Raw genomic sequence first — 144,179 nt, 5'->3', positions numbered from 1 at the left:
TGACTTCTGGACATTTATTTTCAGATTCCAGTCGTCGCAATATCGCTGAATCTTATCGAAATCACACTGCAAGAGAATTCTAATAACCTCAACCATTCGGGCCGTTCTGTACGCAATTAAATCGTCGGCGTACGCAATTGCCTTTGTAAGACTACCTTTCAGATCGCTGGTGTAAATGCTGAAGAGAATCGGCGAATTCACCGCTCCCTGTTGAAGACCATTTTTAATTGAGAATGTTGTGGTAGAAGTTACATTGCCACTTTTGACAACAAACTTTCTACCGTTAAGCATATCATAAAGTATATACAACAATGGCTTGCTTATGCCAAGCCTGCTCAGTTTAAGGTAAAGACCCTCTAACCATACGGTGTCAAAGGCCTTTTCCAAATCAACCAGAACAGCACCTGTGCATTGTTGTTTTGATTTATTCCATTGGATATCAGAAACCAGTTTAGACGCAGCATGAATTGTGTCATGACCAGCCTCGAACCCGAACTGTGTATCCGGAATTATTTTGTTGTCCGCAGCCCACATAGTCAGAGCCCTATTGATGATTTTTTCGAAAACTTTGCTGATGCTCGGAAGAAGACTTATCGACCGAAGATTTGACGGGTTGGAGTTGTCCTTTCCCTTTTCGGGAGAGGATGAACCACAGCGGTCTTCCAATGCACTGGATAATATGCATTATTCAGTGCATTGTTGAAGAGTGTGGTGTAAATGTCAATTGCTTCCATCGGTAAATGTCTTAGTACAACGTTGGATATACCATCGACACCTGCTAACTTTTTATTTTATATTGAATTGAAGATGAGCTGAAACTCAACCTTAGTCACTAACAAGATACTTGGTCCCGTTTGCTCAGTGATTATCGCATTTGCCAAGGGATCGTCATTGAACCGCATGAAACCGCGGCTCTCAGATCGCCATAGTGTCATATCATTTCGAAGGTGAATGTGATTAAGTAGGGCTCTGTTTTCCAGGTCGTGGTTGGGGCGAATGCTAACATTCACCTTGTACACTTGCTGAAAAGGTGCCTCCACTTTTTCCTTCGGATCTTCAATAATATAAAAGTCATCGTCGAAGATGGCTTCTTCGGGATCTATTTGCACTATCCTGAGTACGTCCCTGTTCTTTTCAGTTGTTTGGAGTTTCAGTCTTGGAAGGTCACTATTTTTCTTTTTTCTGAATATCTAGTTGATTTTAGGGAACATACTTACTAGTGTCACCGGAATTAACTAACCGGATCTTACGGTCCCAGTACTTGTTAATTAATAACCTGTAGCTCTCCTTAATCAACAGATTGACATTTTTTATTGACGACTTCAGTGTCCTAACCTCCAAGTCGTGTGGGTCTGTAAGTCGTCTGTACAAGTTTTTGAGTCTTGTCAGTAAGCCACTCTTGTGCCTACGTAGTGCTTCAATAGTCGCATTCCTGTAAGCATCAATTTGGTCCCGTTCTTTGTTCTTTGGTATTGTCCGTTTTATTGTTTCTTCCATCTATTGTAAATGTTGGTCAATTTCTGTATTTTTCAGGTTTCTGTTGTTTGGTGGGGTTATGTCACTCGAACGAAGTTCTCTTGCTAGGGCGTTAGTAAACGAGGCCAACACATCTTACTGTAATTATAAGAGTGCGTTGCAACGTATTCTTCCAATTCCACGCGTTCGTTCGGAATTTGCATTACAGCAGCCAGTCCGCAGTGATCACTGTCGTACTCGACTGTCTGTAAGCAGTTTCGAGGGTGATTACCCACTTTGTCTGTTACTGTCAGTCTGGTGTCGAACAGCAAAAGATTCAGAAAGGAGCCGCTTCTTGGATACGATGGCTTTTCAGTAGCCAGCAGGTCGACGCCATATTCAACGCTGTAAAGATTCATCAAATTAAAAAGATGGTTACCTCCGGGATTATTATTTTGATTTTCCCAATCTTCATGTTTTGCGTTCAAATCTCCGGCCAAGATGAAATAGTTTTCTTCCAAGCTAAGTTCAGTTCCATGAAAAGAATCTCGAGTTCTGAAGCAAAGTAAGTAACTTGTGCAGCTCCAGCCGCATAAGCCGCAATCATATACATCCGCTTCCCTTGAGTGAGAGAGATGCATACAACGCAAACTTCTAGCGTCTTGAGCTTTCGCAATTCATTGTTGTATATGACTTTATAATTAATGCCTTTTCGTATAAAGAGAGCGGCACCGCCCCCTTAAGTGGAGTCGGGCCGGTCTCTTCTTACGATATTGTAGTTTGTATGAGTCAATTTGTGTTTGTAGTTTAGCTTACTTTCGCTAGCTATAAACACATCGGGACTGTATTCTTTGGAACATATTGGCTCTTCGTTCAATCCTTATCAGTGAATTTACATTCACAGCTAGGACTTTAAGGCGCGTTTCCTGCAGCACGCCCATTATGGTCTAAATTGCGCCAGGCCAGGCAACAAAGAGTAGAGATGATCTACCCATTTCCCTTGCTCCTTTATCTGACTTTACAGCAATGTTAGTTGACCTCGGATGCTCAACAACTAGGCTGCAACTCTGGTGCCTTAGGCACGGGGACCTTTGGGACAACCGGTGGTGGCCTGTCTCGTGTTCCCATTCGCTGTCACCGTACACACGCAAACATCATTTTAAAAATCTTTTATTTCGACTCTAGAGACCTTGAAACGTAGAGAAATGTGAAAATTTCCAAATTTTACAAATCGGACCCAGTACAATAACTTTCTATGGGCAGTTAAAAATATTACTAAAACTTGGTAAAAGTTTACTTTCGACTCAGATATCTTTTCAGAAACGAAAAATATTGGTTTCAAGCTAATTTTATCTCAAAGAAAATATTGTTTTCAATATTCATTGGTATTTTTACTGTTAGTCAGTTTTTTCATAAGAAAGTAAAATCTACAAAAAAATACTACGAAAAGCTACTTAAATTGGTCACAATTGGATTTTGACTAAAACGTAAAATAGATTTTAAAATCAAACTATTTCATCATATGCAAAATATTATTCGTAATTTTAATTTTTCTAGAAAAATTAAACTGACAACTTTTTTTAACAAAACATTTAACCTGCACACCTTTTAAGTAAGACAAATCGGCAGACGGGATGCGAAGTTATCAGCCTCTTTTAATTTTATTTGTTTTTCATTTTAAAAAAAAAAACACGGAGAACATTTTTTGTCGAAGAAAATATTAATTTAAGAAAATGGTAATTGCAAATTTTTGCTCCACAAAAGTTTAATTCAAACGTAATATTTGCAACTATGTAATTTTAAATACATCTTACCATATGGAACCTTGTACAAATTTACAGCTTTAAATTCAAAAAGTAGAACATTTTTGAAATAGCCCGGATATCTGTAAAAATCTTCGATTCAATTCTTGGGTTTGGAAAAAAAAATATTCAAAAATAATTGTCATTAAAACTGTTTACTCTTATTGTTCTTAATTTTTTAACTCTTAACAATTTTTCAACAACAAAATTGAATTTCTGATTTCCAAACAAAACATGAAATAAAAAGATAAATACGAATTTTCTTAATTTCAAGTTTCTGCTCAATTGAATCTTCAAATCCGCCACAGGAAGATATTAATTCACTTGTCGTTTGCGCAGGGTTTCCTTAAGTACAAAATCCACTTAAATGAAATGAGAAACTTGACATTTTTTCGTCCTTCTTAAAAGTGTTTTATATCTCATGAGCTCGGTTTTCAGTTCGTTTTCAACCCCTTTTTAAACTCAACCACCATTAAACCTGTTTCAAGAAATCCTTAAATTTTATTAGATTTCGATTGTCTCCTGCTGATACCGCCAATCCTCTACCACTCTTATTTAAAAAGATTCTAAATCAACTTCCTTTGCTAAAGAGATCAAGAACTTTATCATAAGGCTTCATACAACTTATTTCTTTTAATCAATCCCTGATGATGATTTCTTCCCGCACTGCTTTGTTTAAAATTATGTTCTTCATGATCAAGCCAGACATAATTTCCTGTCTTCACCTTTTGCTTTTCCCATAAGCTGTCAATTCTCTCCAAAATATAATTTAGGCACCAACTAACTCAGGTTTTTTTCCCCCATTTCCATAACTACCTAAATGATAAATGTCTCTGAAAATGGATGCTTTATATTTTTATTATTCCAAACACCATTAGCAATAATCGTGCAAGAAAATGTAAACATACAAAGTTGTTGTCTCTGGTGAATCGTTGAGTGCGGTGATGAAGTTCCAGAAAGCCCGATATTAGGTACAAAAGATCCTCGTCAGAAATGTTTGCCCTTTATTCCAAGAAAAAGTCGAAACGTTCGTTGTTTGTGTGTACCGTACACAGCGCGCCAGCCCAGCAGCTTTTTCGGATTTTTATAACCATCAGTGAACGGATATTAATTATTATTGTTCGCGCAGGCACCAAATCCATTTGTCATTTCTGAGCCAATACTCTGGCTGTCCCATAAAATTCGTAACAAAATCATATTATTCCGATGTGATGGTGACTACGGTTTCCGATATATTCCCATTCCGAGTTCCCACAAGATAGCAAAACGAAATCCTTTCGTCTTAAACAAAAATAAAGAAATTCGGGACTAATTTTCGCCATAAAACGCAAGAGAGCTCCAAATTCAAAGTCTGATTTTGGTTTTACGACTCTTCACCATACCTACCCGCAGCCAAAGCTGAAACTGAAGCTGAAGCTGAAGCCGCACCCGCATCGCGCAACAAGCACAGCTCCGTGCGAGTTCCATTAAATTTATAGTTAAAGCATGCAATAGAAGCAACTCAGAAGCAACAGAGGAAGCATCCTGTGGCTCCCAGACCATCATCAGACACTATAGAGGGTGGACACGATTTTTGCCTCCCTTTTAATAGATGTCCGTTATGGAATTTTTACTTATACTCGCATAAATGCTTTTAGGCCGAGGATACCTTAGTGGGTGTTGCCAAGATGATATTGCCATTCTGTGACGAAGGACGAACTCGAACTCTGTATCTGCGAAGCCCTTAATGAGCCTACATGCAATGACGATGATGATGATGATGGGAAATCGTTAGGACTCAGGAGCTTCCCAAACCGAGGAATTCCAAATAAATACAAAAATATTTTGTTCATCATCACCCAGACTAGGGTGGGTCTCAATTCATTTGGCCAATTCAACTTCTTAGAGATGCTCGAAGGATAAAACGATTGACTCTGGCTCCTCGAGGCCTATAATTAAGACGGTCGTCGGTCGTCGGTGGTTGAAGTTAAAGTTGAAGTTGAAATGGTCATCTTGATCGTGCCAAGGTGAAGTATTGTAAAACCAGAGCAAGACACACAAAGGACAGAGAGTTAAAGAGCTACATAAGAGAATAGGAGGCCCCGAGCGGTCCCTATTTTTGTGTCGAATCAAGGTACCTACCAAGAAAGACCCAAATGCGATATTATCCTGTCTTGTCCCATGGACTACGGCGAGCGAGTTTTATATACCAACTGCGTGGTGCGTGAAATGACTTGCGCAGCGCTACACACAGTGACGATGGCAATGATGATGATGATGATTATGACGACCACGATGACGACGGGAAATTAAAAACCGTCTCAACAACAACGACCAGCGACGACGACTAAAGGTGGACGATGACGACGATGATGATGATGATGATGACAACGACGGGACACGGAATGTAAAAGGATGTGAAATGGTGGTTCCATTCGAACTGTATGACACATGGGAGGGACCAATTTTAATGGAATTTCTGATTTTGTTGTTATGATTTTTTCTTTGTATTCTGCTCATGCTGCTCATTTATTATTTTTCGAAAAAGACAAGAAATTAAAAACTCAAAAAACACCACGAGAAACATTCGACGAAAAGAACATCAATATTTCGGGATGCATTAAGTATGGCAGTGGGCAGTATTGGACAGGACAGGAAAGGCGGGTGGACATCTTCCAGACGCGACGCTGCTCTGACATCATAAGAATAAACAAAAAGTAGACCGCAAAGGAAGATAAATAATAGAATGAACTATACAAAGCCCTCAGGTAATGTGTGTGATGGCAAGTTATTAAGGACCTTTTTTTCTAAATTTCGAAAAAATTCTGCTATACATAGCCCAACAAGGCGACGACGACAACGACGCTGTGTTCCTCAAACAAAATGGTCCAAAAATTTTGATTTAGTGCCCATGGATTTCTATACCTATACGTACGTCTTTAAAGGTACATACCTGTAATGGGACAGTCCCATAATATCATCAACCGGAAGAGGATTTAATTGGTTTTCAGGAAATAAATGTATATTATTATTGGTGACGCTGTGTGCTGACCAATTTCTGATGGATACCTTAATACAAAGTAAAATACGTATAAAAGAATTCTGCAATTTGGTAAGAACTTTTTCTTAAATTATTTGACACTATTTAAGGTGCGACAAATTTTGCATAAGTGAGTTTCGTCTTGATCTTGTGGAAATTGAAAAAGTCAGTCTCGTTGCGGTATCTTCCCATATAACTAATTCCTCGGGCTATAACGCGATCAAAACATTCCCATTCGTACCCGTCTTTCGATGATTCTAGAAGTCTTATTATTAATAAAATCATTTTGACAGATAAAATGCTAACACTGTGAGGAATGAGACCATTTCGTTTTATTTAAAATTCTGAAAACGAAAAACATATTCTTAACACTTTATTGGAGTTCCGAGTTTTTTGCCGATATGACATTTTTTCCTTTAGTGTTTGCGTTTGGGCGATCAAATTTAAAACTAAAAATATTGTAGTGCCGAAAATAAACACAAATTTTGCTCGAATGCCAAAGTGCTAAAACACATGACATCTTTTGGTCGATTAGTAATTTGGGTTTTATAATATTTTCAACTTCCCATAGGAAGTTTTTGTAATAGGTCCGATTTGTCAAATTGATAATTTTGACATTTCTCTACGTTTCAAGGTCCTTAAAGTAGAAATAAAAGATTTTTAGAAAGATGTCGTACGTCCGTAATTGTATTTGTTTATATAAGAAATCAAAACTTTTAAGAAATGCTACTAAAATTGTTAAAAATTGTTTTTCGACTAAAAATCGCGTTTACAAAAATGGATTTTGAAATCAAACTATTTCATCAAATGCAAAATATTGTTGGTAATTCTAAATTTGTTTTGAATAATTCAATTGACAACTTTTTTAACAAAACACGAAAACCTACAAACTTTTAAACAAGACAAATCGACAGATTTTTTTTAAATTGGTATCTGACGGTTCTTGAGATATGGACGACAAAAAAAGGTTTCCTGTACGTACACACGCACACGAAAAAAATCGCTATAAGAACATTTAATCCAGATTCTTAGCAAATTGAAACGTGTAAATCAAAAATACTCCATTTACCAAGATCGGAATCTTTCGTACGTTTTACTTTCCAAAACCCGTTTGTTTGCATTGTTGTATTTGTAATTTTGACAATTAATCCATGAATAGATGTGAAACAAAACAAAAAATACAAAGCCGTGGGCTAGCGGCGCTATGCAAAGCAAAAACAAAATGGGGAGGTCAATAAGCTTTTTTTCAGATTTTTCTTTTTACTTTTTTCGATGAAAAAGTCAGTTTTTAGCTTTAGTTTTGCAGTTTTGTTGGTAGCAAACCAATGTACATTTTGGTCTTGAAAAAAGTATGTTCAGCATCAGTTTAATATATTTTATTGACTCATTTACAGCAATCACTTCGAAATTCTTTAAATTTCATAATTAACTTCAGATTATTGTATCAAAGATGCGTTCGAAGAACCATCAAGTTAAGGGTGCGAGCGCATTTATTGAACCCAACATTTGTTTGCAAGTAATTAAAATCTGTATCAATTTAATAAATCGAAGTATATTTATAGCTAGTTTTTGATGATTTAAGCTTGCAACTATTTTTCAATTCCATTTTGATTATTAAATATTAAACCAATATTTAAAAAAATAACCAGAACGATTATAGCGAACTTGTTAAATAAATGCAGATCAAATAAAATGCAAATTTTGACGTTTATCACAAATTGAAAACGTCAAAAAATCAGTCTGAATTCATGCACAACTCATTCAATAGATCATGTAATCGACATGAATGTTTATTGTTGACGTACAGAACTCCCTCAAATAAGTATTCCAAATTCTAACTACAAACAAAATTCTAACTCTAACATAGTCCCTCAAAAAGAAATTTTCAAGAATATTTCTACAACAAACAAAACTAGAATTTGGTCTTTCAATTACCGAACTGCTTAAATGATGAAAATACTAATCTAATTGAGGAATCTGAACTTGCTTAAGTTAGCAATGGAACTTCACAAGTTTGCTTTTCGTAGCATTGTCTGTACAAACAAATACGGAGGCACCCGCCTATTGTTTCCACCTGAACTTCTAACTTTGCCAAAAAAAAATACTATAAGCTGTTCTAAGCAAACTACAGCTGAAAAAATGTTTTGTTTTGTTGTTTTACAAAGTATTGAGTTACACTTTTGTCCATTTCCAATTATACTTAACTAGTTGCAGGTCATATTGCGTTCGCAAATAATTTAAATAAACAAGAGCACTAATAAATCATTGAATATGTATTCTTATGTAATCTTATTTTATTTAATATACATTTACAACAATTATTTGGATTGAAATTAAAAAGCTATACCAATCTTCCAATTTAAGACCATGTCAGCACTTCAGATTCTGTTGGTTCGGATTGTTTCGTTTTTGAACGAAGGCCAAAATTAAGCATTTAGATGTGCCTGAGGACTAAAATGAAGCATTCTGATGGGCCGGAACACTAAATGTGACAATGTGTGTGGTTTTTGCATCATTTCACGCACACTTTCTCACATTTAGAGTGCAGTTAGATTGTAGGCAAACCGAAATGTCAGTCTGAGATTCCGATCTTGGTAATGGAGTATTTTTGGTGTAAAAATATTAAATGGGTAAGGGTATCAATAGAACAGCATAAAACTATATCTTTTACAATGAAAGAAGCTTAGTTCAGAAACAAATTTTAAGAGAATGAGAGTCTATAGCACGATTTTTGGAAAAATCGACTTTTGAACATTTTTTTGCTTAAGAAATGAAAACACGACAACAACGATTTTGCACAAAGTTTTAATTTCGAAGTTTAAAACTCAACCGACCAAATGGTTTAGGTGCCAGGACAGATAGACAGACAGACGAAATCGTGAGTTAAAAAATTGTTACCATTGCAAGTAAAAAATCTAAAATTAATTAAATACTTAGTTTTACAAATTTCACAAATCTGTTTTTAAAAATCAAAATATTTCTCAAATGTTATTAAGGTTAGAAAACTTTAATGTCAATTTTTAATTGTGTCGTTGCTTTTACAAAGCAGAGTTTTGTTGAAAATAAACGTCTTCGTCATAATTAATATTATCTAATTCCGTTTACAAAAATCATAGGTCATAACTCAGTTGTTCAATCGATTCGTCCTCAAAGCTGCATTTACCTAATTTTTGAATAGATCCTATCACATCAGCGCCCAAAAATCGCAATAAGTCACAAGATGAGTTTACGATACAAAAGAAGCTTTCAACTTGAAAATGTACCTCATCCCCTTGTTCCATTTTAAGTGTGGAAAAGCTTCAAAAGTGACAGCTCCCTGAACTATTTATTAAAAATAGATCACTTAAAAGTACACAAATCTAATTTTAAATAACCAAGTGAAAACATTACATATTAAACATTTAAATCTGAAATAGGACTTTTAACATTTTAACCTTTTTCAAAAACTCAACATTTAGTGTCAAAACATGGGGAAGGGCTCTTGTACGATAAAATGTTTAATAAAAATGATTCGTATAGTATTTAACATTTCAAAAAAAAATTTTGTTATCCAAAATCATAGTTCTTAACTAAAATCAAACTGTTTTAGAAACATATACAAAAATATTGAAAACGTAAGAAATTAACCGCTTTTCCATAAATCTAAATACTCCTAAAAACCTCTTCTACCCGTTTTTAACATAACCTGCATTAAAAATAGTTAATTTTCAAAACGAAAATGTACATATTTTAAAATTAACTTAATTCTTTTTTATCTACCCAGAGCTTTTTATTGTTTTTTTTTAACTTCTCAATTTAAGTTATTGTAATCAGTTCAAATTGTCGAACTAAAAATTTTGACACTTTCAAACATTTAAAGTTCCAGATAAAATCATAAAAGGAAGCAGAAAGGACTTTTAAAAATTAATTATAGCAATTTAAAAAAAAGTCAATATTTTGGTTGACCCTAAATATCGAAATATTAAAAGTATTAATAATTAAATTAAGAGTTATATGTCTTGAGAACAAAAAAAGATAGCGACTTCCAAATTGTTTTATGCCATAGAAATATTGTTGTTAATAAGACAGTGTTTTCCTTTAAAAATATAGTAAGTAAGTAAGTAATTCATTTATTTATATTAATTTACAAAATTGTATACAATCTTTTTAATTTAGATTTTATGGCTATGCCGTCAGCCAGGTTCATAAAAAAAAATCAAGAATATTTAAATGTATGTATGTATGTATGTTTTAAAAATAATAAAATTCTGTTATTAATAACAATCGATACTTGTAAATATCTTTCAGAAATGTAATTAATGTTTTCCAATCGTGCTCGTTAAGGATGTTTAGCACTCCCGATCTGACAGTTGTCAAATTTGAAGATAAGAATACACAGGCCATAATGCCCAAATTCATAACAGAAGCTAAAATCAAAAAGGCAAACCTTCTGATCGGAGGCGACGCAAATGCTCGGCATACCCTTTGGGGAAGTTCTGTGACCAACGAACGAGGTGAGTCACTTTTTGATTTTATTGTTGAAAATAATATGACCATTTGTAACAGAGGCAATACTTCCACTTTCGTCTTTCCGAGCTCGGAAAATTATGATGGTTGGGAGGATGTGCTTGATGTTACTTTAGGAAACAACCATAATTTATTAGTGGAAAATTGGAGAGTTTTCCCTTTGAATTCGTTTTCGAATCACAAGTGGATTCTTTTTCAAGTTAATTTCGAGTCAAAAAACCCTCCGCCTTACAGAAATCCCAAAAGAACTGACTGGACGAAATTCAGTCAAATTGCAAATTCCAAACTAATCAACTTACTGAATATCACTGAATCGATAGGAGACCTTGAATCAAAGGTGAAAACCTTTGAAACTTCTATAAGTAAAGCTTTTAGAGTCTCTTGCCCAGTTAAATATAAACGTAAAACACTTCCTTCTTGGAATGGGGAACTGTCAAGTCTTAGTAAAATGACGAGGACAATTTTCAATATCTGCCACAAACATAAGTTTTACCAATGTATAAAAACTCTCTTGAAATTTACAAGCAAGACCTGTCATCAGTCAAAAGACAAGGCTGGAGAGAATACCAATGCCAATCAATCGAAGACATAAAGGACTCCGCAAGGCTCAGCAAAGTTTTATCGAAGGAACATTGTAATCCTTATTTCTAAAAAAGCCTGATGGAACCTGGACAGCCTCCCCAGCCAAATCTCTTGAGCTACTGATGAAGACGCACTTTCCGATTTGCGAGAGCGATAACCCCGAACTTCTTGAAACCACAGAGCTAAACGTAGCTCATGTGGAGCAAGTCAATTCCGTTATAACCAGAGAAAATATTTTGTGGGCCATCAATACTTTTTCTCCATGTAAATCCCCAGGCATGGATGGCATACTGCCAGTTATGCTTCAAAAGTTGCATGATGTGGCAGCTCCATGGCTGGAAAAAATGTTCAAAGGATGCCTTTTTCTTAAACATGTACCCATGTCGTGGACACAGGTCAAATTAGTTTTTATCCCGAAAGTTAGGGCGAGGTCACGAATCCGCGAAGGATTTCAGACCAATAAGCTTAACCTCTTTTGTGCTTAAAACCTTGGAGCGCATTCTTGTTTACCATATTAGAGAAATCCTAGTTGGACAACTTCTCGAAAGCTCTCAGCATGCTTATCTAAAGGGAAAATCTACGGAGACTGCCCTCCATGAGGTAGTGCGTAATGTAGAACAAACAATCCATTATTTACTCTTGCCACCTTCCTAGACATAAAAGGTGCTGTTAACAACGTCCTTACCGAATAAATAGAAGAATCGCTCGTTAAGTTCGGCATAGAAGACTTAATTCGAGAATGGATTATTTCCATACTCAGTGGTAGGAAGATTCGAGCCACTCTAGGTAGTACAATCACAACAAAACACGTGAGTAGGGAAACACCTCAGGGTGGTGTTCTTTCGCTTCTTCTATGACTTCTTGGTCATGGATACAATTCTCGTTAAATTAGAGAGATGTGTAGTGAAGGCGGTAGCCTATGCGGATGATTTGGTGCTATTGGTTTCAGGAAAGTACACCTCTGTGATTAGTGCAATCACGGAGTCAGCTTTGAAAAAAAATAGCAGCTGGGCCACGAGTTTTGGACTTGGAGTTTACCAAAGTAAAACTGAACTGTTTACCACCAAAACTAAAGTAAGCTAAAGAAGGTTCAGAGAACAGCTTGCGTGGGCACCACAAGGTCCATGCGAACTTGCCCACGCCTTAAACGTTATTTAGGATCTTCTACTGATCGATCTTTTTATTAAATACATAGTTTAGTGAGGGTTTTAAGGTTATATTCCCATCCAGAGAAGATTGGGAGGATGACATCGTGTCGATAGGTTTCGACACAACCATTTTTACTGACGGCTCAAAGATGGAGTGCGGAGTTGGTTCTGGGATCTTTTCTGAGTCCCTAAATGTAGCCAAATCCTTTAGACTTCCTGACTTTGGTAGCGTTTTTCAGGCTGAACTGCTGGCAATAAGGGAGGCATGTAAGATACTTAAACAAGCCCAAACCAAAACCGAAATGCGGCTATCTTCACAGACAGTCAGGCAGCTGTCAAAGCCATTAACTCGGCCACATCCTCATCTTAATTGGTCCAGCAATGTCGCAATGAGCTTGCGAACCTGAATATTAACCTCGGTGTCACCCTGATCTGGGTTTCGGACCATAGTGGTATCGTGGGAAATGAACGGATCAGCCCTTCATAGCTCACTTGCGGAAATGGTTAAAATTCCTCTTGGTGCTATGAAGGGTAAAATCTTTTCTATCTACCAAACTGAATCAAACCGAAGGTGGAGCAATTTACCCAACTGCATTATATCTTGAAAGATATGGCCTGGCCCACCTATAATAAACCCGTATAAACGATCTTCTATGCAGGCCAAGGCAAGACATAGCCAGGATTGTTGCGGTTTGTACCGGACATTGGCCTTCCTATAGGATCTCAGGCTAGGTTGCCTGGAGATCGCCATTTCTACCTACCTAGTGAGCCTTTTTGTTAAAAAAAAAGACGGATTTTTTGAACGATGAAGGTATGTCGGCATTCATAAAGATTTTATTGAAAATAATTTTTAAATGGTCGAGAAGCATAGGGGTTGCATTTTTAAAAAATTCGTAAGGAATTCCATATTTACAAGGTGTCTTGTTGTTTTTTGCTTTGTTTATCACATCTTCAATTTCTTCGCTTTTAATGTATTCATCTAAAGTTGTAAAGCTGGAATCGTTGGAGAAAAGAAGCTTACAGTGAGTGGCAAGGGTGTAGAAATACCAGCACCTCTTTTGTAGTTGGTTCCGTTAATTTCTTTTACAATTTTCCAGAAGTACCCTAGATTTTTTTTTTAGGCCTAGTTCAGTTGCTTTTTAATTATCATAAGCATATTTTTTTTCCTACATAACATTTTAAAACTTGCGTTCGCTTCCAGGTACCTACAAACGATTTTTTTCCGAGCTTTTTAGTCAAACCATTTTTGCTTAAATTTTAAGTTGGGTGAGAGTGATTTGTTTCACGTTGTGAGAACTTCCGGCAGTTCGGATGAAGCATTGCTGTTTAAAAGAAACGGGTCCAAGGAATGTTGGTATAGGGTAGAAGATTAAGTTTTCCAAAATATATTTATTTAACTCCTCGACTACATATTCCCATAAAACAGCTTAAACTTAAATGTTTGATTGCATTTTAATTTTTTTTTAAATTGCACCAATGGTATGTTATCAGTGTGGGTAACATCCCAGCCTTTTGTTTAAATGAGCAAATCATTATAATTAAAATATTTATTTGCTATGAATATTTTACAATATACATATTTATGTTACCCTTCGGTTAAATAAATTTCCACCCTAAGAAATTTCGATTAAAATAACTCAAAATAAAACAAATAAATGATCCATTTGTGCGTTTCAATTTAAAACTTCGTATAAAAGATGAAAGTAATCTCCGTGACATTCCTGTGTGATCCTCAATTTAATTGATAAACAAATATAGAAGCACTTAGGTACCTATACCTACTCCATCCGGTGCCTTATATCGATGGTTTGAATAGAGCAAAAAGACTGACTCTGATGAGACTCATTTCAAGATATGACAAATCCATCTAAAAGAACACATGGCTCTATATCAATACAATACGAGTACGGCTACAGTATAGCTTCAAGAATCATCTACACGCTCGTGTCAAAGATAACGTCGCTTATGACGGAACTCTTCAAGCACACATTTCCAAAAACCCAAAAAGCACTCGAGATTCAGCCTCTTTTAATCCATTCCAAAATGTGTCCAAGTCCATATAATGCTGCAAAGTATAATATAAGAACATCACTAAGGTATATGGAGTATAAGAATATGCCTGATGAAGACGACCGACGACGACGACGATCCCCCCACCAGACAAAGACATCTCTTCTCTGATGGGTACAGCACCCCAGAAGCAGAAGCATAGCAGAGAACGCACAGCGCCGCACATATTGGCGTCATTTGAACACTTGAAAACGCCACTCTTCAGCTAGTTCCGCTTTATTTTTTATAAAAAACTAAAACTTGGTTGTGGTGTTGGCTCATCTCCGGGGCTGTTTGTCTGTGATATTATCTATGAAACACACCAGCACTTAACCCACAAAGTCACGAATCTATTTTTAAATGTTATTTTTCAATTCAAATGCGATTTTTTCAATATACCCTCTCAATTTCAAAAATGAGTTTTCTAGAGAAAATTCATTCATTCAAACAAAGTATCCGATTATGATGACTATGGTCAAGTCGAAGAATCCATCATCAACATAAGCTAAGAGCTAAAGCATATCAAGGCGTAGCCCTAGCCCTCGCCCTCACTTATAGACAGGTATATGTTGGTACTTGTAACATTTTTGAACAAATTTATTGCTTCATTGTTTTTGTGATATTGGAAACATTTTTATCGTGTCTTCCTGATTAAGTATCGCTGGAGGAATTGACTCGATAGTCGACGGCGGCGATGCCATGGATTATTGGCCAACAATCGAAATGCCAATGGATCACAGAAATCAGCTGCTGTGCCGGTGTGTCCAAAAAAGGAAAAGACTTGTGTCAGTTTTCGACATGGCTGTATTTCATAGGAAATTTAAAAAAGTGGAAAAAGAGTAAGAAACTCAAAGGAAATGCTGATGAGCATGTACTCATAAATAAGGAGGTTTAATGAAGCAAAGCTAAGTTTCTATTATTTCTATCGATTGAATGGATTGCACGAAGCTGGTCTATAAATATTCGTACGAAAGGCTCCTTAATCCAAATCCATCCCTGTAAGTCCTCCCTCTTCGCAAAATGTCCGTAATGTGCGGCCAAAAGTCTCCCCAATCTATTGTACCACATGTATGGCCTTTTAGCAATGTACTTATATACGTTTGTATAAGTTCGATTTGTGGTTAATTTTGTTTTTGTTTTTATTTCTGTAGTGATGGAGGAGGATAATAACAATTGTCCTCAGGCGACTTATTGTTAAGATTTATATAAAAAAAAATAAAACATTTATCGCGAGCACTTAATCTCACCCGCTCTTTGGCGTGATGGTCGCGGAATGTGTGTATTGTACGCGTTGTATGCTTTTTACAAAAATAAAAGACTGAGGGAGTTTCATTGCGGGCAGTGATAGCCAAACCAGGACTATATCGTTGGCAATATTGTGGTTTGCATATCGAAAATAAAGACGCATGACCATACCCAGGGACTCATTGAGATAATTTGTAAGGGTTTGAATTCGATACTGTACGAAGTACGAACCGAAAATGTACGATGATGATGGTGATTGCTTTTGGTGATTTACCTGACTTTTTAAGGAATTTGTGAGGGGTATGGTCTTAATAGTGGTTGAGTCACATTTTTCATGTAGGTGAGTTGGTTTAAAGGGTCGGCACTCAACCATCAATGCCCACTTACCTCATACAACTTACCTTACGCTACTTATTATTGGAAGTGGGAAAAAGTCTTATATTAAAGATGAACTATTATTAATTCAGTAACGAAAAGATTAACATTTACAAAGTATTTAATTTTTATCATTTCACCAAAATCTTTGGTCCTTCGAGCCGGATATAAACCAGCAACATATGGCTACCTAAATTTACTACTTCCACTCTTTACCTTCAAATCAATGAGACAAAGAGTTAAAGAGACATTTCCTCCACTGAAGCCCTTACAATGAGAACAAAAATTCTTTATGGTTTTAGCTTATTTTTGTTTAATAACCCATAAGTCACGTCCAATCAATCAAAACCCATGTAAATCCATCATTATAATCTGGTTTCCATCACGGTTCATATAATTCATACTACATACGGTGCAGTGCATCAGCATCCTACTTCCCTATATGATGCGATGCGTCTTGAGGAGCCTCGTCTACTGTCTACCGTCTGCTCAATGTCCATTGCCCATATGTCCATTGCTAATTTCCGGCTTTGACGCACTGAACCATAATTGAAATTCCTCCTCAGTTTTTAGTTGGCATCATCGTCAGCATAGGATCATATAAGTGGCTTCAACTCACCCGGTCGATCTCATTCGCCAAATCGACTCCATCGCGACGCGAAGTTTTATTTTTTTTTTCCTTTAACTTCTATATGTAGGAACATACCTACTTCTTTCTGATATGTAGGCATATGCTCCCGGACTCGACTGGACTGGACTGGACCGTGTGGAAATCAATTAAATCTAATTCTCACGACCGAGTGACACGCCAAACTGCACATCGCACGTTGTTGTAATATACAAAATATACACGGCGCTGCGGCTGAAGGCAGCGCGGTGTAAATGATGCATCAGCGTTATTGGTATCAATATCAGCGTATTGCACAAACGTACTATTATGGTGATGCTGCTGCTGCTGATGCGGCTGCCCCATCTCGCACATCATGATCGACCTCTAGCGCACTTGAATCAGGAATCACACACAGGCTTTGAGTCCGAACGCTGAGCAGCGCTGCTGGCCCAAAAGAATGTTATAAATGCAAAGCGGGCTATATACCTGCGTGTATGTATATATTTTTCGTGTGAGTGTGATTGCGCAAAGCAATAAAATTCAAGGCACCATCCATCCACGAGGAAAGGAAAAAGTAAAAAGTGCAACACTCAATATATTCACCGATCGATGGCAGCGATCTTTCACAACGAACCAATCATTATGTGTCATCCTCTTGCCCGGACACTACTTGGACTTGCCTACGACGCGACGGTCGCGTCGAGTTCGTGGTGCGTCCGTAGCGTCATCGTAGGTCGGTCGTTCACAAACATATATTCTTACAAAAGAGAAAGAGACAGCAAGAGTTCTAGATAATGATGAACGCAAAAAACCCGTTCACCCCAAGCCAACTACGTTATTACGGGCAAACAGCGAAGAGACCAAGTGTAACGCACCATCAGAGCAGACCCAGCAAGTCGTCAAAGTTGTAGGGTACACTTGGGTAAAAGTGCCAACATTTTTACATATGTATTAATGTTTGTCATAAGTTTTTTTTAAGTTTACATTAATTGGGGTTGTGTTCTGTTTGACGGAAGTGAAATCAATAAAATTTGGGTTGAACCCTTAAATAGGGGAGTACTTGGATAGAGTGAGTATTTTTTGTATCTTTAAAGTTGTTAAAATACAATGTTTAAGCTTTTCTGTGCTTTACCAGTTCATTTTTTAAAATTACTTTTAGTCAAATGTCTTGTTTCCATGTTTTGTTGATTACCTATGAATTCTTTGATTTGTCACAGCTTATACAGCTTCCTGGATAATGTTGTGTCTTAATGTCAAACCATAGGATAGGCTTCTAATTGTAAAAGGACCTTAATTGCATAATTTTAGTGTCGAATTTGTTTCTGACTTGTAATGCACATTCGAAAAGATGCTAAATTTAGACCTATTTCAGTGTCTTACCTTTAGTTACCTTAATTTTCTTCTCAGCTCAGTAGGAGACTCATATGGGTTCAGGACTCAGGTACATACATATGAATGCCTCATTATTCATCGCTCAATGCTGTGGGATACTCATTCTGCACTCTATGGAATTCAATCTTAAAGACAAACAGGAAAGAGTGCACAGGTGCTTTAGTTTTATATTCTCAGCTTGGGACTGAAATGATCAAGCTGCAGAAATATATAACAGCATAACTTCAGAGTGAGTCGCATAAGTTTCATAAATTAAAACATTGTAAATGGAAGATTGTGTCTTGTTGGTTTAATCCGGCTAACGTTTTGCGTTTTCGTTTCATTTTTCTACGATGAAAAACAACAAAATATTAGAAAACTAAATTATAGCTTTTTTTTTAATTTTGATTCTGTAATGATGTTGTCAAAAATATACGGACGCTGAAAATTTTCACATACGGGTATTATTTTAGAGGCAATACTTTTTACAGAGCTTGTCTTTTTGACAGCTGTCACTTGATGTGAAAAAATAGCATTAGGAAATTTTCAAATACTAAACATTTTTTCGCCAAAATATCGTATGTAAATCTTAGTACATAAGATTGACATTTCGTACATTATTGACACATACGAGTAAGTCAGTAAAAAAATCATCCGCAAGGTCTTACGTTCGACCGCATCAACTTATAAAGGGTGATTTTGTAGCTATTTTCTCTTTGGCAACACTATTTTTAACAGCTGTTTCTTCAGTTTGGTCTATAATTTAACCATGAATCGTCTTAAAAACGATAAATGCTGGCAAATCATTGAACTTTATTATCAAAATGTGTGTTCTGTTAAGATAGTTCATCAATTGTTCAATTGTGCTCATTCTTGGCTTATGGGTACGTAAATATGCGAAATTGTCGATTTTGGAGGGAATATCAGCCAAAAGCATTGCAAGAGCTGCCAATGTATCTAGAAAAAGTCACAGTTCGGTGCGGTTTATGGGCTGGTGGTACCTTTGCACCGTACTTCTTTAAAGATGACGTGAATCGTATCATAACTATGCATGGTGACCGCTACCCCATGAGATGATATCCAAATTTTTTTAACACCTTAAGACAATTTTTTGAGGCTGTGTTCAAGTCCATGTCCATGTGTGATCAGAACATTATTGAATGCTAGAAATTTTACAAAGTTTCAAAACTTTTAATTTAAGTTATTACTTACTTACTTAAAGTTTGAACTAGGGCTTCACCATAAAACTTCTCCATCTATCTCGGTCCCTAGATAGATGGAGTGAGGTCACTTTCCACTTGTGCGTGCCACCTGATCCGCGGTCTTTCTCTACTGCGCAGTCCTGGCCTTTCTGAGCCGGAGCATTGGTTTCCATGCGCTCTACGTGACCCAGCCATCTTAGACTTTCACCCTTTTGGCTAAGTCTACGTTGCTAAGTAGTCGTTCCATCTTCTCCTCGACTCCCTTCGATGCATACTGGACCGTAGATCACACGAAGAACTTTTCTCTCGAACCGACCCAATGTGCTTTAATCCGCTTTTGTCATAGTCCATGCTTCTGCACCGTATAACAGGACGGTGATGATGAGGGTCTTATATAGAGACACTTTGGTCCTTCGAAATAGAGCTTCACTACTCAATTGCTTTCTTTGTCCAAAGAAACAGCGGTTAGCCAGAGTTATTCTGCGTTTGATCTCAGCGCTGGTGTTGTTTTCTGCGTTTATAGCGGAGCCTTGGTAGACGAAGTCTTTGACTACAAAGTTACGTCTGTCGATGGTGACGTTTTGAATAAGACATCGGTGTTGAATGTCCTTTCTTGACGACAGCATGTACTTTGTTTTGCCCTCATTTACCGTTAGACCCATTTTTGCCGCCTCTGCCTCAATACTCACAAAAGCCCCATTGACATCACGCTCAGTTCTTCCGATTATGACAATGTCATCAGCATATGCTAGTAATTGGACTTACTTTTGAAAGATAGTGCCTCTTGTGTTGACGTGTGAGCTCCGCACTATTCTTTCAAGCACGATGTTAAAAAAATCACATGACAGCGCATTACCTTGTCTTAACCCGTTTTTGAAATCGAAAGGTTCTATCAAGTTGTTTTCAACCTTTATGGAGGAGTGTGAATTCTCCATGGTCATCCTGCACAAACGGACGAGTTTGGCAGGTATGCCAAAGCTGGACATGGCTCTATACAGCTCGTCGCTGTAGATGCTGTCATATGCGGTTGGTGCATGCTCCTAACCAACTTATCTCCAGCTGCTTTAAAGAGATCGGCATTCAAGCCATCCGCTTCAGCGACTTTATTAGACTTCAGCTTAGATATGGCAATCTTTACTCCGTCTGAGTCGGGAGGACGGAAATGTTGGCTTTCATCGTCTATTTTGAATGGATCATCCTGCCTGACAGCGGAATTCAGTTCGTCGTCGCCGTTATACAGTCTGCAGAAGAGATCCTTCCACATCCTCAGCATTGACTGCGGTTCCACTATGATGTTTCCACTTTCGTCTTTGCAGCGTTCGGTTCTAGGTTTATGTACCTGTGAATTTCGTTTCACCTGTTCATAAAACTTTCGAACTTCATTCCTGCTTTTAAACCTCTCAACATCTTCGTTGCACGCTTCTCATGCCCTCTCCTTTTCCTTCTGAGAAGTCGGCGTTCGTCTCACCTCTTCTGCTCATAGAGCTCATGAGCAGCTCTCGTCCTTCTATGCAACGCCTCTTTGCGTGCTTGTTGTTTTTCTGCATTTGCCTGCCGACATTAATCATCAAACCAGGGGTTCCTTGTTGGCGGCTGCTTAAAACCGAGCATATCAGAACCGGCTTCTATGATTGCATCTTGGCAATGGTGCCAATGGTTGTCCATACATTGTGTTGGTGTAGTGGTTACTTGTAAATCGATCGCAAAATGATTTGGCGATCTTTAGCGATTGTAGCCATTCCACGTTGTACCTTCTACCAGCTACTCCCTGTTTTGCCTTAAGTCTGAAAATCCGAAGTGCTACCTTGGCTACAACGAGGTAGTGGTCCGAGTCGATGTTAGCTCCTCGGAAAGTTCGTACATCCATGATGCTGGAAGCTTGTCCGGCGTCGGTCGCAATATGGTCAATCTGGTTGACGGTAGATTGATCTGGAGAAGTCCAAGTTCCTTTGTAGATGTTGAGATGTGGAAAATGCGTACTGGCTACAATGACGTTTCGCCCCGCAGCAAAATCTATGAGCCTGAATGCGTTGTCGGAAGTGTTGTCGTGCAGGCTGTTCTTCCCGATTATTCCACCAAAGATGTCTTCCCTTCCTAGCTTTGCATTAAAATCGCCCAGAACAATTTTAATATCGGAGCTAGGACACTGCTCATATATGTTTTGTCTAGGAGCTCGAAGAACATATCTTTGGTGTTGACGTCTTTCTTTTCTGTGGGGTCGTGCGCTCATATCAGGCTAATGTTGCCGAATTCAGCCTTGTGCGTATGGTCATGAGGAGCGCATTAATGCACATATAGCTTAAGACTTCTTGCTTAAGTCTGGCTCCAATGACAAAGGCGCATCCAAATAAGCGCTGTTGGTTTTCGTGGTAGCAGTCACCATAGTAAATATCGCAGTTTTTCATCCTCTTTTTGGCCGGCCCATCCCATCGTATTTTCTGGATGCCAGTGATGTCTTTTATAGCAGTCTAGGGCCTCCGCTAATTCTTCGGCCACACGTGGTCTGTTAAGGGACCTAACATTCCACGTAAATATCCGTAGTTCGTTGTCCTTAATTCGTTTGCGTAGGTTGTCAACAATAAATCCGAAGCTTGTTGGTGCTTCGCAACTATGAAGTTTTTACGTGGCCAGGAAGTCACCCCGACGCACGGCATAACCCCCAACCTGGAAGGCCCCATGCTAAGTATAACTCAAAGGATGGGGAGCAGGATAAAACCACTCCTTATAGGCCTGGGCTCCGAATAAGTCGAAGAAGTCCTATAAGGTGTTCAACCTTACTGGAACTGTAGACGCCAACGTTGATTCCATCTCGCGAATTCCTCCGCTGCCATCATAGAGAACTATTCAAAGGAATTTTAAGCTTTTCCAATAAATCTTTTCTTTTCAATCTTTTTCTCTAGATAATAATGACTTCTTCAAATATAATGCAAAGAGAAACCTCCAATACCTGATTTGTATCAGCTTTGGACAAGGTCCCTTATTAGGAGTACTACGCAGTTGAATCGAGAGATCAATATTATGCTGAATTATTCAAACATGAAGACGTCAATATCGTATAAAGTGGTAGAAATAAAAGTTTTATAAAAATGTGATTCTTTTTCTAATCATTTTCTTTACAATAAAATTTGTTGGCATAATTAAGTAAAACGATAACTCTTATATTTTTCCACAAATCAACGAACTTTTTCAATAAAATTTTACCACTTGCCTATAATATGGATTCACGCATAAACTTAATGGTAACACTTTACCACCTTCAGTAGGAAGAAAGTGATCCACATTCTACCACGCCTACTTTTCTTTATAGATACCTCAAATTCTTACTTTTTTTAAAAGCTTAAATTGTTGCGTAAACTTTAAAAATTCTGACAAAATTTATTTAATAGCCTCAATACAAAAGTAAAATTGGACATTCAAGAGATACAAAAATATTTACCTTTAAAATACGTAATGAAACTATATTTAATCTTCTTGAGAATATCTTAAGAAAAGAGAAAAAGTAATTCACGCTGCAATTTCCGTGTTTATACAGAGTTTATGTGACAACATCGCCACAGGACATGCAATCATAATACACTATATCCATCCAATCCACACTGATGGTGGTGCATTAAAAATAAAAAAAAAAAAGTTGCATGCCACCAAACAAGACTTTAATAATAATTACAATTGCACCTTCACCAACTACGTCGTCGTGTCGTCAATGTTGGTCGTTTTGCCACCGCAAAGTTGCTGTTGGCCATGTGTGTCGCATATAGTCGCCTCTCTTACAGTCACCGTCCATAATATACAACATGGGACTCAAGCTCACATGAGGAATGCGAAGATTAAAAACAGTTCACATCACACACTTATACTTATGAAAACTCTTTGGTCCAGAATTATAGCGGCTTTAACCTAACCTACATGGAAAAAGAAAGAAAAGTTAGAATCTCACCGCTTATAAGGCCTGGAAAAATTAAGGAGAACTTATGTTCGATTCGTTAATTAACAAGAGATAACGACCAGAATTACAGGTGTATAACATAACGTGCGACGCAGCAACCAGCTCTCATTCCATTATCCGCATGTGATCCTGCAGCTAAATATACATTGTATAGGTAAGGTACGGTATACCTACATATATAGATGGACGTGAGGTGACGCGAGGCAGTATATGGAATCCCAGCATCTCATCCACCACATGCCATATAATTCCATAAGTTCACTTAAAGTCGCTCCAAACGGTTAGATAAACAGATAGAGATACCGCACCAGATGATGCACAGAGTTTGTATAGTAGAGCCGCATCAGTCCAGGGATGGACTAATTGAATTATGTATTTAAGGCGAAAAAGACTGTATCACACAGGGCTCTTGATAAAAATATAAAAACAAAAACTTGATAGAGATGTCAGGACTTATCAGTCTTCTTGATAATATGATGATGAAGAATTTTTCGAGTTCTGGAGGTCTTGGATTACAATTTAACCCATAGTCATTTTTGACTCTGAATTAGGGCGCAACTGCTTAATGTAATCCCCTACAAGGTGAGTTAAAAGTGACTTAATGATTTGAAAAAATCAAAACAGTCTGCGTTTATTTGTTTTCTATTTTAAGGTAATTATAAAAGAACTTGGGAGATTCACTAAAGTTAACAGACCTTTAGAGCACGACTTAATTAACAAGGAGATGTAGTTGATCTTCCTCGGGATGGAAGTTGTGAAAAGCATTTATACAAGTGTTCCGGAGCTCAGAAACATTGACACGTTTTTTTAAGAACCATATTGCAACTGTTTCCATATGAAATCCAATTTGGACAAGCGGAATTTTTGGGGACCGAATAATTTTAAAAGATTTATGATTAATGTTTTAAGTTAATTTTAAGGACAAAGAGTACATCATAAACTATCCCATAGCTGAAGATGAACTTTCGTACTGAAAAACAGAAATTAGTCCTAAGTATCCTTAGCGAAGTGTTATGGAACACGCTCTATAAAAGAGCCCGTCTCTGTGACAAACAAGAAGCTGGTAGGTTCTCCTTTAGGAACTATATGGCAAGTTTTGCATTCGTAAAAAATGTCGAACTTGAGATTTTAATCAAACATGATATTACGATGGTAGAGAAGTCGGAGAAAGTAGGTCCCGCGATTCCGTCCGATCTGTTTTGTCTGTCTGTCTACGCTAATACAGCATAAACTTGGAAGTTAAGAATTTAAGCATTCGCGTTAGGCGTTTTTTTTTAATTCTGTAAAGATCAAAACTAACAGTGGCCCCCATATAATTATCTTCTTCTTTATCCTGGTTCGTCTAATATTAAACTAAAATAAAGCTTTAAACGAATTAGTTGAATACACAAACAAATGTTTTCGTTAAGTATGGTTAGGTTAGGTTATAGTGGCTGCCCAAGTTGGAAACGGACACACTTAGGCCAGTTTAATAACCCATTGTGATACCACATGAATCTTGAGTCTTCCTCCTAAGCTCAATGGAACCAGCTTGAGTCCCTTACGAAACGTGAGAGGCTGATAATACCTCCTAGTTAATTTTTGAGTTTTCGAGCCAGAGCAGGGCATGTGCAGAGAAGATGAAGAACCGTTTCTTCCTCTTCCTCGTCCATACAGCTTCTGCAAACGTCATTTGAGAATACGCCTAGTCTCATGGCGTGCTTTCCTATTAGACAGTGTCCGGTTATGACACCTATTATCGAGCTTATGCGATCTGCTTAGAGAGAGCAAGCACCTTCAACGTTTTAAATCCAGTGTTGGCCAGATGTTTTTTGTGACTTGACACGTGGTGATGTTGTTCCACCTGGTCCACCGTCTTGCATTGGCAACAGTTTACAAGTAGCCAGTAGGTGCCAAACGTGGTAGGATGGGCTGTACTGTACCGTTCCTGGCGAGTTCATCTGCCTTACAGTTACCTGGAATGTATGGCCCGGCACCCGGAAAAGTTGAATATTAAACTGTTGCGCCATTTCCATTAGAGATGATCGACAGTTATGGACTGTTATAGAGTTTGTAGAGACAGAGTCCAGAGATTTGATAGCGGCCTGGTCATCTGAGAAAATACGGATATCAGATGTTGATATCACGTTTTCTTTAAGCCAAATCAAGACTTCTTTTATCGCCAAAAGTTGGAACACGCTACAATGATTGAGAAGGCGGAATGAGAAACTTAATTTCAGTCGTTCAGACTACACACCTCCACCAACCCCTTCTTTTGTTTTTGACTGTGTAAAAATGGATTGACTCATCCTCCAAGAATGTCCTATCCTCCCAAAAAGATCTGGGAGGTATGGAAATCTGGAAGTTTCTGTCGAATTGCAGTTGGGGGATGGTGTAGTCTGTGTGCTTTGGAATTCATTATAAATACCTAAGAATTACGAAGTGGTCAATGTTGTTGTTAGGCCACTGCGACGAAGCTTTAAGGCGAGCTGGACGTTGTACTTTAATTAGCTAATCCCTGTTTAAACCTTTCTCTAAAGCAGTCCACCATACTGCCATACCGTACGTTAAAATCGGTCTGACTACCGATGTGTATAGCCAATGCGTGATTCTGGGTTGTAAACCCCATTTATTACCAATAGCTTTTTTGCAAGAAAAGAGAGCTACAGTAGATTTTTTGACTCTTTCCTTTACGTTGCGTTTCCAATTTAGTTTTTTGTCTAAGACAAGACCTAGGTATTAAGCCTCGCCTGAGAATTTTAATTGGATTCCTTTAATATAGGGAGATTTGACAAATGGAATTTTGTATCTCCTCGAAAATAAGACCGGACCGGTTTTGTTTGGGTTAACACCCAGTCCACATCAATCAGCCCAAAGTATTAGTCAGTCCAAAGCATTTTGTAAGAGTTCTTTTAGGATATTAAGATGCTTTCCTGAAACTGCTATAGCAACGTCGTCCGCATCACTCTGAAACCCTCCGCATCCAGACTAGTTAGGATTTCATTCACCACTAGGAACCAGAGGAGAGGGGATAGAACACCACCTGCGGTGTCCCTCGGAAGGAATATTCGATGGTGCGTACTAAAGTGTGCAACGTTGTTTCCACCGATTTACTTTTACAGAAGGCATGTTGAGACGAACACAGAAGTCAATCTTTCCAGGGTCTTTAGAAGTAATGATGATAGACTTATAGGTCGTAGATCTTTAGGATTGACTTGGGAGCATTTACCTGCTTTAGGTATAAACACAACTCTAACTTCTCTTCATGCCGAGGGAACATGGACCAGGTAAAGACAGCTGGTAAAAATTGTTGGTGCAGTTATGTCAGAAGACTTTCGTAACTCGGCTGGTATTATCCATCTGGTCCTGCAGATTCAAATGGTTTGAAGCTGTTCAGAGCAAATTGTAGCTTATCCCTTGTTATCAGACCTTGTGGATATGTTGTATTTGAACTTGAACGTATATACTTGTTGCAAGTTTCGGTAAAAAAAACTACCAGGAATGTAGTAAGTTCAGCGATTCATTACTTGAATTTGTCCTGGAGCCGTCTGCATTTTTCAAGCAGCTTGACATAGCTGGACTAGTTGAAAGAATTTTCCATAACCTAGAGGTTTCAGAAGTTTCTTCTATCGTGCCACAGAAGGATTGCCAAGAAGATCGCTTGGATTTCCTTAGTGCCTTCTTGTGGAATCTTAGGGATTCTTTGTAAGAGTCAATGTGAGAGGTTAGTCTTGCGGCTTTGGCTCGGTTAAAAAGTTTCCTGCATTATTTCCTGAGCGAATCAAACTCTGAGGCCCACCATTAAGGTTTTTAATTTCTAGCGATCTGTTGTTAGGTGTAAGGTCATTGCCTTTGTTGTCAAGTTCATTAGCGTTCATTAGAGATACGACTAGATAGTCCAGGTTCTAGTAAACTCTGTAATGAGTTCCTGTATGAAGACCAGTCAGTTTTCCGATGGTTTCGAAAAGTCAATGGACTCGGCTTATCATCCACATTTATATTGAACTGGATATATCTATGATCAGAGAACGAGTGTTCTTTGGAAAACTTTCCAGTCCAAGATCATATTGTGTATACTATCTGAGACAAGAGTTATGTCTAAGACTTATTGTCGAGTTTTAGTTATGAAGGTTGGTTCATTTCCAACATTACTTACTAAGAGGTTAGTACCAAGAATATAATCAAAAAGAGACTCACCTCTGTCGTTGATATTCGTGCTGCTCCATACAGTATAACGAGAGTTAGCATCGCTACAATAATAAGGCGGATCCTTTGCCTTTTCGCTTCAGCGACGACTTTCTCCAGGGTTTTTCCCGGAAGAGGGCCAAGGTGGTCATGGCCAAGATACGCCGACACCAGTCAGAAACTTAATTTGCTTGTCTGCTGTCTGCGACTTTTGTAGAGGGTGGAGTAGCGTTAAGTATGCTTAAAAGTATTTTTCATTTTCTGGATGAGTTGTCCTAGAATGAGTTGTGTTTTGGGATGAATCGAGCGTTTTTTTTGACAAATCAATCTTTTGACATTTAAATCTTTGAGGACAAACTTATTTTGCAGGGATATTTTTAAATCTAATATATAAATACTTTTTAAACAGTCTCTTTGCATACAGAAGCAAGTTCGTGAAACCCAGTCGTGCATTTTATTATAGTTAGAATACCAGTAAACGTTTTTAAATACCTTTAATATTTCAGTGGGAAATGGGTTGAGGTAGGTGTAGATTGGCTTTAAGTTCTTGAGTATAGTGAGAAATTCCACATACGTACAGTACGGCTAAAAAACGAATTTTCGTATTATACAATAATGCCAGAAGTGGAGCATAGTCCGTCAAAATATCGGTAACAAAAGACCAAGTAAAAATTTTACGACGGTGCTGTGACGTAATTGAGTTAATGATGTTATTGTCACCAACCAAACCTTTTCTTTGAATACTGCCCAAGAGGCTTAAGCAAATTACTGGATCACCAGCCCAGAGATGGGATTTGTACTCAAGTTTTTGACATATATGGGGTTTGTAGATTATAGCCAGATCGGAAGGGAAGACAAATTGCTTGCATCGACTGAGAAAATTCAAACATCTTGCGGCATTTCTGGCGACTTCTCATAATATATTGTCGTTCTAGTTTCACTTCCACATCCGAAGATGAGGAATTCGAACCTGAAAATAATGAAGAAAAATTAAGATAACTATCGTTAGCAAAATAATTAATTTTATAAGAATGAACTCAAAAATACAAATAATAAAGAGCGAAGGAGATAACACGAAGCCTTGGGGTACACCAGCAATTATTGTGTGGTTTTAAGAATTGAACCCATCTAAATATCAAATATTACTTTTTTTAAATGGTCCGATAGATAAAAATATTACTGACCAAATACGGCCCTGAATTAAAACATTTCTCCAGATGGCTGGAAAATGGTCACCCAGCAGCATAGGTGCATATACTACAGCGGGCATACACATAAATGACTAGAAAACCTGTCCAGTGCCTCAAAAATTGCATGTCCTCATATCAGGAACACATATTAGCCATCAAAAATTATACCTACACACATATATACAAATATACGTTTTATAATATTCTAGCCCTCCACCCCCAACCCGAGCTTGATTACCATGCTGGCGTGCACCAGGAACGATATTTCCCAAGACAACAGCATCACTTGAATTTGGAGTTGGAGTCACTTACTTTTTATACCGAAGGACCATGTTTCATGAGAGATTGAGATAACAAACTCCACATCCATATGCGGAGCACCAGCACTGATCATACATGAACAGCGACCACATGATGATGGAACTCCATATAGCAATATGTACCTATGATGCCGGAGCCGGCGAAAGTCTATAACTCCGAATCCGCACGGATTCTGCGATGGCGATGTTTATACAGTGCAATACAGCATCTTGGCCTGGACTTGGACATTTGCCATCATATATAGATGGAGATGCAGATGGAGGAGGATCAGCTTGCTATGGATCTCTAAGCATGTCTCCCGGGTGTTGTGTGTGGACTGCAAACTGCGGACTTCGGAATCGGATACACACAAGTTCTCGCACAAACAACTTGGTCATATCACACGTACCTTAAACCAGGACAAACATACTGCTGTGATGCGAGTGCGCGCAGTTGATTCCAAATCCAAAGTAGGTATTTATATCATAAGGAGGTTCAGGTATACCAACAATCCTTGCCATACATTCTATCTATCTATACCTCTATAAAGACCGTACAAGATATAAGTTGGGCGCTTTGTTGGATCTATCTTTCAGGTTATATCGATCATTGCATCCAATTGCGGAGTTGAAGACAAACAAAAAAAAAACAACAAACCTGCGCAAAAGGTGTGTTAAGTTGTTTGTTGTTGTTAGATTGTTTCGAGCCTCTAGCAATAATCGGCGGCGGTGACGGTGGCGGCCAAACGGCCGGCTTGTATTGCGTTGGCCGGTTATATATAACTACCTTTAGTTTGGTCAGTTCGAGCAGACATATGGGCATCGGTTTTGAATTTTATTTGCTTGAGTTTCGTATCGGATCGCTGCCAACAAAGTAGGCGTTAAAATCTCACAGAATTTTAAAAGAGAAGTTTTAAAAAAAAAAAAATAAAGTGAGTACTAAGTACACATATATGCTAAGAAAAGTCTTTTTTTTTTATATTGTTGCATTTTATTATTTTGTTTTTCTGGAAAAACTTTTGCAAACAGTTTTAGAATTTTTAAAAATATACCAAATTTTTAAGTACTAAAACTTACGAAACCAAAAATTGAAATGCTTATTGTCACGCATACATTTTGATGTTAAGAGACAATAAACGCTCGTAATTTATAAAGGGTGTCCCAAAATTAACGCACGATTTGAATTAAATAGAAAACGCCGTTTTTAGTCTTTTGATAGTTATATTTTTATTGGCTCGTAAAGTACATAGGATAGGGTTATGTATGGAATAACACATGGGACAAATGGCCTCCACGGCTTTGCATGCACATGCGCACTCTTTTGTTGAAATTTTCCATGACCATTCTGCATAAATGTGGCTGAATTTCGTTGAATCTCCTCCTTTAATGCACGGGTGGTTGTGGGCTTGTTGACGTAGACTTGTGATTTCAAATAACCCCGTAAACAGAAGTCTAATGGTGTTAAATCACACGATCTAGGAGGCCAATTTTGATCACGAAACGAGAGAGTACACGACCTGGAAATGCCTCATGCAGTAATTGAATTGTTTCACGGGCTATATGACATGTGGCACCGTCTTGTTGAAACCACATATTGGACACATCAATATCATCCAATTTTGGCAGAAAGAACTGTGTAATCAGGGTTGCCAACACTTCACTGCACAAATGGCGGAAAATTCAAATCTTGCGTTAATTTTGGGACACCCTATATTAATTAATTATTGTGGCCAAAAATTCAGCTTTATTATAAATATTATAAATATTAGTTTTTAAATTAGCCATTTAAATTCGGCTTTAAACTGTAGGGCCGCACCATCCCTGACAAAAGTACTCGTACACATGAATGGTTGAAAGTTGTAAGTCACTAGGTCCTAGTTCTCAACGGACTGTTACGCTCCCAAATTTATTAACTTCCCATAGGAAGTTATTGTAAGGGTCCGATTTTTCAAATTGAAAAGTTTGACATTTCTCGACGTTTCAAGGTCCCTAGAGTCAAAATACAAGATTTTTAGAAAGATGTCTGTGCGTGCGTGTGTACGTACGTTCGTACATCCGTACGTCAGTACTTCTGTACATTCGCGACGTTTTTTTCGTCGTCCATAGCTCAAGAACCAGAAGAGATATCGATTTCAAATAAATTTTGTTATACAGATAATAAGGCAAAAAAACTGAAAACAAAAATTTGTCACCTCCTAAATTTAACGACTTACATATGATTTCATCTCCAAAACAATTTTGACCAACGGAGAATAATGTTTTAAAAAACTGATAAAATTTTGAGAAAAATCGAATTGACAGTTTTTTTATAAAAAATTAAAAACCTAAAAAATATTTAACAAAAGTTGGTAAAAATTGATTTTCGACTAAAATATCTTTTCAAAAATTATAATATTGGCTTCAAACTAATTTTATCTTATAAGAAATATTGTTTTCAACATATGATAAAATTTTGAAAAAAAATGAATTGACAGTTTTTGTACAAAAAATTAAAAACCTAAAAAAATTTAACAAAAGTTGGTAAAAAATTACTTTCGACTCAAATAGCTTTTTAAAAATTAAAAATATTGGCTTCAAACTAATTTCATGTTCTAAGAAATATTGTTTTCAACATTAGGATAACAAAATTTTCAACATATGATAAAATTTTGAAAAAAAAATGAATTGACAGTTTTTGTACAAAAAATTAAAAACCTAAAAAAATTTAACAAAAGTTGGTAAAAAATTACTTTCGACTCAAATAGCTTTTTAAAAATTAAAAATATTGGCTTCAAACTAATTTCATGTTCTAAGAAATATTGTTTTCAACATTAGGACAAATTTTGAGAATAATCAAATTGACAGTTTAAAAAAAATTAAGATAAGAAAAATGTATAAAACTTGGTAAAAATTGATTTTCCTCTCAAATATCTTTTCAAAAATTGTAGATATTGGCTTTGAACTACTTTTATGTTTCAAAAAATATTGTTGTTAGTATTCAATCAAATTTAAAAAAAAAATCGAATTGACAGTTTTTTTACAAAAAATAAAACTCTAAAAAAAACAATAATAAAACTTGGTAAAAATTTACTTTCGACTCAAATAGCTTTTCAAAAATTCAAAATATTGGCTTCAAACTTATTTTATTTTACAGAAAATATTGTTTTCAATATTCAGTGATTTTTATATACATATGTACATAATCCAACAGTCCGTTTTTTCATAAAAAATAAAATGTATAAAAAATAGTACGCAAATTTGGTAAAATCGATACTAGTACATATAGACAAACTTTTAAGCAAGACAAATCGACAGACGGGATGGGTAGCTATCAGTGTGGGTCGCATCCCAGCGTCTTTTTTATTTTTAAAGTAAGATCTCCAAATACCTTATTTTGTCCGTATTTCGAGTACTCGGAAGTCGCTGATTTTTCTTCTAATGATATTTATTATCCTTTTAATTCGGTTAATATCCAGGTCCCGAGTTCCTTGGGGTTTTTCTTTCTGGAGATTTGATCTTCAGCAATCTTGTCTAAGCTCATACTGATATTTATTTGAATCCAAAGAACTTTGAAAGATTATTGTTGGAGGTATTTTTGTCTTCATTGCCGGGTTTATCCATTTGTGCTTGGACTCACAACTCGCTGCAATGTTTTTAACAGATCTTGCATTTTTGTCCACTTATGAGTTTTGTTTAATGGACTCAAATTATTTATCTACAACACTTTATATATTAATCTCGATAAGACGATTATGGTGAGCGTAAAAATTTGACCAAAAAGTATTTCCACATTGATAAAAAAAATGTATAGCATATTATCGGTCCAATATCGTGGACCCTATATGACCTACGATTTTGGAATCAATGAATTATCCGTTAATTCGTTAAAGTAAGGAGTGGTTAAACCATAGAACCGTGAGAGAATTCTAATCTCGTTTTCAGACCTTTGTAAATTTCTCTGAAGTTATGATTTTTTGAAGACTCTTTCAATGAGAACTATGTGGTAAATTAATTTGAAAACTTATACTTACACGAGGTCCATAAAATTTCTAGAAGCACAAAAGATTCAAGATTCAAATATTTTATTTATAACAAATTAGTTCTTACAACATAAGTTTCAACGACATTAATAAAATAAAATAAAATAAAATAAAATAAAATAAAATTAAGACAATGGCGTTGCCGTCTGTCTGGTTAGTTGATTGAAATGCAAAACATGTTTATCGAATATAAAAAGGAAGCCTATTTTCATACGAACTTGATTATCTTTGTTTTTTTTAATAAAAGTGTAAGCTATTTTGTTTCTTATCTAAATTCTGTTGTAATATTGTTTCGGTATATACATAAATGCAGATACAATAAATTTATAAAGAGCTTGCCAATTGCAACCATTTAGGAGTCTCTATGTATGTTCCATTGTCAACGAGCATTCCCCCAGGTAAATATGTCTTAGATCTTTATAAATGGGACATATAGCTAAAACATGGAAAGTATCTTCTTTCGCTTTCATATTACAAATTGTGCACTGATTGGTTATAACGTTTCTATGTGGAGATCCATTCAAATTCAGCATTTGACATCTTGCTCTACTTATTAGTGATATTTCTTTCCCACTGCAACGGTCATTAAAGTAATTCTTTTCGTTGAGATCATAGTTAAGTCCTGAATAAATAATTCTATTAATTGATGATTTTGCTTTTTCAATGTTTTGCGTACGATCTTGTGAGTCGGATATTTCCAGAAGATTATAGCATTGTTGCTTCAGAAGTGCTTAATTTGTGTATTGTATATTTAGGTCTGTTTCACATTTTTCTGCCAATGAAATCCAATAATTAATCCATTCTAATTTACGGTCAAAAGTATACTTAGCAAGAATATTTGGAAGTCTATTTGATGGATAACAGAGAACTTGTAACATTAGAGTAAAATGAAATATATTTGGAAGGCCTGTTTCAAGCATGAGTACATAATTAGGGGTATTCGAGGGAAGGTGGAATAACTTTTTCAGAAAGAAACGTAGGAGCTTTTCGGTTTGTTCGTATTGCTTAAATCCCCAGGTCTTACAGCTGTAACACATAACTGAGCGCATAACACTTTGAAAAATTTTATACTTAGCTGAGAGTGGTATTTCATTTTACTAATGATATCCTTCCATGAGGCGTTGAAAAGGTTTTTTGAGGCTTTTAATTTGTTTTCAAAATGTTTTCTGTATTTCATGTTTGGTTCTAGAATTATACTAAGGTAGCTGTATTTCGTGACAACTTCAATCCAGAAACCATTTTTCATTTTTTTCTAATTTAGTTTGTCTATTCTTAATTATCATTATTTTCGATTTCTGGAGATTGATCTCGAAATTCCACGTTTTACAATAGGTACATAGTTTATTGATCATAAGCTGTAAACTGTGAGCTGATTCTGCGAATAGATCAATATCATCTGCGTATAGTAAGACCTTAAGAGTTTGCTGGGCTATGTGAATACCTGCAGGCAGATGTTCTGTAATGTCATCTATAAACAGGGCAAAAAGAACGGCGCTCAAGAGGTAACCTTGCTTAACACCAGAACTAGTTTCAAACCATTCGGAAAGATGCTTACCTTCCCAAACCCTTTGACGCGTGTTTTTATACATATTTCTTAAAACTCGGATCATTTTCGTTGACATTCCTTTCTGCGATACTTTGAAAAATAACGCGTTTCGGCCAATTGAATCAAAGGCGGCTCTAAAGTCAACAAAAAATGTGTATAGTTTTCCATTATTTCTAAGAAAGTATTGTGAAACGGTTGTAATGATGAAAATATTATCGACAGAGTAACCTTTTCGAAATCCTGCTTGATCTTCACTCAGAACTTTATTTCTCTGTTCCCATGAGTTGATCCTATTCAAGAGAATAGAGGCAAATAATTTTGCAATTGAATTCATAAAAGATATGCCTCGATAATTACTTAGTGTACTGATGTCACCTTTTTTATGGATTGGATAAACTATTGAATCTTTGAATTCTTGAGGTATTTCACCAGTTTGAAATATGAGGTTGAAAATTGACAACATTTGATTTAAAAATTCAATTGGTGCGTTCTTATAAAATTCGTTTCCAATTCTGTCTGGAACTGGTGCCTTTTTTATTTTTGGCCAATTGAAGACATGCTCTTAATTCATACATAGATATATCACTATCCAATAATTCATCAACTTTATACGGTTCTGCAAAATGAACGCTTTCGCATACATTACTTGGGTTAAGGAGTAGCTTAAAATGGTGAGCCAATTTTGCAGCCAATATATGCACACCGGACACAAAATTAATTACTCGTAGAGTTTTAATGTTGTCCCAAAACTTTTTTGAATTGCTTGTGTTGGAAAGTTCGAGTGCGACATTTTTAAAATAACTTTCGCGTTTTTTGGCATAAAAGTTTGTAGGCCTTGTTGGTGTTTATATATTGTACTGTTAGTGTTTTACTTGGGCTTGTTGTGTTTCTAATTTTTCTAAGTAAGTCAAAAGATTGTTTTCTAGAAACATTCTTGATCAAACAATTTTTCCTAATAACTTCGGCTATTTGATGTAGGATTCTTAGATACTACTTTTTTAATACATTTCTGAAGTATTTTTATTTTGTCTCCAGTGTTTGTATCTACTGAAGAGCTGAAACTTTGCATTTCGTCAAGTAATTTTAGAGCATATGCATCTTTTTGGTTTTCTTTCCATAGCAGTTTCGGGGGCAATATGATTTCATTGTATATTCTTGGGGTATCGAGGTCAAATAATACTTGTAATGGCATGTGGTCTGAGGACATCTTTGTTCCTACTCCAAAGTGAGCGATAGCTATATACCAGTCTCCAGAAATTGCACAGAGCTCGATTACAGATTTGACTGCTCCTCCTAAAAAAGTAAATTCACCATTCAAATCATGGGTAGTGCTTTCGTTAAGGATAAATAGGTTGAAATCCTCACACATTTCTAAGAGCATGCGACCATTTTTGTTTATGACTCTATCTTTTGAGTTCGTTTTTCTAGAATTTCTGAAGCAGAAAGACTAATATCTGGTGGACATAATTGTTCTTCTCCTATTCTGGCATTAACATCGCCTATAAGCATTATATTTTGCGAATTAATTGTATTTAATAATTCATAAACACCATTAAAATCAATATCCCAAGAATTACAATTAATTTATGTAGGCAAGATATAAGACTTTGAATTTATATTATTTATTGCAAGACTAATTTTGTTATTCATTTGGTGAAACTATAATTTTTGAAATTTTTGAAACCAAACAGCGACCCTCCTATTGCTCTCCCGAATTTGTATTCAAGACTAGCTGATACCCATTGCAATTTATATTCCGAAAAATACTTCTCATAGACATTAAAATTTTCATTTGTAATACAAGTTTCGAATAGAAAAAAGATATCTAGAAGCCCAATTACATTAGATAGATTGATTTCAACTGGAGTCCTTTGAAAACTATATTCTTAAACTAAATCCCCAAAGGAAAACGCGTTGTGTGGTCACTATATCCTTAAACATTCATCAATTATAGGCTTTCTTCTTTTCTAAATCCACTTCCATTTCATCGAACCGCTAGAATGTTTATACACAACGCAATCTGTTACGAAAAGAAAAATAATAGGTAACCATAATCGTCATAATTATTATTGCCATTATTTCATTTTTCGGCATCCTTTGTGAAAGAATAAAAGCGAAACAGAAAAAAGATGTCCCTCCTTTTTGAAAAGGGGATGAAGACAATTCTATATTTTATTATCGGAACAAACCAGAACCTTTATCAGTTGGGTGCTTCTAGTGCGACATAACCAATATTACCTTTGATAGTCCTTTGTTATGTTGTCATCAAGTTATTCCCCTTGACCTCATCTCCAAAACACCATCACCAATTATAATTATTATTATCAATAAATATCCTTTGGGATTCGTTTTTATAAGAGTCACAGTCTCGATATGAATCTTCTCACTTCACTACAACAAAAAAAAAGATCCTTTTCTTATCTTAGTGGTGTGTTGAAAACAACACAACTCGAAAAGGTCCATTAGATTATTATCAATTCGTGGCTAATAATTTAACAGGTAACCCAATAATGGTTACCCAAAAGATGTCAAAATGTCCTTTGACATAAGTTTTTGCTGGTAGATAAAACCGAAAAAAAGAAATTGGTCCATTTCTACCTTTTTTCTGTAAAATATTTGTGTAACTATAATAAATTTGTATTATTCCCTTTGGTTTTAATATTTCGAAGAGATGCCGATTGAGGATATGCATCTATAATCCTTTAGCGCATGGCGCTTAATCTTCAAAAGGACATCAAAGAGTATCGAAAGAGAATAAATTTTACCTTTGTTCAACTGATGGGATTGAAATGTCATCGACAATAGAGATTTGCATCTTGATGGACGGACACAAGTGAAATATATGTATGTATATTCAAGAGAAAAATAAAGGACAATGGATGTAATTGGCTAGAATCAAGTGCAAACATTCAGAGTGTCCTTTTTTTTGTCTTTGTTTTTTTTTTTGTTTAGGTAAAGGATCATCTTGTTGTGAGCCACTTGAACGAAACAAGATTAAGCTTTGTTCGAAAATGTTCTTTTTGTTTGTCATTTGTATTTTATTTTTCCATCTAAAAGGATTTATTAAGACAAACGTGTTTTCAAATTTATGCCATTGTATCCAGAAGGAGCATATCTCTAAAGTTTAAAGTATTGTTCCTTTTGTATAACTGATGCATTTGGTTGCCAGAAGAATTGATACAAAGAGATTACTTATGGGATTTTTATTATTCAAAATATGAATGCAGGCTTAGAGCAATATTTTTTGAATATTAAAATTAGTTCACAATGTGACAGTATATTCTTTTTTATTCTTTTATGGGAGGTTTCTAAAAAGGATTTAAATACCTTCCTAAATATGTAGCGACTGGCGCCATCACTTCTTTGGATTTGTCTGGGTTTTACTGTTTTTTTTTTTCAACAAGAAGATTGTTTTTTGTTGGACCTCTAAACATGCATTTTCTGACAAGATTAAAAATTTATAACAAACTCATTTTTAAAGTTGGGTGCTTAGAAGTTAAATGGTTTTGATTAAGTTTTTAATTTTAGGTTCAATTATTTACAAATATCCATTTTTTCTTAAAAGTTTTGAACGATGTTTTTAAAACTTTGTTAAAAACTTTTAAGCAAGTGCCGTTTTGCAGAGAAAATAGAAAATCGAATATTTTGAATAAGCGTCACTTGGAGAAACCACAGAGGAAACTTTGAAGATTTGTTCAACTCATAAAAAATGCCTTTAATATTTCACATAACACTTTTTTGTGTTAAAGTTTAAAGCAGAGAGCTTTAAAAATGTGACTCCAAAGGGAAGCTCTAGTTCAAATTTGCTGAATATTTGGCACGAAAAATCAAAACAAACTTTTGAGAAAAATAACAAGTGCTAAAGACCGAAGTGTCATTTTAGAAATGTCATTCAAAACAACCTCAAAGTAGGCCCATCGTAAAGCAGACGAAGCCTAAGGTGAAGTGTGATTGTGTTTCAGCCATAAGGCCTCCAGCTATCATCGAAAGCTCTTATGAATACTGCATATATTTCTTGTATTTTTTTCCTGATCCTTTATAACATTCTGACTTTGGCAATGACAACCTAATAAATTCGTCCTCAAATTAATGCAAATATTTTTTTTTTGACAGGAGGAAATCTTGAAAAGACGCTTGGCAATACACCTAGTAGTGTGGGACTCTTAACCACTAAAACCACCTCTTCATCAGGACCAATCTTGAAGGATCGACTTTCGATTTTTCTTCCTTAATTTTGTACAATCACTTTGGGTTAAGTTTAAACTTTTAATACTTTCCCATGTTTTTTTTTAGACCATAAGCTCATGAGGTTTGGTTCTTCTTAATCTCCGAACATGGTTTCTTATATTCAAGACGGACTCCATTTCAGAATTAGAATGACTTTACAGTCTCTGGTTGTGCGATACAGCGTAATTTTTAACAACTTCTGTAACCATTTCTATTTGTAAGTCACGATGTAGATCGGTATTTCTTATGTACCAATTCCACGAAGGACTCTGTTTTGGAATTTTTGGATGATTTCGATATTTGTTTTCTTTGTACAGCCCCATAATTGAATTCCATGGGTCCAAACAGGCTTTAGTACTTTATTATACAGCATTATTTTGTTTTGGATTGATAAATCAGAGTTGTTACCAAGCAATCAGTACATTTTTCTATATTTCAAGTTTAATTCTTCTCTTTTCTTTTTGATGTGCTCTTTCCACTTTAGCTTTGCATCCAAAGTCCTTCCAAGGTATTTGGCCATATTGCCGTAAGGTACAGCTTGATTATTAATGAATTTTGGAATATTGTTTATCTTTTTATTTGTAAAGTTTATAGTGAAGATTTTGTTTCATTGAGTTTGATACGCCATTTTTCGGTCCAAACTCTCACTGTGTCAACAGCATTTTGTAGTTTTACTGCTGCCTTAGACACATTTGTCGTGTACCAAAATTGCGGTATCATCTGCAAAGGTAGCCATTATGGTGTGATTACCAACTGGAATATCCCTTGTGTATAGTAAATACAGGGTAGGACCTAGGACACTTCCTTATGGTATACCGGTTTCTATTTTCTTCAATTCCGAGTATTCTTGATCGTACCTTACTCTAAACAATCGGTCTGAGATGCACGATTTTAATATTTCAAAGTACTGCCTGGGAAGATCCTTTTGCAGTTTGTATTCAAGACCCTCATGCCAAACCTTGTCAAAAGCTTAAGCAACATCTAAGAAAATAGCTGAACATACTTGTTTTTCTTCTAATGCTTTTTCTATTACATCCGATATTCTATGAACTTGGTCTATCGTGGAATTTTTATTCCTAAAGCCAAACTTATTTCTTCTATGATTTTGCTAAGTCTCTTCGGAAGCAGTTTTTCAAAAACTTTTGCCATAATTCGTAGAAGCGATATTGGTCTGTAAGCCGTCACTTCTGTAGGTGGTATACCTTGCTTTGGTATGACAATTACTTCAGCAATTTGCCAATGGTGCGGGAAATACCGGTGCTTAAGGCATGCCTTTATTATATGTTGGAGTTTTAGGAAGGCTTTCAATGGCATTTCTTTCATAACTTGAGCAGTAATTAGATCGTAAACTGATGATTTTGTATTTGGTAGTTGATGTAAAAACAAACTTTTTATTTCTTTAAGTCTTACAATTGGTATTTCACTTTCATCTATCTTATCAACAAACTGTAAGCTTTTTTCAGCCGCGTTTGATGAGTATGGCTTAAAAACATTCGCAAGATGTTCAGCGAAAAGGTTAACTTTTTCTTTCGGATTAACGATCCATTCCCATCTTGAGATTTCAAGGGCGAGTTTTGTAACTGCGGTCTCTTCAGGCGCTTGGCTGCTTTCCATAGCGAAAAATCGGTTGAAGCATCAGTCGTTAAATTCCTTAGGAATGTACTGAGTGAAACATTTTTGAATTTGTACATTTGTTTTTTTTTAAGATTGTTGCTTATACGGTTAAACGTTGTTTTATCATCTGGAAATGTAGTATTTTGCCATTTTCTTCGAGCTCTTCTTTTCTCTATTATCAACTCTCTTATCTCTGAATTATATTTTATTTCATTTTGTCTTCCATTAGAAAATGTTGGAGTACTTTCTTCAGCGGCCTGTTGCACATCAGCAATAAATTGTTTCACTTCATGGCCAATTCGCTCGATTGTATCCATGGGAGATCTTAAATTTATAAAACTTAAAAGCCTTTCTCTAAAATCACTCCAGTTTGTTTTCTTATTAACAAGCTTTGGATTTCTTTTTTCTAGTACTTCCGATTTACTTAGAGATAGAATCACTGGGGTATGATCTGATAACAGGTCATAATTACCTTCGACACTAATGTGATTTCGTTTGATTGCTTTAGCTACGAAAAAAGTCCACAAGGTATGGTATTTTGTTAGTATCGGAAGGCCAATAAGTTGGCGACCTGGAGGAATAGAATTCGCAATTTCATTTACGGCCTGCTTGGAAAAGTCTTTTGCCTTTTGTTGATATAAGTCTTGGGTGTGTTTCGCATTGAAGTCTCCACCAACAAAAAAGTTATGCCCAAGAAAATTAAATAGATCTGTATAGTCATCTTCTTTCAGTTAGCGCCTTGGTAGGCAGTATATAGCTGCTATCTTAAACTCTTTCTTTTTCATATCAATACTAATAGTTGTTACTTGCATATTTTCACTAGTAAACTTGGTTACTTCATAATGTTTTAAGCTTTCTTTTATAAGAATCGCCGATCCACCTCTTGCCTTGTCAGCTGGATGTGGAGCGTGGTAACATGAATAGTTTTCTATTACATTATCTAGACTTTGCCCATTGGAGAAATAAGTTTCGGATACCAGGCAAATATCGATATGTTCTAGATCTAAAAAGATTTTTAATTCGGATGAATGTTGTATAAGACCGTTTGCATTCCATGTAGCGATTTTAAGTGTTCTGTCCATCATTGTTTTTTAAGAGCAACTTTTTCGCTTAGCTGTTTGATATTCAAATCCTGTTTATCAATTCTTTGAAGAATAAGTTGTAGCATTTCTTTTATGGAAGTCTCTTCATTCTTTTGCACATTTTAAACAATCTGAGAATAGGTTCTATTTTCATCGCTTTTAATTTGAACAGCCTTTTCAGGCGGTTCCTTCTTAGTATTGTTTTCAGCAGTTAAATCGGTATTTACTGTGTTTCTGGGTTTGTCTCTAGCAGATGTGTTTTTGCTTCTGAACTCTTGAAATTTTTTGGCAACTGGGCAGCCTCTATAGCTTGCCGGGTGATTACCCTGGCAGTTCACACATTTTGCTTTCTGATCTTTGCTCATAGGACAATTTTGAGTTGTATTTTTTCCTTTGCACTTTACACAAGCAAACTCTCGGTTGCAGTATTTTTGGGCATGAACAAAAGCTTGGCAACGTTTGCACTGCGGAACAACTTTAGATTTTCGGAGTGGTTCAATTTTAACAGCTTTGCCCAAGATTGATATTACTTTATAAATCTCCTCTAGACTTTGTTTGCTGTCAAAAGTAAGCATGAATACTTGTCATCTCCAGAGAAGTTTTTAATTGTCTCATTCTTAAATAGATTGACTGCATCAAGGGCTTGGAAGCCTTTTTGTACAAGATCTTCTACTACTTCCTCGGGAAAGCATAAGGAATGAAGACCTCTGGCTATTACTTTTATTGGCCTTGTGGCGTTGTTATCATATGAGTGCCATTGTATTTGGTGTTTGCTCAGTTCTTCAGTGTCAGATCTATACTCGTCAGCTTCTTCGACTGTGACTTTCCAGTTGTCTTTGTTGTACAATGTGTATTTGCAAGCTTTTTTCGTCTATTTTTTTCTTCTATTTTCTTAAGATCTCCAAAAATTGCAAATCCTGAGATCATAATCGATGGTGGTGTAATTTGTTTGCTGCCTTTAGCGGGAGATATTGATTTAGCAGCAGCTACCACATTATTGGCTTCTTTAGTTCCTGTAATCAACTCTTTGTTTTTTCGGTTTTAGAGCTTTTCTGATTTCTTGAACGAGTCTCGGAACTACGTTTACGTGTCTTTGTGGTATGCTTATTTTTTTCAGTTTCAAACAAGAGCTCTTCTTCATCAGTTTGATATTCAGGTTCAATATATTTTGGACTTAACTGAATCTTTCTTGTCAAGCAAGGAAACTTTCTCTTCGAGTTTTTTCACTTACAGCTGAAGACTTTGAACTAGAACTTCAAATTGTTTTCTTGCCGCTATTTCAATTTGCCAATCTTCAAAGTAGTTCTTTGATTTTGATTGGTCTTTCTCATTGACTTCGTTGGAACTCTGTTGAACTGTGATGTCGATCTCTTCATTGATCTTCGTTCCTTTTTCGCTGATGTTTTTAGCATCTTGTTTGAGGTTACCGATGGTGTAACCCCTTAAGTAAATTTGTTTGGGGGAGTTCTTTGCATCTTTAAACTCCGTCTCTCAATATTTTTAAGCAATAATTGGTTCTCCCCAGAATCCATAGGACCAACCTCAAAAGAGAGTGGATTTATCAGTTTCACTGGAGTGCCACCTGGGGTATTTAATCTAGTTGTTTTGTTCATTGCCTTAATTTTGTTTAACTTAGTGTTCGTACCATAAATAGGTCAGCTACTTCTATCCATAGTTTATAATCAGCCGCCCTACAGGGTACAGACGCTGACCAGTGTGCCGCACAATATGTGTCAGACGCTTTTTAATTTGATCGTGAGCCGGTGGATTCAGAGCGATATTTCTGTTCGTTTTGCTCCTAGTTCCTGAAAAGATAACTCAGGTTACTCAGCTCATGGATCCAATGGATCCAACGCTGGTCGTTAGTTGGGTATCCAGCGGGCACCGCAAGGAGGTGACGATGCGATTTCGAAACGCAAATATGCTGTCGTTCATATTTACAAAATTTCCGTAAAATTTGATATTTAGTAAGTAAAAAAAAAATAGGCTTTAAATCTAAATTCTAACCTACAGCAATGAAGCTTTACATATTTTTGTTTTCAATCAAGCTAAAGTCAAATTATTTATTTCTTTATTTATAGAAGTTTAATTTTATCCAGATCGGTGCCTTTAATTAATTGATCTTATCACTAACTCATCACTGAATCAATCAATCCTCATTCATAAGAACGTAAAAGTACAATAATTAGTATTGACTTATCATCCCCCTAATGTCTTCCATCACTGTATTTGTCATGTTATCATTTCTTAAATAAATTTGGTCACTTTTTTTTTATTAGAATTAAAAATAGATTTTCTTATCAAATTTTAAATTGGTCATTTTAATTCACTTCAATTAATAGAAAATATCTTTATAAACTAATTATATAAAACTATCGACAGTGATCGGTTTTCAAACGCCTTCACATCGATTCACATTCGACTTAAATTCATCTATCGGTTTTATTTCTGTGGCAACATCCAGTGCCCATTTCTTATACCCATGTTTGTAATCCAAGTCCACTTAGCAACCGAAATTAGCTTATCTCTGGATGTGCGTAATTAAATTCTCTTAAAGTGCAATTAAAATTGAATTTCTGGATATCTCGTCGTGCGTTCGCAGCGTAGCGTGCGTTCGCCCGCCGTTGTCGGTTGGTCGATCGGTTTCGTCGGTGAAGATGCGATGCTGCGCGTGTCTTGTGTCTGCTTAACGTCTCCCCGTCTCGTACAGTGGGGTATACTTTGTAAAAGAAAATTGGTTTGAAATAATTTATAAGAACGAAATTATAGCAATGCTATGGTTATAACTCATCAAATGTAAATACAGGGACAAAGATTACTTCCTACTTTATTTCATTAAAATGATATCTTTCAAATTTTCACCTTTTGAAATAATTTTTAACTACATTTTCTCATTTCGGGCGGTATCTCGACTATAACTTGAGTAATGTTGGTTTTGTATGCGTCTAGGTTAGGTAAGGTGAGGTTAGGTTATAGTGGCTGTCCAAGATGGAAACGGATTCACTTATGCCAGTTTAATGGCCCATTGTGATACCACATGAATCTTGAGGCTTCCTCCTAAGCTCAATGGAACCAGTTAGAGTCCCTTACGAAACGTGAGAGGCTGATTATACCGATATGATTTAGATCGTTAAAGAAGAATTCTAGGTAATTCTTGCGTTTTCGAGCTAGAGCAGGGCATGTGCAGAGAAGATGAACCGTTTCTTCCTCTTCCTCGTCCATACAGCTTCTGCAAAAGTCATTTGAGAATACGCCTAGTCTCGTGGCGTGCTTTCCTATTAGACAATGTCCGGTTATGACACCTATTATCGAGCTTATATGCGATCTGCTTAGAGAGAGCAAGCACCTTTAAAGTTTTAAATCCAGTGTTGGCCAGATGTTTTTTGTGGCTTGGCTTGGTGATGTTGTTCCACCTGGTCCACCATCTTGCATTGGCAACAGTTTACAAGTAGCCAGTAGGTGCCAAACGTGGTAGGATGGACTGTACTGTACCGTTCCTGGCGAGTTCATCTGCCTTACAGTTACCTGGAATGTCTCTATGGCCCGGCACCCAGCGAAGGTGAATATTAAACTGTTGCGCCATCTCCATTAGAGATGATCGGCAGTTATGGACTGTTATAAAGTTTGTAGAGACAGAGTTCAGAGATTTGATAGCGGCAGGCTATCAGAGAAAATACGGATATCAGATGTTGATATCACGTTTTCTTTGAGCCAAGACAAGACTTCCTTAATCGCCAAAAGTTTCGCCTGGAACACGCTACAATTATTGGGAAGGCGGAATGAGAGACTTAATTTCAGTCGTTCAGAGTACACACCACCACCAACCCCTTCTTTGGCTTTTGAGCCATCTATGTAAATGTGGATTGACTATGCGTCTAGAGTTCGAGTTAAATAAGGATTTTTATAGTTAAAATCTAAAGGTATCAAATACCATAGTCCCGGTAGGTAATAATACTTCAAATTTATTGTCACCGTCTAGACCTTTCAACTATAGAGGACTAAAAAAGACACTTTGTTTGAATAAATCGAAAAATCGTTGGGCCTAGTAGCAAGATTTAGCTATTTACAGACCTACCAACACCAAGTAAGAAATTTAGCTCATCATTAAGGAAAAAAATGATTTGAAAAAATGGTTTTTAATAACTACAAATATAAAAAAGAGTCTTTACGGGTGGCCAGATACGTTGTGAATGGTCAGTAGCCTTTAATTATTATGTTGGACAAAGATACAAACCTACATACGCCATATTGAGGTCTACTATACTTTCAATTACTGCGAAATCTGGGAAATAATTCGGATCATCATTTTCGACCATACTACATCATTAAACTCCCACTCTTTTCAAATTTCATGACGATTACCCCAAAAAAGTGGTTAAATAAGAATCACAATTATATAATAAATTTTCAATAAGGCCGGGTAGATGGGCAAAATGTCAATCCTGGCGTTTGCTGTATGGAACGTAACACCGTCCTGCTGAAACCACATGTCGTCTAGGTACATGTGGTTCAATAGCCATAAGAAATTAGTTATCATCGTTGTGTAGCGCTCGATTGACGGTGCCCGCCTCACTAACGTCGTTTTCAAAAGAGTACGGACCAATTACACCACCGGACCAAAACCCACACCAAACGGTAAATTTTAGAGGATGCATTATATCCTGTAAACCTCGCGTGAGTTGGTATGTTGTCTCATATAGGGCAGTTTTTCTTGTCAATACAGCCATTCATCTATAAAATGCTTCTAGTCACTAAACATGATTTTTCGGCAAAAATTGTGGTCCTCTTCCAAACGATTCGAAGCCCGGTCAGCGAACAAACCACGTTGTCTATGGTCATGAACTTTGTCTTCTGGGTCAGTAGGATCTTGTACGGGTGCAGGCTCAAGTCAGGACACAAAACACGCCAAGTTCAAGTCTGCGAAAGACCGAGTTCTTGTGCACGGCGAAGAATAGACTGCCTCGGGTTCTGCTGTATATTTTCACGGAAAGCGGCGATGTTCTCGGACGATCTTGCGTTCCTTGAACTAACGGTTGCTGGCTGATTGTTAACTGAAGGGGTCGTCTCAATGTTGGCCACCAAACGTTGAAGAGTCGACTGTGAAGGGCTACTACGTCTACCGTAAAATATGGGCAATGCGAGCAGTGTTTGCTTTAACGAACACTCATTTTGATACAAATAGTTTTATCAGTGGAACGTGCAGTTTAATCGTGTAACTTGTCATGATAATTTGATATAAACAACTGAATAATAAATAAAAGATTTGACAGATGTCACCAAAACAAAATGGCTGCCAAAGGGGAATTACAATCTACCCGCGTCAATTAAAAACCCTTTAGTATGTTTTAATACAAACTAACTATAAACACTGCTTTGTTCGTTTGCTAAGCGATCCATTATTGTGAATGTTAAACATTCAAATAATTTGATGACACTTTAAATGATGGCTGAGTTTGACAGCGCTATCAACTTGAAGCCACGAATGAAGCATGTGTCTAATCTAATTACCTTCAAAAATTACATAGTTGACGAGACTATTTGTTCGTTAAATATCAGACCTACTCTGCCCCACTGTGTATCATCTTTGTTATCTTCCCTTTTTTAAGCTCGGACAAAGTAGATGATTTTTGTTTCAATTTGTTTTGTTTGTTTTCATTAACCAAATTGATTTTTTGTTTCTTTTATTGGAATTGGACAGAAAATTAATGACACACACACAAACTCAAACAGCACCTCTCGAAACATGTCGTCCAGCATCCAGACCCTATTCTATCAGCCGAACTATTGCTATTGCGAGTATCCATCATCACACATGTATTTCATTAGAAATCGTTCGTTTTATCGCGTCTGATGCTTCTCCAGGAATTATAATGTTTTAAAGACTTCTAACGGTAGCCCGGATGATATAGTATTTTTTGTTTCAATTATTTATACCCTCAGAAAAACAGCGAGATATTCAATGGAAGAGTTTAATGATCACCCTTTATCCCTGTATTACCGATTGCTGATGCATCACACATTGTTTTGTTTGTTTTTGGAAACCATTCATAAACACAGATAACGGTTAATTATAATTAAATTTAAGAGGAAATGCGTGTTGCCATTGTCGAAGGATATTTCGTCATTGAAGATAGGTTTAGAACTCCAAAATATGCAAGAAGTTTGAATTTTCTTATAAAATAAAGATGCACCCTTCCTGACAAATTGCTACTAGCCGTAAAAAAGAAAAATTTAAATTCACTTCGGAAAAACTAGATTTTGATGAACTAACCGCCCCTGAGCACGCACTGCCGCAATCTTGCGATCTTCTTCTTCGCAACACACCTAAAGAGACGTTTATGCCTATATTAAACTCGCATCTATAAGGAAGAGGTCTTGGAGCTCTTGGACATGGTAATTTGATTTTATATGACGTGAATGAAGCCAACGGCTACAACGACGCTACTCGACGTCTCGTTTGATGATGCGCACTGTGGCATAGGTAACATGCGTTTTACCAGTAAAATTGATGTTTTACTGTGGAGTAATGCAAATCAGCCTCGCAATAATGATGTCTTGATAAGAATCGTTGACACTCAAGCGTCAAGACATTATACGTGCATATATAACGATGTTTGCAGAGTATAATATTCAAGATGGCAGTTGATGGAATGAACTTCATTTGAATTGGAAATTTTGTCTGTTGCTTTTTGTTCAAACATTGATTGGGAGGAAATTTGCATTTTCTTTGAAGATTGCGTGTCATTTGTGAGATTAAATACGATGGTACTACCTGTAAGTTTGTTGAGCACATTGAGCTCAAAAAATTCTATGAAGCTTTATAACTGTCGTTGCGAATTTTCTTAATAATTTAAAAAAAAAAAACACACAACAATTTATTTTTTAAATAGGAGAGTTGACTAAAATGTTTCTGTTTTATATAAAATTTTCAAGTTTTGGGTGCGTCATAATGGAAAACCCTTTCTCTGATGTTGATAATATTACAGAATAAAAAACTTGGGGGCATACAAAGTTCAGGGGTCTACATAACGTTAGATAAGACGAAAAAAAATACATGTGGAGATAATACATAAGGTTTTCCGTTATATTTTATTAACTTCCCATAGGAACTTATTGTAATGGGTCCGATTTGTCAAATTGACAATTTTGACATTTCTCGACGTTTCAAGGTCCCTAGAGTCGAAATAAAAGATTTTTAGAAAGATGTCTGTGCGTGCGTGTGTACGTACGTTCGTACGTCCGTACGTTCTCGACGTTTTTTCGTCCTCCATAACTCAAGAACCAGAAGAGATATCGATTTCAAATAAATTTTGTTATACAGATAATAAGGCAGAAATATGCAGAAAGGGCCCTCAAGAAAATTGCGTGGGTATAGTTTTTGGTTAACCCTAAATATCTTACGAACCAAAAACGCTAGACACTCTAATTAAATTCTATATAATATATTATAACGTGATATCAACGAATTATATTTTTTGAAAAAAATCCACTTAACGTATTTTTTATAAATCAAAAAAACTGAAAAAAAAATTTGTCACCTCCAAAATTTTACGACTAAAATATGATTTTATCTCCAAAACAATTTTGTGCAACGAAGAATAATCTTTTTGACATCTGATAAAATTTTGAGAAAAATCGAATTGACAGTTTTTTTATAAAAAATAAAAATCTAAAAAAAACATTGCTCAAAGTTGGTAAAAATGGAATATCGATTCAAATATCTTTTCAAAAACTTAAAATTTAGGCTTCAAGCTTATTTTATCTCATAAGAAATATTGTTTTCAACATTCGCAAAAATGTTGAGAAAAATCGAATTGACAGTATTTTTTACAAAAAATAAAAACCTAAAAAAATTAATAAAAGTTGGTAAAAATTGATTTTCGACTCAAATATCTTTTCAAAAATTTTAAATATTGGCTTTAAACTACTTTAATCTTTAAAAAAATATTGTTGATTTTTTAAAAAAATCGAATTGACAGTTTTTGTACAAAAAATTAAAAATCTAAAAAAAAATTAACAAAAGTTATTAAAAATTGATTTTCGTCTCAAGTATCTTTTCAGAAATTTGAAATATTGGCTTCAAATTAATTTTATCTTATAAGAAATATAGTTTTCAACATTCGGTAAAATTTTGAAAAAAAATTACAGTTTTTTTACAAAAAATAAAACTCTAAAAAACAATAATACTAAAACTTGGTAAAAATATACTTTCGACGCAATAGCTTTTCAAGAATTAAAAATATTGGCTTCAAACTTATTTTATTTCACAGAAAATATTGTTTTCGATATTCGGTAATTTTTAATATAAAAATCCAACAGTCCGTTTTTTCATTAAAAATAAAATCTACAAAGAATATAACGCAAATTTGGTAAAAATTGATACGAGTACATATAGACAAACTTTTAAGCAAAACAAATCGACAGACGGCTAACTTACAAAATTCATCGAAATTCAATTTCCTTGTCAAAGGTGCTTCAATGCATAGTGTAGCACGTCCGGAAACACGATCTTGTGATGAAAATTATTTGTTCTGGCAAGAACGCTAAAGGAACGTTCGACACTAGCTACGGTTACAACTACTAAGGAAAACGCACGGAGAGCAACACAAATGTTGGAGAAACTTGTCTTCAAGTTCTGGGAATAAATAGCATTGAGCAAACTCAATGGCGGAAGTTCTGCTTCAAAGTTGACTTCAAAAAAGTGTTTCAGATAAATTATTTCTTCTTTCAACTCATGAGACTCATACGAGTTATACTTTTGGATGAACCTTGTAGCGGAGTTTTCTCAATTTCGTCCTTTATTGAAAACCGCTTTAAAAATGAAAATTTAGCATTTAAATTTTGTATTGTATCGAACCAACGAGAAATTGCAGATATAATTAAATCAACTATGACGTAAAATGTGTTTCTCTTGAATTTTATTTTTTTTTTTCGATTTTCTCAAAAATGTCTCTTTAATTGTCAAGTGGTTTGATATCCTTGAAATCTTCAGTAAACAAGTTTTGCAAAATATTAATAAATTAATATTACGGAAACCACAATTGAAAAACGTTTGCGTGGGATTTTCCGATCCCCCGAAACCAATTTAAAAATAGAAGAAAAGAAACTTTGTAAAAACAGAAACCGAAATAAATATTTGTGTTTTGAATTAAGTTGCTGGGCATCTTATTTTTACTTTAAAAAATTTTCAAAAGAAAGTAAATTTGAAATTTTCGTTAAACTAAATAAGAAAAGCGAAACAATTTATTATAACTTTCTTTCAATAGTTCAGAGTTGCCCAATTTTTCATTTAATATTAACAAAAATGTACGCTAATAATAATCAGGGGCCTAGATCGGAAAGCTTGTGCCTGATAGATTGGAAGATAACATGCAACCAGGGGCTTGATTGCGACAGCATGAATGATTTTAAATTTTCGGCCCCCTAAAAATAAGTGGTAATGGGTATATGTATGTTGACAATGAATATAGAATATATTGAAAAAAAAACCCTCTCCTCATTGCTTTCAACTTTACGGGCCCCTAGAAAATCCCGGTCCCGGGGGCGTTTCCCCTCCCCCACCCCTATTAAAAGGGCTGTATATCGCTCCACACGAATGTTTATAAAAATTGGTAAAACAATTACTTCCAACTCGAATATCTCAAGAAAAAGGAGGTTTAAATGCGACCCACACTTCCCATTTGTGGCCGTCTGTCGATTTATTGAAAATCCTACAAAATATTACTAACATCATTTTGTGTATGATTAAGAAAGTTTAAAGCCAAATTCTTCAAGTTCTCTTCTCAAGATACTTCGGTTAGTTGCTGCTGTAGTTTTTCGTTCTTTCTAAAAAAATGTTTCCATTTGTTTTTTTTTTTTTTAAATTAACTTAAATTAAACAATATTCTGTCACTGATAAAAATAAGTTTTATATCATTATCTTTTTTTGTTCCCAACACACTTAAACGTCAAGTTTTTTTTAAGCATTCCATTTGACATTTCTTAACTGAATTTGAACCATGGAAAGACACACAATCGAGCAACGCATTAAAGTTATGCAGGCGTATTTGAAAAATAAGCGTTCAAAATCAAATGAAAATGATTATCGTGAACTAAGTAAGGCTAAAGAGCTATCCACCTTAACTCGTCATCGTCTCCATAGACTTCCATTTACATGATTATAATGTGCAACTGACACAATACTAAAGCCTCTTGATCGTTTCAAGCGTCTCCAATGGTCAAAATGGTGCAAAAATTGCAACAGTGGGATCGTCACTTTTTGAAGAGAATCATATTCAGTGCGACAAGGCACATTTTCACTTCAGTGGATTCGGCAATACAAAATTAGTCGAAAAATAATAAAAGAGTGATTGTTGAAAAACCAATGCACCCACAAAGACTGACTTTTTGGTGCGGCTTATAAGCTGGCCGCATCATCGGTCTGTATTTGTTCCAAAATGAGGCCGGTCAGGGAGTTACTGTGAATGATAAGCGCTTTTGTGAGATGATAACTAGTTTCAACAGGACGGTGCCACTTGCCACACCACTAACGAAACAATGGCGACCAATTCAATATCCGCCAAGATCATGTGAATTGACAACGTTAGACTTCTTTCTTTGGAATTGTTTGAATTAAAAGGTGTACATCGATAAGCCTGTTGAAACGATTTTGTTTAAAAATACAATAAGTTTTAAAGCAATAACTTTATAATTTTAACCAAGATATTCGAGTCGAAAATCAATTTCAACTATAACTTTTTTTAGTATTTTGTAGGTTTTTATTTTTTGTAAAAAGACTATTAAGTCGATGTTTCATAAAATTTTACCAGTGCTCAAAAACCTTATATATTTAAGCATAATATATATTTTTGTTCGCAAAAAATATTTGCTATGACAAATATATTTTTTGTTTTAAGAACGATTGTTGTTTTTTTTTTCAAATTTATTGGTTTAAGGAATATTTGAGTCAATTAAATTTTTTTTAAAGTATTCTCTGCATCTTTTGGTGTTATTATCTGTATCATTATATGAAATCGATATCTCTGACAGTTCTTGAGATATGGCAGATGAAAAAAGGTATTCCGAACGTACATAAACACGCACACACATATTCCTCAAAAACTTTTTATTTTCATTCTAGGGACCAATCGGAACGATTACAATAGATTTCTATGGAATGTTTACAATAATGGTATTGGCTTTAAGTTTAATTTATTCTATATTAAATACAAGTTTAACAAAATTCAATTTTCTTAAAAAAATGCAGTTCACATGTGTTCTATAAAAATGAAAACCCACAAAAACTAATACTTAAACTTGCCTTTCAACCAAAATATCTCGCTAACAAAAAGTGGTTTTGAAATGCTGCTGTTGATGTTTTGGAAATTTATATTGACAATTTTTAATTAAAAAAATTAAAACCTAAAAGGAAAAAAACACTGGTAAAAATTAATTCTCGTCTAAAAAATACTCACTTCAAAGTTGGTTGTTATAAATATTATTGTTAATGTTTTGCTACATTAAGGACATTGTTTCAATCAAAGCTCTATTAAAAACACTTTTTTATTGACTTGCTTCAATGCTTCAGACAAAGCTCAAAAGTCATATACTTTGTTGTTTTCAGGGAAAGTGATCAGATTAAATAAATTAGGTGGTGAAACAATCAGTTGAGAACTAGGGCCTCGTGACTTACAACTTTCAACAATTTCTGTGTGCGGTACCTGTGGCAATCCAACTCACTTTTTTTTTTTAAATTCATTTTTATTACTTTAACCTTAAACCTACCTTAAGGCTAGACAAAAATTCATAAAACTAGCCTTATTAACCATAACCTATAACTAACTTAATGGTCCAATACGGACACTCTTAGTTAACTATAACACTAACTACTTCAACTAAATTTTATTAATTTTTGTTTTCATTAGAAAATTTAAAAAACTATTATCAATATCATTTTTATTTTTGCTTAAAAACTACTTAAAATAAGGTCCTTGAATTAAACTTAAAACTAACTTAAATTACCTATTCTACCTATAAACTATCTAAAACCACAGCAGCAAATCTAACTATCTAACATTTCTTTTTTCATTTTTCATTTCTTATTTTCCGTTTTTTTCTCATCCCATGTTTTTTTCTTGTGCCACCATGCCTAAAACTAAACTGTAAAACTATGAAACAAGTATGTAACCCGCCAAGGATTAAAACCCCACCCCAACTACCCACTATCAAGTGCCAATTGTAGCCACCAAAACTGGTTCTCCTGCTTCACCCTATCAGTTCGGTCCTCGGACTACTGAACCGAAGGAGATCTGCTACGTCTTGTACCATGACGTTCCGATTCTACAGGCATCTCCTATCTACGATTCATCGTCTGACGTGGTAGATTGGCGGAACTGCCAATCTCTCCTGTATCAAACCGCATCTGTCTAAGAAGAGGAATGCTTCTGGTGGAATGAAGCCGCTCAAAATATTCATCGTTCGGATAGAACGCCCCGAAAATTAAATTGTTGGTCGAAGAAATATCACGAAATTGTTAATTCTGTTGATTCGAGCCCGAGTAATGCACGTAAGAAGATTCGGCTATTCGATATAAGCCGGTACAGCGTCGTAAACACTGCCGCTCGAACACCCGAAACTTCTCCATCTTGGAAGGGCAACTCTGAACCACACAGGACTATCATTAACGATCATCGGCCGTATGAGGGCCATGTAGCATATTACCTTCAAGCCAGCTGCTAAAAAACAGACGTTTCGTCAGAGTGAAGGCTCCTTCGGCCCTGGTCAGAGCAGCATTTACATGTCTATCGAAATATAAATACTGATCTAACGAGATACCGTGGTACTTCACTACACTTTTGCTCGCTAATTGCTGCCCGTGATGATCAATGATGACAATCTTGCGCCAATTCTCGCACGTATCCCTCGTGGAACTAGCCAACGGAGTCCGGACGGGATTGTCTCCGAAAATTGCCGAAATTACCTATCAGATCGGTGTAAATGCTGAAGAGAATCGGCGACCATTTTTGATTAGGAATGTTGTCATAGAACTTACATTGCCACTTTTGACAACAAACTTTCTACCGTTAAGCATATCATAAAGTATATACAACAACGGTTTGGTAATGCCAAGCCTGGTCAGTTTTAGGTAAAGACCCTCTAACCATACGGTGTCAAAGGCCTTTTCCAAATGAACCATGCATTGTTGTTTTGATTTATTCCATTGAATATCAGAAACGAGCTTAGACGCAGCATGAAATGTGTCATGATCCGCCTTGAACCCGAACTGTTTATCCGGAATTATTTTGTTGTCCGCAGCCCACTTAGTCAGAGCCCTATTGATGATTTTTTCGAAAACTTTGCTGATGCTCGGAAGAAGGCTTATCGACCGAAGATTTGAAGGGTTGGCCAGTCCTAACCATTATCCCACGGGTAGGTACTTCAAGTGACCACATTCGATGTCCCAATTCTTACCCTGTAAGAACTTTCAGTATTCCGGAAAGCAATGACCCGTTATTGAATGTAATATGGGAAGATTCACTAAATTTAAGTTTTACAAAAATGTTAATGCAGAAGGGCATTGCAAACGTTCAAAAAATAGGCATCCATGCATACAAGAAATACGCTGTTAGTTTGCGCAAATTAAACTAAGTACTTATTGGTCAAATATCCTTTCTCTTCTCCGTTCGAAACATATTTCTATCGACCTTTACTTTCAGTGTAACTTATAATTCAGCCCCAAATATAAATAAAATCCATAAGTTAGTAAGTTGCAACTGTAAATTTCAACTTCGTTGAACTTCCGGTATCAGCAAAGTTTACAGTTTTTAAATAAGTAATTTACAAATTAAACTATTTCCCTCTAGCTAGGTAGCAAAACTTGTGTCATTCCAAAATTTTCTTTAAATTTCTTTAAATGAAACCATAAAACAAAACACAGGTATATGGTAATTACATCCTTCCATTCTGCAATAAAGTTTCGTATGTAGGTTTAGGTACCTCCCTTATACCGTTGAAAAACAATTTAAATCATTTAAAGAAGTTATTCTTAAGCTAATACAAACCATTTCAAAATAAAGGGTTAAGAAAATTGAAGAACGGTGAAAGGGTTAAAACAAAACACTTTATGCACATCATTTATACCTTTAAACAATGTTAACCCTTTATTTTTTGGGACATTCTGATTCTTCAAAAATAATAAACTCGCGACAAGACACGCTTGAAATTCGAAACGCGCAACGATCTTTTGTCTTAAATTTATTGTCCCAGGACTCATTAGGATAATAATTACTCAAAGAAAAACAACTATTAAAAGACAAACAAAAACAACAAAGAATCCTTTCGCTGAATGTGCTGCGAGTGTTGACATGGCACTGGGATCGCGAGGACCGTCTTCGTCGTCGCATAATTGTTTTTATGTAGGCTCAGGTACATTATGTGTATACAATATCTACGAGTAGGTATACGTACCTAACCTATAGATATTATCACAATTATCATTGGGGTGTTAATGTATAAATCCTTTAACCCTTTCGTTTTAAGCTTCGAATTTTCAGCATCAATTCAGGTTTTATTTTTTTATTACCACATTTATGATAGAGCGCGTCATCTTTTATTTCGTTTAACCCTTTCGCGTCTTGTCTTCATCTACATGTAAAGAAAGAAGACCATACAAAAAGGATCAAAAAAATATCTCATCACCTTAAATTCCATCCATAAAATGAAGCTGTAAACCAATCAGGATCCTTTCTTTGTCGGAGATCGAGTCGAATAAAGTCGGAGTCTTGCGTGTCCTGAAAGATCTTACAAACTCGTATGCATTACTTATATCTGACTAAACTCGATTGTTACGGTTTTATTGAGGATTTGAAGATGGTGCGCGAAAGGATATAATAAAAACCTATACACTCATTTTATATGAAGATAAAGGATATCCTTGCAAGCGACGCGAACGAGGGGACAACGTCATATTCGTCATTCAAAAGATTTTTGTCGTCAAGCTTATGTGCATATGTATATCTAGAGGTCTACGTTTTCTTTTTAAACAATACGAAAGGGTTAAGAAATTTTAGATGAATTTTTGGAATTTTAAGGATTTTTATGGTAAGGTTCATTTGGTTATTTTTATTTTTTTATTATGAGTCGGCGGCGGTATTAATATTCCTTTTGTGTTTGTTTTGTATGCAAATAATTTGAGAATTTTTGGAAGAAAAAATAATCATAGCTGGTGATGTATTTCTTGAATGAAATCAAGTCTTAAAAATTAGGTACGGTGATTTTCAATATAATCATGAATGAATTTTAATAAATGCTGTCCAGTTTTCACCATTGAGAAATTATGTGATATCATCATTGTTGAGGACGTTTTTTCCCAGAAAGCAAGTCGGATTGTCTCCCTAGGAATTGCGTTACATTTCCGGTTTCTTGGAGATTACATAATGTGCACCGAGTGTTGTCGTTGGAGCCGCGTGGTTGGTAATTTAAACGCAAGAATTTTCCTCTGGTTTTGAAAATTAAGTCTACTGTCGTTATTTAATTGTCCATATATGATCCGGGACTCACTTTGTTGAGCGGACTCTCCAAATTTTGCAAAAAAGGATGCTTCAATTTTTCTAAGCAATAGTGGGCATATAAAGTTTTCCAATCCTTCATATCTAATTCTATTAACTGGATGTCATCTTCAAGACCAAGTCAAGTCCACTCTTCGATCGATGTTCGCGTGATGTAAACGAGTTGATGATGTTAATGTCACCAATCATTTTAAAAGCTCTTTTTTGAATACTGTCCAAGAGGCTTAAATAAGTAACTGGAGCACCAGGCCAGAGATGAGAGTTATATTCAAGTTTCGGACGTATATAGGTTTTTGTAGCCAGATCAGACGGAGAGAAAAATTTCTTGCAACGTCTCAAAAAACCTAACATCTTGCGACATTTTTGGCAACATCGCGTATGTGATCGCTCCACAAAAGGCGGTTGCTGATGCACATTCCGAGGATATCAAGATTTTTCATTTTGTTGATGCAAGTCCCACTCATAGATAGTGGCAAAGAGGGTTTATCTCGCTTTAACGATGCAAGACAGCATTGCGTTTTCCACTTGTTTTTTTTTTTATTCCCCATTGTACAATGCTGTGTAGATCGGAATTTAATGAGCTAATCATATTTTGCCGTTGCAGTTCCACATCTCAAGAGCAGGGTTGTGAGTCTGGAAACAAATATGGAAAGCTAAGAGTGCTATCGTCAGCGAAACAATGTATTGGATTAGAAGTAGCAGACAGGAGATCATTTATAAAAATGAGGAAGAGGGTCGGAGACATAACGGAGCCATGGGGCACGCCAGCATTTATTTTATGAGTTTCAAACTTGAATCCATCCAAAACAACTTGTAGAGAACTTCTAATCCAACGAAGAAGAGATTCGTCGATACCGAATGTCGTGTGGAACCATTCTAATGTTTCTGTTCCATTCCATACCGTTGCTTGGTTGTTCGCGTAGGGTCTTTTCAGCGTATTCAAAATTTTTGTGGATATACCTTAGCAGCTTAGCAAAACACGTCAAAGAACAATGACTTCAGATTTAATTGAATCGAAATCTTACATCAAGTGTCAAAGAAGAAAGTGTATTACTTTTTTCCTTTCGTTAGGAATACCGTTGAGTATACTTTTCTGAAACCAGAATAGTATTTGCTTAGCAGATTGTTATCTTGAATCCATAGCATAAGTCTGTCTAGAATTACACCTGTAAAGATTTTCGTAACAGAGTTTATAAAAGATATGCAACGATAGTTTGTTTGTTTGTTTGTTAGAGTCGCCTTTTTTGAAACTTGGAAAAATGATATTCTTTCGGAAGCTTTCCGGAAAATCATCGCTCATGAATATGTAGTTGTATGCATCTGTTAATTTTATTGAGAAGTTTTCTGAAGCATATTTATACAATTCAAAGGGAACGCGATCGTCTCCTGGAGCTTTGTTGTTTTTGCATCTGAGAAGGACAGTCGCTTCTCTTTCTATTTCTTGAATTGTGAATGCTTGATCCAGAATTTCGTTTTCGATCCAAGGATAAGCTAATTATGTTTGGAAAGGTCTTTCTGGCCTTCATGCCTCATGGTGATCGTTGAAAATGGTCTGCTAAAAGTCCCGCACAAACTTCGGTTTTCCTAATGAAAGGTATCCCATTTAATTCTCGCGCTAATTTCCAAAAAGAGCTGCTATCGCTTACTGCGTTCAGCCTTACCATGAAGGTAGGGGAATTTAGTTTTTTTTTCCTTGCAGAGATTTTTGTAAGTCACATTTGCGTTTTGGTACATCATTTAATAAGAGAAGTAAACAAATGTATGATTTTCTGCATTTCACGAAGTTCCAAGTGTAAGCAGATAGAAATGTGATATTATATAGGGGTCTATCATTTAGAGCTTTTTAAGGACAAGTGTCAAACTAAACTGTCGATTTAAATAATATAATGTTAGATGAATGTTTGATATTTATAATAATAGATCCTTTACATGACAACAACGAGTTAAAATTATTAAAATTTGCTACAAAAGTGAAAATTTAAAAGTTCACACTTAGGTCCCACATGAATTAATGTTGAAAACTGATAACAAGAACTGCAAAAATGTTAAGCTAGTGTTAAGTTAAGTTAAGTTATGATAGCTTGTATTAAGCTAAATAAATAAATAAATTTTCACGACACGATGATTATGTAGGTAAGATATTAAAGAAATTTTGAAGAGAGTGGACCCGTTTTTGATGTCGAAAGGCGTGTGCATCATATTATGCTCGCTCAGTCGGAAATATTGCTGCTGCAAGTGAAGGTCTTACTAATAATCCAAATTTATCGATTTCCGACGTAAGTAGTAATAATTGAACTTGTCGAACAGCTTGCTTTGGTGCTTTTTGTATTTGAATTTGCATGTCCGGACTGGACAAGTTAAAATTTACCAATATTGTATGCCTGCTGGCCATTTACAAAATCTTAGAAACGCTTTTTGGCTATTGGAAACACAGAAAGTAAGCATCGCTTTTTTCACTTCGTGAGTAGGCACAAAAATAATACTGCTGTATATGGGCTCAGTAGACATACAGGAGATGGAAGAGGTTTCGTTGAATTCGAAAAAAGATATTGTTTGGTGTGCTCTCTGATTGAAAAAGGTGACACTAGTGCGTATATTTCTTTTGAAGATGACAACTTTTAAATATAATTTAGAACAATGTGGTCTAATGATAGCCGCACTTTTCTTGGCTGGCGATTAAAGATCATCACTTGGACGATACGTAGTTCCAAAAAGAGTGGAAGCAAAACTTCTTAATTCTTCTAATCATAAGCCTTACTTCGTGAGGTTCCTGGTTGCGTTGCTTCACGTTTTGACGACGATTTACATCAAAATCAGATCCACACTTTTATTCAGGGTGAAGTTCACAAACTTAACATAAAAATGAGTTTTTTGGACATTGCTTTAGAGTTTTTAAATGTTCGGTAAAGGGGACTGACATAATAAAAAAAAATCATATTTGAAGAACTAAAGTGACAATTTCAGTTAATTTTTTAGAACACTGTTGTCCAGCGAGGCAAGGTCTAGCTATTTAACTTGTACTACTCCCTACTTGTGAAAGCATTCCCTGATATTAGAAGTTTTCCACATTTTCCTTATTTAAGAATGGTCTTAAGTGCATTTCATGTAGAAATGTTAAAAATTGTGTTTAAAAGAAGCCTTTTTTCCAAAACTACTGCTCTTGTTAACATTTTATAAATTCGAATAGCGCTACAAAAATATAAATGCAAAAAGCCAGGAAATGGAAAAGTTTGTTCTTTTTTTAGCACAATTAATTAATTATTTTTTTGCGTTTTTTTTATGCTGATGCTAGAAGGAAAATTCTAAAATATTAATGTTTTGCGTTAAGCCTTTGCAAATATTTTGACCAAAAAGGAGTCGACAAAACTTTAAAATTGCTAAAACTTTTGTTTCTTGAATTTAATAAAATTGCATTCACAAACTACACGAGGCAAAACTCTTCTCGCTTCAATTCTTGAGAAATTTCAAGCCTTTATATAAAAAATAATATATATAGAAAGTATATTAAGAGTGTCACTTTTGCTTTTTTCTGGCATATTTAAGTATATTCTTAAATTTCATATTTTAATCCTAATTCCAGAGCATCTAAAGCAAATTTACTTCAAAACTTAAAAACACTCTAGGAAAGCCGTACAATCTTTATGTGCGTCAAAAATATGAGATGGAATTGAAGACGAGTTTCAGGAATTTAAAGGAATCTCAAGTTTGTGTTATGAAAATAAAATAAGCCGTTTTCTCAGAGTATAATATCAAATTGACGATGCCTTATTAAAGGTATCTTCTTAAGAATTTCAATATTTGCTTTTTCTCTTAAGCATTAACAAAGTTTTTCCAAAGTTTAAATTTTGTGGAAACCTTTTAAAATTGTTACAAATATTTTAGTTGTTTTTGACAGACAAGCCACTTTTTTTGTTGAATATCATCAAATTAAAAAAAATTCTGTAGATGAAATCTTTACTTAAACAACCAAAATGTATGAAAGCTGATGAATTTTTGCGGGCGTTGTGTTTTTAGTCTAGTCTTCAATTGAATAAAGTGGAAAGCATTAAAAATAAAATGTTTGATAATTTGAAATATACGTGGGGTCATATCCACCATCTCAATACGATTATTTTTGAATTCAAGAGAATTCCTGAGAAAATTGCATAAATTGTTCATTTTTACACTTAATGGCCACTGGACAGGTCTTTACTTTACAACGAAATAAAATATTCTAAGAAATATTGAGTTGTTTGTGTTTTATTTAGATTTACTTTCGAAATCGAAAAATAATTCACCTAGTAGAATTCACAAAAACATTTGGCAGTTGTTGGTTATTAACGTACATTCAGCTGATTCAACATATGCCATAGTGTTAAATATGTTTTATTTGAAAAGATGTACAAATATTTTAGCCGATTATTACAAGCATATATATGAAAGCACATACTTTAAAAATTTTACGGGAAATTTCTTGACAAAGTTGTGATTTCTTAAATTCGGTTTATCGAAAAATTCGAACTCGATTGGATTTTTGACTCATTTCTTGTTTGAGTTTATGGGCGTTAAAACTCTGATTTAGATCAAAGATTCAATAACTTTTATTTATTAGACCTTCCAATTTAGGGGCCCAGGAAATTTTAACTCAGCTTAGCAATAATTGTACTTCTATGAACGAATTCACTTTAAGGCATTCTTTTCTCCTCATTCCAAGTCTACCTCAACATCGCGATCTGTTTACCGAATCATCATACGGACATCAAGACTATATGAAAGTTAAAAGTAAGACCTGAATTCTTTGGGCACTAAATCAATTTATGCAACCTTAACTTCTGCATGAATATTCTAACTGGGGAAATTTTATCTTAAATCAAAAAACGCTTAAGGTCTTGTAAAAACGAGCACTGCATCGATTTATTATTTATTAAACAAAACAAGTTACAATCGAACAACACAATAATATCAAAATATATTGAATTTTAAAACCAAAATCAAGTTAAAATTTACACCGAGTTCTGAGGAAATTATAATGAGTGAAGAAAAGATCCAGTTTTAAATATTTTCAAAACCAAGTTTCATAGATGTACCCAAAGTAATTAAATCGAGTTTTAAATTCTATGGAGTCTGGTCAAAACAGCATAAATCCATTTTTGTCCAATTTGAGTTAAGTACACAGAACTGTACAAACAAAATCTACTTTCGTTTGGTCGTAACAGTGTAAGTCCATCTTAACCGATTGAGCAGATATTTGATGGTCCTAATCGCACTTACTTTTCTTATTTAAAATTGTGTTTGATCAAAACGGTATAACTTCACTTATATTGTTTTAACCAAACACAAATTTTCCAATTTCTAAATAACAAAACAACATAACTCCAACTAAATCTTCTTCGCTTTTCTGTCGCTACAAAAAATACTGCGGTTTATTTTCAGTTTTGCTTCGCGATTTGCGTGGAAAACATGATTAGTTTTGTTTCATTGAAGAGTATGTAACGAAGGACACATAACAAGAAAAGTATGTTTCAAGGATAATTTACAACAGAAAATTTCATAAAATGAAATTTACTTTTAAAAGATCCAAACAGGATACATGCAACACTTGTGATACCTTACAAATAAAAATTAAGGTTGCATTGGAAGAGAAGGGTGATGAACTAGACCATCTTAAAAAGCTGCTGGAAAGCCATCCTAAGGATAAGATATGGCATATGAAACGAAAAAAAGAGACAAGATTAAAGCTCAAGAAGACCAAACGAAGGCTTTTTTTTGTTTACAATTTGCAACAGAGCCTATCAACACCAAGCTTGTCTATATCAGTTGCCTTTTATAAAAGGCAGCTTTGGACATTTAATCTTATTAACCATACATGGCCATTAGATGGAACATCGAAAAATTATATGTGGCATGAAGGAATTGCAGGAAGAGGGACAAATGAAGTAGATTAGTGTCTTTTTCTGCATTTTAAAAATCTTCCAATAACAATCAAATCAGTTGAGTTTTATTCAGACACGTGTGGAAGCAAAATAAAACACAATAGTTGTTGCAATGTTTCTACTGTCCATGCAAACATCCACAATTGGAATAGAGATAGCTGAGCATACATTTCTAGTTCCTGGTCACACGCATATGAAATGCGATATTGATCACGCAAATATGCTAACTCAATATGCTAACTCCGAAATATACCATCCTTATGATTGGCTTCAGCTGGTGAAATCATGTGGGGAAAAGCAAAAATTCTTGGTTCATGAATTGAAGCCGGAAGGAGTTTGGAATTTTTCAAACTTATTGAAAGCCAAAGCGGGGTTTGTTGTTCGCAAAAAAGACGAAGACGGGAATATGTTTGGTTTTCAAATAATCAAATGGATAAGATATTTGAAATCATATCCAGGAATAATGTCTTTGAAGGCAACATTAAATGAAGAAACGGATTTTGGACGTGTAAGTTTCAAACGAAGAGGACAAAATTCGTCGAACTTTGTTTTGGAAAATGTGGTACCGCCACCGATATCTGAAGAAAAAAAAATGACATAATTTCCCTTTTACCACAAACTCCAACAATTTTCCATGATTTCTATAAAAAATTAAAGCCAGAGGAGACGGTAGAAGACAAAGACTTTGATCTAGTTGATTCATCTGATGAAGAAAATTTGTTGTATCAACAAAAACGCTATAATTTACCTTAGAATTCCTTTTTTATATTTGTTTAAACTATATTCAAGCTTTGTAATTACTTTGTTATTGTTTTTGCTATTATTTTTATTGCTGTGATTAAATTGGTTTGTTAAAAAAGTATCTTAGTGCACAAAATTTATTTTAATACAAAGAAATTATCTCCACCAATTTGAAATGAAATGAACAATCCGTTTGGTCAAAACAACATATTACCCTTTAAACATATGTACAAACATAGAATTGAAATAAAAACATTATAATAATAAATATCATCGTTCCTAGATATATTGCATCAAAATATTTCTTAAGAAACCACAACGGGATTTAGAAAAAAAATTTGAACTTTTAAAGATTTTGGACTTATGTTGTTTTGACCAGACTCCATAGAATTGATTTGAGAACTTTATCAAGGAGTTGACTATTAATTTTTGAAATGATATTTACTGCGTTCTGTTTTTTTTGCAGAAGGTTTTTTGTGTGTTTTTAATTTAAAAAAAAAAACTGAACTTTTAATAAAAAAATACTTTTAAATAAATATTTTAATTATTCTTAGTTTTTTATTTTTGTTATTATTTTTGTTCGCATTCGAGTTGAAAAATGTTTGTTTTTGTGAATTTTTGTTATTTATTGTTCTTTTTGATGACCTTGATTTTAATATCTAGAAAATTAACTGTATTTATAGTTGTGCTTGATATATGGGATATTAAGAATCGTCCATGATTGTACGGACTTCAGAAAGTGTACACGCACCACTCTCAAATATCTCTTTAAAAACGACAGATTTCAATCCGCAAAATCGCACCGATTTCAAAAACTTCTAATTGAGAACTTATTAAATGGTTTTAGTTTTTGTATCAAGAGTGTACTTTTTAATAATTGCCTAACTATAAAGTTGAATTATTGAATTCGGTTTAAAACACGCACTATTAATAATACAGACAAATATTTTCTCTATATTTAGATAAGTACAAATGGCGTTACCCCTGTACACCCGGGCCAATGGCGGATCCAGAGGGGGGGTCGTAGGGATCACCCTCCTTGGGAGATAATTTGTTTGTATTTTTGTAGGAATTCCCTTCAATTAAAAATTATTATATTTTGAATTATTTATTTTTTGTATACGAAAACAAAATTTGTATTTTATTTTTGAAACTTTGTTGCAAAAAGTAGCACTTTTAACTGATGGCTGGATCAAGAACATAATATCAATATGACATTCAGCGCTATTCCAAAAACTTTTCATAAATTCATCTAATTTTGAACAATGGACGATCCAGGGGGTGGGGGGTCATATGAGCCAAAGAGCTTATACAGTTAAGTTGTATAGGTAAAGATTTGTTAGTAATGTAACGACATTCATCAAAAACTGTTTTCCAGAAAAAAGCAAATATTCAGGTTTTTAAGAAGAAATTTTGAATAAGAGATATCCAATTTTATTCTAACCTACCTTTAAATTCCTGAAACAAGCCTTCAATTACATCTTATTTTTTGTATGCACATAAATAGTGAACATTGAAGTGATTTTTACTTCCGACACATAGGAACTATGTATGCATTCGTAACAATTTTCGAATCAATGGTAAAAAAGTAAAAAAAAAGTGGGTCCCCACATTCCATCCGTTGGTCTTTCTTTTTTTCTTATTCCGACTTCTTTCTACAAGAAGAACATATTTTGGTATTGCTCCAGAAGGGTACCCCTCATAAAGCCGTTATTTTGTTTTCAAATGTTCTCAAGAACTTAATCAACAGATTTTAATAATCTTGTGTTTCAATGCAAGTTCTTGTCGATGCTCAAATTTTAAAATTGATGATGATTTTTGATTATCGAAAATGTCTTTATTTTTGTTATTACATTCAAATTTTTGAGAAAAAATTATTTTGGAGGTATTGAAGCCGTGCAACTCTTTTTCTTCAAAATAGATTTTCTGTTGTATAAAATTTTTAAGATCACCAAATTAAAGAAATCTACATTTTGAAGTAAATTTGCTTTAGATGTTCTAAACTGAGATTTAAACACGAATTTCAAGAATTTAAATGTCCCAAAAACAGCAAAAGAATTAAATGTTTTTCTCTCTACATTTTTAAAGTTTTGTTGACTCCTTCAAGACCAAAATATTTTCAAGCATTAGCTCCAATCTACTAGTAAGCAGACTGATAGTGATAGTATTTATTAATAATTAATTAATAGACTACCTAAAATTGAGCCCGAAAAAATTGCTTCAAAAAACAGAAAATTCTTGATATCAGATTCTTTCTCATTTTCTGGGTTTTTGAATTTTTGTAGCATTTTTCGCATTAGTACCAATAAATAGCAACAAAAAATAATATATTCTAAATATGGCATATTTAAAAAACTGTTAGAATCTTGGAATGCTTTCATAATAAGAAAGTCTACTAAATTAAATAGACTATACCTTGTTGGACAATATCGTTCTAAAATAATATAATAACTAAAGTTGTCACTTTAGCCCTTGAAATGTGTACATTTAAGGTTAAGATGCACAGTAAAAACTCGTCTATATGTTAAGCGCGTGCCCCCCCCTGATTAAAAGTCTGAAACCGCCCTTGAAATGTGCGTATACGTACGTACTTGTTTTAGTTTTGATAATATACTTTCTTTTTATAGTAAATTTATTCAAAACGTTTATTTGGGTATAATTTTAATATCAATCAGTCCATATCAGTGAGAAAAATTGAAAGCCTGCTCATAATTAAAAAATATGAGAACGAAGGTTCAGATCATTAAACTAAGCTCGAAACCAAAAAACTAAATTACTTATAGACTTCTTCTATTTGTTAACGGATTTTTGTAGCCATCATGGACACACAAGTGCCTAATTTAATTTGAATGGTCATCTTTTGGAACTCCTATTCTAGGTAGATACCTTTCCTACCTACTCCTGCCAATCTATGCTTTCCCTATGCTCACGCACTCAACAATACATCCACCCATCTCTTTCGCACTATGTCACACACAGCCCCCAAGGCCCAAGTAAAAGTATCTATAGTTCCTTAATCTACATACCTCTATCCCATACGCTATAGCCGTTCTCTTCTTGATCTCCTATTTTGTCACCAAGCCGCTCCCATCACGAAACAACCACACCAACTGTAAAAAGTCCAAACCATTGAAAAGGTATTTCCCTATGCCCATACTTCGTGGTTACAGTTAAATAATTGTCACTATACTCTTGCCTAGTTAACTGACTTTACTCGCTTTATTAATGCTGGCTGCCTACTTAAATATAATCAGGTATAGGTAAGGTAAGAGTACAACTTGACTCTCCATTTCAAATAAGCCCACAGCTCTCTCACACAAATTTTACCTGACCATCTCCCACGTTTGGATGTATGCGGTGATGGAGATTTGAATTTTCGATTCGTCCCACCAAATCGAAAGCACACACAGCGACACTTCCGAGGGGGTCTGGGCTCCCATTCGTCGCTGCCATCGTTGTCGTCGTCGTAGCGCGATTTTGTGTCACATTGCAATCGCGCGCACTCAAAATTTCCGAGTGCTAGAAAGGAAACCCATGCTTTAGTCGAGGTATCCATTGAATGAGAGGAACAGAGAAGAAACGACCGACCGAAGCGACGTTAACAGTAGGTACGATGATGGTGACTCTTTTTCATGGGGATGTTGTTTGTGTATGATAGTCTGGTATAAGTTTAAGGTATGGTAAGGTAGAAGCTCCCCTTTTATAGAAGTAAAACTACAGCCTGCCCGAGACCGGGAGTGAGTGTCCAAAGTGTCGCCGTGCATTTAATTCAAACTTGAAAGGCTTTAGCTCCCCATCCGAAACCACCATTATCACACCACAGTCTCCTATAGAGTCTATATATTTATGTAGCAGCTGGTATATCCGGCTCTAGGTTTATCGGGCTCGAAAATATAGGCACACCATCATCAATTGAGTTGGATGCTGGACAATATCTTCGAAGAGCAGCACAGGCTCTCGCTTTGGAAAATTGTTGGTAAGAGAGTACATTCATTTTTTTCTTATAGCCATATAAAAATAATATTGGTGAGAAATTGAGAACTTGGAGTTTGTTTTGAGCTTTGGGAAGAGGAGCAAAAATGGAGTAGGCAAATCGCTGATAAAATCTCTGGAAAGAGAAAATTTAATTCGTAAAATTCTTAAAAGAGATTATGTGATATGGTAAAAACCATATTATGATAAATGGTTTTATAAAAATCCCATTTCAAGTTCTGTTAGACACTTTTTGTTAAGCTGATGATAGAAACTGAAGGTATACACTTCGATACTTGTCTGTGCGGTGTACACGTAAGAAGTCGGATTCTTTGCTTACAAAGTTTAAAGAGATAAGTAAGCAGTTTTTTTAGATACCTAACTTTAAATTAAAACAATTTATTGAACATCGTTTAGTTTAGATATTAATCATAATTGAAAACATTGTCTACGCCAGACTGTAGTCTTGGGGAGTATTGATTGTTGGCCAATGCCCTTATAGAGTTATTTATCGACATTGGAAATGCTAATTATTTACTTTAAATTGTAATTGTTTAAAGTTGATACATTGTTCGTTTGGAAGGAATCGGTGGAATTTAAATTTCTTCGCCTTTGACTTAAATTTAAAAAAAAATGGATGGCGCAACAGTCCGTTGAGAACTAGGGCCTAGTGACTTACAACTTTTAACCATTCCTGTGTGCGAGTAGGTACTATTGTCAGGGATGGAGGGGACCTACAGTTTTAAGCCGAATCCGAACGGCTTATTTGAGAAAGCACTTCTTGACAAAATTATTCTTGTAGAATTTGTCAATATTTTCGCCTTTGTACTTGCCTTTCAAAATTGTTGCTTTAATGACTTTGCTCATTTATTTTTTCGGATGTCTTACTAAAACTAAGATTGTTTTATATATTCCGCAACATAATTTTATTTCCGAGCGATTTTTAATTGCATTCGGGACAGTTCTAGTAATTTTAGAAATTTCGTATTATAGTTGACAATATCACCTTGGTTAATGACGGAATCAATCAATTTGTATACTATTGATAAAGAAAATTTAGAATTAGGTGTACTCATAGGACAGCAGACATTTTTTTGAAGTGATAGGTATACCTCTACCTGGTGTTGAAAACTCATAATAGGTAATTGTCACAAAGCCAGCAAATAGTACACACAAAGTTCAAGTGTTTGAAAATTTAAGATTTAAATAAAAGCAAGCAGACAAGTCATATTTTAGGAAAGTCTATTAAATTTCAAAACCAAACTATCATCAGTAAAATATCTCGGCATAACCTTTGAAGAGAGTTTATGTTATAATTTTGAAAGTCATACGAGTAGTTATAACCTTCACGGGAAAGAATAAGCTTTCCACTACATTTTCTAAACATCCCCTGATATCAGGGTGTAGAAGTAGGTACCTACTTTTAGCAGAAGGATTCGACATCAAAAGAACTAATTCAACGTTTGAAGGGAACAGAATGACGTGGGTAATAACCCCACTGGGTCATAAATTTAATAAAGTTTATTCATATAAACATAATGACTTTAAACGTAAAAACCATAGAATAAAAGTAATTTCTACTTAAATATTTTAACAAAACCCCTTCGATATGATGTTATAGATGTGTTTTATGATTGCTCGAAATACCCGTGACTTGAAGGGTAGTGCGTAGGACTGTTATGCCAGAGGTCATGCGTTCAATCCATGTCTGTGCGAGCTAAAAGTTTTTTCACGGGTACTGTCACTTGCAAGAAATTGAGAAATCCTCCAAGAGTAGTTCTTTTCATGAAAAGTGCTCTCTCAAGTCAGCAGTTTGAATTCGGCACATAAATTGTTGGTCCTCAGAAGAATAGTTGAGAGAAGTCACTAGGCTCTGGTTCTCTCTGGATTGTTGTATTTATTATTAACTTCCCATAGGAAGTTTTTGTAATGGGTCCGATTTGTCAAATTGACAATTTTGACATTTCTCGACGTTTCAAGGTCCCTCGATAGAAATAAAAGATTTTTAGAAAGATGTCTGTGCGTGCGTGTGGACGTACGTTCGTACGTTCGCGACGTTTTTTTCGTCGTCCATAGCTTAAGAACCAGAAGAGATATCGACTTCAAATAAATTTTGTTATATAGATAATAAGACAGAAAGATTCAGAAAAAAAAAATTGCGTGGGTGGTTTTTTTTAACATAGCAGTTTGAAAATAAGTTGAAAATGTTGGTTAACCCTAAATATCTTACGACCCAAAATTGCTAGGGACCTAAATTAACTTTTATACAATATATTGTAACGTGATACCACACAAATATATTTTTTGAAAAATATCCAATTAACAGTTTGTTTTATAAATCAAAAAAAAATTTAAAAAAATTTGTCACCTCCAAAACTTTACTACTAAAATATGATTTCATATCCAAAACAATTTCGTGCAACGAAGAATAATGTTTTTGACATCTGGTAAAATTTTGAGAAAAATCGAATTGGCAGTTTTTTTTATAAAAAATAAAAATCTAAAAAAAACTCAAAGTTGTTAAAAATTGATTTTCGACTCAAATATCTTTTCAAAACTTTGAGATATTGGCTTTAATTTACTTTTATCTTTCAAAAAATATTGTTGTCAACATTCAGTAAAATTTTGAAAAAATACAATTAACAGTTTTTTTTACAAAAAAATAAAAAAAAAAAACAAAATTTATTAAAAAATGATTAATGACTCAAATATCTTTTCAAAAATTTGAAATAATAGCTTCTAACTAATTTGTACTTATAAGAAATATTGTTTTTATCATTCTATAATATTTTGAAAAAGTCAAATTTACAGTTTTTTTACAAAAAATAAAAATATAAAAACAAAATGTACTATACTTTCGACTCAAATAGCTTTTCAAAAATTAAAAATATTGGGTTCAATCTTATTTTGTTTCACAGAAAATATTGTTTTCGATATTCAGTAATTTTTATATAAAAATCCAACAGTCCGTTTTTTATAAAAAATAAAATCTACAAAAAATAGTACGTAAATTTGGTAAAACTTGATACGAGTACATACGACTATAGACAAACTTTTTAGCAAGACAAATCTACAGACGGGATGGGAAGATTCAGTGCGGGTCGCATCCCTGCCTCTTTTTTTTTATTATAGTTTTGCCTAACTAGAGCGCTACACATCTTTAGCTTCATTTCAGCACTAGTATTTGAAAGTTGCCTGTCGGTATTTTTACCAAAAATTACGGAGAACGTGTTTAAGATGATTGGATCGCAAGGAGTATCACTTTTAACACATTATAAACATAAAGGATATCATTTTGTATTATTCCGTAAATGTTTATGGTTTTAATTGAAATTTCGAAAAATTAGATGACTAAATATCCCATACAAATTTGGTCAAGACGTTTATTCATTCAGAGGAAAATATCTCAGTATGAAATGTTATGATTTATTTCTAATATGTACAAACAAAATCAGAACAACCGAAATTTCTCAACACTTCCATAAAAGCGATTTAAATCGATGTTGATGGTTTTGATCAAAGACACTCCATATAAAGACCGGAAACCAATCTGTCATTCTTGATTTTTCTACATGCTAAAACGTCAATTTTCACGCAACCTTAATTCTAATATTAATTCCCCACTGCTAAAGTCAACTAAGCATTTAGTGATTAGAAAGTCTAAAGGGGAGGCACCAAGTGGCTACGGCGACATTAGCTATTTCAAAGTTTAATGTCGGATTTTTATATAACAGTTCAAAACAAGCATTTTTTTATGGAAGGGGGGTCTATTTCCCCTCATTTAGGCGGTAGGGTCAAATTAAAAAATGTACTCTAAATGGAAAAAATAATGGTAATACTTACAACAAAGTTTTATGCATATTTTAAAAAGCCAACATACCTTTGTCTATTAGCTTGTTTTTAAATCAAGTCAATACTTCGTAAATTAAAATAGTCCGTTGAGATATTATATTTTTAAAAAATATTTATTAATCCGATCATCTCAGATGCCAACTTAAGTCTAACATCGAAAAACATTTTTGCTGTAAACAAGCAAGGGCGGATATAGACTTGTCATCAGGGGGGGGGGGTCACACACTTAGATGAGTTTTTACTCTCCGCTTAAAAATGTTCCTTAATGTTTTGTAAAGGAGGCTAACAAAATTTAAATAACATAATGTGTACGAGTGTATTAATCTAACCTTTATACATTTTAATTGCTAAAATGATAACTTTAGTTATCAAATTATTTTAGAACACTGTTGTCCAGCAAAGTAGGGTCTAACTACCTAATTTGTATGACTCTCAGTCCCTACATATGCAGGCATTCCCAGATTTCAAAAGTTTTCTAAATATGTCATATTTAAGAGCTAAAACAAAATAGTTTAGAGGGTTTTTGCTGCATTTCACGCAGAAATGTGAAAAATTGTTTTGAAACGTAGCTTTTTTTCCAATAATAAAATATACGTTTCTATTTATGCTAAGAAAGCTAAAAAAATCAAAAATCCAGAAAATGAGAGAGGATCTAATATGAAGAAATGTCGCGCGTTTTGACGAAGTTTTTTCGAACTATATTTTCGGGAGTCTATTATTACTATCGCTTTCAGTCTGCTGACTCGTATTTTGATCTTAAAGGAGTCAACAGAACTTAACAATTTTAGAGAGAAAAATGTTTGGTTCTTGAATTTAATTAAATAGGTGCTTTTGAGTACACGATTTAAATGAAAAGTAAAACTTCTAATTCAGAATTTTGTAATTGAACAAAAAACAAAAAAGAGAAAAAACAAGAGAAATTTACATTTTGGGTCCTTTACAAGAAGAAAATGAACAAAAATTTAAAATCGTGATGAAAAGTACCTGTCTCAAGAACATGATGTAACTACTATGTAAATTCAGTATTTACGTAGTGTCTATATTTGAGTTCATCTTTAAGATAACTGGAGAGGGCTACCCAATTAGAACCATTCAATATGGTTTTAGTTTGTTCCATCGTCAAAGTTAACTCACCGAAGTAATTGCATCTTAACCCATTCTCTCCCACTGTCCTTTTTAGAGTACAACAAAATGCAGTTACTTTATGTGGATATAAAAGTAGGCTATGAAATAAAAATTATCTGTTTAAAGGCTTTTTCGGCTTTATTGAGTATTTTTGAATTTTTCCAAGCAATTTTATTTTTATCGAAGTAGTGTTGCATTGCCTTTTTGCGTAAAACATTTTAAAATATTCTTAGTTTCGCTTCCATAAAAAAAGTTTGTTTCTTCAAAAAATTCAATCAACGAGATAACTTGATTGTTTCTGCAGAATGTATTAAAAATAAACATAAAGATCAGTTAAAAATTAGTCCCTTCATAGTTTTGTATAAACATACGGATGTAAGCAAAGCTTAAGTTAGATGTACTTTAAGAAAGACAGTGCGTTCATGCATACACTTCTCTTTTAAGTATCCAAAATTGATTTTAGATCTATTTCTACAAAAATATTGTATGGAAAACGTTTTCACAATCTCGATTCCGGCCTGGAAGAAATTGATATTAATACGAAGATAGTCAACGCTGATATCGTCATGATTCCTCCACCGGTGGACTATGTTACGGATGAAGAGGATATCGATGAAGATAACTTAAAGACAATAGATTTACCACAAGATGTTCCAGGTGAGGTTGAGATTTTTGTGGAACCTTATTTGGCCCAAGACACCAAACTGCTTGATGCCGAGGTAAGGCAACTTATCGTTAATCAAAAAATGTTGTATGCAGGCCAAAAAAACAAACACAGCTTTTCGTTCAATGATGAAGACTTGAAATTTTTTTTTGGAATCCTTCTATTTTCGGACTATCACTCTAAAGCAAGAGAATTCATGTACTGGAAACAAGCAGCTGATACACATGTACCTATTATTGCAAACAGTATGTCCATCAGGAACAAATTTCAAGAAATAAAACGATTCATTCATTTTGATGATAAAAATACCCTTGACATGAACGATAAAATGGCAAAACTCCGTCCGCTCAGTAAACTTTTGTGCCAAAAGTTCAAAAGTGGGAATATATGCATTGAGCATTTATCTATAGACGAATCAATGGTGAAGTATTTCGGTCGACATTCTTCTAAGCCTATAAGTTTTGGATTCGAAGATTGGATGCTTTGCAGCAAAGATGGCTACATGTATGAATTCGATACATATTGCGGAGCTAAAAATGTAAGGCCTTCATTGAAAGCCCTACCCTAAGTCTAGAGTGGTTCTCGACCTTTTTAGGAATTTTGACTGTCCAAGTGACCATGTTATTTATTTCGATAATTTTTTTTACTAATTAAAGCCTAATGAAGATTTTAAAAGAAAAACAAAATTAGAGCAACCGGAACAGCTCGGGATAATCGGTTAAAAAATGTCCTCTTCCTCCTAATAAAAAATTTCAAAAGCAGAAAAGGGGAACTTTTAAACACCAATTTGATAGGAGAAATGAATTGTTTTTTGTCAAATGGAAGGACAATAGCATCGATGGCCATGAACTACGACCAGTTCATCAACACTTAGTCCATTGAAATAAGAGGCAAAAAGTGGTGGTGTAACCAATTCTCAGCCATGATCCCGACTACTACGTCCAATGCCTGGAGGCTCCACAAGCTAGCAAACAGCTACAAAGGCGATCTACTAGAATTCACGAGATCAATAACACTTAATTACCTCTGGTTTCATACTTTGAACTCACAGTCAAGCGAAGCATTGTGGAGAGCCATGGATATCACTTTCCCAAAAAACTTTCAAATCAACTAAGATGTCGGCAATGTTCTTTAAAATCGAAATGGTGCTGTGACACCTCCATAACTGTTAAATAAAATTTTGTTTGTATATATTTTTTTGAATATATCTTAACTTTCACCTTAATAAACATAAAATACTATAAAAAACAAATATTTTGGGTTAAGTCTCTGTAGATAGGACATATCGCTAAGAGGTGAAAAGTGCCTTTTTTTGCTCTCATATTGCATATTGTGCATAGATTTGTTTCTTTATTTATGTGTGTTGAAACATTTAAATTCAGCATATCACTTCGCAAACTAAAGAAATCGAATGGATGTTATTCGAATCGTTAAAATAGTTGTTGCAGTTTAGGCTAACACCGAGCTCTGGGTAGATCGGTCTGTTGATAGAGTTAGTAGCTTGTTGAATGCATTCGTTGTGCTGATGAGTGTCGTGAAGCTCGAGTAACTTATATAGATTTTTTTTCAATTCAGCCCGGTCTTCCTATTGCAAGTTTAAGTTGAATCCACATTTATCAGACAGAGTTTTCCATTCGTGAACCCATTCCACCTTCCTGTTTATTACAAACTTCGTCAGAATATTGAGTGTTCTGTGCATTGGTGATCCAAGAGTTTTTAGGATATAATCAAAAAGTAGTATAATGAAGGTAAACCTGTTTCTAGCGTAAGAACGTAATTTGGCGTATTCATCGGCAGGCAGAAGAGTTTTTTTTTTAAATATCGTAGCAGTTTTTCAACTTCTTTATATGAACGGTAACCCCAAGTTTGGCAACTATAGCACATGATAGAGCGCATAATTGATTCGAAGACCTTGTATTTTGCGGAGCTCTTAATTTCATTGTTTTCGATTATATCTTTAAAGGATTAATTTATAAGCTTTTTAGCGGAACCAAGTTTTTTCTCAAGGTGGAAAGAAAACTTCATGTTTGAATGCAGTATAACACCAAGGTATTTGTATTTTGTGACTGTTTCAATTGATTCACCATCTAGAAACCATTTTCCGCCGTTTCTCAATTTTGTTTGCCTGTTGCAAATGATCATAATTTTTGATTTTTCTAAATATATTGCAAGACTGCAGGTTTTTCAATAAGTATTGAGTTTATTGATCATAAGTTGAAGACCTTGTGGAGATTCAGCGAACATAACGATATCTTTAGCAGAAAAAAACACTTTAATTCTTAATTCTGCTACGCATACTCCAGCAGGTAGATGAGAAGAAATATTGCCAATGAACAGTGAAAACAATATAGCACTCAGAAGACAGCCTTGCTTTACTCCTGATGTTGTGATAAACAATTTTGACATACTTTTGCCATCCCACACCGATTGTCGAGTATTTCGGTACATATTTCTGAGGACTTTTAACAGCTTCGTAGACAATCCTTTCTGTGACAGTTTGTAGAACAATGCATTGCGATCAATAGAGTCAAAAGCTGCTTTAAATTCGACAAAAAAAATGTATATTTTTTTTATTTTGTTTCAGAAAATGTTGGGCGATGGTCGACACAGTGAAAATGTTGTCTAACGTTGAGTAGCCTTTACGAAAACCTGCTTGATACCAAGGGCGGATCCAGACTTTTCCTCAGGGGGGGGGGGGGTCACACATTTAGATGAGTTTTTACTCACAGCTTAAAAATGTCCTTTAATTGCTAAAATGACAACTTTAGTTATCAAATTATTTAGAACACTGTTGTACAGCAAGGTATGGTCTAACTATTTAATTTGGAAGACTCAGAACTTGTAAGACAGAAAACTGTTGGAATCTTGGAATGCTTTCATTTGAAAGCACTTTTCTTGTCTTCATTTCTATTAATGCGAAGAACGCTGCAAAAATTTTTAAAAAATAGTTTTTTTGAACTAAATTTCCGGGAGTCTCTTATTACTATCGTTATCAATCTGCTTACTCGTATTTTGATCTTATAATGGCGTCAACAAAACTTACAAATTGTACAGACAAGAAGGTTTGGTTCTTGAATTTAAGGAAATAGTTGCATTTAAGTACATAATTTCTCTAAAAAAAAAATTTAAACAAAGTAAGTAAACAAATAAGTTGGGAAGAAAAGTTTTGTAGTACTCACAAATTACATGTTTCAAAGCTTTTATATCCATAGATATGAAACGTTTATTATGTTTTTCACTTAACCATTAGTTTAACAAAAGTGTCACTTGATCTTTTTGGGACATTTGTATTATTGAAATTCGTGTTTGATTCTCAGTTCGAGAGCATACAAAGCAAATTCACTTCAAATGTAGATTTATTTAATTTTTTAAGATCTTTTGTATTCAATAGAAAGCCAATTTTGAAAGAAATGAAATGCACGACTGGGTCGCTAGAACTTGATAATTTATTCCAAAAAGTCTGTTTAAAAATTTTTCCTATATTTCAAGATTTAAAAGTGTACCTGCAAAATAAGTTTTTCTCAAAAAATTTAAATGCCATTTTATTTGTCAAAAAATCGAGATTAACCTATTTTTTTTTCTGAAAATCATTTTAAATTTTGTCTTAAAAATATTTTTGGTATAAGCACTAAATAAAGAGCTTATAAATATATGAACATTTTACATTTAAATTTTCTCAAAAAATGTTGTCCCCTCTCTGAGATATCGAGTTTTGTAAACAAAATTAGTATTTTATTAAAAATCAAAAAAAAAAATACATTTCTTATCATAAAAAATCATCATAAATTTGATCATTGACAAGAAAGAGAAGAATTTTGAAATCGTTCCATTTGTGCTTGAGAAAACTTAAAAACAAAATAGAGGTTTTTTGAGGTGTACCCTTATGGAGCAATAAGAAAATATGTTTTTCTTGTAGAAAAAAGCCAAATTAAGAACACAAAAATTAAAGAAAGTTTTAGAAAAATCACATGTTTGAACCAAAAAATTTGTTTGGGGACGGCTGTTAATTTTTTTATTAATAAAATGAAAAAAAAAACGCCTTACACTAATCGGCTGAAAATCTTTATTTCAATCAACACAATTGTTTGGACTATAGGGGTCAGGAAAGACAGACAGACGGAAGGAATCGGGGTACCCACTTTTTCGAATTCTCTACTGTCGTAATGTCATAGTTGATTAAAAGCTCTAGTTCGAAATTGTTTACTAATGCAAAACATACCATCAAATCAAATCAAATGGGGTGGCGCAATAGTCCGTTGTGAACCAGGGCCTAGTGACTTACAACTCTCAACCATTCATGTGTGCGAGTACTGTTGTCAGGAATGGAAGGGGCCTACAATTTAAGGCGGAATCCGAACTGCTAGTTTTGAGAAAGCACTTTTTCATGACAAGAATTACTCTTGAAGGATTTGTCAATTCCTCGCAAGAGGCAGTACCCGCGAAAATTATATATTTTTTAAATTAAGGTGGCACAGGCAGGGATTGAACCCAAGACCCCTTGCATGACAGTCCAACGCACTAACCATCATGCCACGGGTACTACAAAACATACCATATCGTTCCTATATGTCGCAAGTAAAAATTACTTTAATGTTCACTATTTATGTGTGACAAAAAAATGTAATAATAAAATCGAGGGCTAGGTTTAGGAATTCAAAGGCAACTTAATATAAAAATGTTGACCTCTTATTCAAGGTTTCTTCTTAAAACCTAAATATTTACTCTTTTTCTTAGAAACAATTTTTATGAAAATAATTTAAAGGTTTTTTCAAATTCTAAATTGAGCGAAAATCAAAATTTGTGTTGTTTTTGACAGCAAACCACTTTTTGGTGAATATCGTTAAATTACTAATAAATCTTTAAATGAAATATTTACTTTATACAACTTAACTGTTTAAGCTTTTAGGCTCATATGACCCCTCCCTGGATCGTCAATTGGTCAAAAGTTGATGAATTTGTGCTATGTTTTTGGAATAGGGCTGAATATTCGATTCATTTTATGTTCTTGGTCCAATCTTCAGTCAAAAGTAGCACTTTTAGCAACAAAGTTTAAGGAAGTAAAATACAAATGTTGTTTTCATATACAAAAAATGATTTATTCAAAATATAATGGGGGTCATATCCATTAACGCAATACAATTAATTTTGAATTGAAAACAAATTATCTCGTAGGGGTCATGACCCCCCCTGGATCCGCAATTGCTTGATACTCACAGTGACCCATAATAGTCCCACAATTTCCGTGTTTTTTTTTTCAGTTTATTAACATTTTGCTTTTATTAAAAAATCCAACGTAACAAGTAAAACAATCGTAAATTTAATAAAACAACAATTCAAAGTGCGCTGCGGATATGTCTGCCTGTACAGATGTTTTATAGTCAAAAAATATTTTCGGTTAAGTTGTATGAATCTATTCATTGATTTCAAGAAAAATTGAATTCGCACTTAATCTGAGAAGTTTATGCATATTTTAGTATGACGACAAGTTTATGAACCTAAAATGGCGTAGTCTAGAGAACAGCTTCAGTCTTAGCATTATTAACAAGCTTTTTCGGGTTAACTATTTCTATGCGAGGATTTTTAATACCTAAATAAATAAATGCATAAATACAGAAATTATATTATTTTGAGTCAGAAAAAAGGAAATTGGTGACCTGATTTTGTGCGATTGATTGTTATCATTGCAATCCTTTGAAAAAAAAGCCTTAAAACTTCGAGTGTGTACGCTATTTCTATAACCTTAAATCAAAATACAAAAAAAAGAGTCTTTTATATCTTGGCCTGGCGTATTTTCCCATTAATAGACTATAATTGGCGCCCTTAAACACAAACTCTTACATTTGACTTTTGTGCGTATACCAACCTAGTTTTTTTAATATTTGGTTTCGAAGATTTGAACAAAGATTGAATAAAAAAAAGACATATTTAAACCTCACTTTCCTAAAGTCTCATATGACTGTGATGTATTTTTGCCTTATTAATAATTATTTCTTATTATTATTTTCATAGTAAGTTACACCTAATGTTGCCATCCTCCTCAATAAAGAAATTAAACATGTTTTATTACCAAAAATAAATACTAATGTTATTGAAGCAATTGGAGTCGTATAGTGTTTGCAAAACTCCAATAAGCTCAAAATTTATTCAATATATTTCCCTGGTGGCAGATCCAATAATACAAGTTTTTAAAGGCGCTGCTTTATAAGCGTCCTGAAAAAACTTATAAGTAATGACCAGTTTATAATAGGCGGTGACTTTAATTGTAAACACCGACAATGGGGTTGTCTTAGCTCAAACTCATTTGGTAACGATCTGTTGGATTTTACTATGAGATACCCTATCACACTCATGTTTCCAAACGGTCCAACTTATATCCCTGCCCGTAGACGAGCTTCACCATCTACGATAGATTTTTTTATTTCAAATATTCCGCATTGATTTACGACCCCTACTACTGGAAATTCGCTTAGTTCGGATCATCTTCCTGTATGCTGTGATACTACTCTTAGTCCAAATTTATTAAATGTGCAATATTTAGATTTTAAGAACGCTAATTGGGACTTATATCGTTCTCATTTGAATTCAAAATTGCGTCAAACTTTAAATAGTATTGAACGTGTTGAATGTTGTGAAGATATTGACGTCTATGTTGATTATTTTGAAAAGTATTATTCCTAAGAAAACAATTAATAAACGAGCTGTTATTCTTCCCCGTACCATTTTGGATCTAATTAAAACAAGAAATATGTTTAGACGAAATTGGCAAAGATATCGACAACAACACGATTTTCAAGAAATGAATCATCTAAACAAACTGATAATAATAGAGAAGATATCAAAATTTAGGAACATAGAATGGAGCAAAAAACTTAGTTCCTTACATCCTAGTTCTAAACCATTTTGGAACATACATAAAATAATTAAAAAGAAAAATACTCAAATAAGTTATAGGCCAATAAGCCTACTGAGTAATATAAGTAAGATTTTTGAAAAATTAATTCGCTGCAAACTAGAATCTGTTTTGAACGAAAAAAATATCACTCCAATACAACAATTTGGTTTCCGAAAAGAACATAACACATCGTACCAGGTTTTAAGAATCTGTAGACACATACAAGAAAAATTTAAAGAAAAAATATCAACAGGATTAGTTTTACTAGATGTTAAAAAAATTGTTGACACTGTTTGGCATAATGCACTCATACACAAACTTACATATTATAAATGAATGTCCAACTTTTTTAATAAAACTTATACAAAGTTTCTTAAGTGATAGAAAATTTACCGTTTCACTTAATGGAAAAAAAACTTAGTCTCGAAAACTATTCCTGCAGGCGTTCCTCAAGGATCAGTGTTATCTCCTACTTTGTTCAATATTTTTGTCTCCGATTTTCCAGCCTTGCAAAATTGTGAATTTGGCATGTATGCAGATGACATTGCGATATTCTCATCCGATGAAGATCCTGACAATATTATAAATAATATTCAAACTGACTTAGAAATTATTTTCGAGTATTATAAACACTGACAAATTAAAATTAATGCTGGTAAAAGTCAAGCTATCTTTTTCACCAGAAAAAAAGGATTGTTTTTACCCAGACGTAATATAAACTTTAATAACTGTGATATACCTTGGGTCAACTCTGTCAAGTATTTAGGTATTTACTTAGATAAGAAGTTGACCTTTAAGGAACACACACAAATGACAGCAAATAAAATAAATGTCGGTATAAAAATGTTATATCCGTTTATTAACCGAAGGTCATTACTTAGCAAACACAATAAACTTATTATTTTTAAAGTCGTTTTTCAAGCAATACTCTTATGTGGATCGCCCGTATTGCGTAATTGTGGTATAATACATATTAAAAAATTGCAAATTCTTCAAAACAAAATTTTAAAAATGACGCTCAAGCTCCCCTGGCATTTCTCAACCCAAGCCTTGCATTCAGAGACAACAAACGTATTTAAAATAGACCAACAAATTGAAATTCTCAATCAAAATTTTTCTAGAAAATGTGTATTGAGTGAAAACTCTTTAATTAGAAACCTAATTTAACAAATTGTCAAATACATTTTTTGTTGTCTTGTATTGTTATGAACATTTTTATTATCTATTATCTTGTTATTTTTTATTATATTTTTATATTGTTTATTTATGCATCATAAAATGTACTTTTTGTTTATTTATTAATTAATGTATCTAATTATGTATTCTTTTTATTGTTTAATTATTTATTTATACATTTTGTCTCGTTTACTAATTTATATTTATTTATTTGTGTATGTATTTATTTGTTTATATATTTATTTATTTATTTATTTATTTATATATTTACTTATTTATTTATTCACTTGTGTATTTATTTATTTACTTATTTATTTAATTATAAATTTATTTTTTCACTGATAAAATAAATCATCGAAAATTAATTTCTATTAAATTTAAGCATAACCTGTCTGTGATATATGTAATTATAAACAAAATTCGAATGAAGGTTTTTACTTTGCAAAGTTTTCCTTCAAACTACAATATTAGGAAATTACAGGTTCTGTTTATAAACTAATTGTTATTTTTCAGTAGTAAGATACAATTTGATATCATATTTCTGTGCTGTGCAGAGACTTAAAATTATTGTAAACTCTGTAACTTTCTCTTTGCCAATAAAATAAAATATCTATCTATCTACTCGTAAGTTACACCTAAAGACTGAATGCTTTTTTGTTTTATGTCTAAAAATAAAAATTTATGAAAATGCTAAAACTGAAGCTTTGGTATAGTCTTAAAGACATCATTTTTAAATCAACACACTAATGCCCTTTATCAATTATACAATAGCATATCTTTCCAATATAACCCACCCCTCAGGTTTATCCAGATCAACCATCATTTTCTACTTATATTTACATCCCTTTCCCTACGTCTTATTTCTTGAATGTTTTGTTCGCGTCTCTTAAATACAAATTTTACCATAAAAAAAGTACCTCATTACTTATTTCACACTACAAATACACATCTTTTTCCAATTTCTACAAAACATCTCTTAGTTTTACTTTAACACACCTCTCCATAGACATAATTCAAGAAATGGGACCTACCTTGCCGACACTTGGTTTTTCACTCTCTTCTATGAGCACTAACAAATAATCTCACGCCGCTCTTAAACAAATTCCAACCAATGTTAATTCAAAAGAGAGAATAGAAATATCTCTCGTAAATTCAACATGGTTGATTTGCTATTTACTTTGCTGAGAAGAGAAGATGTATGGGATGGTGGATGAGCGAATGTGTGTGTAGTTGTGTGTGTATCACCCATCTTATTTAACCACTTAACTGCACCCATATAGTAGTGGACACATTTTACAGTGTCACACGATTTTTCAAATCGGATAAGTACCCCTCGCCCATTCTCATCTTTCGAAAGAAGTCACTTGAATGTGTGCGTGCTTGTATATGATTCAATGGAACCCCACACATACTATCCCAGAGCCTGAGGCTCAAACGAATCACAATCACTCATACGGCACACGGGGTGGTAGTTCTATTTGGTAGTAGCCGTTGTCGTACTCGTACTCGTTTCTTTGCATGTTTACTTATTCTTTTTCTCTTTCTTTTTGTAAGTTTTTTTTTTGTTGTGTTGTTTTATTTAATCTTTAATGAGGAGAAGAGTGTGTGTCATTTCTTGAGTACTGAAAAAAAGAGAGACACATTTTTGTTTTGTTTTTGTTTTTGCTTTCGCTTTAGATTCTTAGATTTTTTTTCGTTGGCATTTTGACGCGGAGGGGGCGACACCTGACTTTAAGGTCTTGAAATTCTCTTAGTTTTTTTTTTGTATTTTTCCTTGGTGCTTGCTTAGAGACTTGAGTTTCAGGCAGTTGCTTTGCTTTTTCTGGTTGTTTTTGGTGTGTTGTTTTGGTTAGGTGTGTGTTGGTTTCATGTTGGCAATTGGCCCCCTCTCTTTGACCGATAATAACTGGTCGTGTGCTACGCTTTTTTTTGCGGTTCGGTTTGGATGACCATCGCCATCGCCGCAAACTTTTGCCATCTAAATGGAGCCCCAGTATCAATGGGTCCGTTCGATGGGACGCTTTAGATGTGACCCGCGGTTTTTCTCAAAATAAAAACAGTTGTTTTTGTCTTTTTCTCGGAAAGCTCGGAAAGTTTTTTACGGATTAAAATTAAAACCAACACTTGGCGTTAGCACAGCTCACAGCGTCACAGCACAACTTTGACACTAGGATAGAAAGAGAGAGCGAGGGCGAGGCTTATGTTCTTGCATATAACCCACACTGCACATTGAGTGTTTTGGTTGTTTTGTTAGCCGGGTACGCATCCCTAGTGACATTTTGACAGCACCCTTACAGCTTACAGTTTACAGCTTACAGCAGTGTGGTGACAGAAGGACTTCTTGGTTCTTGGATTTTGTTGCTGCAATTGAGTGTGTGTGTGTGTGTTAGTGAGTGTATATAGGAAAGTTTTTTTGTTTCTCTTCGTTTGTCACCTCCCTCTCTTATAGTGGGATTATAAAACTCGTTCGTGTGAGTGCGTGGCGTGTTGCCTTTGCTTGGCCACTTTGTGTATGCATTGCACAGCAGAGCACAGCACAGAACAACGGGAACGACACTCGGCTGGCTATGTAGTGCTAGTGCGGTGTATAGTGGTGTCGTTCGTTCATAGCTTTCGGTTTGTCATTGGCGTCGTCGTTGGCGTTGTGTCTCCGATCCGATCTCCGTTCTCCGTTCTTCGTTCTCGTCGTCATCTCTACTACGTCGTTATGTCGTCGTTGTCGTCGTCGGTGTCGGTGTTGTCGCCATCTCGTGCTGTCGTCCTCTCTTTGACATTATATACCTCAGCGTTGTGTATATAGAATTTCAGTTATATTCTTTGATTTTTTCTTTTTTTGAATTTTTGTCATCGTCGAGTGTCATTGGTCGAGTAAGTGAAATAAAAATAAAAGAGAATTCAAAGGAATCACAAAAAAAAGAAGAAAAATACAAGAGAGAAAATAAAGTGCAATCGAGTAAAGTACATGGAACGGTTGCGAGTTGCGACTTTGGAGGACTGTGTCGCGTAATTTGGCATCTGTTGGACTCGTTTAGTGACAACAGCACAGCAGCACCTACGTCCAGTTTAGTCGACTCGACGCGAAGTCGCGCGACATTTTTGCTACAGCACCGTTTTCTGCATCTGGATTAACTGTATTTAGGTATTGTGAAAAAGAATTTCTTGCGGAAACGGAAATTTACATTTTTCAATCTTCCTTTTGACAAGTTTTCGTTGCTAAAGTTCCAATTGGATTTTTATTTTTTTATGTTAGGACTAATTATTATCCCTGACTTCCAGTTAAACGCCATTTTGTCTTTTTGAGAAAAATACTTGAATACCTATAAAAATTTAAAAAAAAAGTGATTAGCTCTCCACCAAACTATAACCATAACCGTGTCTTGGGCGTGTGTGTATTTTTTAATATTTCTTTTTATTTCGGTGGACGGATATTAAGGGTTAATTATTTCGTTTTTGTGTATTTTTTTTTAAATGGTTCTTGAATCGCGTGGGAGTTGAAATAAGAAAATAGTTGGCATGAATGTGTAATTACGCTACTTTAACGACGATTATGCAGTTTAATTGTAACGCGGAAGAGGCGGATCGAATCGTGTATAATTGATGTTTAAAAGTAAATAAGCAATAAGAGTTTCTAAATTAAAAATACCCATACAAAAAAAGGAGTTAATATACTATACCCTGCAGTTACCCTAAATATAGGTACCTTTAGTCTACGATAAGTTGTGTACCTAAAGGATATCAAAACCCGAGTGAGGCTGAATTAGAGAAGAAAAAAAAAAGTGGAATATTTTAAAACCAACCTTCTTACAGAGTTAAAGTTGGATTTTTTAGACGTGGGAGTTTTTGTTTCCTTTGGTCAATACAAGAAGGAAGTGTGCGAAATTAAAATTAGTTGTCTGTGATTTTTTGTATTAGGTATTTGAAACATAAAAAATAAATAATATAATTGAAAGAGAAATAAATTTAAAAAAAGTTGCAAAAAGATAAAAGGAAAAACTTTTAACAAACGGATTTTATCTAACGACCTACAAACTGCTCAGCTCATTATCTGCATATAGTCCTGTAACGGATGGTTTCTTTGGAACTGCCTTTTTTTGGATAATCGGTAAGTTGTTAAATTAGAAAATCAATAAAGTTCAGGCTTATGTGGACATTTAAAAAGGGAACCTCCCAATGGTGACATATTTTGTGTTGACAATAGTCTAGTCGAAGATGAATCTTGTATTATGGTTTTTAAGGCAAAGTTTAAGAAAAGAAACTTGGCTTGTTAAGAAATTATGAATAGAATCTTTGAACATCCAAACTGACAGATTTTTCGAAATGTTTTATGCCATTCCGAACAGAATTTGCTGAAAGTGATGAATATCTTCTCAAAAAACAAATTTGTTTGAAAGACATATTGCTTGGTGCCTTTTGAATTTACAAGTTCAATTTGCTAATGAACTTCTAAAGTAGATATAATTACTTGTTTAATCTGTGGATTAAAACAAATAAGTTTATTTTTATTTCTTTTTTTAGATTTTAAGAAGTTTTTATTTAGTTATAAGTTTTAACACAAATATAATAGGTAATTAGCTTAAGTTTAGTTTACAATTAGGTAGAACAAGACTGAAGATCAGTCTGCGCGCAAGTTGAATCAGAAGTAATGAAAGTAAGCGAAAGGAAAAGAAAATTATAAGATAAGCCAAGCTAAAGTGATGAGCTGAATAAAAGCTCTGCCTAATCCTCAGGCGTCACTTGGTTGCTAGGCAGATAATTATTATTATTGGTAGCTCTCCAGGTCCATTTTCATAGAAAATGGAATGGAGAACACCTGAAGAAAATGACAGTGGACTCACTGCGGTATTTGGCGTGCAAAAACTCAAGTGAGGTGAAATAACTAGTTTTAGGTGTACTATGGGGAATGTGGAGCACATTTGTATGTAACAATATAGTCTCATTTATGAATAGTTCTTATTTTCATGAAATGTATTAAATATAGAAAATTAAACAATTTCAAAAATTTTACACAATTCAATGTCTTATTTTCCATTAGGGAGCTAGGCTTTCGAATCATATTGTTTGAAAAATTAAAACGTCATTGATTAGTGACTCTAAAGTAAAGATTCAATAATCAACCATATAATAAAATTCAAAAAATTATGAATAAATCTAAAAAGCCTAAAGTTTAAACTGCAGAAGATGTTAAAAAATTAATAATATCCACTTCTAGAATACCTACCAAACTCCTGTTTCTATTTGAGAAAATTGCGTTACCAACATTTAAGTCATTCGAAACACACCTTTTGGCCTTCAAATCAGATTACAAGGAATGCTTTGACCATAACACTCCCAATGCATCATGACCAGTAAACACTTTTAAAAGCCTTTAGAAGAGGTTTAGGGTCTCTAATAGTAGCACATAAGACGTTTCTTAGGTTAAGGGTCCATATAAAAAAGAACAAAACTACTCCATTAGGAAATCCTGAATGAGATGAAAATTCTGTACATGAATACCTATAAAAGTTCTAGATGAAAACAGTGCTGGTAATCTAAACCTATTCTGAAATTTCCTACAAGTTAGCATTATCATACTTTAAAAAGGAATACCAGGGGTTAATTTTTAGAAAACAATCGGAACCAGTTTTTTCTTTCTAAACAAATTAACGCCAGAATCACGAAAGTTAATCCAATTATAAGTTTCCTAAAATTTTACAAATGTTCTGGTGTTTCAAGATATGTATTTAGATAAAACAAGCAACTAATTTAACAATTTGAAAAAGTGCACATGTAATTTGAAAGCACAGAACTATAAAATACAACTTTCTAAATTGGAAAATCTTATCGAATCAGGGATTTACAAGATTTTTAAATAATTATGGGTAAAAATCTACCTTCAGTTTGATTATCAGAGGCTTGAAATTTTAAATTTAACAGAATTGAACAATACAAATATAGGGTCCGCCATCTACAATTTTTTTTAGTAACACTTAGCTCATGTCTGATTTGATATATAGTTAGTTTTATCCTTCCGCCAAACGAATATGGCTGTGTATAAGCTTGAACAACTCTGGGAAATATTGTCTGCGATCGACTTAGACAAGATGCCGATTTTGCAAAAAAAATAATCTTTTCAGATGAAGCTCATTTTGATCTTGATGGGTATGTAAACAAGCAAAATTGTCGCATTTGGGGCAGAGAAAGCCCACAGGCATACATTGAAAAGCCGATACACCCAAAAAGAGTCGTAATTTGGTGCGGGTTTTGGCCCAGAGGCATAATTGGGCCATTTTTCTTCGAAAATTCAATGTCAATAGCAATCGTTATGGGGCCATGTTGAACGAGTTTTTCTTCACAAAAATTGAAGAGGAGGATATTGGAAACATTTGGTTTTAACAGGACGGCGCTACGTGCCACACAGCTGACAAAAAAAAAAAAACAATTTTCACACTTCAGAATATTGACAATGTAGGAAATTGTGGAATAATATAAGATAAACTTTAGTTTTGTTTGTCAAAAAGAAGCAATTCAGGCTTTAATACCTGGAAAAATGTGAAATAACTGCTGAACTTATTGGGTAAACGACATAGAGTAAGTCTTAAAAAGGGATTTGGGAATCCCAACAGTGGGACACGTGATGTCTCTAAAACATGTAATACTTTCACTTTCTCGGCGATAACTGCGTTTAAATCAAAAATTCTAATTTCCTAAATCTGTTCTAAATTCTGTAAATGATTAAAAAAATTCTTAATGAAAAAATTGTTGATGTATCTGAGCCTTCTGAACAGAACTTCAAAATACAAATATCTACATAAGATAATCTTAGAACCATGATGCGATTTCGAAATAATAATATAAAGAAATGCCTAAAATTTTAAATTGAGCAGAATTTAAGAATACAAATATTTCAAAACAACCCCATTTCGACGCTTTAGAGTATTGATAATGCAGATAATGTAGGAAATTGAGGATTGGTTTATCAAATAACAACCTTACTTAAGGTGGCGCTACAGTCCTGTGTGAACTAGGGCCTAACAAATAACAACCATTTAGGATTAAATATCTGGAAAAATATGAAATACCTGTCAAACTGATTGGGTAAACAACATTACACTAGTTCGTCACCTTTAATATGAGATATCTAGTTCCATTTCTGCCCAGTGCCTATATTACGTTTTGATATCTTCTATAATCTTCAACTAAGGAAATTTTCAACGACTTAAATTAAGAATTTGCAACCGAAATATGAATACTTAAGTTCAACAGAAAAAATCATGCTACTAGTTTATGCTGAAGAAAAACTAGAACTCAAGGTCTTACAATACTGATAGACATTACGATGTTTCACAATTTACTACCAAAAAACTGATAATTAATTTTTGTGCTTGCATGGTTACTAGAAAATCTACCAACTTATTCAAAATAATTATCAATTATTTATTGCAAGAAATTAATAGACTTTCTAGCGGACTGTGTAAACACACAACTGTCGTACTTGTTAGCTCATTTATAGTATATCTGTATCAGTAATTCCCTTCAAATCCTCCAAGAGTAATTCTTGTCATAAAAAGTGCCTTCTGAAATTAGCTGTTAGAATTCGGAGTAAAAACTTTACATCCCCTTAATCCCTGTAATTACTTGCAAACATACATTTTTGAGAGTTTTAAGTCACTAAGGCCTGTTTCGCCACCTAATTTATTTTTTAGCCTCCTTTAAATTTAAAGATCTGACAATTTTGGAAGATCTGCCAATCGAAAAAGTGCACTCACCTTTGGGTATTTTAGAATTATAAACATATGAGTAATATCGATTATTTCGTCTTTATGAAAATTTGTAGTATTTAAAAACTACAATAACAATTTGACGTTAGTTGTTGCATAGAGAGGATTCAAAGTTCCACGGTCCCCAACCGGTCATTAGATTCCTTCATTTGTCGTACGTCTTCGGTTCTTTCTTACTTATTAGAAAGCACAGAGAGGTATGTACCTATTTTATTTTTGTAAAACTAAACTGCCCTAAAAATCAGAAGACTATCGAATAAATATCAGGTTATGTTGAAAATAATATTCGGAACTTCACTTTATTTTTATGAAAATAAAGTAAATAAACAAGGCTTATAAGATTAACTGTAACTATTTTTACTGACCGTTATTTTATCAGCTGTCAAGGGTTGTTGAAGCCTGAATAATAAACGTATTTGGGGTGGTGATTATCCGTAAGCTGTCTGTTTGGTGTGTTTTATGAGTCGGTGGATCCTTATTTATAGGAAAGCGATACTGGCTAGAACGTTACAATCAATGGTAACAGCAAAAGAGCCATAATAACAGACTTTTTCATTCACCAATTTAACAGTCTTGATGTGCAGAAGCAGTGATTTCCACAAGAGATTTATTTAGATTTATTTATTATTATATTCCAATTCACAATTCTTATAAATCTTAAAAATATAACAGTATAACAAAAAATAATTAAAAGATATTAAAATAATAAAAAAAAGAAAAATAAATAAAACATAAAACAAATTAATCATAGTAACATTACGTTATTCCAAGCATAAAAAAGTTAAAGTTGAAGTTGCTTGATAAGGGTAAATGGGAGCGGGTTTGGGGGTAAAATTTAGCTAGTTGCTTTAGTAAATAAAATACAGTCTTAACTCGTCACTAAATTGTTGTTTGTCACTTAGTTCTCTCAAGTAACGCGGAATTGTATTCCAAAGGCGTATAGCTGAGATAAAGAATTGTTTCTCGGATGTAAGGCAGGTGAAATGTGGTAAAATTCAAACAAGGAGATCTGTTGGATGTCGAAAGCTGGATTTTATTAAAAAGATATAACGGCTGCATAGTTTTTAGAATTGAAAATAACAAACACATGGTACGAAACTTCATATAATTAAAAAATGACATGCCTAATAAATTTTTTTCCAAATGTGAAATATGGTCGAATCTCCTCAGATTGTAAATATAGCGCAGAGCACTATTGAATGCTAATTGAAGTTTTCTTTTGCATTCAGTATCACAGTTATAAAATATTTCACAACCATAGACTAGAACTGGTATAACCAAAGTCTTAACGAGATATAATCTTGTCTTTGGTGGTGTATACTTTTGAGCTGTCCATAAAGTTATAAGAACCCCATATGTTTTACCCACAACTTCATTAATATGGTCATTCCATGTCAAAGTTCGGTCGAATACCAACCCTAAGTTCTTTGACTTATACACGAATTCAATTTTTGAAGAACCAAGCATAATTGAGGGAAAATATAACAGATCTAGCTTCTTTTTCGAGATAACAAGGCATTTACATTTCTTTGCATTGAGCGAGAGAGCGTTCAGATCATTGGCACAATGTTCTATGAGCGCAAGAGGGCAGCTTTTATAGATTTGAATATCATCACCATAAAAATGCTTCGATGAATTCAAGATTGTACGTTGTATGTCATTTATGTACATAAAAAATAACAGAGGGCCCAAAATCGATCCTAGTGGAACGCCCCGTAGCACAGGACAAAAATTGGATAAGGCAGTCTCTAAGAAGATAGCCTGTTTTCTATCACTAAGATACGATGAAAACAATTTTACAGCAGAAGAAGACATATTGAAACGGTGGCTCATCTTATCAATAAGAATAGAGTGGTTAACCATATCAAATGCCTTGGAGAAGTCCAGTAAAACAAGAAAAGTAACCTGGTCTGCATCTTATTGCGCTCTTATGTCTTCAACTACTTTCAAAATTATTGTGGTACAACCTATATTTGGCACGAAAACCAGACTGAACTGAGACGAAAAGATCATTACGTACGAGATAATCATTAAGTTGCTTATGCATAATTCGTTCGCAGATTTTGGACAAATAGGAAAGAATTGAAATAGGCCTAAATTCCTCACCCGATGAGTTTTTAGATATTGGAATAATTTTTGCCTTTTTCCATTGACAAGGAAAATCACAGGTCAAAAAGATTGTATTGATCATGTGTGTTATAAACGGAAGCAAAAACGGTAGTATAGCTTTCATAAAAACCGGGTGTATTCCATCTATACCAAATGCTTTAGAGTTAATGGATAAAAAGCTTTCCACTACTTTCTATTCTTTCAAAGAAAAACGATGTTTCAGTGGTGTCTACAGTGCTATTAAACGGGACTCTATTACCATGGGTGATATTAGACCTGGAATCGTTAAAAATTAAGTTTAGTTCATTTACATCTATATCACTTTTGCACTTCAATTTCTGCTTGCCTTGTGTGTCAAATAGGTTATTTTTATTACTTTGAAGAAAGTCAAATTGAGCATCCGGCGAGGTCATCCCCTCTCCACAAGACTCCAAGGAATTGAACGAATATGATTTTCCAAAGCAGCATAATTTATATTCTTGAAGTTACGGTAACTATAAGTTGTATTGTTGGCATGAACGTTAGTATCGAAGTCAAAAGTTAGAAAGATGAGGTCATGTTTTAAAAAAGCAGGAACAGAAATTTGATCATAAAAAAGTACTTTGTCAATATTATTTACAAAAAAACAAATCTAGAAGGGTACTTGAGGTGTTGGTGAAGTGAGTTGACTTTCAACCAGAATATTGCTGTTAAAGTCACCGCATACAATAACGTTTCTTGTATTGGTTAAAAATTCATCCATTAATGAATATATAGGTGTTAAATCTACATTTCTATTTGGCCTATAAACGCTACCCAAGCTAATAAAATCAACTCCTAACATTATGTCTACAAAAAGGTATTCAATAGGACATCCAATGGGTGAAAAACATTTAAGCTTACAATTGAGACCTTCTCTTATATAAATAAAGACAGCGCAAAAATCTTGTAAACAGTTCGTGCTAGCCACGCATAGTAAACGCATGGTTTCACGTTACGAACCCATGTATTGTCCTCCAAATTAATGCGATTTAACACCGCTAGACTTTTTTCTATGGGCACATGTGAAGTCGCAAGTCTAGCCTAGTTAGGACTTAAATAATTTACTACTTGGAGGATCACGCGTTATTTTCACAAATGTTGGAAAAAGTAGTTAGAAATTGTACTGCCAGGCTTAATTGGAAATATATTATAATGACAAAAGATTATCTTTCGAAAAAAGTAAATTTTCAAATTTCTCTATACCTTTGAAAACAAAAACCCTTTAATGGATATAAACAACTTCTTACTTTCAAAACAAAATGAAAGTATATCTTTTGGAAATTGCAAACTGTAAATAAATGTAAATATGGATTATAGAATTTCTGACATAAGACTTCTAAAAAATAAACGCTAAAACTCCGAAACGTCAATTGATGGAGCAACGATAGCTCCATCGACGGACGTTTCGGAGTCCTCGTAAATATCTATTTTCCACTGCAACTTTAAGTCGAAGTCAATTGTTTATACATCAAAATGGTCTTCTACTTCAAAAATCCTTCAAAGTATTAATTGATTTTTGTCAAAATAACTACTTTGTCGATAACCTATGAAAAATCTCCTTTGATGTATCTACTTATCTAGAAGTACCCGCATAATATTGTTCCTAATAACCAAATAATAGTCCATCGGTTATGGTTAATTAGTGTCCAATCAAATGGTGATAAAACTAACAAAAACACTCTAAGCTTCAAACCACACGTTACACGCATTTGTAACAAGTTATGTATTAATTTATTTGACACAAACAGGCTCATTGTTCTTATATTGATGGGCAACGACCGTCGTCGTCGTCGATCGACTAACGATCGAAGACGACGATCGACGTTGACGGCGAGCGTCAAGATTGTTAAACTCACTCAAGTGTGAAAATCACAATAATTGTAGCTTGTCCTAGAATATTATAAAAAAAAATTCCCCTTGAGAAAATGACCTTAAAATAAGTTTGAAAGAAAAAAATATTCTTGGTTCTTATTTTAAAATATTAATAAAAAAAAATCAATCAAACTTAAAAGTTTTAAAAAGTTGTTATTTTTCTATTCTTAATTTATATACAGATTTTATTACATTAGATTATGTGTAGATATGTTCCTAGGTACCTTTGTACGTCCTTAAGACTATATTTATGATTGAAATGGCCAAATTGATAATAATTGATTTAAACTTGATGCTCAGCCAACTATGCGACACAAAAGCCATTAATTGTAAAATTTATCGAATTTGAACAAACAACAAAAATCAATAATTTATTATATTTAGCTAATTAAATTGTACACTGACCGCAAAGACAAAAGACACCGTCCGGTCCGTCAGCCTTTGCGTGCGTCGCCGCCGCGCCGCCGTTGGCCCGTCCATCATCTATCCGTCAAAACGCTACCGCAATCGCGCGCTCACAAAGAGCGTCCTTGTGTTGACCTTTTTTGTGTTTCGCTAAATTTATACGTTTTCTCCACAATTGCACACGCAGCTCAGTTTCAGTGCACCATCAATGAGTGTTGTGCATTGTACAATGTGCAATTTATATAAACAAAGACTTTTATTTATAACAAAAATAAAAAAAAACATTAATAAAAATAAATAAATTACCTACATCGCGCGAGAATAAAAACTTTTATTATTGTTTGTTGCCAATGAAAAGCGCATTCACGTTCACGATGACTACGACGCGACGACGAGCTATGACCAAGATTCAACGACAACAACGACGACGACGTCGAGGACGACAAACGTTAGACTTACATAGGTCGTCGCGTTCGGCGTTCGGCGTCACAGTCGACGTCGACGTCTTCGTCGTTGGCGGTCTTCTGGTTGGCGTGTCGTCTTCAACTACTACTGCCATACTATGACTTCTTATTCCAATGCAGACGGATCCACTAAGTTTATTGGGACAAATCATGTGATTGCGCGACTACAACGCCAACGACGGACGAACTTAATTTAATCCGTAGACCTGAAGAACTCGTACCAAAAAAATACACCTATAGTTATAATGCGTTTGTGCAAAGTTGTCATATATTTATTTTATTTATTTTTAGTTTTATTCATAAATATAATAGAAAATAAAATATCAAATGTTATCATCTTCTGAAGAATGAAAAACTTTAGGTAGGTTGGTACCTACACGAATCAACTTTTTATTTTGATCATTATCGCTAAGGCGATAACCCCACACGATTTTAATAAAAATGTTAACACGGAGATTAAATTTAAAAACAGCAGATTCTGAAAAAATTAAATAAATATATTCTCGTTTATCTGGAAGAATACAACGACTTAATAAAAATAGTTTATTATCTGCATTTCAGGAGGTAGGTAGGTATCTTTAAGTTTGTAAGATTAAGTGCATACGTAGATATATATAATTTTGCATAACTATAGTTTTGGCTAAAATAAAGTGGGTGTTTATTTGATATGCATAATGATGGCGGTGTTTATTTGGGTGGTAACTAAAATAGATGGCAGAGTAAAAGAAAAGATTTAAGCTACTTTAAAAGTTGATATTAGGCCAGAAGTTTTTCAAAATTTTATTTGAATCTAGTACTTCATATCTTTAAGATACACTTCGCTTCAACTGAATAGACACACAAATTGTATAGGGTAAGTTGTTCATTTTTTCCTAATATTGAGCTTTAATGTATCGTTTGATGATGCTAACCGTTTGCTTTTGATGTTGAGAAAACGAATCAGAAAAAATAGTTCAAAAAGTACCGCTATTCATTTTCTTGCTCTCTTGCAAAGAGTTCCATATGGAAAAATGCAGTTTTTTTTGCGTCAACTGAATAGACACAAGATCATTCAAGGTCATTATCTTCATTGTTTTTGAGAGTTTTGAGGTGATTAGTATACTTAATCAAAAGTTGAAGTGTTCTTAGTGAAATTTATTCGTTTAATTAAAATTAAAAAAAAAAATGGGTAGATCAAAAGCTTTGAGTGGTATCGAAAGAGGTAAAATTGATTTCTTCAAAGAACAAGGACTGACCGGGCGTGCTATAGCTGCCAAAATTGATAGGAGTTTTAAGGTTGTTTATTCTTACCTAAGAAATAAAAGTTCGTACGGGAAAAACATGAAAGGAGGCAAGAAAACGGCAACAACAGCAGTTGATCGAAGAGCGATTTTGAGATGTGCTTCCAATTCGTGTGACTCTGCGGCAAAAATAAAACAAAAAGCTGGTGTTACAGCAAGTGTTTCAACAGTCCGCAGAGTAATAAATAGTGCGGATCATTTAAAACGGTTAAAACTTAAAAAAAAAACCACCACTAAACGATCAACGAAAAGGTATTCGTTTAGAATTTTCGAGACTCCATATGAGTTGGAAAATTGAGTGGCGCAAAGTAGTTTTTTGTGATGAAAAAAAGTTCAACTTTGATGGCCCCGATGGTTTCAATTATTACTTTCATGATGTGAGGAAAGAAAAAAGATTTTTAGAGCGGCATCATAGTCGGGAAGGTGGAGTTATGGTATGGGGAGCAGTTACCTACTATGGGACTGTTGACCTTGAATTCCAAACGTCCAAAATGACTGCAGTTACATACAAAGGAATTTTGGAAAGAAATTTTCCAAAATTTTCGGATATTTTTGGACCCACTGACTGGAATTTTCAACAGGACAACGCCCCCATCCACACGGCGCGCATTGTCAAAAGTTGGATACAGGACCAAAATATTGAATTGCTTCAATGGCCGCCATACTCACCCGACCTGAACCTTATTGAAAATGTATGGGGGTGGTTGGTACGAAAAGTGTATCAGTCTGGCCGTCAGTTTGAGGACAGAGAATCCCTTACTGCAGCTATTAAATTAGCGTGGAGTGAAATTTCGCTGGACTATTTAAAGAGCCTATATGATTCCATGCCAGACCGTATTTACGAAGTTATTAAGAATAATGGTGGCAGTACCCACTACTAGAAATAAGCAATAAAAAAATATTAAAAGAAAAACTTGTTTCATTTCATTGCATAAGATTTTATTTACAATTTCAACAGTTGTGTCTATTCAGTTGACGCAAAAAAAAACTGCGTTTTTCTATATGCAACTCTTTGCAAGAGAGTAAAACAAAAATTAGCGGTACTTTTTGAATTATTCTTTATGATTTATTTTCTCAACATCAAAAGCAAATGGTAAGCATTATCAAATTATACATTATAGCTCAATGTTAGGAAAAAATGAACAACATACCCTTTACAATTTGTGTGTCTATTCAGTTGAAGCGAAGTGTATATAATAAAAGAGTTACATAGTTATACTGAAAAAGGTTTTAAATTTGAGTTTAGGTATGAACAAGTTCTTGGCGACATTTTGATTTCCAATAAGGACTTGACAATTTGGCCTTTTTGAGAACGTCCATCGGCTTCAATTTATGAGTCAGTTTGTCTGGTATGGATTCAAACAAAGATCCCTACTCAAATGTAGTTTGAGCTGTCCCTAATTCAGAATAACGCCATGAAATTGACTGATTTAGATCGTTTTCTGCGGACGCCTGATATTTTTGCAGCGATTTCTTTGAAAAACCTTGCTGACAAGCAATTTGACACAGCAAATGTGTAGACTCAAATTTTTGTAAAAAACTTATTTTTGACGAATAATTTCACCCAAAAATTGGAGCTGACGAATTTCGCCGAAAAGTTTTTATAACTTGCAGACGTCAAGAGTGTGTTCACGAATTAAAATCAAAATTTTTTTTATTAGAAAACCTGATTTTTCCGACATATTTTCGAAAGTGCTGATGCTTTAGCAGAAAAAAATAGAATCTAAATTTTGTTTTAAAGATTTTTGAACTTCTAAACTGAAATTTATTGAAATCTGATTTGTCGAATACAAATTTAGACCAAACTTATCGTTTCATAAAGATTCTCAATTAACCGTTTTTAAATATATGTCTGCATTTTCTGATGTGATAGCGGTGTGAAGTCAGAACTAACATTTTTGGACCAAGTAAGTTCCATTCATTCTCTCACCAAAAATTTAGTTTTAAAAATTCCTTCAAAAATGTATTATTTTATTATTTTACAGGAACACACACAAAACTTAAAAAGTCGAGTGTTATTTGATGACTTAGAACTTGTTACAATTATTCACTTTTATTAAGTTTAAAAACTATTCAACTTTAAATTTGTCTAGCACCTCACAAAAAATGTTAATTTGGTCATTCAGAAAGGCTTTACACAGGAAGGCAGTGGTGGGGTTTGCATTACACAAAAATTGAAATTTCAGATTATGGAAAATTAGAACAATACAAATGATAAACTTTGAAAATATATTCGAAAAATTAATATCACTTAAAAATCATTCTAAGCTCACATTATAATATCTCTGTTTTTTAGTAACAAGAATCTATCAATCACAATTATGCTGAACTAAAAAAATAAGAAGTACCTGTGGCATGATGCCATCTAAAGTCTTTTCACGGGTACTGCCTCTTGGGAGGAATTGACAAATTCTCTAACTCTTGTCATGAAAAAGTGCTTTCTCAAATTAGCCGTTCGGATACGGCATATAAACTGTAGGTCCCCTCCATTCCTGACAACATTACTCACACACAGGAATGGTTGAGAGTTGCTAGTTGCGCCACCCAATTTATTTATTTATTATAAAATTAAAATAATAACGTAACTAAATAAAGAATATAGATTCTTTGATAACTCGCACTACACGAATGTGACATGCCCGAAAAAAAATTAAAAAAATAAACAAATAAAAGAAATATTAGTTTAAAACTTCTAACATTATTATAGTTTATTGCTTAAGTGAATGTCGTTAAAAATGAATGTGATATTTTAAAATATATCGTAATATGTTGTCAGTTATATTTTATTTCTAATATTTATGTAAAAAAATGAATTAAATAGTCTTATTTCATAATCTTTTGAAAGTTTTAAATTTGATCTTCTTTAGACAGATTAAAGCAGCCCAAGTTCTGTTAAATACTGTTTCCAAAGCAAGTTACAGCTTTTTCTAGTTTTGATTTTTAGAGATTTTTGGATTGAATAGATTTTCGATATTACAAAAATAACTGTACATAATCCTATCATTTTCTAATTTAATGTTACTGATGTTTCTTCAAAATAAATAAGTCTTCTTGTTGCAAACACATTTAATATAACTTAGTTAATATTTAAAATACTATTAAATATTATATTGTTATTATTTTAATAAGTTTTAAGCTCATTTTCTGAATTTGATAATTGATAATTTGAAAAACAAAGTCAAAACTGTCACAGTTAATTTTCAACTAATTACTGGTTACAATTCAATAGATTTCTTTATTGACATACTTAAGTTCCAAAAAAAGTGATAGTTAAGGTATTGATGAATCCCTTCTTCGTTGGGTTAGAAATTACCTTTCGGACCATTCGATTCAAGTAGTATTGGGCGGGTTTAAATCTGATATTCACAACATAAATGCTGGTGTGCCCCAGGGCTTCGTTGTTTCTTGTGCTCTTCCTTATTTTTATAAATGGTCTTTTGTCTGAAACTTCTAATATCACTAAATTGTTTCTCTGATGACAGTACCCTCAGCTTTTCATATTCGTTTTTAGATTCTCATCCTTGTTCTTCGGATGTGGACTGCCAACGACAGCGTATGATAACCTCATTAAATTCTGATCTTGACAGCATTGTCCAATGGGGAATCAAAAACCGTGTAGAATTTAATGTTTCAACAACTCAATCCTGTCTTCTGTCGCAAAAGAGTAACCCTCCCCCAATGCCACTATCCAGAAGTGGTACTTGCATCGAGGAGACTTAACAGCTATCAGTCAGACATCGCCAAAAATGTTGCTAAGTGTTTAGGCTTTCTCCCACGATGCAAGAAGTTTTTACTCCTTCTGATCTGGCTATAATTAATAAAGCCTATATTTGTCCAAAACTTGAGTACAATTCCCATATTTGGGAAGGTGCTCCTACAACCCATTTGAATCTCTTGGACAGAATTCAAAAGAGAGCTCTAAAAATGATAGGTGACCGTTGTCTTACTGAAAATTTTGCATCTCTCGAGCACCGTCGTAAGGTTTCATGTCTCTCATTATTTTATCGCTACTTTCATAAGCAATGCTCTAAGGAAATAGCTAGTTGCATTCCTCCCCTCAAACAATTTAACCGTAATACTCGTTCTTTTAGGAATGCCCATCAGTTTACCCTTGAGCCCAATTTCGGTCGTACTGTTAAGTTCAGAGATTCTTTTTTTAGTCGCACTACACGAATGTAGAATGTTTTACCAGACCCAATATTTCCCACTTATTACCATGTGCAGGCATTTAAAACCAATGTGCATCGGTATCTCCATTAAATCCTATCATCCCTTCCTAATTACTCGCTCTATGTATAATCATTATAAGAGTGTTCATATCCCCTTGAGTGCTCGTAAAATATAAAACAAAAATCCATAAACTACCGACGGCAATGCATAAAGCTCTTGTATAAGGTTTTCCTATGACACTGGTCAACAAAATTAAGTTTTTGTTGAACTGTGTATATTTTGATTTACACAATTTTTTAAAAGAATTTGTTGTCCTGAATTGGAATCTCATTTCAAAATGCGTCTATTAGATCAATTTTGTTTTAAATATACTTCCCTAAAAATGCAAGAAAATATATATGTAATAAGTTTTTGTTTAAGCCTAAAAAAATTGTACGATGTTTCACAAATTACAAATTTTTATTGACGAGATACTGTTTAAATCATTTTAGTATCTCACAAGTTTTCGAAAATTCTCAATAGTTAGGAGATGACTTAAGGGTCTTCATTCCACAACAACTAAAGTTAAAAAAAAACTTAAATGTGTGTGCTGTTTCTGAATATGAAATCTAATTTTACTGATATTTACTCAAGTTTAGAAATACCCGTTTTAAACATCACTTTTGCATTTTATTTTTCAATCATTATTAAGCATTTTGGAATCTTACGACACGAATGCGTTATATAGGAACAAAAATAATTGCTTTTATAAAGTTGTGTGTTTTTATGTTTGAAACCGTTTAGCACAAATGTTTCAGTGTTTTTTTTTAAGGTTTATGTAAATAGCCTCAATAATCCGCATATAAGTTTTTGTTTTATAAAAGGTTGCGCATCTGGCGAAAAACTTGAATTCGGCTTTGAAGTAAGGTCATGAAAAAACTTAGAAAAAGTATAATTTGATTGCCAGCCCTTCTTGGCAAGGGATCTCAATTTGATTCTAGTATTTTATACAACACAGTCCGTTGGAAACTAGTTGCTTACAACTTCCAAATAGAATACACAATCCGAACGGCTTAATTGAGGAAGACTTTTCATCACAGGAATTACTCCTTGAAAAAAAAACTTTATTAGATGGTACTGGTAGAGATTGAACTCAAGATCTGTTTTATTTGGGACTGTATATTATCTGTAACGAATTCCTTCTTTGAGAATTTGATTCGATCTTGACGCATTTATTAAAAAAAAAGACTAAAAAGGTGTTAAATCCCAAGACCTCAGAGGCACTTCTTCAAGAAATAACAAAAACAGGAAACTTTTCCTGAAATACTGCAAATTTTGACTACAAAATGATCAACATTTTTAAGTTAATTTTAACAAACTTTATTTTGAAATGGCACGCTCGTGTTCTTCTATTTTTTTAAGTAGTAAAGTTTGAACCTCACAAATGTCTAAAGATGACAGTTTGGAAATTGAAAGATGCCCAAAAAGAGCACTGTAGATTAGAGACCTTATATTAGAAAACCCTACAAATGAATGGAGTGCAATAGTAATATCTTGTCAAATATGTATTTAGGTATTTAGTATAAAACTACGACACTCTGACTTTAACTTTCAAACTATTAAATACGAATTTAAAATATTTGATGTTTGTCTTCATAGAATCATTCAACTCATTATTTTTTTTGTTTTTAATTTGTAAACGCTTCTTCCTAATTTTTTGACATTTTGACTGATGTCGATCGCTTTCAAAAAAATGCTAACCCGTTGAACCTATTCAAAGCATCAAAATAATCATTTTTTTATTAACAATTCTAGATAAGTAATCTTAATCGCCCTCCCTATAAAACCGCAAATCGCTTTGCCAAAAGTCTCAACACACAAAAATGACAACTTAACTTAAAACCATTTAAAGGAATAAAAACAAATAAAAGAGATAATCATAATGTTACCATTGAACTACTAACTGAAATTATTTTATTAATAAATTCACATCAACACTCGTGTTTGAAAAATAAAAATAAAATCATTCTGCTTAACCTCAAACAACAATAACAAAAGGTTATCAAAAGAAATTTACATATTTTCCAAACAAAAACTAATTTCACTTTAAATTGTGTGAAAATCTATAAAGCAAAAAAAAATCACGGATTGTTTTGAGTTTCTGTACATATATAAAAATTTATTCATAGCTAATTTTCTTATGTACCTATAACTATACCTATAGGCATTCCATATGGATGAAGTGGTAATATCTTTTTATTTTTATTCGGTGTAGGGCTTTTGGCAAAAATGTTTATAGTTTTTTTTTTTTTTTTCGTGGCGGACTGGGAACAATTTGAAAAGGCTAACTAGCTGCCTTTAGCATCATCATCAGCAATAGATGGATGGCAACAATTATTATTGTTCAGCACATTTGTCCATTTAATATGCTTTTTGCATGCTAATGGCAAATTTATATTTTTTTTTGTTGTTTAAGTTTTGCTATATTTTATTTTTTTTTAAACACAAAGGGTTATGGGCTTAGATTAAGTTTGTTTGGTTAAGAGGATCTATAAGTGAAGACAAATGAGATTAGCAAAGAGGCGTTGACATGGTTCTTTTTTTTGTGTATTTTGTTTTTCATTTTTCAATTTTTTAAAAGCTTTTTATCAAGATTACAGATTTTAGATCTTTTGAGAAAGGCAAATCTTTTTGTAATTTAGGAAGGAGGTAGGTAATCGGTAGGTGCTTACTTAGAGATAAATACATAGTTTTTCCATCATATATCAAAAGTTTCTATTTTACAATACTGTGTAGCCTTTTATGTTTGTTTAATGAGTCAAATAAGGGAACTTATTTAAATTTGTGGTTTTTAATTATGTTAAAGGGTTTTTAAAAGCCTTTTTAATAACCTTTTAGTGTTTTTTTCTTTTCTACTGCCTGCAGCTAGTTGTTTTAGGAAAGCTTAATTAATAAACGAATTAGATTATTTCACATATATTCGGTTTGATGGAGACATAGCAGATCGTTATAGTAATGTTCCATTTCTTTAAAATAAAAAAAAGCTTTTGTGCAATTAAATGGGTATATTTTTCGGTCTAATTGACTTAAGACTCTTGATCAATCTTGTTTTGGTATTATGGGAAAAATAAAAATAACTTTTTAAACATTTTTGTTTGAGAAGAAGTCTTGGAACATATCTACCATATATTTTGCACAAGGATTTTGGGAATAGGTGGCGCAACAGTCCTTAAAAAACTAGGGCCTAGTTGCTTACAACTAAATATTAACCATTCCTGTGTGCGACTTATGTCAGGGATGGACCTTGGATGATTTGTTAATTCCTCGCAAAAGGCAGTATCCGTACACAAAAATTTGACTTAGACCGCAAGGTATGAAATTTCGATATTTTGGGTCGTATTAGACAAAAAAAAATTATATTACGAAAAAGTTTGCTTTGGTGTTTAGGAGACTGATGGAAAATGTTTTTCAAAATCTCTGATTTTAATTTTTGATTGAAAATGAAAGCATTTAAATAAATATGTTTATTACTTTTATTAAGTTTTACTATCCAATCAACTTACAAAAAAGTAGAAAATGATTTAAAAGTGCACACTTTTACTTTTTCTTTCATAGTCATAAATACTCTCAATAAACCCCAAATATAGTCGCCCATCATATTTTTATTGTAACGTTGTTCGAAATCCATGTTTTCCTGATGGAAACGTTCTCCTTGCTCTTCTGAAAACGCTTCAATGTTGTTTTTAAATTTATCTAAATGAGGATGCAGCATATGTAATTTTTATGACTCTTTATACAGCCCAACCAGTTAAAATTTTTCAGAAAAACTTTTAGTAGTTTTCAGCTTTGTTATTTCCTAAAAATCCAGACACTACTGCTTTAAAACTATTCCAACTTGCTTTTTGATGACGATTGAGCAACTTTAGAAATTATTCATTGGCGAAAATCTGTCTTACTTGCCGACCAACAAAAACCCTAGATTTGACCTTTGCTTCCAAAAACTTCGGAAAAAAACTTTGTCAAGTATCCAAAAGCTTCTGAAGTTTCATCTAGTTTTTTTAACAAATTGTTTCAAGGCAACATTAACACTTTTTCCGCTTTAACAATAGGCTAAAACTTTACGTTTTGTTTTCCGGCACATAATTCTGTTCTCACAGGCCATGACTGTTAAATAGTGTTTAGAATCCGCTCGCTATACTATAAGCACAGATAACTCGGATAATTTGTACATCAACTTTGTAAGCCCATTAAAACCCCAACATTTCTAAAATCTCCAATCAGTTGCCAGTTATTGTCGCAATACTTTACAGACACTCAAGACACTTTCATCTTTTTCTTTAAGATGCACTGATTGAGCAATTTTTGTATAGTTGTCAATGATTAGACGCCATTCACTAGGAACACTTCGAACATACCTTTTATGTCATTACAAAAACAAAGTCCATCTTCTTCCCTGAAAAACGTTGAGAATATTTCATGTCTAGTCCGCTGACCCGTGATCATAACATCATCAAGCAAGCTCCACTGTTTTAAGCGAGGACCTAAAAGCACTGCTTTATTTTTTGGCAATTTTAAATCTCTAATTTAGTCTATAAAATCATCTGTAGTATCTGAAACGGTGTTTTGGTTGTTCTGGTGTAGGCAAAACTCCTTATCGAAATTACTTTTATTAGGACCAAGAGATGAGCTACTCTTCTACAGCTCAGGAACTGGTCGTGTCGGGTTGTGTGCGATTGGTGCAGAAGAAGATTGGGGGTCAGGATATTCGATAGATTTTGCATTTTTACCTCAACGTCTTTTACTCGGATTCACAATGCAAAAGTAGTAATCAGTGACATAGTCGTTTGGTTCTCTCCAGATCCTTGGTATTGCAAATTTCGTAGACCACCTAAAACCATCCTGAGATTCAACATCTTTTACAATAACTACAAGCAATATGTGGAGCCCATGGCTTATCTTGATTCCAAACAGGACAGTGGAAATAGTCTTCGTAGGCTTCATAAAGAGCGTGAGAAGCCGTGTTTCACGTCTCGAACTTTAACAAATTGACCACGTACATATGTAACAAAATGCATCAGCATCATATTTACACTTTCGTTACGAAATTTTAAGTTTTTCTGGGCTTGTAAAAAATACCTGATCGTTGTTTATCACTCGAGTGCCATCTAGCGGCACCGTGGAAATGTAAATACCCCACTTTCATGGCGCGGTCTTTTTGAAAGTTTTGAAATTGATTTAAATATTTCTGAAAATTGATATCAATATTTTTTTTCAGTTTCTTACTCAATTCGCGACCATTTCCTGATAAGGCTGTTTATTAGGACGATACATATAGTTTATTATATTTGTTTTGTGTCACTGTCAAACATCCGCTTCTTCTACTTTATGGTCAGTTTTATCAACCTATTGTTGGTTGCGAACAAGGACAATATCGAAGCTGTATCGGTTAGTGTTATAATGATGACCGTGAATTACCGATATTGCGCCTTTGGCAGCAATTGGTTCAAATGTGGATACTTTAAGTATAAAGCCTTTCAAAATACAGCTTGTGTAAACATAGAAGCCGAAAGACCCAACATAACAACGAATTTTTGGTGAATAGGCTCCTGAAAAGTTGGCCAAATATCCAAGAGACGAAGCTCATTTCTTATTGAACAAGAATAAGTTTCTTATTCGGAGTGAAGATCAGCAAGAAGCATTGCAAGAGCTACCAAAGCATCTAAAAAAGTCACTTTATGATAATACTTAGAAGAGCTTGACTTGCATCACATGTGGTTTCAACAAGACTGTCCCTCATGTCACACAACACTAGTAAGAATGGACTAATTGAAAAGCGAGTTCGGTCTTCAGTTTATTTTAAGTTTTGGGCCGGTCAATATAGACTATTTTTTGTGGAGATATGTTAGGTGTCATGATGGTTACTTATAGGAGGACTTCCATGATAGGGATCTTGAATTCAATACCTGTCTGTGCTACCAAGTTTTGTTCAAAATACTGCCTTGTGTTGAATTTACAAACTGTAGGTCCCCCAATCCCTGGAAAGACTCGTCTCGCACACAAGAATGGTTGAGAATTGTAAATCACTAGGCCCTAGATCTCATTGGACTTCTGCAACACTTAATTTATTTGTAGTTTAAAGCTCATGTCTATAACGACAAGTCTGCTTCTATTGATAAACAAGCATACCCATGATATGGTAGAAAAAAGATCAAATATGTTGTTCCTTTATTTTGAAAGTGAAAAGTTGTAAGCGCTAACCTCATTTAATTAAAAAGACGCATTGGAAAAATTATTAGTTTGATTTTGTCTGTAATTTTTCTTTCAACACTGGAGATTAATAAAACATTTGTATGAAATTCGTTAATTGTTCTGCGCAACTTCTTTTACTCATTGTATCCATACCTTCAACTGTTCAGAGATGTTCAATGCCTGGAAAGCAATTATTCTAATATTGATGCAAAAATAATGTCTTCTATTCAAAAAAAGTTTTTATTTCGTTAACAGCTTTACCGATTTCGATCCAATTATTTACTTTATATAGAATAAGAAAATAAAAATTCCGTGCAACTGACAATGTGTCGATTATTTCCGACAGAAAAAAATAAATTCAAGAAATTAGAAAAACTGGGTTATGTACCTTTTTTTTTTGACAGGAGGATATCTTTAAAAGACACTTGGCATTATTCGACACCATCATCAGGACCAATCTTGAAGGATCGACTTTAGTACTTGATTATACAGCATTATGTTGTTTTGGATTGATAAATCTGAGTTGTTACCTAGTAACCAGTACATTTTTCTATATTTCAAGTTTAGTTCTTCTCTTTTCTTTTCGATGTGCTCTTTCCAATTAAGCTTTGCATCCAAAGTCATTCCAAGGTATTTGGCCATATTAGCGTAAGGTACAGCTTGATTAATAATGAATTTTGGAATATTGTTTATCTTTTTATTTGTAAGGTTTACATGTGAAGATTTTGTTTTATTGAGTTTGATACGCCATTTTTCGGTCCAAGCTCTCACTGTGTCGACGGCATTTTGTAGTTTTACTGCTGCCTTAGAGACACATTTGTCGGGTACCAAAATTGCGGTATCGTCTGTAAAAGTAGCCATAATGGTGTGATTACCAACTGGAATATCCCTTGTGTATAGAAAATACAGAGCAGGACCTAGGACACTTCCTTGTGGTACACCGGCTTCTATTTTCTTTAATTCCGAGTATTCTTGATCGTACCTTTATCTAAACAATCGGTCTGAGATGTACGATTTTTATATTTTAAAGTACTGCCCGTGAAAATCCCTTTGCAGTTTGTACTCAAGTCCCTCATGCCAAACCTTGTCAAAAGCTTGAGCAACATCTAAGAAAATAGCTGAACATACTTGTTTTTCTTCTAATGCTTTTTCTATTACATCCGATATTCTATGAACTTGGTCTATCGTGGAATGTTTATTTCTAAAGCCAAACTGATGGTTTGGGATTAACCTTCTTTCTTCTATGATTTTGCTAAGTCTCTTCGGAAGCAGTTTTTCAAAAACTTGCCATAATATGTATAAGCGGTATTGGACTGTAAGCCGTCACTTTTGTAGATGGTTTACCTTGCTTTGGTATGACACAATTACTTCAGCAATTTTCCAATTTTCTTTCGGATTACCGATCCATTCCCATCTTGAGATTTCAAGGGCGGTAACTGCGGTCTCTTCAGGCGCTTGATTGCTTTCAATAGCGAAAAATCGGTTGAAGCATCAGTCGTTAAAATCCTTAGGAATGCTGAGTGAATCATTTTTAAATTTGTAAATTTGTTTTTTAAGATTGTTGCTTATACGGTTAAACGTTGTTTTATTATCTGGAAATATCGTATTTTGCCATTTTCTTCGAACTCTTCTTTTCTCTATTATCAATTCTTTTATCTCCAAAGGATATTTTACTTCATTTTGTCTTCTATTAAAAAATGTTGGAGTACTTTCTTCAGCGGGAGATCTTAAATTTATAAAACTTAAAAGCCTTTCTCTAAAATCAGGGTTATGACTATTTAGATTTTTAAAACTAAAAAAAAAAAACACTTTTCTTTTCCTTTAGTTCTTTTATATGACTCAATTGCAAATGATGAGCAAAAACTCTGCTAAGAAGAACACAATAGCCTAACAGCAAAAGTTAACAACTTCATATTTTCCAAATTGTATAAGATATAAATATATAAGTACGGGTTAAGTGTTTTGAAACTTAAGCTGTTCAAATAAAAGTTTAACAATAGTCCCATAGTTTCTATATTGTTCTTACTATCGTTAATTATAAAATGGTACACCCAGACGTATGCGCACTTTTGTTTGCTCCATTAACACATATCTACATAAAAGTACAAAAGTAAATTATGAAGAATAATGAGATCGGTAAAACATTTTAATGTGAAAGATGAAGATTAATCTCAAATAGCTGTGAGAAATGGCATATTTGTCGAAATACATTTTGACCTTTTTCTGATATTGACAAGAATTGTATTTTCTTAAAACTTGGACAGTAGTATCGGTGGAGTAATGGTTGGTGCTTAGGACTGCCATGCCAGAGATCTGGGTTCAATACCAATTCAAGAAAGTCTCTTCTCTCACCTGTACTGCCTCTTGCGAATTATTGAAAAGTACTTTAAAAAAGTGATTTTCATATCAAACAAATACAAAAATTGGGTGGCGCAACAATCCTTTGAGAACTAGGGCCTAGTGACTTACAGCTCTTAACCATTCATGTGTGCTAGTGCTGTTGTTGGGGAAGTGGGGGGCCTAAAGATTTAAGCCAAACGAATAATTTGAGAAGTCACTTTTCATGAAAAGAATTTGCCAATTCCTCGCAAGATACAATACCCGTGAAAAAACTTAAGATGTCATAAGCAGAGATTAACCCAAGACCTCTGGCATGACATTCCAACGCACTTACCAAAAAACCACGGGTACTACTACTACCCGTATTAGCTGTTCTAAAAACAGAAAGTCCTTTTCATTCCTTGAAATCAGTCAAAAGTCGAGTGTTTATAGTCACTAGGACCTGGTTTTCTCAAAGTTGTGCTCCACTAAAAATTTGGTTTAAAGATAGTAACAAACTCGTCGTTTTTAAAACCTGTCAATAGAAATATTTCAAGTGTTTATATACTTTTTCAGGCATCAAATTGAGCTCTTAAGCTTTTTCTTCAGATATCATTTGTTTAAATATAAATGTAAGCAGACTAAGGCAGATGAGGAACACCAATAAAGGAGACATCTAATGAAAAAAAAATATATTAATTTATTTACCTGAATTCCTATGACCCTTAAATGTCCCTTCATGAATCAAAGTGAATTCTATCTGAGAAATCTTTTTCCCCCAGGTGCTTCGCACACTTAAAACCTCTACATATGTATGTATATATTTATAACGAGCAATCTGGTAATTTTATTTCCTCTGTCACCCCATATGCCATCATCAAGACATGGACATGGAAATATCTTCGTCAACGTTTTCTTCACATTCCATTTCAAGCATAACAACATCCAGTTTGCAGTGTCACATCCAGTAATCACCACGGAATAAGCAACAACGAGCATAAAGGTCTCACACATCACGTACCGATGATGATGATGAAGCTGATGATGATGGTGATGCTGATCTCTGCAGCAGCAGCTTCAAGACGATCGCACCATTATCATCCGCGTATAAGATATGTGCACAGATGGATGGACTCCTCCTCGCGTCTTATACATTTCATGTACCCATCATATACATTTTTCGCCATCATTCGTATACCGCATTGAAGGAAGAAGATGCAATTTGAAGTCTGGCGAAACGAGTTCGCTGCGCTGCTTGCCGGTGGTGGCGGTGTGGCGGCGGCTGGCGCGGTGACGCGCATAACTGGTCTTGTTTTATGGAACTATATCCGAACCCATCAACCGCTCTCGAACGAAGGGTTCCTCGAGACATATGGAAGAAGAATATACGAGTCAGTATACCTATGCATCTTCTGCTCGACCGGATGGTCCAGAGGTCCATCCATCCGCTGCCGTCCGAGTTTGAGTGATACTGATGAGTTATGGTGTGGTGTGGTGGTGTTGCCCAAGTATTCTTCGACATCCAGCCAGCAGCTCTCGATGTCCAAGGTCAAATTTGTTCTCCTCAAGACTTCGCAGTGCAATTATACTTATTTCTTTTTTACTCGTATTTCAAAACATCAAGCTCTGGTTGATTGTTTTCGAATCGATTGAACCGTCTCACTCGCTCACTCTCCGAACTGGTTTTAAGTGTTTGGGTCTTGGGTGCTGGTGCTGGTGCTGGTGCTGTTGGTGGTGCTTGGTGCTGGTGCAACACTTGTTCCGTGATCGATCTGAAGTGGCACGACTACAAAAGTTGACTTCATTTTCGATTCGCATTCCATTTCATTCCAACAGCGTGGCGTTGTTCGGCCGTGTCGTTGTCGTCAAAGTGACACGAAATGGCCGTACACAATAAGTGATGGTATAGCGGAAGGCATCAGAAACATCAAGAGGAGGGGTGTCAAGGAAGAAAGAAATAAAGATTGCTGCGTGCGTGCTCTGCACTCTGCACTGATATCGAAAATAAGTGACACGAAAGTGAAGGCAACAAACGGTGCGGTGCCGGTAATGTAGGAGGCATTATTCCTATTCGATTGAACTGCCCTCAAGTGGAGTTACATATGGCTGAGGCTTGAGCTGGTACCGGCCGCAGCAGAATTCCCATGGTTCGTTGACTATATCACGGCATGTGTGTCTCATTTCGATGTGAATGAGTATGTGTGTGTGTTGACAAAATGACAACCAATCGTGTTGTTCCCATGGCACGATACGATACTGCCTCAGCGTCGTCGTCGTCATCGTCGTCGAGTCGTTCGATTGATTTTCTTATTCACTCTGGCTTTTTTCCGCAAGGCACATTTTTCCCCCATTGAAACTGTCAGGGGCCGATTTGACAATCGACAAAATCGAAAACTTGATTACAGTTCCAAGTCGTTGTTGTCGTTATACTTGACGATGATGGCGATGGCGATGGTGATAGCGATGGTTATGGTGATGGTGATGGTGACGGTAACGAAGACGAAGAGGTGTGTAAAGGGCAAAGTTGGCGGACAAATTGCCATGAGGAAAAATTTAAAGAAAAAAAAATGAAGAAAAGAGTGAAAACACACACACATTCACACAGCTGGGAAGGAGTACAGATTGAGTGGCAGTAGGAATGTCGTGTCTGACATGTTTTTGAAAGGCACTTGCAACATTCGCCACCACAGCACCTCCACTCGATACTTTTTGTGTAGAGTGTTGTATACCTGTTCCATTACGGTAATCATCGTCGCCACCATCGCTCGCTATACATATATCGCCATAACGATTGCCATCAAACCCACCTCGACATCCTTCGCGGTAATTGTCAACTGGAAAAGGAGTCAAGTCACACATAGCAGAAAAATGACAACAAGAAAAACGACATCAACAACGACAACGCAAAAGTAGTAATCGTCAATGACGTTCGTTGTCGTCGTTGTTGTCGTTGTCGTATTCGTTCGACAGCAAAGCAATATGACAGACCCAGATTGAATGGAACGTCGTTTAGTCATCGGGACAGTCCGTGTGTCTTTCCTTCTGTCATCAGTGATGTGGTGAAGCAAGTTTACAAGGCAAAAGGGGCGTTTTAATGAAGTTAATTATGTGAAGGTGGTTTCGCAGGAAGAAAAAATACTTGAGTGAGAGCCCCAAAGGAATTGGCATTTTGTCGATTGAAGATATAGAAGAACAGAAGGAAAACAAGTGGAAAAATTATGAGTCGATGTTAGTTGGATTTCCTTTTTTAATCTTTAATCTTATTTTGTTCTCGATTTCGGATTTCGCAGTTTTAAAAAAATTGTAACTTTATCTATCGACAATAAAAATTCATAGCCATATTTTAAACCCTAGTTTTTTGAAACTGGAGTATACATTTAACATCTAGGTTAAACACAGCTGCTATTCATAAAGAATAAAGGTTAAGGTACTACAATTCTAGTACCTACTATTTCACTTAAGCCTAAACGAAATGGCTTGTAGTGGGGAACAAAACAAATTGCGTTAGCTATAGATCCAAAATCTTTGAAATCCTTTAAATTATTCAGTTTGCTTGTAGTTGAAATATTGGCAAAGTGTTCATAGAATTTTTAGAAGATCATTCATAAACTTGACAGTTTTTTTTCGACTCAATACCTTTGTTATAAATCGTCCTCATCTATTTCAAAGGGATCGATTCGAGTTAAGTAGAGCTTTCATGTTCTGTTGTTTGGGAGCATTCCAACATCCAACGAAACATTGATATATGCTTAATGCTTTTAAAATTTTAATTTTTGTTTTTAAATTTTCAGATAAAATGTCTCGCAACGTAATTTTCTCAAACAGTTTTTTAATTTTTGACGTTTTATAGATTTAAAAACACCTTAAACATAGGTTCCGTCTCGTGTTTATTTTTAGACTTCAGGCTATCGTTGAAAATGGCTTTAAATTGCCTATGAATAGCAATAACAAAGTTTAGCAAAGACAGAATCAAAAGTTATCAAAGAACTGTGAATATGACCAAATACATATGTTTAGCGGAGTGATTAAGTTGTTATTCTTTTTATAAATGAAATCTGGCTCTTATAATTACTGTATACATTTTTGTTTGTTGATTTTTAACGTGTATCTTATTTCGTAGTTATTTTTCAAAAAAATAGATTATTAACCAAGATTGGTTTTTCCGAGTATTGTTTCGAAATTTTTCGCAGTTCCAGATTGTACTTAAAAAAAGGAGGTGGGTTTACCAACTGTATTTAATAGTTTTATTACCAAAGTTCTGTATGATTCTGATTAGACATTATGCTGTATGACTTATTTTTTGTATTTGAAAGTATTGTTATTTTAAACTATCGTATATCAAAATGCTGTCTTTACAAAAACTATAGTTAACAGAAAAACTATTTTTTGCATTTATCTCAAAATTTTACATTTTGGGATAAGTCTTCATTGCAGCAAATGAAAAATATGTATCTAAAAATAACAACATTTCAAAATTTCCTTGCCCCTTAAAATCAAGAACTTAATTCAATTTGTGGTTTCAAAAGCAAACGTAAACAAGACACATTTAAAGTCTTTTTTTTTCTTGATTTTTCCTTTTATTGTAGAGTTCAAATATTGACATTAAGTGTGAAACACTACATCATTTAAATGATCGATTCTTTTAAGATAAGACCACTTTTTGACAGTTGAAACCTCGTATTCTTCAATAACCGGGAAAAATAGTAGGTTATAATATGACCATAACGCTCCGAAGTGACGGTGAAACTGTATCAATCGTTCTATCGTGGTTTTCGAAGAAGTATGGTCCAATCATACCTCCGGACAAAGAGCACACCAAACAGTGACTTTATATGAATGTAATGACCTCTCTTCAATTACTTGAGTATTCTTGAAACCCCGAATACGACAATTTTGTTTATTAACATAACCATCGAGTGAGAAATGTGCTTCATCGCTGAAAAAAATGTTGCTCGAAAAATCGCCGTCTACTGCCTGTTGTTCAAGCACCCATTCGACGTATCTAAGACGTTGTAAATGGTCACCTGGCTTAAGTTTTTGTGTGACCTGGACTTTATATGAATGTAAGTGTAGATCCAAATGCAAAATACATGCTGTAAGACAGTCCTGATTCCTGAGAACGACGAGGAATCGCAACATTCTGGTCTTCGTTAACACACACCTTACAATATCTGCAACCAAATTTCTTCACTATTTTGCCAATTGTTGCGTAGTTGGACTTTTATTTTAACCATAATCTCCTCTGAAAGCACGATATGTGCGGCTGTGGCAGAATTACCATTTTTGTAGTAGGTTTTAACAATCTGCATGGGTTGTGCGATAGTTAGGCGATACATTTTCGTAAATGTGAGACTTTAAACTGACAAAAAAAAATTGGTTTAACAATTTAGTTTGACAGATGTGGAATTCCAGCCCTATATGCTTTTGAAACCGCAAAATGGATAACCCCTTATTACTTACATTTGAACAAGCTTTTTATCACACAATGAATTCATGTACAAAATGTAAGAGGGACAAAGAGAAATTATTATAAAGCAGAAAACGAGAAGCTACCATCTTTTTAAAATCATTTTTAAGTAAAAATATGATTTGGGTTTTAAAACCGACTTTTTTTTTGCAGTTTCTGAAACCATGAAGCATATTTTCACGTTTTACCTAAAGAACTGTTAATTATTTAGAATCTTGGCCTACGAAATAAATAGGCAATTTCAAAGACAAGCAGCAAGTTTTCGGCTACTTTTCTTTCGGGAAGAACTTGATATTTTAGTACATGTTAAAATGGTATGATACTTTAACCTAAAAAAATCGTCTGTTATAAAAAAAAAAACAAAAACAAAAATCGTGAACATTTTCAAGAACAGAATTCCGAACTACCATAATTTTGAAATACAGCATTTGTTAGTAGGTAATATATTTTACTAACCAAGTATTTCGACCCATAACTAACTAAAGAAGTTTTATTCAACACCAATGTCTTTAAATTTTTTAAATAAAACCCTTTTTAGAATTTTCGCTTTAAAAAATCATGAAAAAGATTCAACTTTTAGCGCAGATTTTTCATATTGCGTTAAGTTTTTTTTTTAACACAAATTAGTATTCTATTCAAATTGTTAAAATTACTAAAAAGGAAGTACTTAACTAATAGTATTTTATTGCACATTGAGAACACCAATGTCCCACAAAAAAAGAGGATAGATAATATGTTATTAAATAAAGTGTAGTCCTTTTTTTTCATTTGCCACCAACTTTGGTATATTCCATGCAATCCCAACGTTTAGTACTTTTAAGGAGTAGTATGGTTTATAAAAAGTGGGTGGCGCAACAGCCCGTAAAGAACCAGGGCCTAGTGACTTACAACTCTCAACCATTCCTGTGTGCGAGTAATTGCAGGAATGGAGGAGACCTACAGTTTATATGCCGAATCCGAACTACAAGATTGGGAAAGCACTTTACATGGCGAGAATTACTCTTGGAGAATTTGTCAATTCCTCGCAAGACGCAGTACCCGTAAAGTAGTATAGTTAACAGCAACAACAAAAATGTCGATTGAAGTTTTTTTTATATTAACAATATTTTTTAGTAAAATTGGCTTGAAATTAATGCCATTAATTTTCCCAGAAAATTTAGTAGCAAACCATGGTTCGCAAATTTTAGAGGAATTTTGTTTGTAGTTTTTTTTAGGTAAGCTGTACAATAAAATAAAACACTCACTTACAAAATTGCTATTGTTTTCGGTTTAAAAGAAGCGGGATGCCACCCACACTGAAAACTTACCATACGTGCCCGTCTGTAAAAATTTCTTACAAAATATAAATAAAAACATTTTGTGTAAAATACAAAAATTACAAAAATAAGATAATTAACTAAAGCAATATTTTGCATATCATAAAATTATTTTGTTTCATTTTTTTCAAGACATTTGATATAATTTGTTTCCATTTTTAGCAGTATTTTTTGAAGGTCTTATTCCTTATTGTTAGCAAAATATTCGAGGAGATAAATATTATTCTGCAGTTTTTTGATTTATAAAAAATGTATTGTTAAATTTACACTATTTTAGAACCACGTCACAATGCAAAAGGTCCACCAAATAACTTTTTTTTTTTGAAAATGATAAAAATATTGAATATATCTCAAATTTCTTTTTTTTATTTGAAAGTATAATCCTTCCGGTTAATAATGGAAAAAATTTTCATGCAAATGGCTGCCTACACGATTTTTCCAATTTTTAAACACATTATCGATTGTGTACAATTGTATTTCACCAATGGCTTCACAAATATTGTCCTTTAAAGCGTCAATTGTCTGTGGCTTGTCGGCGTAACACATATCTATTGTGGCACTTCACAAATAATAGTCCAACGGTGTCAAATCGCAGTTCCGAGATGGCCCAACGACAACAGCTCTGCAGCTTATAATGCAATCTTCAAAAACAAGGCGCCCGCCGTTCTTTTGAAATCAAATGTTGCCAATATCCTCCTATTTAATTTTTGTGAACAACAATTCGTTCAACATGGCCCGATAACGATCGCCATTGACTGTAACGGCCACTCCTTGCTTATTTTCGAAGGAAAATTCTGCCTTTGGACCGAAATCCGCACCAAACAGTGACTCGTTTTGGGTGTATCGGCTTTTCAATGTATGCGTGCGGGTTTTTTGTGCCCCAAATTCGACAATTTTGCTTGGTTACATACCCGGCTTCATCTGAAAAGATGATTTTTTTCCGAAATCGGCATCTTCTCTAAGTCGATCGCAGCACAGCGCTTCTCTTTTTCCAAAATCCGTATGCAATTTTCGCACAAATTCTACAACATTGCCATGATTTTCAAAGCAATATCGTAATACTTCCCACCGTTATTCAAGCTTATACACAAAACACAACCAAATCAGTCATGAGCTAATCGTTACCATTCACGAAATAAGCACTAGTTCAATTTAATGGGGTTGCCAATCAATACAACAAATATTTGGACCTAATATTTTTCTCCGACACGATAAATTCTGACGTAGCTGTATCTCCAGCCGATGTTAAACTAGTAGAAGAAGACCGTCACCACCCAGCTTTAAATATATCACTGAATATAAATGTGTTCAATATCCCTAATACATCAAATGAAAAACTTGAATTCAATTTTAAAAAATGTAACTTTATTGAACTAACTAACTTATTGTGTAATGTTGACTGGAATCAACTGCTCCTAAATCGTAATATTGATGACATGTGTCTAAATTTTTATAGTATTCTTTTTAACTGTTTTTATGAAACTACACCATTACAGAAATTTCGCTATAAATCTAAAACTCCAATATGGTTTGACACTCATTAAAAAACTTAAAAAATAAAAGAAATAAGGCATGGCTAAACTTTAGTAAAACTAGAACAGAAGAAGACTTCAGGATTCACTCCGAACTTAAAAATATTTTCATTGACTACTCCAATATTCTATACTCTGATTATATTATAAAAATTGATAATGAATTAAAACAGACCCCAAAAAAAATTCTGGGATTTCGCGAAAAGTAAAAGAAAAACGGTTACAATATGAGAGGATTAAATTGTTCGTTGTGTCTCAGAAGTTGATGACTGTTTTCACCCGGGGCCTGATGGAGTACCTTTATGTGTTTTTAAAAAATGTGTGTCTCATTTATCGTACCCTCTGTTTGTTTTGTTCAATGAATCTCTTAGAAGCTCAATAATAAAAAAAAGTCTAAGAATGAAATAACGAACTACCGGCCGATTGCCAAACTTTCCGTTATTCCCAAACTATTTGAGTCCATTATCTGTAAGATGTTATCCTTTAATTGTAATTAAATTGTATGTGAAAATCAACATGGTTTCGTCCAGAATAAATCAACAATTACAAACCTACTTCATTTCACTTCTTTCTGCCTGGACTCCTTCGAAGATCGTAAGCAAGTAGATTGCGTATTCACCGAGATCAGTAAAGCCTTTGACAAATTGTGTCACAAGACTTTAGTCCATAAACTTAAGGCCTTAGGGTTTAACGACAAATTCTTGACTTGGATCTCGTCTTATCTTAAGAACAGAAGGTATAGCGTTATATTCAGAAATAAACTCTCCGACCAATTTTACGTCAACTCTGGTGTTCCACAGGGTAGCCATTTAGATCCTTTATTATTTATCCTATATATAAATGACATAACATCCGTTATAAAAAACTCCTCCGTTTTAATATACGCTGATTAAAATTTTCAAATCTATTAGTTCAATTAATGACTGCTCACAGCTTCAAGAAGATCTTCATAGTTTTAGGGAATGGTGCAATACAAACCGACTTTTATTGAATATTGACAAATGTAAAACTATGTGTTTTACACGCAAAAAAAAAACATTTATAGATTATAACTATTTATTAGATTCTTCCTCCCTTTGTAAGCTTTTCGTTTTCTCTGATTTAGGTGTTATTCTTGGCAGTAAATTAACGTTCTGTGACCGTTATAACTTTATAGTTAAAAAAGCTAACAAGATTCTAGGTTTTATTAAACGTTTTTCTCGTGAGTTTCGTGACCCCTACGTCTTAAAACTTCTGTATGTATCATTTGTCAGGCCAATACTTGAATACGGCTGCGTTATATGGACACCATATTGACAGACTTGAAAGTATCCAAAAAAGATTTATGCGTTTTTGTCTTCGTTTTCTTCCGTTTTCTCAAATATTCACACCACTTCCTTATCATAGACTTTTGCTAATGAACCTCCCTTCACTTTCACAACATAGACAATATCTCCAATTTTGTTTTATTTTAAAATTAATTAATTTTTCTATTATATCCGCAACAGCTCTGAATCGTTTAAATCTAAGCTATAGCAAACTAGCATTAGAAAACAAATACCTTTATGTCCGATCTTTAGCAGAACTAACTATCGTATGAATAGCCCTTTAAATCAATTGATTTCAGAAATACAAATCTTTCCCCTGTTAAATTCAATGAATAAATCGTTTATGTTTATATTTTATTTTGCATTAATATTTTAAATATTCAAAACTATAAAAAATACGCAAAATTTAGAAAAATCGTAAAAAGTTTGCTAGTTTTTAGTTTCAAAAATATAAAACTGTTTCCTATTTTTATTGTTTTTTTTTCTATATCTCGGCAAATTAACAAAAATTGAGAAAAATAAAGGTTTGCTTATTTTATTCTTTTAAAGCATGACTCAAAAAAAAATGTCGTTTAAAGACTGCTAAAAGTGGTTTTAAAATAGGTACTTCATAACTTAGTAACTTCTCCTTTTAAAACTAATCTTTTACTTACCAGTCTTAAACTTATCAAACTGATACCAAAATTAAATGCTTCAAAGGATTTTTATTGAAAAAAAGTACGGCTCCATAGTTTGTACCTCAAAAAAAAACAATGTTTTACGATTTCAGACATTAATTTGAATTTTTAGAGTTATGTTAAGTTAATATTACTTTTCTGCATGTTTTTAAGTAATAAGCTTTCATTGAAACCATTGGGAAAGAACACATAACGCCTTACTTTTTTTAACTCCAACATAATTCTTATTTAGTGAGTCTTATAAAGCAGTTTCTTTTAACTCAACAAGTTATTGTAATTAAAGAAATTCCATACAAAACAAGTAATTTTTCCATCACAGTCATATTTTAATTTTACCCCATTGCAAAACAAAATACAAAATCATGTAATAGGTAATAATAATAATTGTCGCCAAATGCGACATTGTCGTCTTATACCAGTCTTGATATCTCCTCCAGCGCTGATGATAGATACAAATTTCATTCGTTCACCTCAAACATACTCGAAGCCTCCTCAGTCTTTAGTCCTCATATAAGTTTCTTGACAACGTTAATTGCGAGATTTATCTTCCACAACATCACCATGGGGCGAGATGCCGAGAATTTGTATGTGGAAAAAATTTCTCCATAGTATTACTTGCTTTTGCATGAGTCTGGGTCTGAAACTAGTGAGTCCGCGTCCAGTCCACCATCAGGATTGCTCGACCAGTCGCATAGTCATAGAAAAAGGCATTTCATCTTTAGGTGTGCAAAATTATCCATATTACTCGGATGAGATATGTCAGTGAGGATCTTTGGCTCGCAATACCGCGGCGGTTCGGTGCGGACTGCATTCAAACACTTTACAGCCTGCAATGTCGTAAAAGTCATTCGCTGCTGCTGTTTTTCGTTGTAACAAAATAACAAAAATAATATGAAACGTAGAACGATGATTTTTAGAATTGTTCTCCCTCTCATGAAGCAAAAGCGGAATCGGGGAGAACATGCATTTCATTAAGGAACGGACAAACCCGACGCGACGCCATCCATCGCCACGGCCGGCCAGGTCCAGTTAAAGAGTTGTTCGAGGTTATGTTATATGCTGGCCGAGGACAGCTTCAAGTTATAAAAGGTACATAATCTACGAGTATACATCGGGAGGACAGACTCCTTGTCAGTGGCGTCCTCAAATTTGTTGTCGCCGCTGTTTCATTTTACTGATGTGGATGTCAGAATGAGAAATGTCAGCGGGGGCTTACGTTGTAAGTTGACAGCAAAAAGGTGGCACCCATCGATCGGTCGCATCAGTCGATCGGTTAGATGCGTCGTGTCTTCGTCGTTGGTCATAGAGCGAGGGGCTATATGAAGTGAAATTTTAAATGCAATGGCAAGGCGACCAATTGAATGGTGTTTTGTGTATTGCCAATCGAATCAATCATAATCTGTTGTCTTTTTGATGTCGTGAGAAGGTTCGTTAGTAAGATTTGCTTCTTTTTTTAAAAATTGTAAGCTTAAAGATCATTTGTTATACGAATGCCATCTTGATGTGGATTTGAATAAACGATATAGTCTCGCAACGCAAGTATCATGGAACAAAGGTCGTGATGTGAGAGGTCGTTATACCGCCTCTTACACACGAGTTATTGCTATAATCATTATTTTTTTGGTTTCTTTTTAATTTGTTGTCCATCAAGTTTCTTTTTTTTTTAATTTGTCATTGAAGTTTTTTCTGTTAATTGCAGATAATTATTTGGTAATTGTTAAGCAGTCAATTATTGATAAATGGAATTTCTGTCGGATGTGAAATATTTCTTTGAATATTTGAATTGGGTTTGATTGAGCAAATCACGATCAAAGAGGCAACTAAAAAGATCAAATTCATGTTAAATGTCAGTTCTCAAAGTATTTCAAAGTCTTTAGATTGATATTTTTCAATTATTTGACATGATGTTGGCGTGATGTTTCTTTGTTCAAAATAAAACTTAAACTAATGAAATCTTCTTGAACTTTAGGCTTTTATATGACGCTGTCTTTTGAAATTGATTATACTAATCGCAAGCCGATGTTATCTTCTACCTTCAATGTAAGTGCAAATGGTATATCATGTCTGTTTATAAAGAGTCCATTCTGTAATGCTGCTAAAGAGGCAGAGTTCCTTTTACAGAGTTAAAGATAACGAATGAAACACATGAACATTTATTAAAATCCTAAATAATAATTTTTGACCTTGAAGTTTCTAAATAGTTAAAGTTGGGTCTGAGTTGATCTTGCTACTGTTAATGTTAAAAATACATGTAACATCTTTGTACTATGCCAGGAAATGATTTCGAATCTATTTCCAATTTCAGAAATTTAATACAAATCATTCTTTGATGTAGTTTGATTCATGCAAATTGAAATTTCAATAGTAACGGCTTTTGAAATAAAATGTTTCGTTTTGAATAGCTCTTTATTTCTTCACTTTTGAAGCTGTAGTCGTTTGACAGTTGAAAAATAAAATCTACGCTAAATGAAATAATTAAAAATCATCTTCAGTGGTGAGGTTCTATTTTCTGGCTTTGAAAATCCACAATCATTTGTTTTTATTGATTTGGAGGCTCATCCCGGATGTGTCACTGTTTGATATGAACTAACTTTTTGAAAAACGAGGCTTGCGCAACTGTTAAAGTAAATGCATTTCGCTACTGAGCTGGGATTTATTATTTGTTATGTCTGGTAACTGGTAATTCCAACTACCGAAACAAGACATTTTTAAGAAGAGTTTTTGACCTTACCCTAGAAGACGTGACCAAAATTGGCCACCGTGATTTTGTGATTAACACCTTTAAAATTTTCTTTGGGGCCGAGTAGTAAGAAAAAATAAGTCAATGCTGCCCCATCGACTTATAACCTGAAAGTTTTGATTCCCAAAGGTATCGTGGTAATTTGGTAGCCGTGGTGGCCATTTGGCTGAGATCGTTTGTTCCATTGTTAATTGTATTTCTGATTTTAGCAATCAATATTCTAATATGATATTTAACAACATCCTGTATTTAATTAAGGTAAGGTTAGGTTGGAGTGGCTGTCCAGATGTCATTGACGCACGTAGACCTCAAGGTTCCATTGTGATACCACTAATGAGGTTACTCATGGGAGAGTAATGAACATAAACAAACAATTTCGTACTTTTAATAAAGTTAGAGAGACGTTTTGTGTTAATCGTTGCCAATTCACTGGTGTTATCAAAGAAGGGATTACCGACAAAGTAATTCCCTCTAATGGAGAGTGCTGGACATTTACACAGAAGGTGTTGGACTGTTTCCTCTTCCTCCTGGTCCATGCAGCTTCTACAGAAGTCATTTGTGTAGACCCCTAACCTCAGAGCATGTCTTCCTATGAGGCAATGTCCTGTTATTACTCCAATTGTAGAGCTTATACTTTGTCTGCTCAGTGATATCAAGCTTTTTGACCGTTTTAACCAATACTTGGCCATATTTGCTTGGTTGCTAGGCAGGTGGTACTTTGTGACCATCTAGCATTTGTTGTTTCTAGAGCATATTGCTTGAGAAGATATTTGCATGTAGCAAGTGGTGTTCCTATGTTATGTTTTTGTCTAACATAAGGCAGAAGTGTTCCGTTTTTGGTGAGCTCATCGGCTTTGCAATTTCCCGGAATGTCTCTGTGGCCCGGCACCCAAATGAGGTGAATGTTAAACTGTTCCGTCATCTCATTCAGAGATGATCGACAATCGTGGACTGTTTGAGAGTTTGTGGAAACACACGCGAGAGATTTAAGAGCGGCTTGGCTGTCTGAGAAGATGCGTATATTCTTACAAGATATAACGTTTTCTTTGAGCCAGAATAGTGCTTCTTTAATCGCCATTACTTCTGCCTGGAATACACTACATTGATTGGGAAGTCTATAGGATAGACTGAGATTCAGTTGTGATCGGTCTTTGAACCGTCAGTATAGAAGTGTACCGCATCGTCTTCCAGGGGTCCTTCTTCTTCCCAGGAGGATCTTGAAGGGATGGACACATGGAATCTTTTACCAAATACCATTTTTGGGGTGTTATAGTCTAAGCGTTCTTGGATAGATCTAAAACTGTCTAGAATAGTAGTATGTCCAGTATTGTTACTGGTCCATTGAGAGGTGGCTCTAAGCCTTACACATGAGTTGGCAGCCACCTTTTTAGAGAAGATGTCAAGTAGTGTTAGGTTTAAAAGCACTTCCAGTGCTGCGGATTTACCATCTTGTCCAGTGCGGTCCACCATACGACGGCTCCATAAATGAGTATCGGCCTGATTACCGAGTGTGCTATTTTTGTGGAGAAGCCCCATTTTGATCCTATGGCCTTTTTAAAAGTAAAAAGCGCTACAGTAGCCTTTCTGACTCTTTCATCAATATTTGCCTTCCAATTTAGTTTTTTGTCTAAAATGAGGCCCAAATATTTAGCTTGGTCGGAAAAGCTTAATGGTATTCCTCTAATCTTGGGTGGGCTAATCTGAGGAATTTTATACCTTCTCGAAAAGAGTATTAATTCTGTTTTGTGTGGGTTGACGTCCAATCCACATTGCTTAGCCCATTTAGTTAGCCTGTTAAGGGCATTTTGTAGGAGTTCCGAGAGATCTTGGGGGTGCTTCCCAGATACGGATATCGCAACGTCGTCAGCATAGGCAATCACCTTAAAACCCTCTGCTTCCAATGCTGTAAGTAGGTCGTTTACTACCATGTTCCATAAAAGAGGCCTAAGGACTCCACCTTGGGGAGTGCCTCGATTCACCGATCTGGTGGTAGTAAAACTTCTCATGTTAGAAATTATTTCCTGCTTTTGAGCATGAGACTTATAAGATCTATGAGTGACTTCTCTAATTTCAGCTTATCCATTGCTGTTGTGATCGCCTGGTAACTGACGTTGTTGAAAGCTCCTTCAATATCTAGGAACGCTACCAGGTTATATTCTTTGTATTCGAGGGAATGTTCAATAGTACGTACCAGCGAGTGAAGTGCTGATTCTACTGATTTTCCCTTAGAGTAAGCATGTTGAGCTGTGGAAATGAGACATGGTTTTAAATTATGTCTGATATAAATTTCAATCACTCTTTCCAAGGTTTTAAGAAGGAAGGATGATAGGCTGATTGGACGTAGATCTTTATGGTTAACATGTGAGGGTTTCCCTGCTTTGGGAATGAATGTATTTAATTTAGGTCTAGAAGAAATCTCAGAACTTAAATATTTTCTTTGTCTGTACAATTTTTTTACTTTGTGATCAAAAAGTTTTACAATTTTTTTTTTAAATTGAAATGACAATGGGTTGGTACTTAAACAAAATGTTTAAAATTTTCCAAAGAAAAACCCCACAGATAAAAAGAAAATCTGAATGGTGGTTTTCCTTAATTTGTTAAAGAATTTAAAGCGTGTCTTTAAACAAGTAAATATCAAAACTGATCAAAAGTTGTCAAAAGTACTGAAAGTTAAACAATTTAAAAAAAGAGCACAAATCCACTAATAGTAATTTATGGATGAGGGATAAGTTAACAGAACATTCGACTCTTAAATACAATGCTTAAGTTTGTTTGTACTCAGAAAAATTCTGTATATTCTTAAGACCATAAACCTTATGCCTTTCGAATTTCTTTAAAACCTTTTTGAGCATTCCTTTAAGCACGTGGTCTATACATATTCCATAATAATTGAAGAACAAACAAATAATCACCTCAAACCTCTAATAGCTCTAAGCTTCCTCTTTTTCAACAAAAACCAACACAAATTTTCAGTAGCATTCTTTCAAATAGCTTTGTATAAACAGTCAGCGAACTCTTTGAAAAATGAAGAAAAACTGATACCATCACACCGCGCAAGACAAAAATATGCCTTCAGCTCTTCAACAAAACACCATAAGACACCATCATCATCAACGTACGCTGCTGTGTCGGTCAACAAAGACGCAACATGTTACCTCTCTCTTCCTTTTGTATCCGGTAATTGGTTTTCAATTCAAAATCAATTTGGTGACCATACTTCGTGACACCACGATCCACGATAGAAACATAGACAGGCAGACAGAATGACATCAAAAAAAGATATGACTCCAAGGTTACAAATTTATAGAATGTTGAATTTTATTCAAACTAACAATAATCAAACATCATATTTGTCTCCAAAATTCGAAGACTCTAAGGCACACTGAAGAGTTGGTGAAGTAGAGGAAGAGGAAGCTAACAAAAATATCAAATCACAAGATCAAGTTAACAGGCTCTTAAAGATATTCCAAATGATGGGGCTATTGTAATTACTATTTTTTTTAATGTCGTGTGTATTATTAACCATTTAACGCGTCTTGTTGACCATCAACGATCATCTCAAATATATTTAATAATATAAACTCCCCCCTTGCACCCCCCCAAAACAAATAAATATACACACAACAAAAGATCGACAAACAAAAAATCCCACATTCGAAAATTTGAAAAGTATCAACAAAATAAAATTAAACGTCTCGCGACAATAAACTGATTGATGATATAGCAACAATTTTCATTAAGTTGACAAATCGTGCCAGTAGCCTTGAGAATTAGAAATGATGAAGCCGGAGTCGTCAGCCGATACGATGCAGGTTGAAAATTTGAAAGATCGTCAAAACCGCAAAGAAGAAACATGATTATTTCAAAGAAACGACGACGTTTTAATGACGAGACGACGACGAACAACGATGATGATCGATTTGACATTAACAGTAAAACGAAACTTTAGCGTTTGGAGTATCTATTATCTGTGCGATAAACTTTTGACAAAACGCCGAGATGTATAAATGTACATATGTATGCTTGTAGGTACCTCTTGATACTTAAAGATCTTGTTAGCAAGTCTTTTCAAAATAAGAAAAATAACCGAAGCTGTGAAGAGTGAAGAGGAGTTAAATACACGTTTGCATTGCTAACAAGATTAGATACGATAAAAAATGTGTTATTAATCGTTTTGTAAGAATTATGTTTTAAGATTTGTTTTTTTTTCTTAAGTATATTTGTCATTTTGTTTGGTTAAGTTAATTTTGATTTTTTTTTGACAAGCCATCATGATGGATTGCTAAAATATTTGGAGGTCAATAAGCAGGAAGTTTTTGTGTGTTGAGCGCATAATATGGTGAGAGTTTGATGACTTTTCTGTGTATACAAATTCGCATTTTGAATACAACCTTGAGGCCATGAAATTTTTCATTCTTCGAGTTTTTTTTTTTTCGTTTTATAACTCAGTTCGGCATTTGTGTAAAAATGGAAGGAACCTTTGACGCATTTACCAGTCAAAACCTCAGTAAACTTTCGGACATAACTTTGTCTCATCCTTGTCTGCTTGACATCAGTTTTCGTTACAAAGAGATCCCACAGTAATTAAAAGAACAGCAAATCCATCAGATTACCACGCCATCCAGCCGCCGAAAGTTCATTTCAATTTACCTCGTGTCGACGCAATCAACCGAACCGCATCCAAAGCGACTTACTGCATTCAAATCCCCATCCAGGCGAAAACCCTTCAGCTGTTTTTTGGCCCAAATCCATTTCGATTGAGACAACCATCACACCATCGAGCAGTGACGGGCTTCGCCAGAGCAACTTATATACACGAGTGAACAACACGAATTTGGTGTTTCCCATCATCTCTTAAGACGGATCGCGACGAAATGAAAACAAGCTGATGATGGCGATCCAGGGACACAGAGGAACTCGCTGTCAGCTTGAGCTTGATGGGTATAGCTTGGCAGAAGGTATTTATGATGTCAGAAATATTAACGATCCATTACCCATGTGATATGTAAATATTATGGGCATTTGCGGCGACAACTATAACAGTGGACGAGTGTACTATGCGAAATCGCCTCCCTACAATTCAACTGATGCATTTGAGCTTCAATGTCCCTCTGCCTTTTTCTGTTTTTTTTTTTGCGGTCAGACTGAGAGGTTTACACTTCGCTTAGCATAATTAAGTGGCTTGCACTTTCAATAAATCAGAAGCAACAAACCGGCCATGCTTCGAGACTTCTTTTAAAGGTGTGTTAAGGCATAAGATTGAATTTGGTGTGTGTGCGATCAAAAGGTATTTAATTAATCAAATCAATGATTACAAAAAATGAAGAGTTGTGAGTTTTTGTTTTTGTAGAGCGATACCACAAATGAATATAAGGCCTAGTTGAGAATTCAGAATCAAAAACAAAACATAAACAACGACAAAAAAAAAACATCTTAAGGCGACAGACAACCGCTCTAATGATGAAGAACGCGTGCGACACAAATTTATTCATCGATTGAGGAAGACTTAAATCTTCCTCATACTCGAGGGGATGCAACTTGATACTCTGTCGCATGATCCACCAAAGCCGCGGCTGCTTGCAGACAGAAAAGACATCTTAATAATAAATTTAAACCATTGACTTAATGGAATGTGTCTCTGGGAGCCAAAAAAATTTTTTTACAGGTTTTTATCGGTTGAATGAATTTATTCAAAAATAATTTAGACTTTAAGATGACAATGACATAATTTTTGAACATGTGTATTAATGGGCGATTAACAATTTCGGTGACACCTTTCGGTACAAGTGGTTTAAGATTAAGTCACGTGTCAAATATATAAAGGACACACTTGAATGATCTTGTCACTTATCAGGATTTGTTGGATTTTTTAATTATGTTCAAATTATAGATTTTGATAACAATATTTTGAAATATCTACAAACTTGTAAGTTCTTAGCCACAAGTTTATTTTAGCTAAACTATATAAAATTTAATAACTCACGCGTATTTGAAACTACTCTAGCTTATATATTTCAATACGTTATTCATTTTCTTTTGATATTCAAGAACAAAGCTTTTAATAATAAACAAAATAAGGTTCGTGTGCCAGCTCTTTCGTTTATGATTTATTTAAATTAACTCATACAATGGATTTCTTTTAACTTTTTATAATTTTTAAAATGCTATTTTTAAGAATTTGACTTGGGCTTTTAGTAAATGAAACAACTTTATAATTTGTCTGTCTATTTCAGTAATAAAAATTGAAAAGCGAATGACTTTTTTTTGAGACAAAAAGGTGATATTTTTTAAAGACACAAAATATAAGTTAAATACTAATAAATCAACGTTTAACGAGAAAGATTATTTAAAACAACCAAATAAACATATAAAACACAAAAAAACATAAAACATAAAATCTCATCGAATTTCTGTCTAAATTGTAACCGAATTTGAGAAATGATATGAAGTTGACGTTATCATCATATAGATTTTAGTGAAGCATCAGTCACCAAATTATATATCTTAAACTTAAAACTCTTCATTCTACGTTTTCTTTTATTTCATGACTCAGACTATATTTACACAACTTTTAATAAAGAGTTGTTTTCAAACTGAATTTTTTGATATTTGTCTTTATATTAAAGAAACGCTATTGACTCCTCTATATACACCGACGGGCTTAAAAATAGTAAAGTTATTTACTGATTCATCTGATTCCATTTCATTCAAAAATGATCTTAGACTATTTTCAGAATGGGTGTTTGACAAAATTCTTGGAACTCACTGTTGCTACATGCGGATTCATAACATTCCCACCCTAAGAAATCGTCATCGTCACCAAATCCCTATATACCACTCTCGTTATAAACCTCCTTGAATACGCTAAGCAAGTCTGGTCTCCTTCGCCTACTTCATCAGTCATTCATGATTTGGTCCCCATAAGCAACAATATCTGCAACTGGCTCTTACACTCATAAATATTTAATTTAAGAATTATGTCCTCTATAAAGCTTTTTGTCATTAACTAAAACTATTGGATAAGGCTTAAGGGCGCATGTTTGTAATTAAAATAAAACTAAAAATAAGAAAAAACATGGATTTAAGTATAAAAAGGATGATTTTTTAAAAGCTATGGGAAAGTTTTTCAAAGAAAAGAACACATACAATTCAGAAAAATGCATGAAATCTTTATTTGAATCGATAGGACAGTCCATATAATGTAATGTTTGAAGATTATTTCATGCAAATGTTGACCTTGACTGCGCCTCTAATGGTCAATCAGCTAGTCCAAAATTTTGGCAAGTATCTCACGAATGAATGCTTCAATGTTGTCTTCCAATGCGTCAATTGAAGCGTCTCTATAGATATGAGCTTTAACATAGCTTCACAAAAAATAGTCTAAAGGCGTTTAATCACATGATCTAGGCGGCAAATTGACTGGTCCCGAACAAGCCACATGTCATGCAAGTCAAGTTCTTGCATTTTGGGCAAAACAAAGTTGGATACCTCTATCGCACGATAGCGCTCACAATTCACAACTACGTTACGATTCTCATCATCTTTGAAAGAAGTACAAACTGTTACTTTTTCTGTATGTATTTCAATGCTTCTGGCTGATATTCACTCCAAAATTGCCAATTCTACTTATTCACGTTCCCATTGATCCTAAAATCAGCTTTGTCAGTAAACAAAATTTTTCGGTAAAAAAGTGGATCTTCGGCCAACTTTCCAAGGACCTTTTCACCAAAAGTTGTGCGTTGCAGTAGGTCGTTTGGCTTCAATTCTTGCACCAGCTGTAAAGGCATCACACCTAAATCCTTCCGCAAAATTGTTCACGTTGTTGAGTAACAGAGGCCCAATTGCTGCGAACGGCGACGAATAGATAATTAATGGTCATCATTAACAATGGCCGATACAGCTGCGATATTTTCTTCACTTCGCACTCTACGTAAGCGTGTTGGTAGTTTAATGTCCAACAATGTAAATTTGGTGCGAAATTTAGTCACAATTTCCCGAATAGCCGCTTCAGTGGGTCGATCAAACTGGCCATAAAATAGAAGAAGCGCGCGATGAACTTTCTTAACAGAGCACGCATTTTGATAATAAAATTTAATAATTTGCAAGTGTCGTTCGTTTGTTAGACGATTCATGGTTAAATTATAGACTAAACTGAAGATGTTTGACAGGGAAACAAAACACGAAACGTGCGTCAGTTGTTTAAACCAGTGTTGCCAAAAAAATAATAGATAAAAAAAGCACCCTTAGTTTCAAATTTGTGTTGTTGTCAAAATCTTGTATTTATACATTTCTGGAACACAACTCCTCTAAATTATATTTAAATTGGAGAAGAATAATGTTGCTATAACTTGAAAACCGTTTGCCATAACCCATCTAATGTCATCACTTGATTTCTTTTAATTTTCCATACTGTGTATATTTTTTTCTGTTTCTTAGAATCCACAATTTACTTAGTGTTTCTAACTTCCATAATACTTTCAATTTGTCATTATTTTAAAGAGGACAAAATTTACATATTTCACTATTGCAATTTTCTAGAAGAATTCAATGGCGTCAAAAATTGTCATATTTTTTCTCTTAACTCTACACTTATTAAAAATTACAAATTGTTTATAAAAATACAAATATGTATACACAAAAAATTAACAATAAAATTATAAATCCGTGACAAGTCTCAATCAATTTAAAATTTTCCCACAATCAAAATGCAAAATCATTTATTAATAGAAAAGTAAAATTCAAAATAAAAAAATTAAATAATAATAATGTTTCTTATAACAACTACCAGACCGACACTCAACATCAAACACAGCAGTTAGCTAATTAATATTCAAATCTATCATTGACAATTAATTTAACCATTGAACATACCTAACTATGTATTGGATATGTAAATATGTATCTGGTTGCACGATTCTGTACTGTTTAAGTTCCACTCCACCTTAAAGCATGTTGGTAATTTAAAGATACAAGTGTTGTTTGTAACTCAAAGCTTGTTGTTGTGTCTCTCTCAAAACATTGTATATAGGAGAGGCTGCACGCGCTCACGTAAAACTATAAATTCAATATAAGACTAATACAAGTCCTACGTAATAAAAATATACGATTTTATGCCAAGCATTCAGCAATTGATTAAATATATAATACACTGAAATAAACTAAAAATGTTGGGTCAAAAGTTTTCATTGCTAGTTTACCCTAAACTTGCTTGAATTTTTTCTGGGACTTGACAAAAATAACACTTCTCAAATATATAAATCATTGCATTTGTATTCAGTGTTTTTGTAAGAAGAATGCAATCTTTGGTTCCTCAAATCAAAAAGATTCAATCATTGACTTCTTTTTGAGATTAAAACTTTACATTCTACAATCCCCTAGAGTGAAATGCTGCTATCCCGATTATTCAAAGGATTGATTGGAATCAGTTGTTGATTTGGAATCGTTCGAATATTCGTTCATCGCATTCATTTGCATAATCTTGTAAGGTGTTGCATTGAGTGCAATCAACCGATTGTTTACAATTATAATCCATTCACCCTTCCATACACCGAGTCTAATTAGTGAATTCAGTCGAACCACTCTTTTGAGTGAATTTATTTTATGATTTTTGAAGATTACATTCACAAAAGATTATAATCTTTTTTTACAATCCTATTCTTTTTTTTTTTTGAGTGTAAATGCAATTCATGTAAAATCCCTGGCAGCTGATGTACGATCATTTTATATTAGTATATTCAAATTAGCCGCTAAGAACATTCGCAATATACTCGTATATTTGTAGATTAGCCTGATTTCACGAATGTGGCGAATACTTGTTATTTAATTGACAATTTGCTGAATCGCCTGTGGCTTTGCAATTAATTTGCAACACGTTGACAAACATTGAACGGACTTCGTCGTCGTCGTTGGAAATATACATTTCAAAGTTAAATTGTAGAGTGTTATATTATCTACCTACAGACCTATGAGCGTAGGTTAGATTCCGGAATAATTGGAAATAGTGTCGTGATGAGGGAGGTCATATATATACGAGTATATGATTGCATTTGTAGTAATATTATTATTTATATACAGCTTGCTGCAATTTTATAGTTTTACAAAGAAAAGTTATAATTTTTATTTATATGTATTTGATAATCATAATGACCACTTTCTTTTTTTGGTAGTCAAAAAAAGCTCCACTTACAAATACTCTTTCTGAAGAGCTGAGTTGGAACTAGTTACTCTAACTGCAGTAAAAATCTTATCCTTATACTAGTTTCCAAAAGAAGAGATTACAAACATATCTGAACAGTACCAATATATTGATGCCATAAGTTAGCCAAAAGTACAATTTGTGAATACTAACGTTTCTTAAGTAAAGCCTTTCCCAATAAGAGTTTTCATTATAATATTAAAAAGAGACGAGTATTTTTTGAAAGAAATTAGATCACACGAAGAACTTTTCTTTTGAAGCGACCCAAGGGGCTTTCATCCGCTTTTGTCATAGTCCATGCTTCTGCACCGTATAGCAGGACGGGGATTATAAGGGTCTTATAAAGCAACACTTTGGTCTCTCGAGAGGACTTTACCTCTCAATTGGTTTCTTAGTCCACAGAAACAGCGGTTAGCAAGAGTTATTCTGCGTTTGATCTCAGCGCTGGTGTTGTTTTCTGCGTTTACAGCGGACAAAAGCCCCATTGAAATCACGCTGAGTTCTTCCGATTATATCAATGTCATCAGCATATGCCAGTAATTGGACAGACTTTTAAAAGATAGTGCCTCTAGTGTTGACGTGTGAGCTCTGCACTATTCTTTCAAGCACGATGTTAAAAAAATTACATTACAGCGCATCACCTTGTCTAAAACCTTTTTTGACATCGAAAGGTTCTGTTAAGTTGTTTCCAACCTTTATGGAGCAGCGTAGACTGATTTCTCTATAGTTATTGCAGATGAGAGGGCCTTCTTTTTTAGGATCAGGCAAACAATACTGAGGTTCCATTCATCGGGCATGCTTTCTTACGACCATATCTTACAGATAAGTTGATGCATGCTCCTAACCAACTTATCTCCAGCTGCTTTAAAGAGCTCGGCATTCAAACCATCTGCCCCAGCGGCTTTATAAGACTTCAGCTTAGATATGGCAATCTTTACTTCGTCTAAGTCGGAAGGACGGGATTGTTGGCTTTCGTAATCTATGTTGAATGGATCATCCTGCCTGACAGCGGAATTCGGTTCGTCCTCGGCGTTATACAGCCTGCAGAAGTGGTCCTTCCATATCATCAGCATTGACTGCGGTTCCAATATGATGTTTCCACTTTCGTCTTTGCAGCCTTCGGTTATCTGTGAATTTCGTTTCACCTGTTCATAAATTTTTCGAACTTCATTCCTGCTTTGAAACCTTTCAAAATCGTCGACCGCACGTTTCTGATGCCCTCTCTTTTTCCTTCTGAGAAGTCTGTGTTCCTCTCGCTTCTTCTGCTCATAGAGCTCATGAGCAGCTCTCGTCCTTTTATGCAGCGCCACTTTACGTGCCTGTTGTTTGGCTGCATTTGACTGCCGACATTCCTCATCAAACCAGGGGTTCCTTGTTGGTGGCGGTTTGAAACCCAGCACATCAGAGGTGGCTTCTCTGATGCAACTGGTTTTCGATACATTGTGTTGGCGGCAGAGAACTTCGAGAGGTTACTTGTTACTAGGTCGGAAAAGGATTTGGCGATCTCTGGCGATTGTAGCCGTTCGACGTTTAACCTTCTCCCATAGGACCTCCTTGTTTTGATTGGGTTTGGAAATCCGAAGTGTTACCTTGGCTACAACGAGGTAGTGGTCCGAGTCGATGTTAGCTCCTCGGAAAGTTCGTACATCCATGATGCTGCTTTATAGCGGTCTAGGGCTTCGGCTTATTCTTCGGCTGCACGTGGTCTGTTAATGGACCTAACATTCCACGTGCATATCCGAAGTTCGTTGTCCTTAATTCGTTTGCATAGTTTGTCAACAGTAAATCCGGCCGTATCCGAGGCTTGTTGGTACTTCGCAACTTTGACGCTTTTAGATGGCCAGGAAGTCACCCCGACGACACAACTCGTTCTATGACGGTTCTACTGTTAACAGTGTTCCCACATTGACGATATTCAATAGTAATATTTATTGAATTAGCAAAATGTTAGATAAAGGTCTTAAAGTTTTATTAATTTTTAGTCTTCAATAATAGTTACTTATTGCTGTAACTAAGATCTTTGTCATTAATTTAAAAAAAGGACATTATATTTTAATCTACTCAAATTAAAAAATGTAATTACTATAAACTTACTTAAAACTTTAAATATCATAAAAGTGACGTTAAGGTGCAAAAAATATTCAATTTGATGTTAAATACATAAATCTCCAAATAAACGTTAAGTATTAAAAAATTCTATTTATTCCCATTTCTTAGCCAAAATATTTACAAAATTCTTAACTTAAAAATTTACTGATAAAATCGCATAGCAAAGAAACATCTATCATTAAACAAACTACACTACAAATAAAAAGCTTTTAAATTTATTCAGTTTTTTTTTCAATAAAAAAGTACGAGTAGCTACCGAATGCCATTTGACGAATAAATAAAATCTCAACTCAAATCCATTTTGCTAAAGATTTTCTGAAAAAGATAAATTCCAATAAACGTAATTATACCGAACGAATAAATTGTATCTGAATAAATACTTAAATAATAAAAATAAAAAAATGTTTAAAATAAAAGGTATACCCGCCGCAAGTAGTGCCAGAAGGTACCTTCTTATACCCTACTTTGATGACATTAATTTGGGAAAACAAAAATAAATTATAAGATTCCAAATCTTGAGTAAATAAACCATTTCCAGGAAGTTGTCAAACCAAATCGAAGCATGTCACCGCACTGCTTTGCCAATGACCTTCCCGCGCATATCTCGACATAAGTAAAGTTTTATAGTGCTGATGATGATGCTTTTTCGTCCATTGTCGCTTGTTTGGTCTTCGATCATCATCATAAACATATGGGTACATACCCCTCGGGGTTTTTTGATGTTTTCTTATCTTGAAAGTAGCATCTTAAGCTAGCTCTCAACTAAACACTAAGCACCTCAATAACAGAACAAATTAAATTTAACCATATCATCAAAAACCAACAACAACTACTTTTTCTACCCAAGACACAACAGCAATTCGACATCATACAGAGCAGGAGATGACAAAACACTTAAAACCTGAATTTCAAGACTTCAAGACACAATCTTATCGCTTCACATATCCATCCACATCCATACATCGTATATATACGAGTTTGTATGGTCAAGAGTCTTTAAACTGATGCATACCCATACCCATATTCACCCCTTACAGCCCGTAACTCAAACTATATATTATATAGCTAGAATAGGAACACCCGTCCGCCACCGTCTGACCGTTCGCCGTCGTCGTTTGTTGGTTGTTGGTCGTCGTCGTATAAGTCGCTTTTAAGACATGACATTAAAAAAGCATCTAATCGCCGAGCGGCCTACCTAATTACACCTAGTAGGCCATAGAGGTGTGCGCAGCGGTATAATTCATCAGTAGCAGCACATTCAGATAGATTTATACGCGGGAAAATGACTGAAATTACATTCCGATGTTGAATGTCGTTCGTCGTAAAACACGCCATTAAACACAATAACAACACCAACAACAACAAGTGACATAAAACCAGAAAAGTCCAGGCGGCTTCAAATAGCTGCTCATATATGGTAAAGGTAGATATAGGTGGTAGTCCGGTCTTAATCTCTCTAAAAGATGAAAGATGCACGACCATTTGGACAGAAGACGAACAAAAAAAAACATAACCTGTGTTTTATGATTTTATCCAACAAAAATAAAAGGAGCACCTATGAATCTCTTCTCTCACTACACTTCTGTCTTTAAAGACAAGAAGATACAATAAATGCCAAAAAGTATCCAAAAGATTCAAACAGAGATACATAATACGGTACCTACATATGTGTTATATGGTAAAAAGGTCATCGACAAGCCAAAGCAATGTGTCAAAAGTGTTGTTCTGGGAAGTTTATTATATTTTCGGTTTTTCAATTATTATTTTTTTTATGACGAAAAATTGGAGTTTAGTCAAAAATGTTAAACACGAGACTTTATCGATGAAAAACTGTCATCATTCGGAATTTATTATCAAAGAAATTAACTTTTTTGGTAGTTTTATGATTTTTGTTTTTTGAATTTTCAAATCATTTTATGCTTCGTTTCAAAAAAGAGTCATCAAAAGGTTTTCTTCTGTAATCCCCTTCTTTAAATGCAGATCTTTATATCCCAGTCTCAATATATCGTAAGTGGTCGACGACGACGACCGACGTGTTGTGGGTCCTCCTTATAGTGGAGGTGGTAGTATGATGTTCCGATGGGTTCTTTGATTCAATAGAACAATAAAACACATAATTTCGAATCTAAATTGATCAGTTTGTATACATTTGATGATTTGGCCCATTTCTGTGTTACATCAAAAGGTTATGTCGATTCGGTGGAACTACTTAAATAGTTTCTTATGAGGTCTTTTGACTTTTTAGATCTTGCCGCCATCATCGTCGTCGTTGGAACAGTGGGGCGGACTAGATTAACATTTGAAACCGAATCAAGCTTAAAATAATAACATTAGCTCAATTTTTTTTTGTAGTACCCGTGGCATGATGGTTAGTGCGATGAAAAAGTGCTCTCTCAAATTAGCCTTTCGAATTCGGCATACAATTGTAGGTCCCTTCCATTCCTGACAACAGTACTCGAACACAGGAATGGTTCACAGTTGTAAGTCACTAGGCCCTGGTTCACAACGGACTGTTGCGCCACCCAATTTAATTTATTAGCTCAATTTTTATCAAGTCTTAACTCATATAGCTCTAGAAATACCGTGGCGTGATGGTTAGGTTAGCTTAGGTTGAGGGCCTGACAGTTGATGTCTTTACCGTCATACTTAGATCAATACAGGTCCATTGTGATACCCGTGAGTATTGCTCAAGCTAATAAGAAAAACCTATGTGTTCAGTTAGTCAAACCATTTAAAGGCTTTGACGAACTTCAGAATGTTCGTACCTGGCGTACTAGAGAGTTATTCTAAATCCCCGAAGAAATAGTTGCCAAGCAGTTTCTTCCTTTGATGAGAGAGTGCGGGACTGTGACACAGAAAGTGCGGAGTGTCTTGATGCACCTCCTCGTCACCGCATCCTCTGCATAGATCATTTGAACTGATTCTCATCTTTTTCATATGCTAACCTATTAGATTATGTCCGGTTATTGTGCTCACATGAGATCGAAGTGATCCCTTGTGCAGCTGCATAATTCTGTCCGTTCTTTGTTTGTTAAAACAGGGCCAGATCTTTCTTGTAGTGCCGCAGGTGTCAAGAAGGTTCCAATTTTCATCGGCCTTGATAGTTATTCTTTTTGTGATTTCCTGTTTTAAATATTAGGTAGAGGTGCTAACTAGCTGAGCTTGGCTTGCGTCAAACATTGACCCTAATCTTGCTAATTCATCAGCTTTCTCGTTGCCTAGTATATCGCTGTGGCCTGGGACCCAGCAGAGTCTAATGTTGTGCTGTGCGCCAAGAACCCAGAACAAGCTTTCTTTTACCTCAGTTGCATTAATGGCTTTTTTGTGCAGGTGTTGTCACTGCCAGGACCTCCGCTTGGAAGACGCTACTGTAGTTTTTCGTGTTGGTTATTACGTAGGACTGTCATACCAGAGGCTTTGGGTTCGATCTCTGCCTGTGTCATCTAAAGTTTTTTTTGCACCGCCTCTTGCGAGGAACTGACAAATTCTCCAAGAGTAATTCTTGTTATGAAGAGTGCTTTTTGTGGCTTAAAACTGTAGGTCCCCTCAATCACCAACATAACATTGCTCCTTCACATAAATGGTTCAGAGTTTTAAGTCACTTGGTCCTAGTTCTCAACGGACCACTGTGAGATGTCAAATTGTTGTGTTTTTTTTTAAGGCTGTCTTTGGGACATACTTAGAAACAGCCCTGCTGAATAAATTAGGTGGCGCAACAGTCCGTAGAGATCCAGGCCCTAGTGACTTACAACTCTCAACCATTCCTGTGTGCGAAGAATTTGCAGGGATGAAGGGGACCTACAGTTTATTTTTCATGACAAGAATTACTCTTGGAGAACTTGTCAATTCCTCGCAAGAGGCAGTACCCGTAAATAAAATTTTAGGAGGCACAGGCAGGGAATGAACCCAAGACCTCTCACATGACACCTGCCCTGCTATTTTTTCAAATTTGTGCCACCATATTGCCCCACTGTGCACTATGATCACCATCACCACCACCGGCAGGCCGGCCAACTGACTGAAACATGCCACAATCAAATAATATGTCATAAAAATTCCATTTCCAATGACATTAATGTGACACTTGTGGGCAGTTTAAATGTGTGAAGGGGATCGAAAGTTTGGCTTTTATTTTAATTCCCTGATATGGTATAATGGTCAGCTTAATGGAAGCGAGTTGATGGTATTTTTGATTTCGTGTGTTGTTGTTTTATTTATAAATTGATTTGTTTATAGACAAATTTAGTGTATTTTGGTCGGTTTTAATCTTATTTTAGGGAATTTTTGAAATGTCTGTTTTTTGAGAATTGATTTTATATGATTTTTTTATTGCTGAAAACTGCAACATTGTAGAGGGATTAAAAAATCTGTTGCAATAAGAGTCATAAAAATGTGTTTTAAGTATGCAGTATTAAGTAAAGCTACCACATGAATTAGGGTATAAGAAGGAAATAGGGAGTTAAACTGCTGTGGGAAAAAAGTTCTATAACTTTAAAAACTTTCCAGGAATTAAACTGAACAAATGTTCCTAAACGATTGTCTATTTTCAAAGTACCTTGATAATTCGTTAGAATGTTGTTCTTAATACAAAATTATTAAGCTTGCTGCCTTTCATGTATTCAGTGAAAGGACCTTAAGCCAAGAAGGCAAAACTTGTTTTTAGGCTGTCTTTTAATATTTAAAATATTAACTACATTTATAGCTACTTTTGTCCTTGAAAACCCCAAAGGTCAAAAAAGAAGAAAGAATGTACCTTTGAAACTTATAACTTGCCAAGTTTACAGGGCTCCTTTGACATCCATTGTCTTATGTCGTTTTTCTATTTCTTTTGAAAGTTAAACCTTTTTCTACTTCCAAAAACAATCCTTTAAAAACCCTTGACAATTTAATTCAAATTCAATTTTATAAAAATACACAGACATAAAATAAAAATGTCAACAAACCTTTATTCCGTACCTGCATTTCAATAAACCCTCAACATCTTATATATGTTTTTTCTTAAACTCTTTCCATCCAACAAAAACATGTGTGCAAAGGATTAAAATTATTATGATCAAGTGTTCTAGCCAACACTCATGATGACAATATTCCATGTAAGTCCTTCACTGACGTTTGCCTATCCTACCTATCCTCCCTTGTGTCACAGTGATGTTTACTTAAGACCTCAAGTCAGTCAGAGTAGCGAGAAGATATAAGAAACAAAAAAAGTGAAACCCACTTCAACTTACCTATGCAAATAAATTGACGCCTGTCACAAGTGAAATGACCGACCGATGGGACGCGACGCAACGCAACTCGATGTTGAAAATAAGAACGAACGACATCACAATGACAAAGGGCCTAGTTGAAGTGACATCGTCACTGAGTACCTGAAGACCGCACAGGTAACAAGAAAGATTACTCATTGCCGTGACGCATGCGAGTACCAGACCAGCACTGTATACGATGATGCCTGAACCGAAGACCACTTGTCGCGCTATATTTACCTCTTCAATGAGTTTAAGATGAGGCATGATCGTTGTCCCATTGTTCGAAGTGATGAGTGGGATCTCTTGGGAGCCCTCAATAAGTCTGTGTGTGGCTTGATGATGTCTCCAGAGTGCACTTGATGTTTCTTTTTGCTTTTTTTGTGTTAGATTTTTGTCACATCACCTTAGGTTCTATTTGGGAGGTCTCTTGCGATTCCTGGGAATGGAATCTTGTTTTCTAGTATCCATAAAAGTTCTCCTTTTGATCGAGCGTTTGAATCTAATTTGCTTTTGTTTTCTTTTGCAGGTTATTGACTTGAACCATCGCACACGTTAAGGAAATGATGACATCCATGCTGGTGAAAAATTCCATTGAATGTCTTAATGAGCGTTAATCAGGATCACAGCAGCGGACACAGAGGGAGTAGCAGCGAAAGCAGCGTTACCAACGACTATCCTCGCAATCCGGAGCAGCTGGCTGCCAGACAAATGGTGATGTCACCCAGCCGTAGGCCATCGCCACCCAGAGCAGCAACACACCCAATGAACATGCATTTGAGTTCGTTGGCTCATGCACAGATGCAGTTTCAATCGCACTTGCATCAAAAACTGGCCGCAGGCCTACCACCGAACCATCTTAACAATTACTTCCGAAATCCACCGCCTCCGCCGCCACCGCCTCCTTCAAACCAGTCGGGAAATTCCAACTCTCAAGGCGGTGGCAATCCCGGCACCAATCCCCTAAGTCATCTGCAGAACATGCAGCCGTTTGATTTTCGGAAAATCAATACGGCTGCACTTGGAGCCTTTCCGCCAGCAATGATGCATGCAGGAGCTCGCATGAGCCCCGAAATGGCAGCACAACAGCAACATCAGCATCATCTGCAGCAACAGGCACTCGCTCAAGCTCGCAGGCGAATGTCCGAAGAGAAGAATGCCTCAAATCAGTCCTTATTCAATGCGATGGCAATGTCCGGGCATCACTTACCGTTTCATTTGCCACCTCCACCGCCACCACAGTCATCATCGGCAGGAGGTGGACTTACAAACAATCAGGTTGCGGCGATTGCAGCGGCAGCTGCTGCCTCGGGCAATCCAATGCCACACAGCCTGCTAGCCTCGCACTTTCCGGCGATTGGTTTGCAGCGCAACAAGTCGCCCGAGAGCAAAAAGGAGAAGCAGGGTGGTCCTACGGGACCGAATGCTCTAAACCTGAGCAATAGTCGACTAGAAACGAAATCGCCCCAGAACAATCATCACCATCCTCCCCATAACTCCAGTTCTCAGCCGCACCAGCAGCATCAACAGCACCAACAACAGCATCAGCAGCACCAACACCAGAAGCAACAACAGCACCAGCAGCAACTTCAGCATCAGCAAAACCAGCAGCGTATGTCCCGGCTAAGTGCGTCTTCGTTGCCTTCCCACCAAGGTCGGAAAGCCCATTCCCCCGGAGGTAAGCGTCAATGGGGATCTCTGCCAGCAAATCTAGGGACGCAATTTATCAATCCCGTAACGGGTAAGAAACGCGTCCAGTGCAATGTTTGCCTAAAGACATTCTGCGACAAGGGGGCTCTGAAGATCCACTTCTCTGCGGTTCATCTGCGCGAGATGCACAAGTGTACTGTGGATGGTTGTAGCATGATGTTCAGCTCAAGGCGATCCCGCAATCGTCATAGCGCCAATCCAAACCCAAAGCTTCATTCTCCGCATCTGAGAAGAAAAATTTCCCCACATGACGGCCGTAGTGCTCAACCCCATCCCCTGCTGCTGCAGCCTCCAAATGGTCTCATGGCTGGTGCACTTAATCCTCTCAATCCATTTGGAAGCTTTCCACTTCTCACTCCCCCACCAGATATGCGTCATCACCAAATGCCCGGCATGGACCTCAAACACAGTCAAGACTTCCTTCACCGATCATACATGGACAATGCAATGTTGGGACGGTACGACGGTCGAGGTCATCCTGAAGGACTCAAGCAGCACTCGCATCATATGGAAACCCATCCGGAAGATCTTGATGATGACGACGACGATGATGACGATCATGATGATGATCATGTGCTGGATGACGACGACGATGATGATGGGGAAGGAGGAATCGTCGTAGTGGGCGAGGAGTCTGATAATATCCTCGATAAGACCGTTTCGGATGACTATGTGACTGAGGGTGAGGATCAACCGACCGATTTCAGTCTTACCAAAGATTCAAAGTCATCCGATGTGGATTACGATGTGGACAATCATAGCAACACCGACGACTCGCTCAGCATAGCTGACTCGTCTTATGGTGTTGGCAAGGAGGAGTACGACAATTCGATGGCTGCAACTGTCGGAATGAGTGGAGGCGCCGAGAGTGTCGACAGAGAAGCAGGGGCTAATGCAGGTGGAGCTGGGAATAAGCGAAAGCGAAAAAGTCAAAACCCTGTTCGTTGCACTCTGCAGTCCTTGGACAATTCCTGTGATAATTCGTTGGAGGAGTTCGATGTAGCCGATCTCTCTTTGAAACCTCAAGCAGCTCCAATTCCTGAAGCAGACGAAGAGGCTTCTGAAAACCCAACCCTTGATTTGTCGAAGAGACCACGCAAATCGGAAAGTCCAATGTCAGCAACGAACTCGGAAACATCAAAGGTTCTACCATCACCACCGCTCACTCCTTCGACGTCGTTTAATGGCACCGAGAGTGGTAATCAATCGAGGCTAAAGCTGGAAGATGGTGAAACACGTGAAGCTCAAAATCTCACACTTGATCTCTCAGCGAGGAAAAAACCAGCCGACGAGGTTATCAAACAGGAACCCCCAGAAACTGACGAAACCGAAGCCGAAATCGAGACTGGACTAGAAACTGAAATTGAAACAGACGCAGAAACAGTAGTTGTGTCTGAAGTTCCAGTGGTTAAGCAAGAACCCATTGATGAGCAGGTCTTCAACAATAACAACAACAACAACGATGAAAATAAGAACGAACAACACCTGCCAACACCACCACCCGCTCTCTACCCTGGCCCTGGCACGGAATGCGAACAGGAACCACCGAACTACGAGGACTTTATCGAAGAAGAAGATGTACCCATCGATAAGGACAATCCACTGCGGTGCACTGCGTGCGGTCGTGTCTTCCAAAATCACTTCAGTCTTCAAACACATTATCAAAACATCCATCTCAAGCTCCTGCACAAGTGCAACATTGATGGCTGCAATGCTGCTTTCCCTTCAAAGCGAAGTCGAGACCGACACAGTTCTAACTCGAATCTCCACCGGAAGCTTTTGTCCACGGGCAACTCAGATGACAATGGGGACGAAACAACCACTTGCAATAACAACAAGCCTTTTGGTGGCCTGCCTCCGACTATTCAAGCTGAATTCTTGGCCCGTCTTTACGCCGGATCTCATGGCATGCCCACTATGAACTTTGCCGACGCCCTAAAGGGCCATTTCCCGCAGAGCAATGCACCCGGTTTCCCTCCCGAAAGCTGGATGGGCAACGATCCCCGACTATTCCACAACCCCCTTGCGCTATTTCATGGTCTGCCAGGTCTACCAGGCTTCCCACCTCTTTCGGCGCATCTCCTCTCAGCTTCCCCCTTCAATGGCCTTAACTTGTTCAGCCGACGACCATCTTCGGACTCACACTCTCCGCACTCTATAACTTCTCCGCCAGCTGCCTCGCCAGCTAGTGTTACCAATCATCCTCCACTAAGGCAACCCCCAGCTGGCCCATACTCTATGCCACTAGACGAAGATCGCACCTCCCTGTCGCCGGGAAGTCGGGACACCCTCGCATCGAACACCCATCACCCGACTCCTCCCGACCGAGTATCATGACCGTACCCCGAGTTTATGTCGTAGTGGTCCTGGACCTGGTAATCGGGACCGCAATCGGATCATGAATCCTTAATCAATATGGTGCAATAAAGTTAAATCCAACGAGAGGCCGTTTCACAGAATGCTCATCATATCAAACCGCAACGTATCGTAGCTTCTTCCCGTAGAACTAACCTCAATATCCTTCTTGTATTATATAAACCTCTTAGCTAAGAAAAGAATTCGCTGTATAGAAATAAAATCTAAAAAAATAAAAATACTCGTCAGTGTAGTAACCGTTATTTTGTATCCTTAAAATTTGTTTATATTAAATTAAGTATATCCTTTTTAGTTCTTTTTGTGCAAAAATACAATACGTATCTTCAACCTTAAAAGTATTAAACAAAACAAAAATAAAAACTAAACAAAAAGAAAACAAATATTAAGCATACGAATGCATTTCCTGTCATTATGACCCTAATCACATTTATAGATACAAATTAAGATTTTAATTATGTTTTTCACAATTTTTTCAGTTAGGATATTATTATGTATATGTATGTAAGAAATGTTTTATTTGGACCTCATTATATAGTAAAATAAAAATAATAAAAAGAATTTATATATATATACAATTTAAAAAAGAAAATATTAAACAAAAAAAAGTGAGAGATATTTTGACGTTTTACCTACGTTTGTTTTTATGTACGAAAATTAGTTTTTAAAAATATATATATTTTATTTTTAGTTTATGTGTATATTTTTTAAAGCATTCACAATATATTATATTTAATATAAATTCATTGGAATTTATATCGAAAATCCTAGTTAAAATATTTTATGAATTAAATATTAAATTAAATGTATAAGAAAAATAAGAAAGTAACTTATAAATTAAAATTAAAACAAAAGATTAATATTATTATTGAAAATAAGTAAATAAATAAAAATGATTTCAACGAAAAATAATTACAAAGATGTTTTTTAACTGAGCCAAATGTTTATGGGTAAGAATTGGAAAATCTTAATAAACAAATGAAACAAGTAATAACTGATAAGCAAAAAAGCTGATAGACTTGAATTGAGTTTGAAGCTTTTATGCGGGAACGTATATTAACTAAACACTGATTTCTACTAAGGTTTTGTAAAAAATGGTGGGTCTACTGATGAGGTAGTGTTAGATAATACAGTCAGCATACCTTCGTGTGACATAAAAAGTTAAATAAGATGGAGAAACCTGAAAAACTTAAGGGTTTTCTAATAGGCTGCATTTTGAATAGCCAGCTATGTAAGCCGATTTCACTTTTAAAGCCGTCATTTTTGACATAAGGAAGGTAACAACTATTACTAGAAATGTAGGGATAAAATCGAGAACATATTAAAATTTTGAACCGAATTGCCTCTATAACGAAACAATCTTAATTTCTCAGAAATAGTTTACTGACTTTATCATTTTTTGAAAAAGTTTTCACAAGTTGCTATCGAGATATTGTAATAAATCGTTAAGATTTTTCCCTGTAAGATAAGATCTATGCAAATTGGTCAGAGACAATTTAGCCTTTTTTTGACCTGACCCAGAATGTAAGCATTATTAAAAACCGCTTTTTTT

The 144,179-nt window shown here is 34.8% G+C and overlaps 2 protein-coding genes across 2 annotated transcripts in view; one reads left to right on the top strand and one right to left on the bottom strand.

Moving 5' to 3' along the window:
* The window catches only part of LOC129944989 (protein disconnected), a 48,064-nt gene extending 30,910 nt beyond the window's left edge, over nt 1–17,154 (bottom strand). Inside the window, exon 1 of the mRNA XM_056054648.1 lies at nt 17,023–17,154. Coding sequence (XP_055910623.1) covers nt 17,023–17,154 — 132 coding nt within the window. The remainder of the gene's footprint in view (nt 1–17,022) is intronic.
* Nucleotides 17,155–83,309: 66,155 nt separating this feature from the next.
* LOC129944617 (uncharacterized) lies at nt 83,310–143,382 on the top strand. The gene is made up of 2 exons (XM_056054168.1): nt 83,310–85,432; nt 139,074–143,382. The coding sequence occupies exon 2, from the start codon at nt 139,151–139,153 to the stop codon at nt 142,589–142,591; it is 3,441 nt and encodes a 1,146-aa protein (XP_055910143.1). The 5' UTR covers nt 83,310–85,432; nt 139,074–139,150; the 3' UTR covers nt 142,592–143,382.
* Nucleotides 143,383–144,179: the final 797 nt, after the last annotated feature.

Source organism: Eupeodes corollae, chromosome 2 (genome assembly GCF_945859685.1).
Source record: "Eupeodes corollae chromosome 2, idEupCoro1.1, whole genome shotgun sequence".
Taxonomy (NCBI): domain Eukaryota; kingdom Metazoa; phylum Arthropoda; class Insecta; order Diptera; family Syrphidae; genus Eupeodes; species Eupeodes corollae.
The sequence above is the reverse complement of the archived record's forward strand: the minus strand, read 5'-3'. Positions and strand labels throughout refer to the sequence as shown.

Coding starts and splice junctions, on each gene's coding strand:
- LOC129944617 (XM_056054168.1), top strand. CDS start 139,151: ATGAGCGTTAATCAGGATCACAGCAGCGGACACAGAGGGAGTAGCAGC.